This window comes from Cydia pomonella, chromosome 5, assembly GCF_033807575.1.
Source record: "Cydia pomonella isolate Wapato2018A chromosome 5, ilCydPomo1, whole genome shotgun sequence".
Lineage (NCBI taxonomy): Eukaryota > Metazoa > Arthropoda > Insecta > Lepidoptera > Tortricidae > Cydia > Cydia pomonella.
Window position 1 is genome coordinate 23,861,358 of NC_084707.1, and position 123,210 is coordinate 23,984,567.

The 123,210-nt window shown below is 39.3% G+C and overlaps 9 protein-coding genes, 1 long non-coding RNA gene and 2 other non-coding genes across 12 annotated transcripts; 2 read left to right on the forward strand and 10 right to left on the reverse strand.

Moving 5' to 3' along the window:
* Positions 1-29,031: 29,031 nt before the first annotated feature.
* LOC133518242 (hemolymph lipopolysaccharide-binding protein-like) lies at positions 29,032-39,458 on the reverse strand. Its single transcript, XM_061851873.1, has 4 exons — positions 39,377-39,458; positions 31,588-31,779; positions 30,853-31,113; positions 29,032-30,381 (listed from the first exon to the last, which is right to left on the reverse strand). The coding sequence occupies exons 1-4, from the start codon at positions 39,456-39,458 to the stop codon at positions 30,221-30,223; spliced, it is 696 nt and encodes a 231-aa protein (XP_061707857.1). The 3' UTR covers positions 29,032-30,220.
* Positions 39,459-39,470: 12 nt separating this feature from the next.
* Positions 39,471-41,876, reverse strand: LOC133518129 (uncharacterized). Its single transcript, XR_009799446.1, has 3 exons — positions 41,692-41,876; positions 40,585-40,704; positions 39,471-39,525 (listed from the first exon to the last, which is right to left on the reverse strand). It is a non-coding gene; the product is annotated as an uncharacterized LOC133518129 (long non-coding RNA).
* An 888-nt stretch (positions 41,877-42,764) lies between these two features.
* On the reverse strand, positions 42,765-42,837 carry Trnak-cuu (transfer RNA lysine (anticodon CUU)). The gene has a single exon. It is a non-coding gene; the product is annotated as a tRNA-Lys (tRNA).
* A 367-nt stretch (positions 42,838-43,204) lies between these two features.
* On the reverse strand, positions 43,205-43,277 carry Trnak-cuu (transfer RNA lysine (anticodon CUU)). Its single transcript has one exon. It is a non-coding gene; the product is annotated as a tRNA-Lys (tRNA).
* Positions 43,278-51,033: 7,756 nt separating this feature from the next.
* Positions 51,034-56,381, reverse strand: LOC133518130 (C-type mannose receptor 2-like). The gene is made up of 6 exons (XM_061851712.1): positions 56,119-56,381; positions 54,949-55,074; positions 54,010-54,150; positions 53,267-53,458; positions 52,401-52,652; positions 51,034-51,529 (listed from the first exon to the last, which is right to left on the reverse strand). The coding sequence occupies exons 1-6, from the start codon at positions 56,165-56,167 to the stop codon at positions 51,372-51,374; spliced, it is 918 nt and encodes a 305-aa protein (XP_061707696.1). The 5' UTR covers positions 56,168-56,381; the 3' UTR covers positions 51,034-51,371.
* A 5,880-nt stretch (positions 56,382-62,261) lies between these two features.
* LOC133518336 (hemolymph lipopolysaccharide-binding protein-like) lies at positions 62,262-65,640 on the reverse strand. Its single transcript, XM_061852007.1, has 2 exons — positions 64,330-65,640; positions 62,262-63,296 (listed from the first exon to the last, which is right to left on the reverse strand). The coding sequence occupies exons 1-2, from the start codon at positions 64,724-64,726 to the stop codon at positions 63,142-63,144; spliced, it is 552 nt and encodes a 183-aa protein (XP_061707991.1). The 5' UTR covers positions 64,727-65,640; the 3' UTR covers positions 62,262-63,141.
* A 1,014-nt stretch (positions 65,641-66,654) lies between these two features.
* LOC133518243 (hemolymph lipopolysaccharide-binding protein-like) lies at positions 66,655-68,928 on the reverse strand. Its single transcript, XM_061851874.1, has 4 exons — positions 68,925-68,928; positions 68,044-68,160; positions 67,352-67,480; positions 66,655-66,962 (listed from the first exon to the last, which is right to left on the reverse strand). Exons 1-4 carry the CDS (start codon positions 68,926-68,928, stop codon positions 66,655-66,657), a joined length of 558 nt encoding a protein of 185 aa, XP_061707858.1.
* A 541-nt stretch (positions 68,929-69,469) lies between these two features.
* Positions 69,470-100,008, forward strand: LOC133518244 (uncharacterized). The gene is made up of 12 exons (XM_061851876.1): positions 69,470-69,476; positions 81,999-82,148; positions 82,853-83,026; positions 87,611-87,781; positions 88,902-89,159; positions 89,759-89,896; positions 92,869-92,945; positions 93,871-93,976; positions 96,254-96,385; positions 97,620-97,772; positions 98,171-98,446; positions 98,930-100,008. The coding sequence occupies exons 1-12, from the start codon at positions 69,470-69,472 to the stop codon at positions 99,247-99,249; spliced, it is 1,962 nt and encodes a 653-aa protein (XP_061707860.1). The 3' UTR covers positions 99,250-100,008.
* A 3,639-nt stretch (positions 100,009-103,647) lies between these two features.
* Positions 103,648-107,743, forward strand: LOC133518131 (C-type mannose receptor 2-like). Its single transcript, XM_061851713.1, has 6 exons — positions 103,648-103,776; positions 104,431-104,562; positions 105,113-105,253; positions 105,462-105,677; positions 106,167-106,421; positions 106,818-107,743. Exons 1-6 carry the CDS (start codon positions 103,737-103,739, stop codon positions 106,988-106,990), a joined length of 957 nt encoding a protein of 318 aa, XP_061707697.1. The 5' UTR covers positions 103,648-103,736; the 3' UTR covers positions 106,991-107,743.
* Positions 107,744-109,144: 1,401 nt separating this feature from the next.
* Positions 109,145-112,598, reverse strand: LOC133518245 (uncharacterized protein K02A2.6-like). The gene is made up of 2 exons (XM_061851877.1): positions 112,577-112,598; positions 109,145-112,246 (listed from the first exon to the last, which is right to left on the reverse strand). Exons 1-2 carry the CDS (start codon positions 112,596-112,598, stop codon positions 109,338-109,340), a joined length of 2,931 nt encoding a protein of 976 aa, XP_061707861.1. The 3' UTR covers positions 109,145-109,337.
* Positions 112,599-112,633: 35 nt separating this feature from the next.
* LOC133518246 (uncharacterized) lies at positions 112,634-113,713 on the reverse strand. Its single transcript, XM_061851878.1, has one exon. It carries the CDS (start codon positions 113,528-113,530, stop codon positions 112,634-112,636), a length of 897 nt encoding a protein of 298 aa, XP_061707862.1. The 5' UTR covers positions 113,531-113,713.
* A 991-nt stretch (positions 113,714-114,704) lies between these two features.
* LOC133518132 (transcription factor sox-3-like) lies at positions 114,705-117,437 on the reverse strand. The gene has a single exon (XM_061851714.1). The coding sequence runs from the start codon at positions 116,637-116,639 to the stop codon at positions 115,986-115,988; it is 654 nt and encodes a 217-aa protein (XP_061707698.1). The 5' UTR covers positions 116,640-117,437; the 3' UTR covers positions 114,705-115,985.
* Between the last annotated feature and the right edge of the window lie 5,773 nt (positions 117,438-123,210).

The following is a 123,210-nucleotide window of genomic DNA, read 5'->3' on the forward strand; positions in this document are numbered from 1 at the left end:
CCGATACCCCCTGCGCGGGTACGCGGTAACAAGTGTGATAGATCGCCTGAGGCCGATAGCTCCCTGTGTGAGAACGCGGTAACAGGGATCACCAAATAAGCTTGCTTGAGGCCGAGAGCTCCCTGTGCGAGAACGCGGTAACAAGCAGCACCATTTAAGCTTGCATGAGACGGATGCTCCCTGTGCGAGTACGCCGTAACAAGCTCACCATACAGCCTGTGTCTGTACGCTTAACGCCCTTACATCCTGTGTGTGTACTGTGGTGTATATAATAATAACTGTACGAATGTTTTTACACCCTGTGTGTGTGTACTTTGCTACAACTTACTAAACGCCCTTACATCCTGTGTGTGTATTGTGGTATATAATGATAACCGTACGAATATTTTTACACCTGTGTACTTTGCTACAACATACCAAACGCTCTTACACTCTGTGTGTGTATCTTGATATATGTATGTGACGACCGGTCTGGCCTAGTAGGTAGTGAACCTATGCCTATGAAGCCGATGGTCCCGGGTTCGAATCCCGGTAAGGGCATTTATTTGTGTGATGAACACAGATATTTGTTTCTGAGTCATGGATGTTCTCTACGAATTAAGGTATTTGTATATTAAATATACCTATCGTTTTCTGAATACCCTTTACTTGAGCTTACTGTAGGGCTTGGTCTATTTGTGTGAGAATGTCCCTATAATATTTATTTATTTATGTAATGATACAAATGGGTTACACCTGGTGTGTGTACGTTGCCACAATCTAGAGATTACTGTTACATCCGGGCGGTGGGATTGTAAATTACCATCTGTACTATGTGACAAAAAAAAACCTTCCAGACACTTACATCCTGTGTCTGTGTGTGTGACACATGATGGAACGAGACGCTGTTAATTCTTGTTTCTGAGTCCAGGTACTACACGCTGAGGGCGTTCCAGCTTCGATCGCGCCACTAGGCCACTACGTGCACATCAACCCTTTTGCGGTGAGCGTGCTGCAACCGCTGCAGGGGCTCATCGAGTGCGCCGACTTCTGGCCAAAGGGTGTCGTGTTTCGGAGGTTCCGGGGCAAATGGCCGAATCTGACACAATGCCAGACGATTCAACGTAGTCACGCTATTTTGTTGCCGAAATAGTGTTTAGTTCTCAAGTTTTTAAAATGCATAGTGTGTAAGTTATTTGTAATATGGGCCTTGTTGTCTGATTTAAATTTGTAATAAATAATTCAAAGACTAAAATCTAATGTGTATAACTAGAGACAAGATGAAAAGTCACTAGATCTACATCTGTTACGTTACCCCACATCAAGTTAGCGACTATCCGGGGGCGTCGTCACTAGTTCGTAAATCAAGAGGCAATATTATCTCAGTAGTGTTGTACTAAAAGTAAAAGAATCTTATAATGTTTTTTTTTTTTTCCTTAGTTATATTTGTTAATAATAATTGAACTATGTTGATAATAATTGAATGAGGACATCCAATCTCTTAAGGATGGCCGAAAGAAACTACATAGTGAGTTAGATTTCTAATTTGCTTCACAAGGCTTGGATATAATATCAAATAATGTAAAATAAAATAAGCTTGTCATTTCAATGTTGAAACATATTATGTATTGTTCGACGCCACATAATTTGAACCCTCTGGGTGACTACCCTACTTAATCATCTGTGTGAGTGATGTTTTTTTTTTTAGTTTGTGAGACAAGTTTTGTATATTTTCTTGCCTACTAAGTGCCTGATAGCACGTTATTGTCACGTTTTATTATTGTATCCTTAGAAAAGAAATAGTTTATATCTTTATTGCCTCGGGTCAGGCAAAATTCAGGATGGCCGATTGTTAGAAATGTAAGATAATTTATATCATTATTATTTGGAAAAACACCGTCTGTCATCAAACTATTTCTATTTTGATACTAGTTGTTAATATTTATATTGTCCGGGTTTGTAAACGTGCCCTAACTGACAGCCCAGCTGTCATGGGCGCGGCTGTCAAGAGAGATTCCCGCGCCAACGTGAGCGTCGGTCGTCGGACTTAATATTATCATGTACTTAATTCACAAATAAATCAATTACTCAAGACCTAGTGCGTTTTATATCTTTCACAATTAAACCGTTTGACGGGAAACTTGAAAGTTGGGTGGCATTTCGTGACTTATTCGATTCACTTATTCATCGGCGTAACATACCACAGGTAGAAAAAATGCATTATTTATTAACAAGCTGTCAAGGTCATGCTTATGATTTAATAAAGGGGTTTCCCTTGTCCGATGATAATTATGAAAACGCTTATCAAACTTTAGTCAAGCACTATGATAAGAAACGACAAATTGCCATAGTCTATTATGAGAAATTATTAAACCTAGAACCTATGAAAAATAAATATGACATTGACAGAGTAGTTCGAACATTTAGTGAAAATCTAGATATTTTATCCAAATTTGAATTACCTGATAAAAACTTTATGTTATTTTATCTGCTGTGGTCCAAATTAGATATTAATACCCGCGAGGCCTTTGAGTTACAACTGGAAACAAATGTAGACATTCCAAAGTTTGAAGATTTGCAATCATTTATTGAAAAACGAGGTCAAGCCCTCGAAAACTCTAACAGTAAATTAAAAGTGCCTGCGGTGAATAGTAAACCTGTCGCTAGTGTTAATAAAAATAAATCTTCACTCATGGTGCCTTCAGCATCTGTGTTAAATTGTCCAATGTGTGCGGTTGCGGGCCATGAGCTGGAAAAATGTCCCAGTTTTTTAGAATTAAAGCCAACTGACAGATTTTACAAGGTGAAAGAAAATAAACTTTGTATTGTGTGCCTAAAGCCATCCCATAGTATGAAGAATTGTAGGTCAACTCTTCGCTGTGATAAATGTAGTTATCGACACCACTCATTGCTTCATTTTGAAAAAATGGATGAAGGTGGTCAAGGGTCAAAGTCCACTTCTCAGTTGACAACATTATCAGTGCATACTCATGACACTCCAGTAGTTTTTTCTACTGCTGTTGCTCGCATTAGGGATTGCACGGGACAGTTGGTGCCCGTTCGGATTCTTTTTGATTGTGCCTCGGCTTGCAACTTTATAACCAAGCGGTGTGCAGACCGGCTTGGGTTATCGATAACCAAGTGTCACCAATCTGTCAATGGTATCGAAAGCATATCCACAGCTCCACTCGGGTCTGTTGTGTGTGAAATATTTCCTTCAAAAGGAAATAATAAATTTTCATTTGAAGCCTTTGTGCTATCAAAGATTTGTCCAGATATGCCATATGATCAATTGGATACTTCAGCATGGACTCATCTAAAGGATCTGGACCTTGCGGATCCTCAATATTGTCAGCCAGGACCTATCGATATTTTAATTAATGTGGGTCTTATGGTCTCATCCCTTCAACCTGGTTTATTGAAGGGTGAGGAAGGTCAACCCGCAGCGGTCAACTCTATCTTTGGTTGGCTAGTGATGGGTGACTGTGGTATTGATATTAAACATTCTCGTTGTCGTTCTCGCAATAATCCTTCTGAAACCAGCAAGGATTGTTATCTCGTTTCGTCGCTCTCTGTAAGAGAGAACAGTAAGCAGTCCTGGGACATAAGAAATGTCGTAAGTCCTAGTACTGTTATACCTAATAACAATTTATCGTGTCGATTAGGTGACAGCTCCTTGAGAAATTACAAGGAGTGTCTTCTCGTTTCGTCTGTATCTTTGGACAATAGTATCAAGAAGTTTTGGGAAGTAGAAAATGTCGTTAGCCCAAATGCTGTTACTTTGGCAAAAGATGATTTGTCGTGTGAAAACCTTATGGGTGCAAAATATTGTCGGAATCCCGAAGGAAGAATGGTGGTCCCATTAACTTTCGATGGCCTTCAGGATCGGCCCCGGTTTTCTAATTCTCGGGAAATCGCACTTAAGCGACTTCTACATTTAGAAAAGAAGTTTAATATGAACTCTGATTTTCGGACAGCGTATGTCAACTTTATGGATGACTATTTGGAAAACGGTCATATGGAGGAGGTTAAGGCCCCTTCGTCGTATGAAGGCGCCTTTTACTACATTCCCCACCACGGAATTTTACGCCCTGATTCGGTTTCTACCCCTTTGAGGACCGTGTATGACGCAAGTGCCAAGGATGGTCATGGAAAGTCTCTCAATGACACTCTTCTGCCAGGCCCAAAGTTGCAAAAGAATATTTTCGATTTACTAATTCGGTTTCGTTGGCATGCTGTCGTGTTCACTGGGGACATCAAACAAATGTACCGCCAGTTTTTGGTTGATAAGCAAGACTGCGATTATCAACGCATACTTTGGCGGCCATCTCCCTCTGAACCTGTTAAGGACTTTCGTTTGCTTACAGTCACTTACGGCGTGTCATGCGCGCCCTACCAAGCATTGTGGTGTATCTCGAAACTTGCGCAGGAGTTTATCGATACCGCTCCTTTGGGTGCTGCAGTTCTCAACAGGGACACCTATGTCGATGACATCGTGTCAGGCGCAGATTCGGTAGAGAATGCGATACTTATTCGTGACGAGTTAATTAAAATCTTAACTTCTGCTCGTCTGCATTTAAGAAAATGGACTTCCAACGATCAGGGGTTCCTTGTAGATTTGTCGGATTCCGATTTATACTCGGAACATTTTCGTAATTTCGAGGACGTTCATGACGTCTCATTAAAGATTTTAGGTTTGCTGTGGCAACCTAAATCTGACACATTTTCATTTAAAACCTCTAACGTAGAGTGTCGTTGCACTAAACGGTCAATTCTATCAGAGATCGCTCGGATCTTTGATCCTTTAGGTTTCCTGTCGCCAGTGGTCTTCCTTGCGAAATATTTGATGCATCTCTTGTGGTCTTCCGGTCTCCACTGGGATGAGGATGTCCCTGAACCTATCGCTGAAGAGTGGCTCAAATTAAAATCCCAGCTGTCGTGTTTGAGCTCACTGTCCATACCTCGTCGAATGGTTTTGTCCCATGACATTCAAATACATGGCTTTTGTGATGCCTCGGAACGAGGATATTGCGCAATCGTTTTTTGTCGCATGGTTAACGATGACGAAGAAATTATCGTTCGTCTTTGTTGTGCAAAAAGTAAAGTCTCTCCGCTCCGTCGGCTGTCCATTGCTCGATTGGAATTATTGGCGGCAGTGTTGTTGGTGGACCTCGTAGCGTCAGTTCGTCATGCGTTGAAGGACTTCCATTATGATGCTAAAACATATGCTTGGTCAGACTCAACCGTGGTTTTGACATGGATTCGATCATGCCCATCGCGATGGAAAACATTTGTCGCTAACCGGACTGCGGCGATTCAAGAGCAAATTGCTCCCGATTGTTGGCACCATGTTTCTACTTGTGATAATCCGGCGGATCACGGATCTCGTGGGTTACTTCCCGCTGTTTTATTGCAGTGCAAGTCATGGTGGGCGGGACCTGCATGGTTGTCGCGTCCTGAAGAGGATTGGCCAAGGCGTCTCTCTCAAAGTGATGGGGCTGCATTCGAAGAGGAAAAGGTCTTGACATTGTTCAGTGCCCTAAATTCGGATTTTATCGAACAAATTTTGTCGAAATATTCATCGTTTCGTCGTATCGTTAATATATTAGCATATTGCTTTCGTTATATTCATAATTTGAAGAACCCCGCATCGAGAACCTCGACACACACTCTGTCGACGTGTGAAACCAATTCGGTGATACGATTTCTCGTAAGGCATGTCCAGGAGCATGTCTTTTCGACTGAAATTCGTCTTATCCAAAAGGGTTCAACTAACTCACTTCACAAGCCTCTTCGGAAATTGAATCCATTCATTGACGAAGAGGGTTTGTTGAGGGTGGGCGGACGGTTAACCCATAACCACACGCTCGACTATGAGAGGAAGCACCCCATGTTGTTGCCTCGTGAACATCGGCTCACGGCATTGGTGATCGAGGAATATCACCGCAGGTTTTCCCACCCGGGGCTACAAACCCTGCACAACCTTCTTGCCCAGGACTTTTGGATCCTTTCGCCCAAGCGTGCGATTTATTCTGTCGTCTCGTCATGTCTCAGATGCTTTCGGGTGCGCCCACAAATGGCCCCACCCCCTCTCATGGGAGACCTACCGTCATTTCGTATAAGCCAGTTGAAACCCTTCTCGTCTGCTGCAGTCGATTATGCTGGCCCTTTCAATATTTCGTTGGGTAGGGCAAGAGGCAGCAAATCTTACAAGGCATATATTTGTGTTTTCGTGTGTACTGCCACTAAGGCAATTCACTTTGAACTCGTCTCTGAGCTTACATCAGAGGCTTATTTGGCAGCCCTGCGCCGGTTCATCTCTCGACGCGGTCGTTGCTCGAGAATTATATCGGACCAAGGTCGAAACTTTGTAGGTGCCAGCAACCTGCTCAAAGACTTAATGGCTGAAGCTTCCCAAAGGGAACAAATAGAATTTGTGTTCAACCCGCCAGGTAGTCCACATTTCTCTGGCTTAGCCGAAGCTGGAGTAAAATCGGTAAAAACTCATCTGTCGCGTGTAATAGGCTTACAACGTCTGACATATGAAGAATTTTACACGGTCTTGACTCAACTTGAATCTATGCTGAACTCAAGGCCTCTGTGCCCAGTCAGTTCAGACCCTAATGACCTTTCGGTGTTGACCCCTGGTCATTTCCTCACATTGGAGCCCCTCACGATATTGCCAGAAAGCAATCTAACTGAAGTTAAAATAGGTCCGCTTCAAAGGTGGAAGTTACTCCAAAAAATCCATCAGGATTTTTGGCGTAAGTGGCACTTAGAATATTTGCACACTTTACAACAACGCCATAAATGGTTTAATAAACAACCTGATGTAAAGGTCGGGACTCTTGTTCTCATTGCTAATGAGCAATGTAGTCCACTCAATTGGGCCTTAGGCCGTATCGTACAACTGCATCCCGGTACTGACGGGATTTGCCGTGTCGCCACCATCCGCACAGCCACTGGTCAATATAAACGCCCAGTCGTGAAACTGTGCCCCCTACCTCTTCACCATTAACCAATTACCCTTTTCGAGTCACTCAGGTCGGGCCTATTTTAGGTTAAATTATTTCAAAATAAACTCAACTGTGTGACAAACTTTAAAGATTATAATAATTTCGTAGATATAATTTCGTGAAGTAGATATAATAATTTTGTAGATAGCTTACTAATCTCAAAAATACCGGGTGTATTTTTGGTGGGCGGAAATGTTAAGATTAAAAAAAAAAAAAAAAAAATTTCGTTGTGGCAACACTATTTCGTTCATTTCGCTTTTTGGAAACCGTGTGTCACATTCGCTCTCTATAACTTTCGCACCAAAAGCTGCCTATTTGCTGGCTTTCGTTAGTTATCTCGGTAAATCGGAGTAATCGTGCTTGAAATTATTGAAAATCAAGTTTTGTGCCTTGAGATCGGACGGAGGGACGCTGGAGTTGCGGTATATTCAGGCGTGCAGGTAACCTTAGAGGTCTGGTAAGTGCACGAGCTGGTCTCCGGGGCCCTCGCCGCCTGAAAGAGGAGCTGACGACCCCTCTAAACCCAGGTTAGTGCCTAAAATCTGAATTTCAAGGCAATTAAAGCATTATTTTGTAAAATTGCATTCTTGTAATAATTAATTTCGATTGAATCCCCCCAAAATTTACAGTCCACTGTTTCGAAATCGCACAATTATATATTAGTCTATAATGTATCTGGCCTTTGTTGCCTGGCATTTTATTTTAAACTTTAAAAAGTGCTAATTATTTTATCACATGCATAACGCCATCCATCCGCACAGACAGTTTAAATTTGACTAAAGCTTACAACTCCAACAGTCTATAAACTGCAGCTCTTCGCACTAAAACTCTCTTAAACTCATTCAATCCACTCAGTCCGCATTACGGCGAGTGAATGGCTGAGTGAATGGCTTGAGACAAAGTTGCCTCTTCCAACTCAATCACTTTGTTTCGACTCTCTTGATTACAGTGGGGTCGGTGAAGATTGGGTGAGATCAATTAAAATGGCCTGTAGGTCATATTTTCCGTTCTTAATAATGGGTTTAATATTTATTTATAGACACTTGAACATTTACATGCATTACGCAATAGCGAAGTTATTTACATCTTTTATCACTTATCGACTATGTAGTTGTGTTCTGCGGTTAAAGCATGGTCATATTTTTATCGCCTGTCATCATGCCTGTCACATTCTAACAAGTATGTAAGTGCATTAAATCGATGGTAAGTGCCCAAAAGGTTTAGTGACAGGCGATAAAAATCCTACCATTCTACCGCCCCTGATTATGGCTCTTATATCATTTATGGTAGAAAAATAAAGTACAGTACATTAGACAGTGTGGTAAGCAATCAAGATGCCTGCAACACTTTTGAATATTGATGATCTACATATGCCTGTTTAATATAAGTAGGTATATAAAAGAAAGATTCCTACGAATTGGGTACTCCTCCTTTCTTTAAAGCCGACTAAAAAAGATAAAGAAACTGACTTAAAAACAGATTAATAAAAAGTAAACGAGTTAACATCATCCTACGAAGATGTAACGCTACGAAGTCTACGATCTCCTCGTAGCAGCTACGCTAACACATCTCAACACATTGCTACTCAATTTTATAAGGCGCACAATAAACACAAAGGCAAGAAGTACACTCGAGTTCACAACCATCTTCCAAACAACACAACGTTCCAAAAAAAGGTGATTTTGATTTTAACTGTACCTAAATATACATTTTCATTCCGATATCTGGGGGCCAACACAAATGACTAAAATTTTTATAAAATCCAATCTAAACTTACATAATTTAAATACGTAATAATCACGTCACTTTTCGTTGCATCTGTCATCGCAATACATTTTTGCGTTTCGTTTGGCATTTATCGAAATGACTGTCATCTTGGCTACGGTCCCAGTAAGTCGATCTCGCACATACACAGTGACCGACACTGACATTTTATGTTTCTAAATTTACGTAAGTAGGAGTAGGTCAATAGTTTCATTTCGGAGTAATTTCAGCTTTTGTCCCTTATTAAGTCTTAGTGTGAATAAGTAGTACTGTAAATATAGTTATTGGCGTTCTTTACATACCCCCTACCAACTATGCTTCTTTGCTTGGAACAAAAGTTTACTGGAAGGGAATACTGTGTAGTAATAAGTCCGCCGTTTACAACTGTATATTTATTCCTTTGCAAATAAGTTTAGACAAGTACCAACGACCGATCTGGCCTGGGTAGTGGCCCTCCCTATGAAGCCGATGGTCCTGGGTTCGAATCCCGTTAAGTGCATTTATTTGTGTAATGAGCACAGATGGTAGTCATGGATGTTTTCTATGTATTTAAGAATTTGTATATATATATAGTACCTCCAACACAAGCCTTCTTGGCTTACCGTGGGACTTCAGTCAGTTTATGTAAGAATGTCCCTATAATATTTACAATACAATACAATACGATACTCTTTATTGCACACACCACCTAGTTTGCAATAAATGTACAGAAACAAGCAAAGACAATTTGACAGAGGTAACAACAGGCAACCTTACTTTCAAATGACATTTGCAGCTGCCAGTTCACAATAACCGCACTACACGCCGTCTTATTCTCTTCAATGTCTAAATGGACTGAGCCGTAAAGTGGCCACAATCCCGGGAGACCAGTCAATGCCATGTCTGTTCACTTAACTGGCTAATAAAATATATAGCCTGTATATATTTAAATATATTTTGTTACAGTGGATAGGCAAAAATACTTTGAAGAAATGAAATACGAAATCGAAGGGCCACCATCCACAATTAGCGGTGTCGCGCGTGTATCTGGGCAATGCTCAGCTCGTAGCCTCTTAGAGCGGGTTCAGCAGCAGTAATGTAGACGACGCCTTTCAATTTATGAACTTTTATTAACAAACTAGTACACTTGGTACAAGTAGTAATTACACATTGTTGAAAAGGTATAGGGGGTACATATTTTTTTCTTTCAGAGCGATCTTTTAAAAAAAATCCAAGATCTTAAACGTGTCTTAATCATTCTTCGAATCGGGCCGTAAGTTTGCTCTGAGCTTGTCTAATACGCAGAGTTCTTAGTGCTTCTCGTACTCTGAAGCTGGCTGTCCTTTCCATCGGTATTCCATCGGCATCGGCGGAGGGAAAGTATTCCATCGGTATCAGTGGAATACTCTCCCTCTGCCGATGCCGATGGAATACCGATAGAAAAGACAGCCAGCTCCAGAGTACGAGAAGCACGAAGAACACAACCAGGACGGGTTGTTATAAACTCTAACTTGAACCTTAGATAACTGGGTGCAGCTGGGTCAAATAAAATTTAATACAGCGTACATAAAATTCGCAATGACCTGCACATTGTTTTTCCTCCTTCCTTCTTCCTGGCGTTGTCCCGGCATTTTGCCACGGCTCAAGGGAGCCTGGGGTCCGCTTGATAACTAATCCCAAGATTTGGCGTAGGCACTAGCTTTTACGAAAGCGACTGCCATCTGACCTCCCAACCCACAGGGTAAACTTGGCCTTGTTGGGATTAGTCCGGTTGCCTCACGATGTTTTCCTTCACCGAAAAGCGACTGGTAAATATCAAATGATATTTCGTACATAAGTTCCGAAAAACTCATTGGTACGAGCCGGGGTTTGAACCCACGACCTCCGGATTGCAAGTCGCACGCTCTTACTGCTAGGCCACCAGCGCTTCACACATTGTTTTTACTCCATTGTTATAAAAAAAGAAAATCCAACCCTTAATTAACAAACTACTATTATAAATATTATTATTCCAAAGAAATTTCTGCCACTTAAGGGATAAAGTCACCATATTGGCAGCCCCTCGCCCCAAGCCTCTTAGCCCGGATAATTATACCCGGACTTCCGGACTTCCGGCCGGATTAGAGACGGATAAGTGTTTCTGTGACTAATGTGACCAAGTGTGTATGTTATGATGGCTATGTGGCGGAGGATTTATGGTAGGGGACGGATTTTTGTTTTTCTCTAGTAACGAAAAGTGTGCGTTATGTTTGTCAAGTGTAATTATGTACCTATATTTATGTAGCGCGTAATATATTTATTAGTGATATTATACCGAAAAAATCTTCATAACGTTTGTACCGGCTTACTGCCACGGCTCTTGGGAGCCTATGGTCCGCCTGGCAACTAATCCCGAGAATTGGCGTAGGTACCAGTTTTTACGAAAGCTTACTTACGGAAACTAGGCTTTATTGGGATTAGTCCAGTTTCCTCACGATGTTTTCCTTCACCGAAAAGCGACTGGTAAATATCAAATGATATATCGTACATAAGTTCCGAAAAACTCATTGGTACGAGCCGGGGTTTGAACCCGCGACATCCGGATTGAAAGTCTTTTTTTATAATACCGAATAAATAATAACATAATATATTAAGAATACCTATACGATAGAAAAGAGGATGTTTAAGACCGTGCGACATGGAAAAAAAGTTCGAAAGTGAACTCTGGAGCCCGATTCGGATTCAGCAACTTATCACGGTTTTGATACAACCTTGACGATAACTTTATTCCGGTCGCTGTCGAGACGGCTGGGCCATGGTGCGCCGAGGCCAAGAAGCTGGTTAGAGAGATTGGACGCCGGTTGAGGGACAGAGCCTGCGACCCCCGGGCTGGATCTTATCTGGTCCAACAAATGTCCTTAGCCATTCAGCGTGGCAACGCAGCTGGCATATTGGAACGTTTGGGCCAGGTAGGGAACAGTTCGGGGCTTAAAAGTTAATTTTTGACGGGGCTAATAGTTTGTGGGGTATTTTTATTTTATTTCTATATTCATTTTATTTTAATTAATTAACTGTAACCTTGATGATCATCTTGGCGGTTGGCGCGCATCTCATATGAAATTTTCACTTCATTTCGTCGTATCAAATCGAATGTATCGGCCCCCGGGCTCACAAGGCTGGGTCGCAAGTGTGGTAAACGCTAAGATGGGAGAGAAATACTGGTTTAAGAAACCAATATAAGAATTAAAGTCAGTTTGAACGTTATCCCATGTCAAGGTGTTCGGGCGTTTACCAAAGGAATATATTCGTCACGATTATAATCGCCGCGCATCACCATCATGTCATCGTCATGTCGCGCGAGTGACTAAAATACGCGAGTTAAGAGGAAAGTGGACGGCCGCTTCTCCATACAAACATAGTCCCCATTTACCTCTCTGGATATTGATATTATAGAAAATATATAAGTTTTTATCATAAATTTTTAATCACCCTATAATGGAACAGGCACCGGTAATGGGATGGTATACCATCCCATTACTGGTGCCTGTTCCATTATAGGGGTGTTAACTATACACCATTTTCTCTCTACTTTGTTAGTTGATCGAAAAAGTAAGTAATGTATAGTACAGGCACACACAAATACACATAAAGATGTCAATATAGAGCTGTACCTAAGAAAGGTACATCATGCTAGTACTGCTAGTAGTGACCGACCCCAATCTCTCCCGGGACCAGTCTGAAAATCAGCGCAGAGCCCTCTGGCACTGCACATGCTGAAATTGGGACCCTTTGCCACATTATAGATTTAAGTTATAATTATTGTGTTAATTTAAGTTAATTAGTTTAAGTTATTTTGTATTTTTTTAGCTATTTTCACAAATTGTAAATTTTGTTGTGTGGCAATAAAGATTTTTTTATTTTATTTATTAATCTACAAAAGTACATCATTAAAAACGGACTCAGTGATACAGTTAATAAGCAATAAATTATAAGCATTATAACCAGTGCCGGATTAACCTTTAAGCAAAATAAGCACTTGCTTAGGGCACCACGTCTAGGGGGGGCACCAAAATCGTAGGCAAAAATAAATTAGTATTATGAAACTTTTTGTACATGTACAAGTAGGAAAACGAAAGGACGTAAGAGTAAGAGAGTAAGGGCACGTAAGGTCGAATCAAAAGCAACGTAGGCTTTTGATTCGACCTTACGCGGAGGCCCTCAAAGCTCATGGCCAAAAATCTTGCGGTCGGGGTCGCCAACCCGTCAGCCGATTTTTCGACATAGGCTACCGATCTTGTAGCGAATTTGCTCTCTTGCACGCCAGATTTGTCGGCCAGGCCGAGCCGTAATCCTGCGACCTAATTGTCAATTAAGTGTTATAAGGGGCCCCGCCAAGGTCGAAAACCAAAAGAACCCTATCAAGTCGCGCATTCGAATAAATCCAAAGGCCAAGCAGTACATACAGGTGATTACATAACTTCGATTTCAAGCCACTGTTTTGCAGTTGGTGGGTCTTATGTGGAGCAGAGTCTAGAGGTTCTCTAAATCATTGCCGACAGTTATATTGCCAAATGTCATTTCGCAGCCAATTATTCGGATAATTTCATTTTGCCGAATGATCAAGTGGCAACTAACTGTTAGCAACTGTATGTTTGGCTAACAACAAATAAATGCTTTTGACTTTTCGACTTTTAACATCAAAAAGACACTTTTTAAAACGTAACGTTTTCGCAAGTCGATCTTCTGCCTCACTTACACGGGTGGCGATAATCGCTTACCATCAGGTGATCCGTCTGCACGTTTGCCTCCTGTATCATAAAAAAAAAAAACTTACACTATGGCTATGGATCCAAATCCAAGCTTTCCTCTCTCGCAGCTCGGCCTTCGGCTTCGTCCACACTTCGCCATTGATCAATTTCAAGCTCTGCTTTCTTGCAGCTCGACCTTTTGTAATCTCATTCGTAAGCGCCAATCGGATGCTCCGCGCCTTCAGCCTTGCTATAATCTCAGCCATAGACTTTGCCTTTACACATTATTATTTTCGAAAATTAAGTCCCGTAATCGCGTTTAATTAATTTCTAAAATTACCTCCAACACGTCAAGATAATGATGTCGACTTTAGCCAGTCTTCTCCGAGACCATGGGGATAACGCCATCCTTAGAACGTCGGAGGTAATTTTAAAACTTAATTATACGTGATTAAGTCTCGTTTCCGTACTCAATAATTTGCTTTTTAAATTTGGCCATTAGTTGAGTCAGAGCCAAGCCCAAAAGCTTAAGAGGTTGAAAAATACTGCGCGGAGCACGGCCAATGTCTTCGCTTACACTTGGACATCGGTTGGCTCGGCCTTCGTCCTCGCACGGATTCCTGACACGGTCGGATGTTCTGGGCCTCCGGCTTTTTTTACCTTTATTATATATTTATGGAATCGCACAGTCTTCAATAAATTAAATACACTGTTCAAAACATTCAGGGTACTCTTGGGCAGGTGTATAAGTCAAGTTGCCTACACTGGGGATTATTTGAGGATTGAGAACCAAAACACGTTTTAATCGCATAGTAATGCAAGTACAGAATGATAATGATGAAATATTAGGTAATTTCGGTCATTTCGTTTAAATAGGCGCTTAGATAAAGGTGACATTCGGATGGCGACTTCAGCAGCATTACTGTTCCAACTACAACGTTACTGATGCAGCACTGTCAATATCCATGATAAAATGATGTGACAGGTTGATGATTCTATTTTCAACAGTAATGTGGCATTTAACGTCAATCAATTTACCAAGAAAATTCAATATAATCGTAATGACTCTAGGGACAGGGGGCACCATGGTCTAGAAATGCTTAGGGCACCAAAACATCTTAATCCGGCACTGATTATAACAGTTATTATTTATACAAGTTTCAGACATTATACTTAACAATAAAACATCTCAAATCTGAACAAATTACCACAAGAAACACATTAAGCTACCCTCTTGATCTTGTTACTGGCTAAGTAGCCAGATTATCATAAAACAACGATAAACGGCCATTTGCCCAGTAAATAAACCGACAAATAAAATATCAGTATAAATATTCCCCCAATGCCCCTGCTAATGTATCGCACAATGGTGCGAATCGCTGCCAAAATGGACAAAATGAATAGACGCGTATTACCGACGTGTCAAATGACTCGGAACGTGCATTTAGTTTTGTTTATATGTTTGCGTGATGGGGAAGTTTAGCAGTTTGTGAGATTATGCGTAAAATTGAGACCCTTGAGTATAATGTACCGTGATGATATTTAGGTTGTAAAATAACTTAGTTAAGTTACTTTTAGGGGACTTTTAGGTAGTATATGTGGATCATATAGCTATCGGTAGTTATGTGTGGATCATAGTTTCATTTCATTATCATTTAGTAAGTGAATATTCTGTATTGTGCACCATACAGTTAAAAATAGACAGGAAATTAAAATGTTAGGTAACAACAGGCGGCCTTATTGCTAAGAATCGATCTCTTCCAGACAACCTTTGGGTAGCAGGACACTATGAACTTATTGAACGGGTAGTGCCGATATACATATCATTCAACATTTTGAAGACGCAAACAATATAATACAAACCTACATACTAAAAAAACAACGATACAACGAGGAAATGCCGCCAGCATCCTTGGTACAATGCATCAAGGGCCTATTTTAGATATAAGCTAGTTATAGTAATCATCTGTATATATCCATTATGTATATTGTTTTTCTAATAAAATAAATACATACATATATTATAAAATCATAAATAAAGGCAAGTTAAGGCAAAGGTAATGAGCATTGAGGCATTTAGTTGTAATAAATTGTCATCGTTTATTCTTAAGCACTATAATAATAAAGAATAACACATAACAAAACATTATTATAATAATTAACACATGAGTTAGTTTCTCGCCTGACTCTTACTTTGTATAAAATTTGGTCTACTTTATTGTTTTTGCAATTATAACATGCCCATTTTTTTTTCATACTCGGAAAAATAAAGTACAAATGTTGTCAAAAATCAAACTCGTAAAACTACAACTTCCAAATACAAACACTATTCACTTAAACAAATCTATTAATCAAATCATTTTTCCATCGCACCCCATCGCATTGTACAAACAAACAACGCAATTAAATTAAACCGAGCAGATGTTCAAACACACCAACACATTCTTACTGGTATCACTCTGTTCCATTAACTTCTGTTTTCAATTAGCCTATCTATTTTTTACAATCAATTTTCTACAATTTACAATTGTATGTACAAATTGACGATTGCAAATATTGCAAAGAAAACGATCGTAAATTGTATTTTGAATTGACGTTTAAATCATTATTTTTTCCGCCGCGTTTCACTTATGGACCATAGGGTCGTTGAAAATATTGAATTTGTCTACTAATTGGTTTTCAAATAAAACATGGCGTCGAAATGTAGTTACACCTGTTAAAGCTAATTGTATTGTTGTGTATACTGTGATGTTGTTGTATTCCTATAAAGTTAGAACTTAGTTATAAATCAAATTATAATATTAAATTAGATTTGAATGTGATGCTAACCTTTGTCTTTCATAACAATATAAGATATACCTTTCTTTTCACCATACCAACTGATCATGACCCGATTGATTGTTCCAAAACTAAATATTATTATAGGACATTATTACATAAATTGACTAAGTCCCACAGTAAGCTCAATAAGGCTTGTGTTGAGGGTACTTAGGCAACGATATATATAATATATAAATATTTATAAATACTTAAATACATAGAAAACACCCATGACTCAGGAACAAATATCCATGCTCATCACACAAATAAATGCCCTTACCAGGATTTGAACCCGGGACCATCAGCTTCGTAGGCAGGGTCACTACCCACTAGGCCAAACCGGTCGTCAAAACTAATGAGAAAGTTGCATTTTATCCACATGCGGAGCAAAGTAATCAGATGCAAATTTTGAGTTGTTTCCTTATGTATGTTAGCTGGTAGAATTGACTTTTAAATGATGATTTCGAATGATAATTTTTTTATTACGTTCATTTGGATTTGATTTAGTTTTATTTTTTGGTATTTCATAGAGACTATACATCTCTATTGTATTGTAGTAATTATTTATTTTAAGATTATTATAATGTAATGTTTACCCAGGTATTGGCTGTTGTATTTATAAATGTTGTTATGTATTTTTATGTCACTATATGATGTTACTATAAATGTTGTATTGACTTGTAAAAGAGCCCTTGAGGCCTACTTGCAGAATAATTTTTGATTTTTTTTTTGTATTTTCCTCGCGTTAGTGTGGTGAAAAAAATTGTGTCGCATTTAAAAGAGGGCAAATTTTGCCTTCGAGTGACTACTACATTTTCTACTTTATATTTATTTATTTCATGAAACATTTATAAATTTTTGATTTCCTTCTGTACATGGTCTCTAGCGGGACCACGGTTAAGCATTTAAAAAATACATATAACCTTTCACCATTTTAGCTTACACGAAAGTCATTAAATACAAACAAAACGGTTCATTCAAACTATCATGCACACATCGCACACTTTCATTGAAGCAGTCCATCCACATTAAAACTGTAAAGGAAAAACGCGGCTTCAAAAGGTATTTTCCATGAAACGGTATCTTCAACAATTGAAGTCTTTTGAATGCAAAACCTCTATGGCTTTAGAAACCGTGTTTAGAGGAATTTTTGATAAAAATGCAGTAAGGTACGACAGATAGGGCATGGCTGAAGTTAGGGTTGTGGGGTGAATACGCGTCGGAATGTCATATGTACGTTTGTGGCTAAAATACAACATCGACATACAACATCGGTCTGATTCGAACTTTAAGATACGTCAAATATTAGGTCTAGATACGATATGGATCGGATATGTCAGTGTCAAAAGTGACATTTTTGTTTGAAGAAACGTCAATTTTGTCTCTGATATATCCGATCCATATCGTATCTAGACCTAATATTTGGGACTTCCGGTTCTAGCGCCATCTCGATAGTTAGCCTCGTGATTAATTCCTTTGTTTTTTGCTCATAAATAAAATATATTTATTGAGATAACAATATACATAATGAATATATACAGATGATTACTATAACTACCTTATATCTAAAATAGGCCCTTGAGGCAAGGCCAAGGATGCTGGCGGCATTTCCTCGTTGTATCGCAATACTGATACGTTGTGCGAGGAAGCCGCCAGCTCTTCGGTCACCAGTTACGTCAACCAGACGTTTCGCGATTTCTCCAAAAAACTTGTGCGCGCTGGGAGCCCATGGACCTAGAGTTCGCCGCTGCGCCCGCTTTTACATTAGTCCGTTGGAGGTGGGACGGTGCCAGTGTGTCTACACAGGTAGCATCCCACACTAACATCCGTCCCACCTCCAAGGAACCAAGGACACCCCATCAGGCCTCTTGCCATCATCCCTGATAATGCCAGTCGGCTCAAGAAGAGCAGGCACATTATTAATGGTGATGGTGGCAAGAGATCGACCGATTATGTCATTAAGCGACGCACGCAAAACGACCTGCACTTTTTTGACAAGATTTTTTTTGCTCATTAATATTGTTTAAAGTGTAATATCGATAGCTTATTATACAGTAAACTAATGTGGTAGTGTGCAACGGATAGAGAATTAATGTTGAAACGCGTTTAACCACCACTTTGGAGTCAACGGCCGGTAGTCCGCGTGCTACTTGTAAAGTCCAGCTATCGCTCTACAAGAGCTAATAAAATCACCGTAAACTGTCTTGTACTAACCGTACAATTATAGTCGTATTTAAAGCTCCTAATATTTTGATAATGGCGATATAGTCCCACTGGACTGAAGCCATATTTTAAAAGAATTAATGAATGAATTACCTTATATTTGACGTATCTTAAAATTCGAATCGGGTCGAATAAGTGTCAGAGAATACAAACAATTTTTTTTTATACTACGTCGGTGGCAAACAAGCATACGGCCCGCCTGACGTTAAGCAATCTCCGTCGCCTAAGTTACGCCTGCAACTCCAGAGGAGTTACATGCACGTTGCGAACCCTGACCCCCCCTCATTGAGCTCTGGCAACCTTACTCACCGGCAGGAACACAACACTATGAGTAGGGTCTAGTGTTATTTCGCTGCGGTTTTCTGTAAGGTGGAGGTACTTCCCCAGTTGGGCTCCGCTCTAGATCTAGAATGACATCCGCTGTGCTGTGCCCTACCACACAAAGCGAGATGACATTCACAATGCCCATACCTCTCTTTTGGACAAAGTTTAAAGACGTACCCGGGTCCTAACTAACTAACATGATTTGACTTTCATATCGGTAACACTAGGGAGCTATAAGTACAAGTGTATCTATTAATTGTACTCGTATATCACATGTAGTCGCGTTGTACCGAGCGCAACGGGCACTATCCAGTGTCCATTGCTGTGGCTCTCATTGTTGGCTCTTTTATAGCTTAGCAGTAAAGTTTATTTTTATGCAATGAAAAATCAATTAAACATATGCTGCTGTTAATAGCTAACTTAACCATACATATACCGTGCCCAGACTAATCCTATACATACTACTGGCCTTAGCGTCTATTTCAGACGATCTATGGTGCAATGTCCAGAGACATTGCACCGCCTGGGACGGAGTTAAGGAAAACGCAGGGATGCCCAGCACCTGCGCCACCCTCTCGACCTCACTGGCCGGACCCACAGGAAAGGCAAGCCACCTTTCAGGTTGGACCCTACTCACGCCTAACGGGGACTCCGTCCCGGTTTTGATTTTGGAGCTTTCTTTCTCCTAGATAAGTTGCAACCCAATGCTAAGAGGCTTATCTCCCCTGTGACGAAGCGTAAGATGACGGCTTCCTTCGTGAACTTAGTCGCCTCTTACGACACCCTCGTTCTTTTAGGGGTGGTGATATTCTTAAGCCGGACACCACACGGACGACACATCCATATACCTCTGTAAATATGTTAAAAATAAGCCTTCCTTAGCGCAAAGCGCAGCCAATTAAAAAAATACACAACTCTCAAAACTGTATCTCAACATTCACGACGACTTGATTTTCAGCAGATACAGATACCCTTTCCGATTTTAAAGTGTCTTTCGGAGCAAAACTCTTCCTGCAGACTCGAACGTCCCGGACCGTCCCATATTCAGCATACAACTTTTGGCCCATTTGCGATGTGTTTGAATATACAGAGATATCACATTTGCAAACATATTCTTACCGTTCCCACCACTAACCTAACTCCTATGTCATTGATTTAAAGACGAATATCCTGTGACAATCGTAGATGTGTCGGCAAACGTTCTTTCATACATGGAAAAAGCTGGATTCTCGCAGTGCGATTCATCCATCATTCATTCGCCGCGTGAAAGACGTCTGTGACGATTATGACGTTCGCTTCAGCAACGGCTTTGCTGCCGGCGTCAACCTTACAACCATTATAATACATACCTTTTTCGATTGTGCGAAAGCGTTGCAAACTTTGCTAAGCTTTAGACGATTTTGTATGCAATTACCAATCCAAATAGACTTATGTAGCTAGACGTTCGCACGCGATACCAACGTCTCTGTCAAAGGGCATACGTGTGCAGATCGTGTGAGAATATATTGAGGTAAAGTCGTTATGGGTTTGTTGTAAACGTATAACGAAGCTGTGATAATACCTTCAGTTACTCGACAGGATTGCATCTAAATCCAGGTACGTCTATACTTGAGCTCTATGTCAGTTCAGATAAGGTAGATGATGCTTTGGTAGTTTTCCACGTATGGTTAGAGTAGAGTTAGCATTGTGGAGTTGAGGAGATGTTTTGGACGGTGATGGCGCGATTGTCGTGAACGAATGTTCGACACATCTGATTGTTCTCTAGCGAGCTAGTGATTAAAACTAGTTCTAAATCGATAATTACGTCCCGGGTACGTCTTAAAACTACGTCCACAAGAGAGGTATGGGTATTGTGAATGTCATCTCGCTTTGTGTGGTAGGGCACAGCACAGCGGATGTCATTCCAGATCTAGAGCAGAGCCCAACTGGGGACGTACCTCCATCTTACAGAAAACCGCAGCCAAATAACACTAGACCCTACTCATAGTGTTGTGTTCCTGCCGGTGTCTGGAGTTGCAGGCGTATATAGGCTATGGATACTGCTTACCATCAGGCGGGCCGTATGCTTGTTTGCCACCGACGTAGTATAAAAAAAAAGATAATTGCAAAGTTTAACTATTACTGCGACTCCGCCAGCAACTCATATGCATGAATGATGTCCTCCCAGACGTATCCGTCGACGACGAGACCTGGACAAAGCAGGTATTTTGTGAATTCTGACGAGCATGGGCTCGAACGTGACTTGCGAAACCGAGTTTTGTTTTAAACTACCGGCCGCAAGTCGTGCAGTAAAGCTCGCCATTTAAGTCGTAAGTGTATGACATGTGTAGGAGGGCTTGGGCCGAGATTTTCGAAGCTGGCGTTTAGCGTCGAGATCTTCCAGGCGTGCACTTTCGAAGTCGTCGAGACCAGTGTTGATCGCAGTTCGCCAGTCCGATCCGAGTTGCACGATCAAAACGCAAACGCAAGGCCGGTGGACAATATCTGCGGTACAAGGACGTGCTGCACGCCACCTGTCGGCCACAGGCATATCGTGTGAGTCGTGGGAGAATCTTGTAACTCGGAGATACATGTGTTACATTGTGTTAGCTAGTGCAATTAATAGATAACTCCATTTTTTTTCAAAATAGATTAATATAAGAAATGTCCGCTCCTGCTTAGAAAAAAATAATAGCATAAGTTAGTGATATCTACTCACTGTAATAGATAATTTTCTGCATTAATATTATAAACGGGTGACGTATACCGTTATAGTCAAATGTAAATATATATTTTTTTACTTTATGTTGTAATTTAAATGTATATTAATATATTAATGTATATTTGACGACCGGTCTGGCCTCGTGACCCTGCCAATGAAGCAGATGGTCCCCGGTTCAAATCCTGGTAAGGGCATTAATCGAGTGATGAGCATGGATATTTGTTCCTGAGTCATGGGTGTTTTCTATGTATTTAAGTATTTATAAATATTTAAATATATCGTTGTCTAAGTACCCTCAACTTACTGTGGGACTTAGTCAATTTGTGTAATAATGTCCTATAATATTTATTTATTTTATTTATTATTTTTTTTCGGGCGCCCCAGGTACCGCTGGTGTGATGTCGTGGAGGCGGACCTGCGTCGGCTGAATGCTAATTCATGGCAGGAAACCGCGCTGGATCGGGACAGGTGGCGTTCTCTCGTTTCGGAGGCCAAGATTCGTTTTGGATCGCTGAGCCAAAGCAGTCAGTCAGTCATTATTAATGTTAAGAGATTTCAGCTCTATATTTTATTCATTATAAAAACACAATATAAATTAAAACTAAAATATTACTAAATTAAATCTAAAATAAAACTAAAATAAATCTAAAAATGGCCCCTGCGATAGTACCGAAGACGCTGGCAGCATTTCCTCGCTGGATCGTTAGACTGATGCGTTGAGCGAGGAAGCTGCCAGCTCTTTGATCTCCTGTGGCGTCTCTGAGTCTCTTAGACAGATCTTTGAAGAGACTCAGAGCGCCAGGGCCCCACGGACCAAGGGTCTCGACACCGAATGGAATAAAATTGTACTCGGTGCCGATACCCCTGTATTTTCCTACCTAATTATTAATGTTATGATTTAAATGTATAATTATGGACCTGGTCTGAAATAAGGAAGATGAGTATGAGTATATTTATTCATGCATGTGGTATTTATCTTTAATTAATTGTTATGTGTAGCCTAACTATTAATAGTCAAAACGATGTTGGTAAACGAATTAAAAAAAATAACGTCTCTACTGCGTTTCTCCAAAAACTTCCTGCCTCGCGCGGCTACACTGTGGAATGAACTGTGACCTTCGGTATTTCCGGACCAATATGACCTTCAACAAAACCCCTCCGGTGTTGAGTGGGTGGCGCAATGGGCGACGATAATCACTTACCAATTAGTCTACTTTGTCAATTGATATATTGCTTTGGCCTTTGATATATTAGATGGCGCCACTTTTTGATATTTAACAAATAAAACACACATACAAATGGCGTTCTAAAAGTTTTAAACATGTGTCGAAAGATGGCAGTAAATTTACTGTGGCTACAAAGTTTTCCTTGACAATCCATTTCTATTTCAAATTCTCTTTGATCTGAATAGTGTTACTTTTCTACCCACTGGCTATTTCGCCGTTTAGAAAACCTTGTCACGAGCAGAGCTATTTATATAATAGAGCATCACGTGTCTGAGTTGGTTGTTCCAGAGGTTTCTTTAGAATTTAAAGGTTAACGGCAATGATATAACTGTAGATAGATGTACAGATTGTACAGTAAGCTAAATTGCATGGAGAACTTATGAATGAATTCATTGACTAAGTCGCCATGCATTTTTACGACTGAGGGTACAGTGTGCTCGAACATGCAGGCCAATTCGAACGTGCACCTGACATAAAACCGATATAAGAATGATATTGGAATCATATCAGTTAGCTTTAATTCGCGCGAGCTTCTCGCTCGCAGTCTGAACGAAATGAACACGGAAATCAGCATGATTCCAATATCATTGTAATATCGGTTTCCTGTTTGTGCATGTTCGAACAGCCCCGAACTGAGAACTCGCGGTTCGCCAAAAAGATAGATCAATGAATTTACTTAGTCAGCAAAAGATCGAAAACTGCGTGCGTTTAAATGTGTGATGCTGATGAGCACGGATATTTGTTCCGGAGTCATGGGTGTTTGCTATGTATTTATCTATATATATATATATATATATATATACATATATCGTTGTCTATGTACCCACAACACGAACCTTATTGAGCTTACTGTGGGACTTAGTTAATCTGTGTAAGAATGTCCTATAATATTTAATTATGTTAAACCTAATCTACAATATATATGGTACGTTAATAAAAATAAACTAACTTATCTTTTACATAAAACTAAAATCTAATACATCATACATCCTCGGCACCATGTGAAAGGGGCGAAACTTTTTCGATGTATTTTTATTTTATTTCGTAATTATATATTATTTATTTATCTTATATACATAATTATTTTACCTCTAGCATAAAATATTAACTTTAAACACCGTTAAAATGTATCCATTTCAATAAAAAAATTTAGTTTTCATATACTTATAATGTGACGTCGCGCGCCCTCTCGTAGCAGTCCTACTAATCTTGGCACGGCCGTATAAAGCCAAACCTTGAACATAGATGGCGTTAGTGGTATATTTGCAGGCTTTGCAGCACGAACTGTAGAACCGAACGGTGTAAAGTTTAATAACTTCTGATAAGTAGTTCATTTACGTCGCTAAGCGATGGCATTGCGAACACACTTTCATTTTTTCTCGTACAAAATGAAAAATAACAGTGTTAATGACTATATTGTGTCTGTTTTTTATACCTCTCTCTATGACAGTTCTTTCAAGTTTCAAGTATGTTTTGGTTGGTTGTAATTTAAACAATAATTGAAGAAATATGTTTTTACTTAAGTATTTTCATTACTTATTTTTTTGTACTGATTAATTTTCTTTAAAGTGCAAATTTTTCAAAAGCACTGGATTAAAGTATTGATCAGATAGAATTATAGTTAATAAGTATATTCCGTACAAATTTATTTTAGTAATACTTAGTTTAAGGAAATATTTGCTATGCCCTTCTAGGGTCCATGAGAGACTGAACTATTTTGTAACAACGTTTGTATTTTTACCATGGTGCAATTAAACAATGATTGATTGATTGATTAAACTTAAACTTAAACTTTTAAATGTGTTAAATCGGATCCAATTTGTTTGGCATTATTATTTTAAGTTATCATTAGTCATAACTCTGAAACCGTTAACTTTTCAGGAATTTCCTTAGGTTATCCTATAAGGTAAGGTTTGTTTTATGGCAATCCTGAAAAATTACGCGTTTCTGAGAAAAACCAAAGTATGGCTGTCGAAAATGCGGACAAACAATACATTATGACTTAAAACTTCATGGGAAATAATAGGGACCCGTTCTGTAGATCACACAGCTTTGAACAATGTTTTTTTATACGCGAATCGCGAGTGAAACTTCTTGAGTTACTTATCACATCAAGTATGTGGTAGGTATTGGCCTGAAGGATTTAGAATACTGTCTGTCTCTTCTTCCAACCCCTGGACGTTATTGTATGGGATTAAGTTAGCAAGGGAGAGGAAGGAGGAGGGTGGGGTAAGAGGGATTATAACAACACCTTGTGTGCAGATAAAGTCGTGGGCAGAGGTTAGTTGACCGAGCTTTAGCGAAGGTCTTCCTTTCAGCTTGGGCAAAAATGCTTTCGTATATTTGAATCACAAAAATTAATTTTTTGAGGTGCCTATAAGTTAGAATATTGCAAATATTGAAAAAAGGATAACCAAAAACCTAGTCTTTCAATAACGTACTAAAAATCATGGAGAATGGTAAATGGAAATATTTAGAAGTGGAAAAACATTTTCTATTTTTGTCTGGACGAGTAGAGGGCGTAAGCAGGTACAGGCAGGCAGCCCCCCCCCCCCCCCCATCTAGAGCTCAAATTTTACATACAATGTATGCAACAATTATATAATTATGAACTTGCAGATTTATGCCTTTATTGATAATGACAGAAATCGGCAATTATTACTCTTTGACGACCGGTCTGCCCTGGGTAGTACCTACCTTGCCTATGAAGCCGATGGTCCTGGGTTCGAATCCCGGTAAGGGCATTCATTTGTGTGATGAGCACAGATATCTATTTGTTCCTGAGTCATGGATGTTTTCTATGTACTTAAGTATATATATCGTCTGAGTACCCACAACAGAAGCCTTCTTGGCTTACCGTGGGACTTAGTCAATTTGTGTAAGAATGTCCCTAATAATATATATTTATTTCTTTTATGAAAACCGCGTGATAATTCGACCAGTAGTTTTTGAGGTTATCGCAAACATACAGACAGAGGCGGCAGGGGTTATTTTACAATAGTTTGTAGTGGTAAGTAAATAGAGAGTTTTTATTATTCAGGTTGACCTTAACCATTGGACAAACCCTGAAATCCCACGTGGGGTAACTTCTCAGGAATGCTCTGACGTCAATATTTTTTTTAATTAGAACAAAAGTTAAAAAATAAAATTTTCGAACAAAAGTTATTTGCAATAATCGACCACAAAAAGAAACACTGCGTGTTCATCTTTGGCAGTGTTTTTGACAATTTGTTCGAAATATTTGATAATGATGACATTTTTCAAAAGTCAGAAGCTCATTAGTGTCATAAATAAAAAAAGATAATCAAAAAGGTCGAAGAAGGTTCCATACTATTCTTACTAGCACATACAGTTACTAACACATACAGGCTGTTCCAAAGTAAAAAATGGTAATTTGTTCTTTTCTTCGAAACCGCTTCACCGGTTGTTATGATACTTTGTACACTGGTTCTAAATACCCTAATGAATATGTACATTTCGGCTTTGTCCAATGGCTTATGGCACACTGTATGTATATAATATTATCTACCACTGTATGTATATAATATTGCCTACGAAGCTGATGGTCCCGGGTTCAAATCCTGGTAAGGGCATGTATTCGTGTGATGAGCATGGATATTTGTTCCTGAGTCATGGGTGTTTTCTATGTATTTAAGTATTTATAAATATTTATATATTATATATATCGTTGTCTAAGTACACTCAACACAAGCCTTATTGAGCTTACTGTGGGACTTAGTCAATTTGTGTAATAAAGTCCTATAATATTTATTTATTTATCTTACCTACGCAGAACTGATATATCTGAATAACTCTCGACACTAGATGGTACTCCATGCAACCTCACAATTGCGAACTCGTGAAAAAAACATGACGCCCCTAAGAAAAACATCCAAATCAATTACCACTGACGTCATCAATCTGCGAATCGTCGCGTCACGCCTCGCTTGCGTCACTTGGCGTCATCTCGAAGCGTCATCGCGTCATCGAGCGATCGTTCCGTCCCTTGGCAGTATACAGACATATTTGCGTAGATGCCGTATATAGGTACTAAATAAACACTATAATATACCCCCATTGAGGCAGCGAACTGCTTTTGGAGATCAAAATATACACCTAATAGAAGCTTAATGTTTATCACTAATTACGTATTGTAATCTAAATATATTTAAATAGATTGGAATTTTAGAAAGTCGAAGTAGAAGTAAAAACTGGCAATCAGGCTGTAGAAAACATGCCAAATACATTTTTTTCTATTTATGTAGAAACACACAATTTTTGATAAAAAAAAAATTTTTGAATTTTTGTTTTTTTTATAGACGAAAAATAGACATAGGTATAGTTTCATATGTAGAAATAAAATATAAATAGGTCTGTGGCTGTTACAAAAAACAAAAAGACTTAAATCTGTATTTTATATCTACAAATACTTGAAATGTGTAAATCAGTGATTTGATACGTCTGTAGAAAATACGTTAGATATACTTTTTTTTTTTTATACTACGTCGGTGGCAAACATGCATACGGCCTGCCTGATGGTAAGCAGTATCCGTAGCCTATGTACGCCTGCAACTCCAGAGGAGTTACATGCGCGTTGCCGACCCTAACCCACTCCCACCCTCGTTGAGCTCTGGCAACCTTACTCACCGGCAGGAACACAACACTATGAGTAGGGTCTAGTGTTATTTGGCTGCGATTTTCTGTAAGGTGGAGGTACTTCCCCAGTTGGGCTCTGCTCTAGATCTGGAATGACATCCGCTGTGCTGTGCCCTACCACACAGAGCGAGATGACATTCACAATGCCCATACCTCTCTTGTGGACGTAGTTTAAGGACATACCCGGGTCCCGGGTTAGATATACTACACGTTACATATAAGTCGTAGTACAAATAGGTAGAATGACCATTGCGATTAAGTTATGAAAACATTCAATTTCTTTCTATCTACCGACTCGTAACAACGGCCTTTTGTACTTATGGTTTGATATCCTTCGTTTGAAAATAAATCAAAATATTAGTTTTTTATGTTTTTTTTTAACCTATTGGCATTTTTTCTTTCATTACACGACATAAGTCATAAAACGTGTTCATTCAATCAAATTGTTATTATTACATTTTTTTTTTCATTTAAATACATAATTTAGCCTTTATTATAAAACAGAATAACATTATATAGTGTATAGAGTATAATACTAACCATAATTTATAAGTTATATTTTTACTAACAAAAATGACCTCAGTTGATCCTTAAAACAATTAAATTGAAAAATTTGTACATAATTATTATCTATTATCTAACTGGGGAACTACCTCCACCTTACAGAAAACCGCAGCCCAATAACACTAGACCCTACTCATAGTGTTGTGTTCCTGCCGGTGAGTATGGTTGCTCTACGAGGGTGCGGAGTGTTAGGGTCGGCAACGCGCATGTAACTCCTCTAGAGTTGCAGACGTACATAGGCTACGGAGACTGCTTTAGGCGGGTCGTGTGCTTGTTTGCCGTCGACGTAGTGTTGAAAAAAATGTATCGTAAGTTATCCAACGCGAGGGCACAGTGCGTACTCAATTAAAATGTATGTCTGTGTAACAACTCCATTTTGAGTGGAAAATATTTTGTTCCCATTTGTCATTCAGTGCTTTGATAGACTTTAAGAACCTAACGTGGGAAGATTGGACACGTGACCATGGTGACTCACTGTTGTAAGCAGTTTAAGGGTTGAGGGCCAACCAATTTGGCAAATGATGTGAAGTCCTAGTCACTGAAATAGGCTACTTTCCTACTAATCAGATCAGTTTCTTTTTTCGAACTGTCAAAACGAATAGTCAATATAAAACTTAAATGAAAACTGAACTATGACATCAAAGTTAAGTCACTTTCTATAGATCTATCCGATTAATTAACGGCCCGATTCGAAGAATGAGATACGATAACGATAAGTTCTGGTTTAAATAAGTTCTCATTTAGATATCATTTGTATGTCGTATAATTAAGAGAAGCAGCTCGATTCGGTCAACCAATGTCACTTTGACGTTAGAAATATCGTAGATAGATCTTATTGGGATCACAGCGGAATCGAAATAAATGTCAATTTTGACATGTCGTTTAGCTATCGATCTTTTGAAGATCTTTCCAAGATCTTAAACGTGTCTTAATCATTCTTCGAATCGGACCGTAAATATAAATAGTGTCAAAAAATATCTGCTCTCTACGTAATTCTAATAATTATCTTGTGTTTTGTTTCGTCCATGGTGTAAAACAAAGAAACATCCCAATTGAATAATATGTATATTTGTACAACGCAAATTATTATTTTAAATGATTCAATCTTAACTAATCTCTCATAGTTTTGTTAGGCGCCTCTATTTGCATTCTCATTTAGTACTTAGGTTACAATTAACAATGTTGTTTGACTGAAGCAGGACAACTTGCCAATTCCTTTTTCGCATGGTTTGTACAAAATTACCGATAATTCAATACAAAACTTTATTTGGAAATTCTTCCGTACCAAACGCTAGGCATAGTGTTTTGAATAGTTTTGAGCGCGCAATCGTTTGTTCGTTCCGTTAATGGACACACTTGCTCCAATAGTGAATTAGGAAGCAAACATTTGCTCAAAACAAAATGTTTACTCAGAACATTAAGTGAAAACGCAGTTTTAATAGACGCGAGCCAGGAACAGATTTCCATGACCAATCGCCTCCGGGGCGATAAGTCTAGTGGGTAACGGATATGTATTATGAACCCTCGTGGACGTCAGCTGCCGCTCCGTTGGTGGGTTGAAGAATGGCAGCCAAACAAGTAAAAAAAATGTAGTCGTCGCCTCCCGTCGACGGAACAATAGTATTGTGAATTTAAAAAATCGTCAGACGGTTGTATCGTAATGTAGAAAGAACGTCAGCTGGTCGCATGAACATATAAAAAATAAGCGCTTTACTCCTTTATGATAGTTATAACGAAATCATGAAACTTTGCATGTAGCATTCCATCAGGCGTTTTGAATAAACTTACTTACTCCGTGATGAGACTTGCCCTCCGACACAAGACAGCGCCACTTTTCTCGGTCCTGTGTCTCGGGCCAATTGTCGACTCGAAGCTCGCGCAGATCCGCCTCCACCATGTCGCTCCAGCGATACCTAGGGCGTCCGATAGGACGTCCTCCTGCTAGGCGACCCAGGTACGCTCTTTTTACATTTACATTATTACATTTTTGAATAAACGGATTACGCATTATACTTTGCGGACATAAATGGTAAGGCGCGTATCTTTTACATGTTCATGTGACCAGCTGACGGTCTTTCCACCGCGATACAAACGGCTGACTATTTTTTTAATTCATGACAGCATCATTAGTAAGTATCTAAATTCTAAACTATCATCTGACAAAGTATCTGCCGGGAGGCCATGACTGAAGATACATGCTCCTGGCCCGCGGTTATAATCTGCTCAATCCGAAATGAGCCTTTATGTGCGAGTAACCTCGCAGATGTATACAGCAGTGGTGTTGCACTCGAAATCGTTGAGCAGTCCGTCGCGGACTATGGAGCCGCAGAACTCGATCCCGTACGCGTTGTTCGGCTCATTCCGACCCCATGTTGAGAAACCAGCGTCGGTTAGTGTCTCTCCTGTAATATTTAAATAAAAATATACTTAGAAACTGATAAGTACAGCCTAATCACAACTAGGAACAAATCAAACAAAATTTTGAGGAAAAGTGACGCAGCCCTCAAGTGGTGGAGGATGGGATTCGAACCGGCATCTTTTCTATCCGGGCTGAACCCTTGAACCTCTCCCTTAAACCACCTTGCCACTCCTACTCGTACAGCCTAATCATTTAGAAAATATTTTTCTTTGCCGAGGGAAAGGAAAAGGGATACTTTACTGATCTCAGATGAGCAAGGAAAATGATTTGACAGTGAATAAGATTTAGGCTACTGACGTAACCTATCAACGATACAATTAACAAAACGATATATGATAAAACACAACTACATAATCATAAACCGAATTGAATCTACAAGATAACCATTAACCTATTGACAATCTTACCGCCAATCAAGAGAATCAGAATCAAGAGAAAAATACAAAATACTCACCAAAAATTGTCAACCAATCTCCATTCCTTGCGTGTTCATTCCAGTCCCAAAAGCCAATCATGGCAACATGCGGATATTTCACCCGCAACGTGTTCTCAGGGTACTTCGCGAACAACTCCTTTAGGACCTGGGACTCTATAGGACTGTTGATGATAGCGAGATGGGCTCCTTCAGAAAAGCAGGCGGCGGCGGCCTGGTGCCAGGTCCGAGGGATCTTGTGGAACTTGTAGCAGCTGCCGGTGCGTGGCTCCAAGTGGTACTCTGTAATACATAACTGAAATTTGATGGCCTATGTAAGTTGAAGTGATTAACACTAACTAAAATATTATAGTTTATCAAAGTCACAAAAAATCGACATTGACTCCAAAATTAAGAAACCTCATTTTAGACTTTTGTGAACGTGGTCTGTAGCTCTCAAATAAGTTGATGATGAATTCATCTACATCCTATCGTATCCCCACCCTTATCATCATCTCACATCCTATTTTACCGTGTAGCGAAAATTTCGAAGTTCCTTTCTTGAAATTACAAAACTTAATTACCATTGTCCGGTTGCACTGTCCTTATTGACGGTCATCTTCGAGCTATTCTTAGTGCAGAAAAAAGAATACACAGCGTCATAGCTGACGTAAGCTACTTCGCCCGCAGTATCGTCGCGTAGTATTCATCATTCCTCGTTCTGTTGTCGAGTAACGTAAATCTCGAAGTTCATTTGCTTAAAATTCTTAAACCTACCACTGTCCGTAGTGCCACACTTATTAACGGTCATCTTCGAGCTCTTCTTAGTACAAAAGAAAGGATATACATTTGCACAATTAACGTCAGCTACTTCGCTCTCGCCGTTCATGACCAGGCAGTCTTCGTTGTTGTTCGCATTGTTGGGCTCGTTGTCGGCCCAGCGAAGGGAGAGGTTACTTAATGGTATACCTAAAACAGGATTGAAGAATGTGTCTAAATATAAAATTGGCAAATGTTGTTGGCATGTGAATTCTACATATCTATGGGACATGCGCTCGCATCGACGGCCGGACGCAACTGAGGCGCGCGCAGGCGGCGCGCACGTATTTATGCAGCGGTTGGAGCGAGATGGAAGACAGGGCGTGCTACTCTCGCAAGCGACATTCTCTGCGGTAGTCCTGAATTGCTGTATTTTCTACTACCCACTTCATGCAACCGGCGATTGTGAGCGGGATAGAAGATATGTCATCGCACTCTAGAGAGGTGCGATTTACGTCAAAGGGTAGATTAGATTCTGTAGTTCTAAGATACCTATCTTTCTATTTTTTCGTAGGTTTAGGAATAGTATATAAGACGACGATACATTTCAATAAATGTTCATTATTTAACTGACTATACCGCTGTTTACACTTGACTCCTCCTACATGGACCCCCATATTTGGTGACCCCGACGTGATGTACAAGTACGCACAGTTCTTTCTGTCAACAACGAGTCATCGCTAGATATTCTCGCCGCCATGGCCGACAAGATGTTAGAGCACGCCGAGCCAGTCACCGTTGCTGCAGTCACACGAGCCACAGATTTTCAAGCCCCGCAAAGCAGCGAAAACACATTTTTTGAGAAGTTATCCCAGAAGCTCGACAATTTAACAATCGAAATTGCAGCCCTTCGGTCCGGCGGCCGGCAACGCTATCGCCGTCCCTTTCGCTCTCGAAGCCGTTCCCGTTCGAGATCTATGTCGGCGCATGGAACTTCACGCAAGCCCGGTGATCCTGGATGGCTGTGCAGATATCACTTCAGATTCGGAGACAAAGCACGAAGATGTGAATCGCCGTGTAGCAAGAAGACTAGCTCATCGGAAAACTAATGCCTACACCGACTCTGGCGGGCCTCGGTGTACCTCCAGTCAGCAACCGCCTTTGTGTCATCGATCGTAACTCTCGAGAACGTTACCTCGTCGACACTGGCGCCGAAATATCAGTACTATCGTCGCATCACAAGAAGAACCAGTTATCAAGCACCTACAAGCTTTACGCCGCAAACGACACGCCGATTAAGACCTATGGAGAGAAAACAATAACTCTTAACTTGGGGCTACGGCGCGACTACCGTTGGACGTTTATCGTGGCTGCCATCAAGACCTCGATCCTCGGAGCTGATTTCCTTCGGCACTACAAGCTGCTACCTGACCTAGATCAAAAGAAGCTCATCGACAAAACCACTAAACTCCAAGTCAACGCATTAACAGTTCGAAGTACTCAAGAAACCGTCTATTTGATCAGCAGCAATCAAGCCTACTACGAGATTCTCAAACAGTATCCTAATGTACTACGACCAATGTCTTTGAAAACGCCGGCCAAGCATAACGTGCAGCATTTCATCGAGACTACGGGCCCCCCACTCTTCGCCAGGCCACGCCCACTGCCGCCCGACAAATATGCAGCGGCGAAGGCCGAATTCGAACGCTTGATGGAAATGGGCATCTGTCAACCCTCAAACAGCCCCTGGGCAAGTCCGCTGCACGTTGTCAAGAAAAAAGATGGTTCTCTACGTGTCTGCGGCGATTATAGACGTCTGAACGCCGTAACACAACCCGATCGCTATCCTTTACCTCGAATTCAAGATTTTACGTACCAGTTGCACAACAAGAAGATTTTTTCAAAATTAGACCTGAAGATGGCGTATTTTTGGATCCCCATGAACAAAGAAGACGCGCAGAAAACTTCAATAATCACACCGTTCGGGTTGTTCCAGTTTAACTCAATGACGTTCGGGCTCCGCAACTCAAGCCAAACATTCCAACGATTCATGCACGACGTTCTACGAGGCATAGATGGCTGTTTCTGTTACGTCGATGATCTTCTCCTGTCCTCTGAAAATGAAGAAGAACACAAAACACTGCTTCGACAAGTCCTGGAACGCCTAGATAAATACGGCGTAACTCTCAATGTCGATAAATGCGAGTTCGGACGAAGAAAAATCAACTTCCTTGGCTATGAAGTATCACCCGACGGCATCAGTCCCACTCAAGAGCGGATCGAAGCAATATCGAATTACCCAAAGCCGAAGACAGTCTGTGAGCTGAGAAGATTTCTAGGCATGTTAAATTTTTACCGTGACTGCCTACCACATCAAGCGGAACTTCAGTCTCAACTCAACAAGTATCTGCACAACTCCAAGAAAAATGACAAGACTCCTATCGAATGGAACACCGAGTCAGATGAAGCTTTCAAGAAATGCCGCCAAAGCATATTGGAAGCAACTACGCTATCGTATCCAGTTCACGGCGCTCCTCTATGTATCATGAGTGATGCATCAGACCACAGCGTAGGAGGATTGGTCCAACAGAAAGTTGATAATGTTTGGAAACCGCTGGCATTTTTCTCGAAGGCACTGAGTCCGACGCAACGCCGCTACAGTGTGTATGATCGCGAACTCCTAGCGATTTACATGGCTGTAAAGCACTTCAGACGACTTATAGAAGGCAATGACGTCATCGTCTACACGGACCACAGACCACTTACGCACGCACTTACGCGAGCACCGAGCAGCAGCGACACTCCGAGACGCGAGCGCCAACTGCACTTCATTAGCCAATTTTGTTCGAGCATCCAGTATATCCCAGGCGACAAAAACAACATCGCTGACGCCTTATCAAGAATCGAAGAAATACAATGTCCGTCCGCAATAGATTTCGACAAATTAGCCACCGACCAGCGCACCGATGAAGAACTAACAAAATTGAAAACTCAAGAAAATCTGAAGTTCACTGAAGTCACACTACCAGCCATCAATCGACCAATCACGTGTGAGCTCTCAACTGGCACACCGCGACCGTACCTACCTATCGCTTATCGTTATGCGGCCTACAAAGCGCAACACGATATAAGCCACTCAGGTGTACGCGCAACGAGGAGACTTATGGCATCTAAGTTCTTTTGGCCAGCAATGAACAGAGACGTCGCACTTTGGACTCGAGCATGCATTGGATGTCAACGAGCTAAAATACATCGTCACGTGATTCCACCTATCGGAGAGTTCCCGCCATCTCAGCGTTTCGAGCATCTGCATATCGATATCGTGGGACCCCTAAGAATATCAAATGATTATCGATATTGCGTCACAATGATCGACCGCTGCACGAAGTGGCCCGAGGCAATACCAGTACGCGACATAACAGCTGAAGTTGTCGCTAAAGTCCTGTACGAGCACTGGATTACGAGATTTGGATGCCCGCTACGCATCACGTCAGATCAAGGTCGTACCTTCGAGTCAAACCTTTTCAACGCTCTCCTGAAGAAGCTTGGGACCACAAGAATACGTACCACTGCCTACCACCCTCAGGCGAATTCTCAAGTGGAGAGGCTACACCGCACTTTGAAAGCCGCTCTTATGGCAAGGGGCGAAAGTTCAAGATGGTCCGAAGAGCTGCCTACAGTTTTATTTGGATTACGAGCCGCATTACGCAGCGATAACAACCTAAGTCCTGCATTGATGACGTATGGATCCCCACTACGCATGCCAGCTGATTTCTTCGTACCTACAAAGTCGACGATTGAAGATGCAGAGTTTGTACGACGTTTGTCAGAGATAATGTCATCACTTGTTCCTGTAACCCGGACGCACGCCACGCAATGGAGACCTTTCGTGCATAAGGACCTTGCGTCGTGCACTCACGTATTCGTGCGTAATGACACCGTGCGACCCCCGCTCACACCACCATATGATGGCCCGTTCGAAGTCCTCAAACGCTACGACAAGTATTTCAAGATACAAATGCCACAACGAACTACTGTCGTCACTATAGAGCGTCTGAAGCCAGCCTACATCTACAATGAAGACGTCACAAGCGACAGCCAGACTCCTGCATCTAGCCCAAACACTCAGACGTATGTGACGAGATCGGGCAGAGTCACGAAACGTATTCGCTTCGCTTGAGAGGGAGTGCTATGGGACATGCGCTCGCATCGACGGCCGGACGCAACTGAGGCGCGCGCAGGCGGCGCGCACGTATTTATGCAGCGGTTGGAGCGAGATGGAAGACAGGGCGTGCTACTCTCGCAAGCGACATTCTCTGCGGTAGTCCTGAATTGCTGTATTTTCTACTACCCACTTCATGCAACCGGCGATTGTGAGCGGGATAGAAGATATGTCATCGCACTCTAGAGAGGTGCGATTTACGTCAAAGGGTAGATTAGATTCTGTAGTTCTAAGATACCTATCTTTCTATTTTTTTGTAGGTTTAGGAATAGTATATAAGACGACGATACATTTCAATAAATGTTCATTATTTAACTGACTATACCGCTGTTTACACTTGACTCCTCCTACATGGACCCCCATTAACCTCTGCAATATGACTAAGAGAGTCTTCTCTTAGTCATATTGCAGAGGGGTTAGTTAAGTCTTTAACAGCTGGGATTTTAGAAACACTAGGGCTAGGTTTCCTAGTATTTATTATTTTTAGCTGGCAAAAATTTGGTATAGGTATTTAAATCGGTATGCAGGGTGAATCCGCTGTGATTAATCTGCATAATAATTATATCATCAGTAATGTAGGTAAAGAAATTGACAAAAACTTTACACTAATTACGTACTCATTAAAAATACACACATCGAACAAAACAAAATAGAAATCAAGTTGAGAAGATGACCCATTGGTAGTTAGTTAGTTAGTGCTTCTGGGCATTTTCCGCAACTCGACAACCATTGTGCCTATTTTGCGTGAAACGAGGTAGCGCTACTCTAACCACCCCAGCTCCTCCACGAAGCCTAGCAAAGTTTTCAGGCTGCTAATTGCCTCTCCTAGTGTGCACGGATTCCCTAGGTATTTGTTCCTGTATACTTCTACCTGTTTGCAGTCTAGGAGAATATGTTTTGTTGTTTCTTCTTCTTCCATGCACGCTCTGCACATGGGGCTGTCTGTTTTACCCATATTGTGTAGGTGTTTGTTAAGTGTGTTATGTCCTGTAATTAATCCTACTATTTTACGTAGTTGGTGTCGAGGTGTTTTCAGTAGTATTTTGGTGAGTTTGTGGTTCAGTTCCGGTAGAAAATCCTTGGTCTGCCTGCATGTGTCCATTTCATTCCAGTATTTATTGTGCAGTTGTCTGTGATGTAGGTCTAGCTGGTTGTGTATATAGGATATTGGTAGGGGTATGATGGGCTCGGGTCCATATGCCGTCGTTTCTGAGCCTTTCCTGGCCAGTTCGTCCGCTGCATCGTTTCCTCTTGATCCACTATGCCCCTTTATCCATTGAATTGTTACTTTGTTGCCTTCTTTGCTCACTTCCGTGAGGCTTCGATGACATTCGAGTATGAGCTCTGAGTTAATTTTGTCACTGCATAGCGCTTGTAGTACTGATTTACTGTCTGACAGTATTAGTATATTTTCGTGTTTCACCTGTCGTCTTGTTATAGCATTGCAAGCTTCTATTATTCCCACACATTCAGCTTGGAATACCGTGTTATGTTCTCCCAGGGGTTTTGAGATGTGTATGTTCAGGTCTTCCGAGAAGACACCACATCCTGTCCCTTCAAATGTTTTTGAGCCGTCTGTGAATATTCTTAGGTTTGTTTGGTCTAGTCCTTCTTTAGGATCCATTGACCCATTGATATGACCCATTGGTAATGTATATACGTATGTATATGTATGTAGGATGGAGTCCAAAATTAAACCAACTTTAACTAATAACACTTTTCTTTATTTTTTTCACCATTTAGCAACAGTTCACAATCCGCCATAGCTCTCATCTCCCCTCTCTCTCTTTACACTCCCTCTCCTGGTCGCACGCTACTAATTGCGTTCAGGAATAATGATTGTTACAATTGAGATCCTACAGTTATATAATGTATAATGTGATGATGATGATGTCCTCCCAGACGTATCCGTCGACGGCGACAATATCCGTACAAAGTGACCCGTTTTCATGGCGTTTGGGTGTATTAAGTTACATAAAATACATATAGAAATGGGTATTTCACTCGCCACAGTTTGGCGAAGCTGTAGTATTTTTGCGCAGGTATATTTTGTTTATTTAATGTGGTGTACCTCTAAAAGACATCATCATCATCATCATTTTTATTAAATAACAATAACATTGTGTATGAAAAATTTAAATCTAGGCACATGCATACAAATAATATATCAAAATTATCATATCATATCATCATAGAAATAAATATTAACACTAATTCAAATAAATCGCCCCGCTCAAGTAGCCCAAAATAAAAAAAAGACATGAATTAGTAATAAAAAAAAATCAATAAAAATAAAAAAATACAAGAAAAAAAATCTAAAAATGTCAACAAATAAAAAGAATCATTAATTAAATAATATCATTTAAAAATTTAAAAAAAAATTTTTTTGGAACGTTAAAAGAAGAAAACTAATTATAAATTTAGAGAAAAATGACACCTAGTAAAAAAGTAAAACTAATAAAATAATATAATTAAAAATTTTAAAATGTCAGTTACATGTTGGTATTAAGCAAAAAAAATTAAAAAATTAAATTATAATTATAAAGCTGTTAGTTGATAGGGTTAAATATTTTGGTCATATGCTCACCAGTGACTCGAGCGATGACCCGGATTTGGAAAGGGCGAGGAGAGCGATGGCTGTACGGAACAATATGATCGCCCGCAGATTCGCACGCTATAGTAACGAAGTCAAATTGATAGTTTTCAAGGCCTACTGTCAGACGTTCTAGACGTGTAGTCTGTTGGTGTGATTTACACAGAGAGCCTACAACGCCATTCGCGTGCAATACAACAAGAATGTTGTTGAGGCTGCCGAGACATTGCAGTGCATCCCGTATGTTTGCAGTGGCGTGCACAGATGACTTTTTCGCCAGCAGGCGAAAAAGAGTTTTTTTTTTTTTAATTTATTAAAGTTCCAATTAGTTTTACGAAAATTCGCAGAGTTCCATGTTTACTTACTGCTAAAGTCATGAATGGCTTAATTACAGCAAGGGTTCGGACTTATTAAACTAATATAACAAAGCAAATATATGTTTACAAAATATAGTATTTGATATGAAATAATTTTTAACTTTTTTAATTGATTTAGAGTTAGATAGGTAATCTTGTATGTGTTTCGGAGGGCTATTTATTATTTTCGTAAGTATGAAATTATTAGTTCTCGTTCCGTAGACATTATTATATGATGGTAGTATGAAACTAGGTGCATTAGGGATACTTCTTAATCTGTTGTTTCTGTGATATTCATTTAATTTATCTATGTGTAGGTGTTCTTCTTTAAGAATGGACAAATTGGATCACTGCTGAATCGTAGCAACAACGAGAGCGTTGGCGGAGCGCCTCGACTCTCCTCTTACTTGCTATTGGGTTGAAGTGGTGATTGGCAGGGCCAAGTAGAGTAGATTGTTTGCCTTGCGCGCCCCTGTCAACATATTACATACTTTTTTTCTTTTATTTTTGTATTGTTCAATTAACATAGTTATTAAGATACTCTGTGACTAACAATAACAAGCTTTGGATCATCTTGGTCTGAAATAAATGATTTTATTATTTTATTATTATTATTATAAGTAGACAGTAACCTACCGTCTATAGTCATAAAGTGACCACTGGCAACGACGGCTTGTATCCCGGTGAACACCTGCCTCATGGTCAGCTGGTCCGCCATCATGGCAATGCAATGGCAATCATTGCTTTGGTTAAAGCACTGCTTGTAGATGAAGCTAGAACGCCACCTGAGATAAAGAATTTTGAAATCTGTGACAGTCTTATGTCCCCTAGGTAAGACAGACAGCGTCCACAGTGCCGTCAATTCGGATGCCACTGAGCGCCGCCAGGATTGTTTGGACGACATATTCCTCTCTCGCCTTGCGGGGTCCATTCCAGGCCTTGCCTAGGGATGTGGTCGCCGGGATCCCTTCTAAGAGTGCACGAGTGTGGCCGATCCATGGGTGAGGACATGGATCCCTCCACGTCTCGCATCCATATAACAGCACGGTTTTAAGAGTTATTAAATACCTCTAAGTAATACTTATGAAAGCTGGTTACTTTATGATTTTGGCTAAGTATATTAACGAGAATAGGAAGGTAAGAGAATCCAGGAATCTAACTGCTGCAGTAATGCTGGAGTTATTTAAATCCAAACGGTACCTTTATTATGAGATGGTTACCGCCTATTCTCAGCTGGAAATACACGATATGTATACCTTAAAGATAGCATCGTAAGCGAGCTTTTTTATATACTACGTCGAGGGCAAATAAGCATACGGCCCGCCTGATGGTAAGCAGTCTCCGTAGTCTATGTACGCCTGCAACTCCAGAGAGACATGCGCGTTGCCAACCCTAACACTCCGCAACTCCGCACCCTCGTTGAGCTCTAGCAACCGTACTTACCGGCAGGAACACAACACTATGAGTAGGGTCTAGTGCTATTTAGCTGCGGTTTTCTGTAAGGTGGAGGTACTTCCCCAGTTGAGCTCTGCTCTAGATCTGGAGTGACATCCGCTGTGCTGTGCCCTACCACACAAAGTCAGATAACATTCACAGTGCCCATAGCTCGCTTTTGGACGTAGTTTAAGGACATTCTCGGGTCCAAGGATATGCCCGGATCGAACCGGAGCTTCTTTTCAATCAGTTAGCACCATGTGCCGGCGCAGCCAGGCGTCGTCTTCCTGCATGTACTCGTAGCCCATGATCGTATTGAAATGGACCCACGCTCTATTTCATAACTTTTGTATCGTGTTTCCTGCTTAGTATCTTATAGTGAGATGGTTCGCGCCTTCCCAAAGTAATACCTTCAAGATGACATCGTAAGCGGGCGTCTTGCCAATCAGCCGGCACGATGTGCAGGCGCAGCCATGCATCTGCTTCTTGCACGTACTCGTAGCCCATGATCGTGCCGGCAGCGTGCTTGCCTGTGAATTTATTTTTATAGTGGTCAACCTTTAGTGGACAGACGGACGGACGGACGGACAGCGGAGTCTCAGTAAGAGGGTCCCGTTTGACCCTTTGGGTACGGAACCCAACAAATGGCATTAGTTATGACAACCACACTTTATTTATGTTACATCAAGTAACTTAAAGCCAAAATTAACAGACTGCATCCAAGATGCAAGTGTTGCAAGTTGGATCAAGACATAAAACAGTCACTGTGCACATGCTAATTTCAAAACTGTTGTGAAGGAAAAACTTATTTCGCGAACATACTACAAAATAGGCGATTATATCATAGATCCCTATCCATCCCTATTTTAGGCAATGATAACGTCTTGCATTAACAATATAGCGGATCCATTTGTTTGACATAATTATTAAAAGTCATAATGTAATGATATAATATGATGTAGTCATATTTCTGAAACCGTTAAGTTTTCAGGATTTTCGTATGGTTATCCTAGAGATAGGTTAGGTTAGGTTTGTTTCATGCCAATCCTGAAAAGTTACGCGTGTCTGAAAAAAACCAAATTATGACTAACGAAAATGCGGACAAACAATACATTATGACTTAAAACTATATGGGAAACAATAGAGACCCGCAATCTATAAATAGTATTTTTTTATTTAATGCATGTTAGTTATAGGATGTAGAGATCGCTTTTTAGCGATAAGACCGCCTTTTGTTTACCTCTTCTTTATGTGTTGTATTATTTATACTGTTTCTGTATTGAGGTGCGCAATAAAGAGTATTTGTATTGTATTGTATTGTATGTTTTGAAATTGGGATACCCTCTTACAATTTAGGAGGGATTTAAATCTTCTGGGTCTGAGGTGTAGGGTTAGAGCCGGCGTAGCTTTATTTGACGTTCATAAGCGCATTGTAATATGCCTACATGGAAAATAAACTATTTCATTTACTTCTTTCCATTTGCTTAAACAAAAAATAATAATTGAAGTATACTTACTCGTCAAAACAGTTAAATACAGGAACAGAAGTTGAGACACATTAAACATTATTCAATATTGAATATCAAAAATGCTTCGTATTTCGTAACTTGTTAACAAACTGTTTTGTTCAATTGCCGTCTGTTTGTGTGAACAAAATGTTACGTTCTATAAATTGTAATGTTCTTACTCCGTTCAGAACATACACAAGTACATTCTAACGCCATCTATGACTAATTATGAAAAGCAATCGTCACTAATATACATCTCCAAGATGAGTTTACGATTGTGAAGTTTAGGGTAGCGGTAGAAAACGGGCCGACCCTACGAAGAAATAAACGCGGTGAGAGTCGCTGCAGGCGTTTGTCACTGCAATGGCAGACGCAATAAATTAATATTTTAAGACATTATACGGTCATTGTGTGCGTATAGTTCCGAAACATGAATATGTGAAGTTCGTTGGTGTGTACAAGTCACGGGGTAAGTGTTTTTTAGTGATTTTTCTAGTCGGGACTAAGTGCGTTTGCTTTGATAGTGATCTTCAAAAATACCGGGTAAATTACATTCGACCCTTTTGTCCGCAGCATATGGGAACGCCCTTTTTTTGATGTACGGAATTGGGCCATACGAAATAAATGTTAGATAATGACATTAATAACAAATTGACACTCAACCGTTGAAGGATACGGGTGTATAATTCGCCGCTAAAATCATCGCTAGCTTGGCCCAGCGGCAACGTTGGTGGAGAACGGTGCAAGAGGTTGCAAGTTCGATCCCCGGCAGGACCAATATACTGTTTCTCTTTTATTTATTTTTTTGTTTTTATTGTTAATACTTTTTATTTTATTTTCTTTCATTTAATATTGTTTTGTTTCCTCTGCTAGTATATTTATTTAGATAAATTTTTCCGATTAGCACAAATTTATTTATACGCTTTATTTTTAAGTTTTTCCTTACTTCGGTCCAACCTTTGTTTACTTAGTTTTAATTTTACTCATACTTATTTGTTTTGTAAACTTCAATTAAATGTTACTAGCAACGCTGTCAATAGTTTCCTTGGTATACATTGCACGAACCCTGATCATTACATTGGCGCCCAACGTGGGGCCCGAACCCACGACCCTGAGATTAAGAGTCTCATGCTCTACCGACTGAGCTAGCCGGGCCCAGCGGCAACGTTGGTGGAGAACGGTGCAAGAGGTTGCAAGTTCGATCCCCGGCAGGACCAATATACTGTTTCTCTTTTATTTATTTTTTTGTTTTTATTGTTAATACTTTTTATTTTATTTTCTTTCATTTAATATTGTTTTGTTTCCTCTGCTAGTATATTTATTTAGATAAATTTTTCCGATTAGCACAAATTTATTTATACGCTTTATTTTTAAGTTTTTCCTTACTTCGGTCCAACCTTTGTTTACTTAGTTTTAATTTTACTCATACTTATTTGTTTTGTAAACTTCAATTAAATGTTACTAGCAACGCTGTCAATAGTTTCCTTGGTATACATTGCACGAACCCTGATCATTACATTGGCGCCCAACGTGGGGCCCGAACCCACGACCCTGAGATTAAGAGTCTCATGCTCTACCGACTGAGCTAGCCGGGCCCAGCGGCAACGTTGGTGGAGAACGGTGCAAGAGGTTGCAAGTTCGATCCCCGGCAGGACCAATATACTGTTTCTCTTTTATTTATTTTTTTGTTTTTATTGTTAATACTTTTTATTTTATTTTCTTTCATTTAATATTGTTTTGTTTCCTCTGCTAGTATATTTATTTAGATAAATTTTTCCGATTAGCACAAATTTATTTATACGCTTTATTTTTAAGTTTTTCCTTACTTCGGTCCAACCTTTGTTTACTTAGTTTTAATTTTACTCATACTTATTTGTTTTGTAAACTTCAATTAAATGTTACTAGCAACGCTGTCAATAGTTTCCTTGGTATACATTGCACGAACCCTGATCATTACATTGGCGCCTGACAGCTGATACTAAGTTGAATACACTATTGGCAATAGTTGGCAGTAAATGGAAATTTAGTTGATAAGTTTGTAGCTATTTTATTGTTCTAGTTATTTTTGCAATTTTTTTAAGATCATGGATGTTAACCATTTACATAAGGATGAGCTGGAATTTGAGTTGGCTTGCCGGGGGGTATCTGATTGTCAAACGGTGGCGGCTATGCGGAAGTTTTTGCGGGCGATGTTAAAGCGGGAAGCGTCTGGGGAATCTTTAGTTTCGTTCAAGGTCCCTATTGCGTGCGTTGAAAATCAGGGTAGTGAAATATTAGGTTGTAGAAGCAAATTGGCCACGTTGGTCACTTTGATTAGGGAGGCGTCACTCAGTCCAGACTGGTCTTTAATCAAACGGATACACTCCCGGTTGACACACCTAGCAAATCGGACTAAGCTGATTGTACCTACGGAGCGGGACGACATTGAGAGTCATTCTGCGCTAATCAGAGAGATAGAAGAAGCGAGGTCGGCTTTAGACAAGTTGAGTCAAGAGGCCAGCGATGATGAGGATAGCATCCCCGAACATGACAGAGCCGCGTTGCATAGGTCCTTAGGTGATGAGGCGGTTAAGATATTAGGTCATTTGAATATGGATAAGGACACAGTTAGGGACACACCGAAGCAGGAGCAGAGCCAGCTGAGAGTGGAAGGCACGTCGACATCTGCCGGTGTGGAGCTTCAGGACAAGCCTCAACCGAGTAGATCAGAGTATCCAGAGATGAATGATGGCCACGTAGACCTCCAGGGAAACAAACAAGGCCCGGTCCTAAAGCCAGCCTTGCAACCCCCCTTGTTGCAGCGGTCATCCACGATGGATCATGATTTCCAGAGACGAAAATTGGTTCCCATCAAGGATTGGGGGGTTAAGTTTAGTGGAAGAGGGTCGGTTAGCATAAACGCATTTCTTGAGAGGGTCGACGAGCTCAAGGATGCACGTAATGCCGGTAACGACGATTTGTTCCGCTACGCTATAGACTTCTTCGAGGAGGAAGCTCTTATATGGTTTAGAGCTAACAAGAATTCTGTAACGAATTGGACGGAGTTGGTGAAACTTCTAATGGATACTTTCCAAGAACCGAACTATCAAGATGAACTTCTGGAGGAAATCAAGCGGAGGACCCAGAGTAGGCAGGAGAGCGTCGTAATTTACATATCCACCATGCAGAACATGTTTAATCGCTTGCCTGAGCCACTCACAGAGCTACAAAAGTTGGTCATATTGAGGAAAAATGTACAGCCTTATTTTCAGAAGGAAATATGCCGGGATTCTTTCAATACGGTGGCAGAGTTGACAGCAGTTCTAAAGGTTGTCGAGCGTACTAAACTAACTTGTGAGAAATTCAAAGAACCAACACAAGATACTTATTCGTTAGAGCGGGATCTCGCGTATCAGGGTATAGGAGAGGCTGGGCAACGTAAGCAGAATGAAGTTGCAGCCATTGGGGACAAGACGCAGTCTAAATGCTGGAATTGTAGGAGTCCAGGGCACCGGTTTAGAGAATGCAGTCTACCAAGGCAAAGACTTTTTTGCTATAAATGTGGGCGCTTTGGGAATACAATTCAGAAGTGTTCCTGCAATGCTACAAGGGAGGGAAACGGGCAGTTGGAGTCGATGCCTGCCGATCAGACCCCAAGAAATTAGGCAGCTCTGCTTGTGATGATTGGCAGGAATGGTTAGGTACAGTCTCAAAATTTTTTGCTACGGGGGAAATTTGTAATATTCAGCGAAAATCAGATACGCGGTTGTATGCAAACCTTAAGATATTGAACCAGTCCTTCGTGGGTATGCTGGATTGCGGAGCGACGATGTCATTAGTTTCCCTGGAGTTTAGTAAAAAATTGTGGAACTTAGGATTGACCGGACGCGAAAACAATGATAACATTTCAACTGCGGATGGTACTAATCACTGCATTGACACGGTCTTCGATTTACCTATACAATTTAGGGCCAAGTACAAGGTAGTCCCCTTTCTCGTCATGAAACAGTTGAAGCATGACATGGTGTTAGGAATGACCTTTTTTGATGCTTTTAATTTGTCCGTTACGGAAGAAGTACCTCGTGGCGATTGTATTTCTGAAGTTTGTGTTGCGACACTCGTAACTCCGGTAATTTCGCGCGATGAACTGACAGAAAAACAGAAACAAAGCTTAGACATCCTTTTAGAGGCAATGGATGAGGAAATTGGTAAAGGATTAGGGAGGACTTCCTTAATCGAGCACAGGATTGACACGGGTGACCACTTACCTACTAGCCAGAGGCAATATCCTTTTGCACCGCCGATAATGAGAGAGCTGGAACGGGAAATTGAGGATATGCTCAAGGACGATGTTATCGAACCATCCTGCAGCTCGTGGCGCTCGCCTGTACTCCTTGTAAAGAAAGCTTCCGGTAAGAACCGCTTATGTCTGGATAGTCGGCAGCTGAACAAGCTGACCACAAAGGATTCTTATCCACTTCCTAGAGTAACGACCATCTTGGACAGTCTTAGAAATGCTCGTTTCCTATCGACGATTGATCTGCGTTCGGCGTTCTGGCAAATACCCCTCGAGGAAGTAAGTAAGGAGAAAACGGCGTTTGGACTAGCTGGAAAAGGACTATATCAGTTTAAGGTCATGCCATTCGGTTTAAGCAATGCCTCCCAGACACAACAACGTTTAATGGACCGCTTGTTCCCGCCAGAGTACGAGGGTAAAGTATTTTCATATTTAGACGATATAGTCATATGCAATGACAACTTTGAAGACCACTTGTCATCATTGACATTTGTCAAGAATCAATTAAGAGAAGCGGGCCTAACCATAAACTTAGAGAAATGCGTCTTCGCGAGGCCGTCATTGAAATACTTAGGCTATATAGTGGACAAAGATGGTCTACGCACAGACCCAGACAAAGTGAGAGCGATTCTAGATTATCCTCGGCCTACCACGTTTTCGGAACTGAAACGATTTATTGGCTTAGCAAGCTGGTATCGCCGTTTTGTCAAGAACTTTGCCATTGTGGCAGCTCCCTTGCATGACCTGACCAAAGGTGGTAAAAAGGCAAACGTATAGTATGGAACGAAGATGCGCAGCAAGCTTTCGTAAATCTTAAGACAGCACTCACTTCTACACCAGTTCTGAAGGTTCCTGATTTCACTAAATCTTTTTCGGTACAATGTGATGCGTCCAATAGAGGAACGGGTGGAGTTTTGATTCAGGAAATTGATGGCTTGGAGGTGCCAATAGCCTACACCAGCAGAAAACTCACTGAAAGGGAGTGTAGGTATTCTGCGTCTGAAAGGGAACTGCTTAGCGTGATTCACGCGGTTGAACAATTCCGGCCATATATTGAAGGGAGCCATTTTAAGGTGATTTCTGACCACAGTGCTCTTCAGTGGCTACACCGCAATAAAGACCCACATGGCCGCTTAGCGAGGTGGGCGATGCGCTTGCAGCAATTCGATTACGATATAGTACATCGAAGGGGGAAATACAACACGGTGCCTGATGCCTTGTCTCGAGCCACCGTTACAGAAGAAGTTGCTTTACTGGAAGTAACACCAGAAGATAAAGACGACTGGTACCAGGCAGAGGAGGAAAAAGTAGCTAAAGGGATTAATCAACCAGGTTGGGAGCTAAATCAGGGTCGATTATGGAGGTATCTTAGACTCAAGCAATTCCCAAACGACAACGATAGCTGGAAATTGGTAGTGCCAGAAAAACTTAGGAATCAAGTGCTAAGGGAATGCCATGACCACCCAGCTGCAGGACATTTAGGAGTCAAGAAGTCGGTCAATCGTGCGAGACAACACTACTTCTGGCCTACATTGATTCAAGATGTAAAAGGCTATGTAAAAAGTTGCGAGGTGTGTGCCAGACATAAACCCTCTCAAATGAAACCGACCGGATTAATGGGAAGGCAGCGGGAGGTAACAGAGCCGTTCCAGATAATATCAATGGACTTAATGGGGCCTTTTCCGAAATCAAAGAAGGGAAATACAATGCTACTAGTGATCTCATGTTGGTTTACAATACAATACAATACAATACAAATATACTTTATTGCACAGCTCAATACAGAAACAGTACAAATAATACAACACATAAAGAAGAGGTAAACAACAGGCGGTTTACAGGGGGTTTAGTAAGTTTTGTTTCCTATTTCCCCTGAGAAATGGGAAGTCTTCGACAATTTCACAAATAGTAGAGGAACAAATATTTCTAATGTATGGCACTCCGGGCGTGATTGTCTGCGATAACGGCAAACAATTTGTTTCTACACAATTCAAGGAATTGGCATCAAATTATGGAGTGAAACTGTGGTATACACCATATTACCATCCTCAGGCCAATCCTACAGAGCGGGTGAATAAAGTCATAGGAACCGCGATCGCCTCGTATGTGAAAGATGACCACAGAGAGTGGGACAAGTATATACCATTTATAGGACATGCGATTAGGACTTCGGTACATGAAGTGACAGAAAGGACACCGTCATTTATGTTCCTGGGTCGGGAGTCATCAATTCAGGGCATGAAGCCATACTCTTTTGAACCGGGCGATAAGCTTGGATTCAACAAGGAGAAATTCGAAAAAGGCATTGGCATTCGCCTCAAGATATACGAGGATGTCTCCAAAAGAATGAGTATATCTCACGATTTAAATAGTAGAAGGTATAACCTCCGGCGCCGCGAATGTGAGTACAAGGAGGGGGATCTAGTGTGGAAGCGTACGAAATTTTTGTCCAATTCCGACAAGAGGTTTATGTCCAAGTTAGCGCCAAAATTTGAGGAAGCTATAATTGCCAAGAAGGTCTCGGAAAATACTTATAAATTACGTAGTCTCAGGGGCAAAGACTTGGGCATGTGGCATGCAAGCGACTTGAAGCGCAGAGTTTGAATCCGGTTGGATTCTCTGGAGGAGAGGGGATATGTAATGTTCTTACTCCGTTCAGAACATACACAAGTACATTCTAACGCCATCTATGACTAATTATGAAAAGCAATCGTCACTAATATACATCTCCAAGATGAGTTTACGATTGTGAAGTTTAGGGTAGCGGTAGAAAACGGGCCGACCCTACGAAGAAATAAACGCGGTGAGAGTCGCTGCAGGCGTTTGTCACTGCAATGGCAGACGCAATAAATTAATATTTTAAGACATTATACGGTCATTGTGTGCGTATAGTTCCGAAACATGAATATGTGAAGTTCGTTGGTGTGTACAAGTCACGGGGTAAGTGTTTTTTAGTGATTTTTCTAGTCGGGACTAAGTGCGTTTGCTTTGATAGTGATCTTCAAAAATACCGGGTAAATTACATTCGACCCTTTTGTCCGCAGCATATGGGAACGCCCTTTTTTGATGTACGGAATTGGGCCATACGAAATAAATGTTAGATAATGACATTAATAACAAATTGACACTCAACCGTTGAAGGATACGGGTGTATAATTCGCCGCTAAAATCATCGCTAGCTTGGCCCAGCGGCAACGTTGGTGGAGAACGGTGCAAGAGGTTGCAAGTTCGATCCCCGGCAGGACCAATATACTGTTTCTCTTTTATTTATTTTTTTGTTTTTATTGTTAATACTTTTTATTTTATTTTCTTTCATTTAATATTGTTTTGTTTCCTCTGCTAGTATATTTATTTAGATAAATTTTTCCGATTAGCACAAATTTATTTATACGCTTTATTTTTAAGTTTTTCCTTACTTCGGTCCAACCTTTGTTTACTTAGTTTTAATTTTACTCATACTTATTTGTTTTGTAAACTTCAATTAAATGTTACTAGCAACGCTGTCAATAGTTTCCTTGGTATACATTGCACGAACCCTGATCATTACAAAATGTGACTTTTATCAGTATCACTAACGGAAATGACAAACCACGCCAAGTTCGTAAACTAATAGTACATTACGATACAAGTGCGAATTACCTTTTCGCATATGTATCGTACAACGTTTTACGGTGAATAAGGCCCTTTAAATTTTCGACATAGTTACGTAATGTGCTAATTATTTCACTAGTGCGGTAAAGTGGCACCATATGTAGATACTGTAAAATATTTTTTTTTTTTTTTTTTTTTTAAATTTGATTCAGGCAACAAGGCCCATATTACAAATACCTTACAGACTAACATACATATACATTTTATAAAATTACAACTAAACACTATTTAGGCGACAAAATGGCGTGGCTCCGTTGAATCGGCTACCTATTACCTATTTTACCTGGTAACGTAACATATATCCAAGTTTCAAGTAACATTTCTGTCACTGTCTGACTTATTTCATCTGTCTATGGAACCACATGGAACTAATTAAAATTTATTGTATTACGTGAATTTTAAGGATTTTATGTAGGTTAAGGTTAGTATGTAGTCTTGCATCAGTCATACTGCCTGCCGCCCCCCGCCCGCCTGCCGGGCCCGGCCGGCCGGCTCCCGCCAGTCCACATTGTAAAATCTACTCGACCAATTTAAGAAGGCTCCGTTTCCATACATATTATTAGCAATCAGTTACCTTCTTAACTCAGTCGAATAATATAATGAAAAAGCACGAGTATTATAATATACTGAAAAAACTCGCGTGTTTAATATCTAGGATTATGAGCCAAAAATCGGTGGAATAAAAACGCCGTTTTGAGCAAGCCACCAGTTTGTGGAGTTCACCGAGAAATGGATCAACCTGATTAAATTAAATGACAAAAGCTCCCAACTGGATTAAACATTTAACCATTTGACATTCCTTTCTAGTCAATCGATTTCGAACACTAATTCTTGTAGTAGAGATGTGTTTTTGTTTCAAGTAGGATGGCAGGAAAGTTGCCGCTATAGACAATTATTAATTAATTAATGGGTTAGGTAAGGCAGAGTGGCCAAATTCGTCTGCGGGATAATTCCGTACAACGGCATTTGCGGCTTGCGGCTAGTCTAACAAAAGTATGCGCTTACTGACTAGCATGCTGCATAGCTGATCATATTTAATACCAGCAGTAAAAACCGATGTCGCTCTGTAGCCAGGAAGTGAAAAATAAACGCGCTTAAAGTTGAGTTGCGCTCTAAACTCGATACTGCTATTCTGTTTTTTAAAGGTAGAATGAGATGATGTAGGTTACGGCTTAGTAAGTATTTATATTTTATTGTTCGATATGCATGTTCGTCGGAAGTTTTATCTATTTTACGTTATACTCGTAATCTGTTTATGAGGAACTATGGAAGGTTAAATATTTGTATTTACGAGATTAGCCAGTAGACATTATGTAACGGGCAAAATCGTCATAAAAAAAAAATCTAATTCAATTCGTCATTTTGGCGTATAGTCTTTGATACCTTCTAAACTATCTTAAAATTATAATAATACAATCACAATGTGGCCCTTTGTTTGATATATAACATTTTTTTTTTTTATTTCTGGTAAATTAGTAGTCTCTATATAGTCACAGACTTACATATGTGTATCAAATTCGAATAATATTGATTATCTGAGCAAATAAGCTGTGACAGACTATCAGGCCGAGGCCACTAAACTACAACTACAACAACTACACTACAACTACAACACTACACTACAAGACAGAACTACTACTACACTACAACACTACACTACAAGACACACACACACACACACTACAAGAGGAGACTATAAGGATTCAGTTTTTTCCTTATTTGTAACGTTTTTGTTGGCCCTTGGATTTACGTTGCGATACATCTATATTGTGATTTCACATATGAACGGGAGAGGTAAGTTGCAAGGATAGTCGTTTAGGTGGCCATCGCGGTTGATCGTGCCGCAGGACTCCTTGCCGCCAACGTTGTTGGGTTCGTTCTGGTGCCATCCTTCGAATCCGGCCTCGGACAGCGTCTCACCTGTAAAAAAATCCTCTATAAATTGTATATGTATATAGATGTCAATCACAATGAAACAACGATGATCAACTCTGGCCAACGTGGGAGTCGAACCCACATTTTTGGATTTCAGTTCTAACGCGACAGCGACATCTGCATTACAACCTTACAACCTTAACCAACCCTGAGGACATGCGGTAGCGCATCAATTTCCTCCCAACCACACAACACATGGTAGTGTTAAGCAGGCTCTATAGATGGCGTTGTTATTAACTTTACGTGTGATTGACATCTGTATATACAATTTATAGATTGTAATGTGGTACGATCCACAAGAAAAAAGGAAAAAAATACTTTTAAAAATCCTGTAATTCAAATTTATGGTCAGAATAAAATATTCTAAATTAAACTGAGATAGATGATCACCGCAAAGTTTGCGACAGTTTAGGAGGAACCATAGTCGATGCACTTGACTATTTGTAAACTTACAACGGCCATATTGGATCAGATTCAGCGTCATTCATAACGTAGTGTATTTTTAAATATGGCAGGTCATAATTTTTAGACAATCATTATTTGTTTGTATTTGTGCCGTTTTCAACCAAAAGTCATGATCATCGGTTGTCAATAAGACGCTATTTCCATAAAGCTTGATTTTTAAATTAAATTAAATTCAGTTAATATGTCACATTTTTTGCGGCTGTGTTGGTATTTATTGATTTAAAGACAAGCTGGCAAAAGTAAAGGGCTGGTGTAGGTGGTTGGCGGCAACATGGAGCCCATATAACCGCACAATATGGAGACGGAGCATGCATGGTCGCGATCCTCAGCAATGAGGAACCGAGAAAGAAGAAGAGAAGAAGTAGGTACAAAGAAAGTAAAGAATGCTTACCAAAAATTGTCAGAAATTCCCCATGTTCATTCCAATCCCAAATGCCCACACTGGCCCACCTCGAATCACCCGTTTTTATAGTAGTACTGGGATTCCTCCCAAAGATATCCTTCAGCACTTGCGCTTCCTCATTGCTGTTGATGACTGCCAGGTGCCCCCCCTCTGCTTGGCACGCCATGGCGGCCCGGTACCAGGTTCTCGAAAGGCGGTGGAACTTGTAGCAGCTGCCAGTGAGAGACTCATGTTTGTAACCTGTCCATGTGAAATTTTTATAAAAAAATCTTTGTTAATGTTACATTTGGGTGGCGACTGCCGTTTTTAATTTTCTTAGTAAATTGCGTTAGTGACGTTGCAGCATTGTTATCGCAGTTAAAACGTTCAATCCGTCACTCTTTTACATTTATTTATTTCAACTTTATTGCGCATAAAATTATGTACAAATGGCGGACTCAATGCCATAAGGCATTTTGTAGCAGTTCAACCACTGGGCCAAAAAGAGATATTTTTTTGTGTTGATCGTTACATTGTCCACTTAAACGTTGCTTCAATGGACATCCGAATATGATTTTTAGGGTTCCGTAGTCAAATGTCATCTATTTCTAAACTAAATAGTTTGCGCGAGAGACACTTCCAAAATGGTAAAGTGTGTGTGTGTGTGCGTGCGTGCGTGCGTGCGTGTGTGTGTGTGTGTGTGTGCGTGTGTGCGTGCGTGCGTGCGTGCGTGCGTGCGTGCGTGCGTGCGTGCGTGCGTGCGTGTTTAATATGTCCGATTCAGCCAGGATGTGCTAAACGAATTAAGACAAATACCTATAGATGTGCGATTGTAATTAACGATTTCCACTATTTGGACATTGGAAGGTACTAACCTTCAGCTGTAGTTCCACACTTGTTGACAATCATCTTTTCGCTCTTCTTGCGGCAAAAGAAAGGACGAGGCGTATTACAGCCGACATCTATGGCCTCGCCTACACCGTTCAACACCACGCAGTCTTCCTCGTTCTTCACATTGTTGGGCTCCCCTTCGCGCCATTGGATGGAGAGGTTAGCCATCGGAATTCCTAGTAAGCAATTCATTTTATTTTGTTTCTTACTCATATTTGGAAAAGCGGCACAACGGCATAACAGATAATCTACGATAGAAGTTATAAAACTAAATGCAGTTTAGGAAAAGGTATCTTCTGCGGACAATACAATAAAAAGTTAACGATCCGGGTACACCTGGGGTACACATATCAAGGTTTTCTTATTTGAGTCGTAAGTAGCAAATTGCAACGTCAGTGTGCAGTTCCCATACAAGTTGCAGCCGGGTTGAAGGCACAGGCAGGTTGCAGCCCGTCTGTACCTCCCCTTACTTATAGCACTCATCGCTGCATTGAATTTAACGTTACAAATGTTGCAGTTTTGCTTTGCAGCTTGGCTGTCAGCTTCATAGCTGACGCTTTGGCGTTTGCTGAAACAATACAACTGGCAGCAATACTGCAGCAGTAATGCTGATCTAATATTAAGTATAATTTAAAATAACAACAACGGGTGGTAAAAAAAAGAAACACAATGAGATCGATCTATATGGCTGAACACCCCCATCAGATATAATTTAAACAGTGCTCACCTTCCATGCTCATGAAATCTCCCTTGGATATGAAGGCATGCACTCCTATGTACGCGTGGCGCATGGTCATCTTGCTTGCAGCCAACATTGCTATCATCGCATTGGACATAGCGCTTGTTGTCGGGGTGGCCAGGGCACCACCTAAAAGATTTTCACCAGACTATCGAAGAATGCTGTTTTTATTAAGTGGAACCTAGCCATTTTTCGCCTTATAGATAAACTAGTCTAGTAGTAGTGGAGGCATATTGTGCAGACGCAGGTGCGTGAATTCGAAGCCAGGCGACGCACAGAACTCGACGATAAGCGTGACGAGCCAAAGGCCAGACCACCTATCATATGGCCATAACATATAATTACGTCGGAGGGGTGCTGACCTGCAGCGAATGTGGCCGCACATTCGCTGCTAAGATTGGCTACGTCAGTCACCTGAGAGCGCACCAGCGACACTCTCAGCGGTAGAAAGCAGTTGCTGTGGCCGAAAACGGCTAGGAGACGATGATGATGATGATGATGATGATGAGATAAACTAGTTGACCTCAAGAAAGAAAACACGTACAGATAGGAGTTTATGCCAAGGCAGTGATATTGATATACCCGTAGAAACCAGGAAATTGAAGACCTGGTCGAGTCAAACACAATTATAGACACGAAAGCACTAACACGTTATTTTCTCGCGGATTAGCAAAGTAATATTTCTTGCTTTAATTAGACACGAAAGCCGCTAGACTTAGAAGGCTCTAGCACGTTGTCCATATGGGTGACGATCGTGCAGTCTGGGAATCTACTCTGGAGTATCAAGGGGCCGTAGACCGTCTGAAATACCGCTGAAGTGCAAAAAGACCTTAGCGAACTCGGCATCGTCGATTGGACAGAGAACCATTGGTGTCAGAGGCCAAGATCAACTTTGGGTCGTCGCGGCAAGCCAAGCGAGCCGAATACCTTCGAGATGGCAGCGCAGACGTGCGTCGGGCCAGGTGAGGGGCTCGATGTGCAGTCGTAGCCACGCGTCCACTTCTGGCACGTACTCGTAACCCATTCTAACAGGACTGCTCGTAGCATACTTGCCTAAAGACATAGGTGATAAATTAAATAAACAAAGAAGATCACACGTATTAACATCACAACAGACAACACCGATTAATTTGAGGATACTAAAAATAAACAAGACCAAGGTTGTAGTTGTAAAGTTTAGTGAGGTGAAACTGCCTTTGGCGAGAAAATGGTTTTTCTAGAGAGATTCCCGAAATATATATATATATATATATATATATATGTTTCGGGAATCTCGGATACGGCTCTAACGATTTCGATGAAATTTGCTATATGGGGGTTTTCGGAGGCGAAAAATCGATCTAGCTAGGTCGTATCTCTAGGAAAATGAGCATTTTTGAGTTAAATTATTTTTGAGTTGTATTATGTTTTACGACCATTTGCTATTAAGCTTAGAATAAATTTAAAAGTGGAAAAAATTACTGTCTTGGGTGAGACTTGAACTCACGGCCTCTGGATCGATACTCCAGCGCTCTGCCATCTGAGCTAGGGTCCCCTAGACCCATATGGTGGAAAATTTGCTGCCTATGGGTGAAGTCTAGGTGGCTCTTTTGATTTGTGATTCACGATAAGAGATAATCTCTTTTTAGGGTTCCGTAGCCAAATGGCAAAAAACGGAACCCTTATGGATTCGTCATGTCTGTCTGTCTGTCCGTCCGTATGTCACATCCATTTTTTTCCGAAACTATAAGAACTGTACTCTTGAAACTTGGGAAGTAGATATATTCTGAGAACCGCATTCACCGAAAATTGGTTTGAACGAGATCTAGTAAGTAGTTTGTTTTAATTCGTCATAAATGGTACGGAACCCTTCATGGGCGAATCCGACTCGCACTTGGCCGCTTTTTTTAACACATTCACTGCCGGGAACCCACCTGGTGGGCGCTCGTGAACTTTGTTCAGATGCCGGACAACCCGTTGGGCGGGTTGTTATGTACGCAGCTATAGACCACCGGTTTCTGGGGTAGTGCGCCGTTTTTTGTCTGGCAGTGAATGTGTTAACAGGTTGTTTAGCAGATAATTATTATGTTATACCCACTGATTTAAAAAAAACCTTACCGTGCAACAAAATCACATTAAACAATAAAAACCAACACGCTTTAATCATATTTTACAAAAGGTATAACTTAAGTTACTTGTTTATGAAAACGCGACAAATAATTTGAATAGATAATGTATCGCGAAAATAATTAAAACATGTTATTTGCACTTCTCATAGCTAACAAATAAAAATATCGCACAATAGTGTGATGTTTTATCAGTAATGTGCTAATGTGCCTTCCTAATGAGAGCCAAGTTCGTTTAAATTTGAGCAATCCACCAAAAGGGGTTCACTTTAAAATTAATTTTATTTTTTTATTTTATTTTATTGGTATTCAGGACAACAACAGCCGTAGATATACAATTTACATAGGTATTTTTACATAGTATTAGGCCAATAACAGTTATCCGTTGGGTGCAAAATAATATACAAATATAATTAGTTAAACAAAGTAATAATCCAAGTGAAACTGTGCAAGCCCACAGTAACAGTAACAGTAACAGTAACAGTAACAGTAACAGTAACAGTAGGTGATAATCAACATGAAAATTGAAGTTAGAGGTAGGTACACATGCTTGCATAAAGTTGATAGGTGTGCATTAACGTTAATAGTTGATTTAATTTATTTATATTGCTCTTGTAAATAATTTAAGTGATCACGCTTTTACCCAAAGATCACTATTTAGCGCTCCTGTAAAGTAACTGTTTTACTTACTACATGGGACTAATAATTTTATTCATTCATAATATGATATTAATTTGATGTTATTGTGCATTTTAACAAAAAACATGTTTATGATATAGCATTATGATTAAAATTAATAATAAAAACAAGTAAACTATAGCTAAAATATGCCTAGGTCCTTGCGGCATAGTACCGACGACGCTGGCAGCATTTCCTCGCTAGATTGTTAGTCTGATATGTTAAGCGAGGAAGCTGCCAGCTCTTCGATCTCCTGTGACGTCTCTTGAGTCTTCGACACGGTTTTGAAGAGACTCAGAGATACGAGTACCAGGGCCCCAAGAACCAAGGACGCCGAATGGAATAAAATTATACTTGTGTATGTTTTTCTTGGGGTATTAAATGAAAAGAATACTTCAGGAGCTCAAACATATTACTACTGTATAAAGCGAATATAAGAGTTACTTCGTAAAAAAATACAGACTTATAGAATATGCATAAGTATTATAAAATAAACGTAATCGTAATTATATAACAATTTATCGCGTATTCTGACAACTGTTCGAAATGCCATATAAAACGTATTAGTTAAAAAATAAAGACTTGGCTCATCTCTTTATATTTTTATTTTTATACACCAAATAATGTATGTACAGAGTGATAACATGGACACAGGAAGAAATAATGATAAAATATTATGTGCTGACTGCACGTCAACTTATATCAAGGGATTCCCACGAATGATTGCAATTTTATTTGAAATTAATACAATATTTATTTTGCAAAAGAGTTTTATTTAAATTTTAACCCTTAAATAGGCCTGAGGTCTTAAGGACATAGTGTCATATGTATATCATTTTTACATGGAATAAAATAAGCTTCCGTTTCACCATACACAATACTCACATAAAACTTAAAGATCCTGAGAAAAATAGAAAAAACACAAAAAAGGCGTATACTTCTCAAGATGGCGCCTGATCCTCGAGGTCCCCAAAAGCGCGAATTTTTAGGAACGTTAACTTGGATCCCAGAGATGTTATGTGTCAAATTTGATTACTGTCGCTATTGTTTGAACCCCATTGAAGATCTAAAATTTGTTTTTGTAATCACAATATTTAGCCCTAAACATTTTTCCTCTGTTATTTTAGTTTTGTATTGCATAACACTTGTATACCAATTATGGATCTACTGATGTCTGTTTTATTGAAATCCACTCAATAATTTAGGAACTAAAAGAAAAAATATGACTTAATATTCGGCGTCGTATCATATTCATATTCATATTTTATTGCGATCATGCGACAAGGCGGGTGGTGTACTGATTTTTCTTTAATAAAACAAATGTAAACAAGTTGTGAAGGGCAAGAGGGATCTACATCTACTGATATGTCATTTTTAAAAATCGGTCCAGTATCCTAAGCTACAGGCCACTGCATCATCAGTACTTAAACCCATAACTCTACTTTCTGGTTAAGTCACAGTCGAGTAAAATGTTGATATTGGGATAGATAATTTACAAATGTATACACGAAAGTGGAATTTCATATTTCTCCGAGTTTCCTGTTAAGAGAATGTAGGGGAAGTATTTTCTTTTCCAATCAATATACATTTTGGTGACCATTTACCCTCCCTGGGCTGGGTTGGGCGGCATTCAAGAAACTGGCGGACATCCTCAAACCCGTTAACATTCCACAATGCCTGAAAACTCGCCTCGTTAACCAATGTGTCCTGCCCACCATGACCTACGGTGCCGAGACATGGACGCTCACTAAGGAGACTGTGCATAAAATTCGAGTGGCACAGAGCGCCATGGAGCGCGCCATGCTCGGCATCAAACTTCAAGACCGAGTGAGGAATGTCGAGATCCGACAACGCACCAAGGTGCAAGACGTCGGACACGTCATTACCAAATTAAAATGGAGCTGGGCGGGACATGTTGCCAGGCAGAGTGATGGCAGGTGGGCCAAAGTGCTAACGGAGTGGTTGCCGCTTTCAGACGAAAGAAGTGCCTGGCGTCCGTTGGCTCGTTGGTAGGACGACATTCGGAAGACTGCGGGTCACTTCTGGATGAGATTGGCTCGGGACCGGGATAAGTGGCGTACTAGAAGAGAGGCCTATGCTCAGCAGTGGGCGATAAAAGGCTGATATGATGATGAGGGGAAGTATATAAGCGCTAAACCTAGATTCAGCAAATATTTTCTATAACAAGATGTATTTTTCCGCAAACATATCAGTACCTCTAGTGTAAATTTATTCGATAGCGAAACGTGACGTACGCGTTTGCGTCAAGTCTCATTTTGTATGGGATTTAGAAACAGCGCGCCAAGCGGGACGTTTTGGAAACTCAAAATCCCATACAAAATGAGACTTAACGCAAACACGTACATCACGTTTCGCTATCGAATAAATTTACACTACGGGTTCTGAAACTTTTTGGTGTAGAATTTAATAAGCTTTAAGGCTGGCGTCCATTAGGCTCGCCGAGGCGAATCGAATCGAGTCGCAATAATTCACCTACCATACATTTATTATGAATGGTAAATTCGATTTGACGCGCCGCGGTTCTTCGTCAATAGACGCAGTTTCATAGTCAATGTATCGAAGGAAAATTATTGCGGTTCGCCTCGGCGAGCCTAGTGGACGCCAGCCTTTAATGTTGTCTTACACTATATTTTCCTAGATAAAGTAGATTTAGAGTACAACGCAAATATCTCCAGCATGGTACACGCTTTCCAAGATGGCTGCGATTCTTCGAGGTCTCCAAATGTCAAATGGTGTGGACATGAAAAAGGGGCCTTTAATTTACATACATACCAAATTTCAGGACTGTTCCAGAGGTTTCGAGGTTTATTCTATTCCGATTGTGCTATTACTAATAGGTAATACACGTAATCGTTGACAAAATAAAACCAGTAAAAGTTATAAAATGGAGCCAGCTATTCGTTTTTATACTAGAACACAGTGAATTCAGGTCCGAAAACCAAAGTTACTTATATTATGCTAGTTTTTCCAATGAAAAACGGTTCATTAATAGTAATAATATAACTGTTAAATGTAATGTGAATATCCTGCAGAGCAGTAACCATATACAGACCACTTGTTTTGATCCTAAACGGGCCGAGGGTCATATACGTACCACAAACTTTAAGAGCGAATATTCTACCACAAAACCATAACTGGGAAAAGTTGTGACACGGAATCAGTAAGTATATTCCAGTATATTCAAACAAGATGTATCAATTTACAGGTCATTTATTACCTTAAAGTAACTGACAAACAGATTTGATACTTTGCCATTTTATGCATAATAATATGTACATGTAATTTATTTTCAGGATTGAGTAAAGGTTCAGTATCCCGAATTTACCATATCTATTTATTTTTATGTTCGTATACTTTTACGATTCGAGTCTGATGCTCAAAATATATATTGAGCCAATTTTTGTCAAGTTCGAGTTCTGACGATGGGGTCCATGAGGAATCGAGGGAACTCCTCAAATGTTAAAGGCATATATGTATATAGTGATCTTAGTTTTTTCTTAGTATTTTTCTTTTTTAGTGATCAAGTATTTACATTTGTAGAAGTGACATTTGATGAAGTGGAACTGCTGGTGATGAACAGAATGGAACTCTTCAATGATGCATAGTTCACGTTTGGCAATTTGTTCTCTTTGCATGTTTGTCAAGCTGTTAGGTTTCCAAGGCACATTTTTATATTTCTATCCTATTTAGTTTTTTTTTTTAATAATTATCTGGTGCTTTATTTCATACATGGTGTGAAATAATTTATCTTAAATACAGTCGAATACCCTATTACGGGTATCTTACCAGTCAACCATAGGGCAAATCTGAAATGTGTCAAGGTGGGTGCAGTGACAAAAAAAAACATATTACCTCCTTTTCTACATAATTAGACGTTGGACGCTGTCTTTTTAATTTCATTGTATGAAATCCAAATTCAACAATATTCGTTCTTTCACCGGTCTGTCTCATTGAAGTCGGTTTTTAGGGTTCCGTAGCCAAATGGCATAAAACGGAACCCCTATAGTTTCGCCATGTCCGTCTGTCCGTCTGTCTGTCTGTCTGTCTGTCTGTCTGTCTGTCTGTCTGTCTGTCTGTCTGTCTGTCTGTCTGTCTGTCTGTCTGTCCGAGGCTTTGCTCCGTGGTCGTTAGTGCTAGAAAGCTGAAATTTGGCATGGATATATAAATCAATAAAGCCGACAAAGTCGTACAATAAAATCTAAAAATTTTATTTTTTTTAGGTTACCTACCCTACACGTAAAGTGGGGGTGAATTTTTTTTTTCGCTTCAACCCTAGAGTGTGGAGTATCGTTAGAAAGGTCTTTCAAAACTAATAGGGGTTTTCAAGAAACATTTTTTGATAAAGTGAATATATTCTGAGATAATCGCTCCGAAGGAAAAAAAAAATGGGTCCCCCCCCTCTAACTTTTGAACCATAGGTCCAAAAAATATGAAAAAAATCGTGGAAGTAGAGCTTAAGAAAGACATTAAATGAAAACTATAGCGGACATGATCAGTTTAGCTGTTTTTGAGTTATCGCAAAAAGTTTTCCCTTCATAGTAAAAAGACTTTAATTAGGTACTGATTATGCAAATTTGCCTATTTGTTTAACTCGGGTGAAAGGTACCGTTTCATCCCTTGGTTAACAATTTACTATACTTTAAGCTCCAGTTTAGCTTATTGTGACGGAAGAGTAACTACGGAACCCTACACTGAGCGTGGCCCGACATGCTCTTGGCCGGTTATTTTACTTAAAAATTATTGAAATAAAAAAATAAAAATTCCCGCAATAACTTTCCACCAACGCAACGCTGAAATTTCGTTTACTCCTTTTTTGGTGCGTAAAAAAATATAATCTGACTATTCTAAGTTTCATACCAAGTCCTACTTCAACTAAGAAGCTTATAGGGATATGGTATGCATCCTTACTGCCAAAGCTTATGCGAATCTGGCTTATAGTCTAAATTGTTGTTATTTCATTGCTGGCAGGTGACACGCTCTCTGAGGCCGGCTTCGTAAGGTGGACCCCAAACCAGCCCAACAACTACGAAGGGAATGAGACTTGTGGCTCCATATCTCAGCACGGACAATTGAACGATGTCAATTGCCAACTTAAATATCCATTCATTACCCCTCAACAGTAGAATGTATTGACAAGGGAATTAAGATGCATCCAGAGCGAAGATTTCTAAATAGCATTCGTGGGCAATGGAAACAAGAGCCTCGTCCGTGGAAACAAAATTTTATGCAACTTTGCTTTATATTTATTAAAAATTACTAATTTAGTTTATTTACTCAGGATTGAATACGTGTTACTTAGATTAAGCTCCTAAGTTAGTTTATGCCCAAGGCATTCCATTAAAGTAAAAGAAAACGAAATTGGAAAGATAAATGAAACTTTGATACTCATTAGTGAGTAATTCGCCGTCAGTGGGCATTTTGGGCTTCGGAAAACGTGTCTTTATAAAATAAAAATGATTAAAATTTTCGTGATGAATATTTAATTTGTATTAAAAAAAATGCAAATTAGAAAATTACATTAATTTCAGAAAAAAAATTAGAATAATCAGTGAAAAATGACGTGCAATACTTACTCAACCATATCATAGAGAAATAAGTAAGCATAGCTCCATACATCAGTTTTGCTCTCTCCATATTATAGTTACCAAAACGCTTATTATTTTCGTAGTCGACATCTAGCATCGAGTATCGGAATTATCAGTACTGCTACTTGACAATAGATGTTTCAAGGAACGAAAAATCTAATGCTCAACAATTTTTTGCCAATTTTTTGCTTATATTATAATCGGAACTCTATTTTCGACTCCTTCTGCTTGTAATATTGGCGGTAAATTGTTGAGCAATACAATTTTATTCAGTCGCGATACTTGAAACATCTAGTGTCAAGTAGCGGTACTGATAAATCCGCTACTCGATGCTAGATGTCGACTACGAAAATAATAAGCGTTTTGGTAACACTATGGAGAGAACACTCTATTAACTATTTTTTCTATGACCATATACCACAGACCATTTTCTCTTTACAAAACGGTAGGAATTGTCAGTTAGATTGTTTCAAAGTGTGCTCTTGCAGATAGATGGCGCTAGCTTGTCACAAGGGTCATCGTTGAGCATACTAGACTTACTAGAGCGCAGATTTGATTTGATAACTTATAAAGATTTGCAAAAATGGCGCCTGCATAGATTTTCCCAGTCTCTATTTTTGTTTTATGAGATTTGACATAAAGGGCCATAAAAAAACAATAACTTGACACGATTCCAGGGATTGTCAGGAAAACCTATGCTGGCGCCATCTATGCAACCCCATTAGAACTATCTAGAGTGTGATCTCACAGATAGATGGCGCTAGCTTGTCGCAAGGGTCATCGTTGAGCATGCCCGAGCGCAGCATGAAACCGCACGATTCGCCATTCTTGTTGTTCGGCTCGCCTGGAGACCATGAGTCGTAACCGGACACCGAGAGCGGTTCTTCTGTAATGAAAGATAAATTGAAACCGATTGTGGTGTGGCTTATATCTAATTTTATATTATGAGTTGTTCGCATGTTTTCAACTTTTATTTTGCCACGAATAGACGATTTCTATTCTATTGTAGTTTGTTAAAGTTTTGATAAGGTCAATTGGGGTAAGAGAAACATAGTTTATTTTGCTCATAGGGTTTCTCTTGTTCTACGTATGTATTTTTAAATGATTTATGTATAAGTTTGTCATGCCCCATATTTTATCTTATCCTACTGAACGCTATAAATTATGGCCTGAATTTTGAAAATTCAAATTTTAAGGACTTCAGAAAGTATCATTAGACTGGGTTGGTTTCACGGGAAAAATAACACCGTATGAACCTAGTACATGTAGGTAGTAGTAGTAGTAAGTAGTAAACACTTTATAGCACAAAACAAGTACATAACACAAAGAGAATACAGTAAATATGTACATAGGCTAACTGATCCCCTTAAGGGATCTCTTCCAGTTAACCTTACAGTAACTGCGAGAGCCAATGATGAGATGAAACCAAAAACAGAATCGAACGTAGTGTAGCAAAACTTTGTAATTTCTACTACATTTTACCTTGAGACCACAGTTGTGATTCTAAAATATAGAATACATTGATGTCGTGAGTTTTGTGTGTAGGCAAAGTGACAACCCTAGCGTACAAGTGAATAATCAAGATCAAGTGCGGGTAGTTCGCAAAACCCGCGCAGCAAGATGTTGATACAATTCCTCGCCAGTCTGCCTGTGACTACGAACGTAATGTCACGTTCGAAACGTCAGGCCATATAATAAACGCAAGTTTACGCGATTAAGTCCCGTATTCGTTTTAAAACTATGAACGAAAATCGTGTTGGTTTAAATCAATATATAGAATACAAGTCAAAAACGACCTAATTAATTTTGGCCCACCTATAAGTTCTGTGCCGTTTCTGAACCTATTATCCAGTGCATCTGAGTCACAAATGTGATTGTAGTATAGATTCAATAATGATGCACTTTGATAGTAATCTCACCATCAACGGTAACCCATTCACCGGCTTTAGTACGTAATCCGACGATCGCCTGATCAGGAGATAGGTTTTCTTTAAACATTGTCTGCAACATTTGAGCCTCTTCAGCACTATTGATAACAGCTAATTCTCCACCCTCTTCGTGGCACGTCACGTAAGCTTGGAACCAGGTCCTGAGCGCTCGGTGGAACTTGTAGCAGCTGGCGAAATTAATTTGCAATTTGTATCCTGTGAAAAAATGGTTGAAGATAATATATGAAAAGTTAATGTCGAAAAGCTTTGTGAACGACATATTAGATAAGTAACTAACTAACTGCTTTGGCTCAGCGATCCAAAAAGAATCTTGGCCTCCGAAACGAGAGAACGCCACCTGTCCCGATCCAGCGCGGTTTCCTGCCATGAATTGGCATTCAGCCGACGCAGGTCCGCCTCCACGACATCACACCAGCGGTACCTGGGGCGCCCGATCGGTCGACGGCCGGTTGGCCGGTTGGGTATTAGATAAGTAGATAAAAGTTATTATATAATTATAATGCTTGCGGTAAAACAGCAAAGAACTAAACTAAAATAAAGTTTGTGTAAATTTGTTAATTGGTGATTATTTTACACTCTTTGTCCATTTCCCTGTTTAAAGAGAACATTAATATTATAAAAAATAACTTTCTGGATATAAGTAAGAACTTTCTCGACACGACCATAACAGAGACATTGTTAACATATGGATGTTTTTCAATGCGTTCCTAGTTATTGCTAACCTTGTCTCCTGTACGGCTACTACTAGGTTGACATTGACATATTCACTAGCGTGTGCGTAACTTACTTTCTATACATCTCGCTCATACTCACATATAAGTGCGAGCGAGATGTATAGAAAGTACGTTACGACGACGTCAGCGAGTATCTCAGATTGACACTGCTAAGGCAGTACTGATAAGACTGATAAGGCTATTAGGATCCGATTCAGATTTTAAATCCTGGTTCTGTAACTGTTATGGTCATGGTATGTCAGCAGTCAACTGCAATATTTCTCAACCAAAATGACACTCTTCAAAATCAAGTAGGGCTCCTGGTTTCCGCGCGGTTAAGTGTCTGGCAGTGCGCGGAATTGTAATCACTGTCTGGGCCATTGCCATCCCAGACCATTGGAGCAAAATTAAGCAGCATTCATGAGCGCTTGTGGCATTCGGAACGTGACGGTGGTTTCCGCGTAACTGCAGCGATTAAAATGTTCAATCCCTCACTACTTTAATCAAAGATATTAACGCTGCTGCAGTTGCCATCCGATTGTCACCTTAAAGCTCCGTGGGTTCAAGATCTTCGCTCATTCTCACCAAGCGTAAGCGTGAGCGAGGTAGCTGAGCGTGACAGGGATCAAGGATACAGTTATTGATTTTTTTTTTGTGAGTTTTAACAAAAAAAGTTATGGGTGAGTTTCATCAAAAATAAAAAATGGCATTTTTAGAATCAATGAAGTTACCAGAGAATGACCTGAAGATTGCTAATTAAATTTTAGCAACCGTATTATGATCTAAAAAACCGCTCATCATCATCATTTAAGAGCATGGCTCTTGTCGGTGGAGTAGACGCCAGTTTTCGCGGTCCTCGGCCAAGTTCTGTAGGTCCCTGTAAGACACGACATTTGCTTTTCCTTTTAGTTGCTGCGTGTAGCGTGCTCGTGGTTTTCCTCTTCCTCTTCTACCTTCGATCTTGCCTTCCAAAATAGTTTTAAAGAAAGTGTCGTGTCTTATCAAGTGACCTATAATTTTTCCTCGTCTATACCGCAACGCTACGAAAACCGCTACGTTATTTAAAAAACTCTGCTGACTGAACCTACTAGCTACTGCACTTAATTACACTCACCATCGCTACATAAGTTTCGCGTAATGGTATTGTTATCCTGTACCTATGGGAGTTCTCTTGCCTGTGCTGTGTGTGGAGAATGTTAACTGTTTAGCATCTACCAGAGCACCCGCTCTGCCGTTAGTCCAGCATAGGGGGACAGAGAGTGGATTTCCTGCCAGAAACTTTGATTAGCAAAACCATCGACAACGCCGCACAAGTTTCTCGTAATGCTAGCTTTGTCATGTCGACAGTAGTATGGAATTTCTCTTGCACAGTTCACGTCTACCAGAGCGCTGCTCCTGCCAGGGCCCAGCAATCCTCGGCATCAATGGTGCCGTCATCAGCCCAGCATAGCGGGAAAGAGGTCAACGGCAAACATATCAGACCGTTTGATAGCAAAACCCTTACCATCGCCGCACAAGTTTCTCGTAATGCTAGCTTTGTCCTGTCGACAGTAGTATGGGAGTTCTCTTGCACAGTTCACGTCTACCAGAGCGCTGCTCCTGCCAGGGCCCAGCAATCCTCGGCATCAATGGTGCCGTCTTCAGCCCAGCATAGCGGGTCAGCGGCACACATGTCAGACCCTTTGATAGCAAAACCCTTACCATCAACATCGCCGCACAAGTTTCTCGTAATGCTAGCGTTGTCCTGTCGACAGTAGTATGGGAGTTCTCTTGCACAGTTCACGTCTACCAGAGAGCCCGCTCCAGCCAGCGCCCAGCAATCCTCGCCATCATTATCATCATCGGCGATGTCAGCAACCCAGCATAGCGGGACAGAGGTGACCGGCACTCCTGTCAAACACTTTTATTATTCTACAATGTTAACACCTATCGTTACTGCCATCGGTTTCACTTTCAATATGTGACTTTGTGTTAAAATATGTAATTAGCATAAGGGACAACAACGAAGCCTGTTGCGGATAGCTTTGTTGTTTGTGTGTACTCACCTGACGAAACCTACGTTGCGGATTTGAATTTGTCAGCCTTTTAAATTACCTAATTCTAATGTTGTCTTATAATGTAGGTATGATTTTGAATCATGTCTCAAATCATGCCAATCGTCAACGCTCCGTAGCGTTATCGTAGTTATCTGTCTCTACCACTCTTGCTTATTAGTGCGACAGCGACAGTTGCGTTTCTTTCGCTACGGAGCGTTAACGATAGGCACGTTATCTACGCACCCTGTACGTTTTCTCCAGAATTGAGGGATTTTATTCCAGTAAACAGGGTGCCCATAAGCTGGCGCTCGGCCAGCGTGGTCAACATCACCTGGGCCACTGCATTGGTCGTGGGAGATGCTAGGACTCCCCCTGAAACGGTTCAAATGGCACGTTCAAATTCTCATGCTCTGAAAGTAGGTCATTGTTTATCTGTAAAGTGTGCAGAATGTGACACGTTTCTGCTCGAGGGTGTTTTTTTAACGTTTTTACGGTAAGAAATTAAAATAAGTTTTCCATATTCCATATATGAAATACTCGTACCCTCAATAAATACTATGAAAGATTATACTATTTTACTTTTTTTGTATTCGAAATGAAATTTTTTAACTCGGGTGAAGACTCGAACTATCTTGACAGAAATGAGTGGCTTCGGCACGTCGGTGGCAAGCATACAGCCCGCCTCAAGGTTAGCACTCACCGTAACCTTTGGACGCCTGGAACTCCAGGCTTACATTGCGTATTGTAGACTTTTCAAATACCTAAGCACTAATTTTTTCAAGAACCCCACACTGTAGTACCTTGAGTAAACCTCGGCAGGATACCTCTAGGCCAATTTAAGTAATACCTCCTTTTAAATATTCAGAATTTCTACTTTTTTTGAAAAAAAATTTTTCTTTTGGTTTTCATTGTTTGAGTACCTTATAGTGTCTTACCTTCTTGCTGGCAACGAATCTTTGCGTTTGAAAAGGAGGTAGGCTTGGTGTGGAGGTTCAACCACGCGTCCGCCTCTCGACTATAGTCGTAGCCGGTGGGACTGTTAGCACAGGAGCCTAGGAAGTGAATGCAGTTTAAGAAAAGGTACTTATACCCACCTAGGTAAAGGCGTTGTAAGAACGGATAAGGATCACGGCGCCGCGCTAAAAGGCATATGGGACGCTCAGTAAGGCGATGTAATGACGTTCCAGGTATCGCTGAGGCGTTGCGTTTGAGGAATCTCCAAGCCGATAGCTAGCGGTAGATTGCGCAGGATCGAGTAAATAAGATATACTTATTTAAAGGTAGGTAACGACAACTCGGTAGGAGGTGAAGGTAAGGTAAAGGTAGGAAATGATGGAATACATCGTCATTGCCTGTTAAGATCATCGCTCGTAATAGAAAGGATGTTCAGAACAACCAGATAGGTATCTAAATATGTTGGGTACGCAGGTCTCCTAGATGGACCAAATTGGTGAGTTTTGGTATTTTTGGTAATAAAGTATAAAGTTGTGCGGAACTTATTTTAAATAGCTCGCTCGCTTAGCTACTTCTGATGACGCGAGCAGATTGTTAATGGCTTAGATTAAAAATTCATATAAATTAGATATAAATTGATACTTTGAGTAAAATAAATATAGACAGCAGCGGTTCTTTTTCTATTTGATATATTTATGCATTAGCTATCAATTTACTTATTTCAGGGTCTTTTAGTTGTCTTTTTCTTTTGTTGCTGTACAACTTTTGTATTACACATTTGATATGTTTATATCACTGTTTGGTATCAAATTAATAAAGAAATAGGCAATAAGTGATAATAAAACAGAAAAATAAAACTTACCCATAAATAAAAGGGAACACCAATATAATAATTTAAACATTTTAAGAAACGTCCAGTTTCAGGTTGTATGGATATTGTAGCCAAATATATCAGATTTGATATTTGAACTTTATTAGTAAAGTCAATGTGGGTAACATCGGCGTATAAAATGTATTGCAAGCAAGACCGTCATAGGGCAAGAGCCCTCGCATTTGTATAGGTACACCGCTCATACACGTCAGAAACAAAGATCATGAAGGAAGAGCTTCACTCCTTCTGCCCTACCTTCTGAAGTGGAGTATATGGCGAGTCACCATTCGATACATCGGAGCCGCCAAGATGTTCAAAAATACCCGAACATCCACTCCGCCTTGACAATAGAGGCGTGTTCAGATAGTGAACACCTTGGCCGCTCCGATATCTAATAGCGACTGTACAAATGTAAGAGTTAAAAAGAAGATTGTAGACGGTATTCCCTTATAGACGCTCCAGATTAACCTTATTGCAAGAGAAACGAGAAATAAATTGAGCCAATAGGGCAAAAAAATGATTTGTCTCCCGTCAACATGTCAGGTAAATATTGAAAGCTGGTATTTGTCTAGAGCTGTTTGTCATTGCGTTTCGTGTCCGCGTTATCGTTTAAAAAGACTAACGTATACAAACTCTGCTGAAAGAGAAGGGTCGTTTATAAGGGAACCCATACATTGTATGGCTTTCCTCTTTCCGCACAGATATAAAATTCTGTATTCCTCCTCATTAAAAATGACTACTATTTTTCAAATATAAGGTTCGTCAATTATGAGCCGCGGGCCAGGAGCATATTCCTTCAGTCTTCGCCTCCCGGCTGATACTTTGTCAGATGATAGTTTAGACGCTATTTTAAACTATAAAAACCATTCAGCCGGTTCTATCGCGGTGGAATGACCGTCAGCTGTAAAATGAACATGTAAAAAATATGCGCCTTACCACTTTAAGTGCGGCAAAATATGCGTAATGTGTAAATTGCGTAATCCGTTGATGGATTTTCAGGCGTTTACGCCTGATGAAATTCTACATGTAAAGTTTCATGATTTGTTATTGCTATCATAAAAGGTATAGCGCTAATTTTTTACATGTTCATGTGACCAGCTGATGTTCTTACCACCGCGATATAACCGGCTGACGATTTTTGAAGTGGAAACTTCTATAGCGGCGCTGTGCACTTTTTGTGATGGGGAAAAAATGTTAAACTCGCGACAGGTCACGTAACCAAAAGATTCGTGAGATTGAAAATTCGTAAGACGGACACGTGACCTGATCGAAAAACTGTTACAATGTCAGTGAAGCCAGTAGACCGCCGGCGCGACTTGAATATTAACGTTGTGCATTTTTAATGTTAAATAATTTTAATAGTTCTGAAGTGTTAAATTTTTTATGTAATATAAATTGTCATGTTTATAGCGCAATAAATGAATATTGTATTTTACCATATAAATGATAGTACTTTTATACTGATAATTAAAGCAATTCTTGCAAAATTATTCCCTAACCATTCCAAAATATCAAAAATGCACAACGTTATTATTCAAGTTTTCACTTCTGCCGGCACTCCCGGAGCTGCGGAGTGCAACCCGTTGTTTTTTTTTTTATCAACAACAGCATCTGAACTATCATTTGACAAAGTATGAAACAGGAGGCGAAGACATATTTTTTTAACTGACTTCAAGATTTCAAAAGAGGAGGTTATCAATTCGGTTGTATGTTTTTTTTTAAAATGTTTGTTACTCCATAACTCCGTCATTTCTAAACCGATTTTGAAAATTATTTTTTGTTTTAATTTATATATATATACAGATTGGTCCCGTTTTTTTCAAAACTCAGTTCTGATGATGGGATCCATGAGGAATCGAGGGAACTCTTCAAATGTGAAAGGCATACCTACATATAATGATTTTTGTATTTTCTGTAACAAATCAAGCATTTACATTTAAAAAAGTGACATTTGATGAAGTGGAACTGCTGATGATGATCAGAATGGAACTCTTCAACGACGCATAGTACACGTTTGGCGATTTCTCCTCTTCGCTGTGTTTGTTAAGTAAATTAAATTTTCAAAACAAATTTTTGTCAAGTTTGAGTTCTGACAATGGGGTCCATGAGGAATCGAGGGAACTCTTCAAATATGAAAGGCATACATATAGTGATTTTATATTTTCTTTGACAAATCAAGTATTTACATTTAAAAAAGTGACATTTGATGAAGTGGAACTGCTGATGATGATCAGATTGGTACAGTCAGCGTCAAATACTTCGTAGCAGTCAAAGTGGCCAAATAGTTCGGTACATCATACTAAATATATGGTGTACCGAACTATTTGGCTACTTTGACTGCTACGAAGTATTTGACGCTGACTGTACTCTTCAACGACGCATAGTACACGTTTGGCGATTTGTCCTCTTCGCTGTGTTTGTTAAGTAAATTAAATTTTCAAAACAAATTTTTGTCAAGTTTGAGTTCTGACGATGGGGTCCATGAGGAATCGAGGGAACTCCTCAAATGTTAAAGGCATATATATAGTGATCTTAGTATTTTCATTGACAAATCAAGTATTTACATTTGTAGAAGTGACATTTGATGAAGTGGAACTGCTGATGATGAACAGAACGGAACTCTTCGATGATGCATAGTTCACGTTTGGCAATTTGTTCTATTTGCCAAGCAGTTAGGTTTTCAAGGCACATTTTTATATTTCTATCCTATTTAGTTTTTTTAATAATTATCTGGTGCTTTATTTCATGTATTGTGTGAAATAATTTATACCCTATTGCGGGTATCTTACTAGTCAACCATAGGGCAAATCTGAAATGTGTCAGGGTGGGTGCAGTGGCAAAAAAAAACATGTTACTTCCTTTTCTACATAATTAGGCGTAGGACGCTATCTTTTTAGTTTCATTGTATGAAATCTAAAATCAACAATAATCGTTCTTTCACCAGTCTCCCTCATTAAAGTCAGTTTTTTTTCTTAAAAATTATTGTTTTACAATTTTTACACCGTCACTTACAAATTAAAATAAAATTACAATTTGTCAATATAATTATTGCGAACAAAATAATTAGAAATAAATTAAACTATGTCAACACAATGTGTGGAATACAAATTGTTAATCAACAAATGTGAAAAGTCAAATAATGGGTTATAAAATATTTTCAGTGTCATGGTACAGTCAGCGTCAAATACTTTGTAGCAACCAAAGTAGCCAAATAGTTCGGTACACCATATATTTAGTATGGTGTACCTACCGAACTATTTGGCAACTTTGACTGCTACAAAGTATTTGACGCTGACTGTAGCTCAACGTAGTTAGCCAGTTCTTAATTTTAACTTTGGCTTTATAAGGAGTGCACTTTTGAATTGGGCAGTCTTTCACGATAATATAGTAGATGACTAAAATTTTCGAACCGTCGAACAAAGGTTTTGATTTTTGGTCTAGGCAGAAAAAAAATCTGTTTAGAAGCAGAGCAGTATAGTCACTGGAGCTAGTTATTTGAACTTAACAGATTAAACATTAAAGGTACTAAATCCTGGCGTAATAAAAATAATTGTACATTAGCGTTTTTTCTTAAAAATTAAATCGATAACTTGAAAAATTATAACGCCTGCAAAATTGTAATAGCAAGCAAAATATAATATGAGTAAAACTTGGAAAGCACAAATAAAATGACTCATATTATAATTGAATATGAAGGTACAAAAAAGGTAAAAAAATTTGGCTTTTATAGAATTAATCAATAACCACGGGAACATAGCGTAATAAAGTACACCCGCCATTCTGACTGTCAGGATGGCGGGTGACCTATTTTTTGATCATAACTTTACGTACCGTGAGGTACAAATTTTTTTAAACGAGGTACTAAATAGTACAAATTAGGTACAAAAATATGGTCTGCTTTTCATTTGATTTTATTTAGGTACACCCGCCATTCTGACTCTCACATTATTTCGCTTAAAATTAGTGCTTGAAAACTCTGCCTGGGATTTGTAAAGACAAAGTGTGGTGATATCATCATAAACGTCAAATATTTATGGCACTCGCTCACTTTGTTCTGTTAAAATCGATGCAAAGTTAGCTTAGACAGTCTCGAATATGTTCTTCAACGAAAAGCCGACCATCGTGAAACATTATGTTTACTATTGCTTGGAATTATGGTTGAAACTGGCAGTTGCGGTTGTAGCTATCGGGACAGTATCCATCACTGGAACATTTACATTAATCTCACAGATGAAGGCGAATTTCATATAGCAAGGGACGTCATTGAGCAGTCCGTTTCTGTAAATGGAGCCGCATCTTTCAGATCCTCTAAAAGAGGAAGGCTGACCCTCCGCCCACCTATTGAATCCAGCCTCGGCCAATGTTTCACCTGAAACATTAAATATGACTATTAAACTATTACCTCGCGTTTCCATTGGACTGGAATCCCACTGAATTTCTAGGGCAGATGAGCATCTAGGTATCATTTACTTAAGTTCCGAAAAAAACAAGCCAAACAAGCTTCGACTTGTATAACCTTGGATGAGTCCAAGTGTATAACTAACATCTTTGATATGCTTCCACTAGTAAAGTACAGTATTTTTGTTATAGCAGGGACAAATTGAGGGCCTACCGCGAACTACATTCAACATGTTGCCTTCCTGTCACACTTACGTACAAATTTACAAGTGCGACAGAGAGGCAACACGTCGAACGCGGTTCGCGGTAGGCCCTCTGATCCCACGTACGCAACGTATGATGCGTACTAGAAATAACATATGAAAATTAAAATATATTATTTTAATCTTCATATGTGCATATATATATATATTTATATATATATTAGTGTTCATATATATATACTTTTTTTATTTTTATATATAGGTGATGCGCTGAAGCGCTGGTGGCCTAGCAGTAAGAGCGTGCGACTTTCAATCCGGAGGTCGCGAGTTCAAACTCCGGGGCCCGGCTCGTATGAATGAGTTTTTTGGAACTTATGTTTAATCATATGATATTTACCAGTCGCTTTTCGGTGAAGGAATACATCGTGAGGAAATCGGACTAATCCCAATAAGACGTAGTTTACCCATAAAAACGAATGCCTACGCCAATTCTGGGGATTAGTTGTCATGCCGTGAGCCATGGCAAAATGCCGAAACAACACGAGGAAGAAGGAAGAAGGAAAGTTACCTATTAAATTCATAAACTGCTAGCCTAACATACAAAAACATATTATGCACGTATTTCAAGTAAGTCTTTTTCCTCGTTTGATACGGTTAAAGAGTATTGATATCGTTCTGTGCACCTAGTGTAAATTTAGTCGATAGCGAAACGTGACGTACGCGTTTGCGTTAAGTGTCATTTTGTATGGGTTTTTGAACAGCGCGCCAAGCGGGACGTTTTGGAAAGTCAAAAATCTCATACAAAATGACACTTAACGCAAACGCGTACGTAACGTTTCGCTGTCGAAAATATTTACACTAGGGGTACTGGAAAGTTAGCGTGTCACAGACGTCAGTCGGTATCAAAGTTTGACACTTGACATTTCTTGAGATAAGAAGTCGCGACATCTATTAAATGTAATAAGTACTAGGTAGGTAGAATTAATACTTTAAACTTATTCTTTATGATACAGGAGGCAAACGAGCAGACGGATCGCCTGATGTTAAGCGATTACCGCCGCCCATGAACACCCGCAACACCAGAGGGATTGCAAGTGCGTTGCCTATTTTTTATTTTTTTTATTTAACACAGTGCAAGCTTACAGTACCCCTAGTGTAAATTTAGTCGATAGCGAAACGTGACGTACGCGTTTGCGTTAAGTCTCATTTTGTATGGGTTTTTGAACAGCGCGCCAAGCGGGACGTTTTGGAAAGTCAAAAATCTCATACAAAATGACACTTAACGCAAACGCGTACGTCACGTTTCGCTGTCGAAAATATTTACACTAGGGGTACTGTACTACACCAATTCGCTTACACACTAGAAAAATAAATGTCAGGAAAATAAAAACATACAAACAGATAACATGTCAAGAAAAATAAAATTTACATAGTCAATTAATTACAATATTTAGCATATATAAAATGTCAAGGAAGATCAAATTTACAAATTCAGCCAATTAATTACAATAATTCAAATTCAAAAAGTGTCTAGCAATATTGCATAGGTACGCTAAACTATTGGCAAATATGTCGGCATCTGCGTACTGAGCGAGCATTGAATGCAGACTCGATAGAGCGCGTGAGGTAGGAGCGTGCCTCGCGTAGCATGTGCGAGCAGAAGGCCGCTGCAACAGGCATGGCCGGCGGCGTGGTGTTACTGCCCCGTCCACATCCTGGGGTATCCTATGCTCTTTTCTTGAATTTATAATGATTATATCGTTCATAATGAATGTAAAATATATTTTAACGTTTGAAACCCATTACAGCGTTCGTAGCCAATGGAAGACTGAGGAAACAGTAATTTGTTTTATAAGCGAAAAATTCCAGACCAGTGGTTTTAAACGGAATCTTGTGCGTTGCGAGGGTTTCAAGGCAGGAGGGTTAAACAAACTTTGCCAACGAGTGAAGCACAATAGTACATTGTGCAACGAGGGGGGTAAGTGCAATTTAGGATCCGAGTTTGCAATATTTTTACCCCCAGAGTTACAATAACACACAATACTTACTTACTTACTTTACGTTACTTTTTCGCGCAAAAAAAATGTTATTTTTTTCTTATCAGAACACTTTACCGGATATAACCTTAAACAGATCACTACCACATATTACATCCTGTGTAAATTACTTATCCCTCGCCAGAATACACACGGCCCGATTCGAAGAATGAGATACGATAACGATAAGTTCTGGTTTAGATAAGTTCTCATTTAGATATCATTTGTACGTCGTATAATTGACAGAAGCAGCTCGATTCGGGCAACTAATGTCACTTTGACGTTAGAAATATCGTAGATATAAATGTCAATTTTGATCAGTGTTGCCAACTCGGATTTTGAAAATATGCTAGACTCATCTCTAAAATATGCCAAAAATAAGCTAGTTTTTTGAAATGTGCTATAAAAAAATGCTAAAATGTCACTTGAAAAAACTTTTGATATATCGTTTAGTTATCGATATTTTAAATAACTTTCCAAGATCTTAAACGTGTCTCAATTATTCTTCGAATCGGGCCGACAGTCACTGAGGACAATATCAGTAAATATCGTACAAAAATCGGATAGACGACATCCTAATCACGTTGTTTATAATAGAGAATCCTGTACCCCTAGTGTAAATAAATTCGATTTCCAAACGTGACGTATACGCGTTTGCGTTTAGTCTAATTTTGTATTGAATTTCGAAAGAGCGCGCCAAGCGGGACGTTTTGGAAACTCAAAATCCTATACAAAATGAGACTTAACGCAAACGCGTTCGTCACGTTATGATGTCGATCAAACTTACACTAGGGGTACTGAATATAACAAGCATACACTTTAGGAACGATTTTTCCTCAAAATACTTTTGTAAAAACAAAAGCATGACCTGTGACATAAAAATGATAACGTAGCAAAAACACACTTTGAATGATTATTTGCTATTATTGCGATCTGAAGCCCTTTACCAATATCGAAAAATCGATAATCGTTATCTGCTTAAGCTCTGGTTTCCTAGGAAAGTAGTGCCGTCTTACAGCGACCGTTTCCATACTAAATGATACGGCTAAATATGTCCATATATGACGGCTTCGCTATTATAGAAAACCAGAGCTTAATCTATCGCTCGAATATGGAAGAGCGATAGAAAGAGAGATAATGTCTTTTTAAGTTTTCGATGTTGGCGGTAGGGCCTCTAGTCTAGTTATTATAGAGGTTATTATGTTAGTTATAGTAGGAGGTTCTTAATTCGGTTGTAATGTTTTATAGGGTTCCGTAGCCAAATAGAAACAAATTAAAACTTATATACTTTAAGGGGCGTTCCATAACATGCAACTAAAAGTGACAAAAAAGTCAGGAAAATAAACATGTGGCACACCATTCGATGCACAGATAAAAAAACGTCTTAACAAGAAATATGGCACGCTCTTAAAAAACGGTATTATCTTGAGTAACTCTTCCTCAAACCAAAAATATATATAAAGAAGAAGCACCAACATTTTCTTTTGAGACTTTTAAGTTTTTAGGCAAGAGCGATTAGTTCTTGGTTTGATGTTTTCAATATACAGTCAAGAGCCAAAGCTATTTTAAAGAAAAAGCACCAAAACTTTGCTTTGAGACTTTGACATAAAATAATATCAATATATTTGATGAAGGGGACAAAAGCGATGGTGGCCTAGCGGTAATAGCGTGTGACTTGCAATCCGGAGGTCGCGGGTTCAAACCTTCAAACCCCGGCTCGTACCAATGAGTTTTTCGGAACTTACGTACGAAGTATCATTTGCTATTCACCGCTTTTCGGTGAAGGACAAAATCGTGAGGAAACCGGGCTAATCCCAATAAGGCCTCTAGTTTACCCTCTGGGTTGAAAGGTCAGATGGCAGTCGCTTTCGTAAAAACTAGTGCCTACGCCAATTCTAGGGATTAGTTGCCAAGCGGACCCCAGGTTCACAAGAGCCGTGGCAAAATGAGAAAGGACAACGCGAGGAAGAAGAAAAAGATGAAGAGGATTTTTGAAAAGTTTAGAACTATAAACATTACATTTTCAACGAATAACGAAAATCATGTTGCTTTAAGAAAATTAATTCGTTATTCAAGACATACTAAACTTGGCGCGAAGAAATTTCAGCTCTAGATATAAATAATATCATTTTTCACATTGAGTGACGTACTCTTGAACCAATGCTTTTTCTTGTTTTTATGGAGAAATATAATTCTCAATCCAATTATGAGTATCTAACCCCAAAAAACAAAATTTCTTAGCACAAGTTCTTTAAGTATTGCACTAAGACACTTAGGTTCAATTAAAAAAAATACAATTCATAAAACAAAACGCAAACGCTCTTGGTGAGAATATTGAGCTTTTTAAAAAAAACTTTTTATAGCTCGGATAGAGAATTGATTTTTTTAGCTTAAATAATAAACTTTCAAATATTTTATATCTTCACGCAAGAATTTTATTGTTTCCTTATATAGGAAACACAAAATCTCTTGACACAAGAGTATTTACTTGGCTGGAGAACTATTTTTTTTCTGTGTGGGTTCTTGAAAATAATACTAAATCACCTTTTGAAAAGTAGTCCACATTTTACTCTCTGGATAATAATTTCGAAAATATTTTGACACAATTTGTTGTATGTCAACCACAGCTATGCCCCTAAGTTTGATTTAATTTCAAATTTTCAATTATTAAAGAGCTAAGAGCTTTTAAAAAAATGTATGAAATATGTGTTTTGCTCCTAATTTTTGCAATAATCAAAAACAAATTTAAAAGTCAAACGTTAGCTACGTCAAATCCAGAATGCTAATATTCCGAGAGGAAAATGAAGACTACGTTTGTATAGAGAAAAGGCCGTCCCCTTTCCCCTTAAGAGCCGCCATCACAGAGCCGCCGAACTCACCTTTTCACAATTGACGTTACGCTCTCATCATGCTGGGATAACATGAAACTTGGCATGAACTTTGAAATAACATATGTCTATGCCTGTAATTAATTTTCGTTGCTAGAAATCGCAACACAAATGGAATAGGTACTTATAGTCATTATAATTTTTGTATGTAAATATTCTACTCTCTTTATTTTCTTTGTTCACGTTTGTGTGGCATCGGCTCTGTGACGGCGACTCCTAAGGTTGCTAAAAACAGTTTTTGTTTATTTATTAAATATTTTTGAAACTAATCGATCCGAAATAAACATTATAAAGACCTAAGAAAGACCTGATAGTGATAGGTTTTAACAATCATTATCATCGTGGTTCTACGACGAAGTCGTGGGCAATCGCTATTTTATTATGCATGTATGAGACACATTGACAATTTCACCACGTCACGTTGCTTTCTGTACTCCTAGTGTAAATAAATTCGATTTCGAAACGTGACGTACGCGTTTGCGTTTAGTCTCATTTTGTATTGGATTTAGAAAGAGCGCGCCAAGCGGGACGTTTTAGAAACTCAAAAACCTATACAAAATGAGACTTAACGCAAACGCGTTCGTCACGTTATGATGTCGATCAAATTTACACTAGGGGTACTTACTGATCAGACATCTGTCGGTCAAGTTATGTTTTAATCTAATGTATAGCGCAGACAAACAAATTATATCCAGCTTGAAATGAATGTAGTATGATACCTTTGGTACGGTGCTTTACGCACACTAGCGTCCCCTCCCCTCCCCCTGATGCAGCTCCTTTTAGCATGAAATATGGTGCACGGTTTTTGTTATTTATTGAGAAAAGTCTTAGAGTTAGGAAAAGTGTCAAGGTACTATCCCCAAAAACTAAAACGGGGGGGTTGCGTTAGGGGGAGGGGATGGGACCACACCGAATGCGTATCATACTACATTTAATTCAAGCTGGCTATAATTTGTTTTTCAAAAAACACAATTTGACCGAATCAATCTCGCACGAAGCGAATGTGTCCTGTTCTGTTGATAAGCTCGCGTATATAAAGAGAAACCAATTACATTCGTTCATACGTTTTCGTCAGTGGCTTGGTTCACGGTCTTAGTGGAATAAAAAAAATTAATAAGAGATTGCTTAAAAAATACCTACCAAAAAATGTTACGATTTATCACACCGTGTCTCATTTTAATCATCGGTAAGTTTATTGTGCCATTTTTGATACCGTTATCTTTCAAACCAAATGTAATTACGCGGGTTCGATTAAATAAATAAATAAATATTATAGGACATTATTACACAAATTGACTAAGTCCCACAGTAAGCTCAATAAGGCTTGTATTGAGGGTAGTTAGACAACGATATATATAATATATAAATATTTATAAATACTTAAATACTTAGAAAACACCCATGACTCGGGAACAAATATCCATGCTCATCACACGAATAAATGCCCTTACCAGGATTTGAACCCGGGACCATCCAGCTTCGTAGGCAGGGCTACCCACTAGGCCAAACCGGTCGGTCGATAAGATAAGATATCATTTATTGCATAATTGTAGGTGTACAGGTTATAATAGATATTTTGGTAGTATCGCTATAATTTGCCTGTCAGGCGTACAATATCATTTTACTTAAATCTAGATGAACTATTTACAATGTTTGTATTTGCCATATTTTTCCTTTTCAGCTATGTTTGACAAAAAAAGGAAACATAAGGCAAGTGCTTATCATATTACTAAGCTGTAGAGAAATCTATATTGAAATAGTTATTTGTACAACAAGAGAGCAAAGTTTGATATTTCTTCGAGTGCTTGTTTTGAGTCCCGTGCAAGCGAAAGATTCTATAATTTAGAATCTTGAGCGTAGTAAGGGACTCAAAAGCGCATGAGATGTAAATAACTTTGATCTCGTGTAGTACACAAAATTTTTCACGTCAGTCAGCCATCAAAAAATACAACCTGAAAAAATGTAATCCAGACGGACGTATCACTATTTCACTCATGTTTTCTGAAGGTATTCTAACAATTAACTTTAATTACCGCAATAAAACAAAACGAAAAAAAATTCAATAAAATAATACGAAAATAATGAATTAACGAACAACAATTGACAGTTCAATCGACAACTTTTTTTTTGTAAAAAAAAAACTGTAAGATCCGGTCCGAATTGCGGATACTACTATTTGTCAACTATAGTAGAGATCGTTAAAAGTAGTTAAGTAGAATTATTTACTGCGTAACAATTGCGTAAATTTGTATAATTTCATTGTTTTGATTGTAGAATAAAATACGTAAAGTGTGGTGTTTTTATTAAATTTAAAACTTTTATTTCATTAATTAATTATTACGAATGAAGACTCGTAGGGTGTTTTGGAACGATGCGGTCTGACTTATTTCGGGGGTCTATTATAAACCGTCAATATACCGTTGAATTACGTATGCACTTTTTTTGTCTCTTTCTTTTTGCTAAGGACGTGAAAGGGATAAAGACAATAGAATCCAAATATTTCGATCTTGTATTAGGCCCCACACCTTGAAATGACATTCGAATCTAAAGGTCACTTGAATGTTATCATTATCACTGGTTCGAGCTGCTGACGTGAAAAAGTCATTTACATTGTATGGCATTTTCTTTTTCAGTACTTGTATTATAGATTTTTTAAACGCGTTTACATCCTGATCTTTAATTGAGTCAGGTAATTTATTAAATAATTTAGCAGCCATTACATATAAGCTTTTATTATAATAGGCGGTTTTTACAGGAATTTTTGGGAGTATCTCATACTTATTTTGATTATTTCGGGGCAAGTTTTTTTCTATTTCATGCTTATATAGCAATGAATATCGTAATACTAATGCACAATAGTTAAACGTTTTCATCACATTTGCTCGAAAAAGATCTTATTTCATTCAGGTGTACTGAAAGACAAAGGTCTGTATTGTGCCCGCGGGAGTTATGAATTGTGAAAAAAGTTCCTTTTTATTGTATTATGTCACTTATTCATACAAACCAAGTATCATAAATGTGTTTTACTTTTAAAATACTGATGTTTATAATTTAATATTATTGTTTATGTTTCAAATTATTTAATTGGATTAATATAACAGCCGTTTAAAATATTTTTACATGATTTTCAATCGTTGCTGAATGCCGACTAGGTCCGTGCCTTCGATGCCTTACCTGTCAAGAATATTGCAAACTCGGGTCTAGTCGGGTTACCACCCTCGTGTGCAAAATTTCACTTACCTCCTTCGTTGTACAATTTACTACTGTTTTACAAGGGGGCAAAGTTGTTATTTAACCACTTGTGCTAATATTGATACCCGAGCAAGCAAAAGATTCCAAAATTAAACCACGAGCGTAGCAAGTGGTTCAAGAAGTGGAATCTTGAATGTTGCGAGGGTTTAAAGGCACGAAGATCAAACAAACTTAACCACCGAGTGAAACATAAATTTCGGGACAACGGTAGAAAGATGATGATTTAGCGAGACATTAAAAGTACCTATCTCAGGAGCCATTTAATTACCAATGACTGTCACGTTTCAGAAAAAGACTATCATAACTTTACAGGAGCACACTGTGAAGCTAATAATGCCAGTTCTGGCTACGTCTATAGCCAAGAAGCTGGCGTGTGGCTGCGCCTGCACTTGGAGACTGCCACCTGGTACGAAGCAGGAATGCGATGTACCTTAGAAGGTAAGCAGGGTACCTTCATGTTATCATGTGCCAGTTGGTATAGTAGCATAACTGTAAGGACTTCGTGTACTGCTCCTTCATCATCATCAGCATCATCATTTCATCCTCTGACGCCCACTGTTTAGCAAAGGCGTCTCTTCATGTACGCCCCTTATTCACCCAGAACCAAATTCTGAGATGATCTCAAGTGCCTCGCGATCTTGCAAATGTCGTCCACCTAACAAGCTAACGGACGTCAAGCCCTTCCTACATTCAACCATCACTTGTCAGGCAGCATTTTTCGTCAACTTTATATAACACTGCATACTAGCAACGACGAACAGCACAGTCCAGCTGCAAAAATGCGTGGCCACTTTTTGAACGCATTCCATTCATAATATGTCCATGTAATTTTGCAGCACGGTGTACGGAACTCAACAGTGAGGGGGGTTAGGGTCGGTAACGCGCGTGTAACTCCTCTGGGGTTGCAGGCGTACATAGGCTACGGAGACTGCTTACCATCCGGCGGGCGGCAGGCGGTATGCTTGTTTGCCACCGACGTAGTATAAAAAAACACGATGTACACATATACTCCTGGTTCTGAGCTTTTCTTCATGAGCTTTTTTCTCCTTCCTCAAGTACAGCAACATTATCAAAATCGTGTTGAAATGAAAAAAAAATGTTTCTTACACTTTCAGCCTAGTCTGATTAAACGAGTTTTGCAGGTGGGATCCTGGCTTCTCCGACGACCAGCGCCATAGCCCAAAAGATGGCTTCCATGATGGCCGAGCAAGACGAGCAGTTGGTGCACTCAGTGTTTACCGGAATAAACTCCATTTTAGTAAAGGGAAACTATACTTCCCTTGATGGTAAGTCAGGATTTAGGACTATTATTGATTATTGAACTATATCATTCAACAGACGTGCATCCAAGAACGTAAGGACGAGTGACAAGCATTTGCCATGAAAAATATCACTCGGAAACTAGACTATATTTGCGAGGATAAAGTCGAAGCAAAATATTAAAAGGTTAAACTTGGCTCAATAGGAATAAACCGGTCAAATACGAGTTCGTTTTACTCACGCACCGAGCGTTCCGTACAATCCTGAATTATCTCGTGTAACTAACTATAAAGGCAAAAGACTTTATCAGAAGTAGGTACCTATACTAAGCATAATCAAGTATAATTGTGTACAGCGCCATCTATCGATCAATTTTCAAACTAATTTGCGCGATGTAATGTACGTATGCTGGATTTTTGAGGACAATTCTCTAGCATGTAAACCGATTTAAAAAAATAGTTTATTTGAAAAAAGGTGTTATTATTGTAATCTTGTAGAAATTTCAAGTGTTATAAACACATAATGGTGGTTAAATTAGTATTTTTTCTTTAATTTCCCTTTATAATTATTTTTTTTTCATTTTAAAATATTTGGAGTGTACATATCCTATATCCTACTCTCGATATTCTACTTGACCTAGCCTAGCCCTATCCTTCTAGATTTGCCCCCTGTTCATATTGGGCATTTTCCATAGGTACCTAATAAAAAATAATAATTAAAAAATACTTTTAATGTGTCAGGGTTTGCGTTGTTCATAATTATTCCAAATTTCAAATCAATACTTTAAGTAGATCTCGAGATATTTAGTGATGTGACAGACGGACAAACAGACGGACGTTTTTGGTACGGAACCCTAAAAAATCACGAAAACATGTCTAAATTTTTTTTTTTTCAATTGTACATCGTCACCCTGCATACCATAGTAGAATAAATTAGCTAGCGATACAGCCTAGGGATGACTAGCAAAACATAAACAGGAGTAGGTAAGGTAAAGGTCCGTAAGTTCGGGATAGTACGTTATTTCGTTAGTTTTTTTTCTACCGAAAATAATAAGCAATTTCAATATTTTTTATTCAAATTATACATAAGAAAAAAAACTGTGTTATTTAATCTCTTTAAAAAACCAAGGACCAATATTTTAGTGCCTAAACTTTAAGTAATACGACGCTCGAAATTGTCAGACGGCCGCGATTGGCCGCGATCAGAGGGCCTACCGCGAACAACGTTCGACGACGTTTGCCTCCCTATCACACTTACGCACGAATTTACAAGTGCGACAGAGAGGCAACATGTCGAACGTGGTTCGCGGTAGGCCCCCTCAGCTGTGTTGTATGCGCGCACTTTTTGTAGCCGTAAGGTGCGCGCTCTAACTTGTTAAGCTTAGAGGAAGGAAAATGTAAACCCATTCGAATAAACGTTTTAAAGAGTGTTTCTGTGGGTTCCTTAGTAATTGATTTGATATGAAAAAAAAATTAATACATGCATAGAAGTACCTAAACATTGCAATAAATCGACTCACGAAATAGCGGTCATTTTATTTTTCGTGTGTCTCCTGTTTCGTGTCACTACCGAATCAAGGATTTTCTAGGTATATTTTGATGGCTTGTGTGTTAATATAACAACGAAGGTAATTCAAATACGATTTTCATGAAGTTTCGTATGAGCGAAATTCGGTATATGTTTTTTTTTACTAGAATTCTCATAAAACGAGTTTGAATTTGACCCGAGTTTAAACTTTTAAGGTAAATTCGCACAGTAAAGACTAGCACAATTTTGTTTATAATTCAATTTGTTTTATTTAACTTTTGTTTAAGTTTATTATAACGTATAAGATAGTTATAATAAACTTAAACAAAAATTACATATCAATTTACGTACTTTCAATATGTTCGACTAAATTAAGTGCAGGAGTTTAAAAAAAGCGGCCAAGTGCGAGTCGGACTCGCGCATGAAGGGTTCCGTACCATTTATGACGTATTAAAAAAAACTACTTATTAGATCTGGTTCAAACCAATTTTCGTTGAAAGTTTGCATGCTAATGTATAGCATATATATTTTTTAGATTTTTCATTCTGTTATTTTAGAAGTTACAGGGGGGGGGGGGACACATTTTTTTTCACTTTGGAAGTAAAAATCCTATTTATTAAGATTTTCACACAAAAATAGAAAAAAAACAATAAATTTTGGGGGTTCCCCATACTTAGAACTGAAACTCAAAAAATCTTTTTTCATCAAACCCATACGTGTGGGGTATCTATGGATAGGTCTTCAAAAATGATATTGAGGTTTCTAATATCATTTTTTTCTAAACTGAATAGTTTGCGCGAGAGACACTTCCAAAGTGGTAAAAAGTGTGTCCCCCCCCCCGTAACTTCTAAAATAACAGAATGAAAAATCTAAAAAAAATATATGATATACATTGCCATGTAAACTTCCACCGAAAATTGGTTTGAACGAGATCTAGTAAGTAGTTTTTTTTTAAAACGTCATGAAATTAAAAAAAAATTTTTTTTTTCATCATACCCATACGTGTGGGGTATCTATGGATAGGTCTTCAAAATGATATTAAGGTTTCTAATATCATTTTTTTCTAAACTGAATAGTTTGCGCGAGAGAACCTTCCAAAGTGAAAAAAAGTGTGTCCCCCCCCCCTGTAACTTCTAAAATAACAAAATGAAAAATCTAAAAAAAATATATGATATACATTGCCACGTAAACTTCCACCGAAAATTGGTTTGAACGAGATCTAGTAAGTAGTTTTTTTTTAAAACGTCATGAAATTAAAAAAAATTTTTTTTTTCATCATACCCATACGTGTGGGGTATCTATGGATAGGTCTTTAAAAATGATATTAAGGTTTCTAATATCATTTTTTTCTAAACTGAATAGTTTGCGCGAGAGAACCTTCCAAAGTGAAAAAAAGTGTGTCCCCCCCCCTGTAACTTCTAAAATAACAAAATGAAAAATCTAAAATAAATATATGATATACATTACCATGCAAACTTCCACCGAAAATTGGTTTGAACGAGATCTAGTGAGTAGTTTTTTTTTAATACGTCATAAAATTAAAAAAAAAAAAAATCATCAAACATATACGTGTGGGGTATCTATGGATAGGTCTTCAAAAATGATATTTAGGTTCCTAATATCATTTTTTTCTAAACTGAATAGTTTGCGCGAGAGACACTTCCAAAGTGGTAAAATGTGTGTCCAAAGTGGTAAAATGTTGAACAAGATCTAATAAGAAGATTTTTTTTTAATACGTCTTAAATTGTACGGAACCCTTCATGCGCGAGTCCGACTCGCACTTGGCCGCTTTTTTGCCATTTGGCTACGGAACCCTGAAAATCAGTAACACGAGGTGAGGTACTGCTTTTTTGTTACTTTTCCCCTAATTCGTGACATATAAATCTATAGATAGATAATAAATAAACAGATACAACTTACGCAATGAACTTAAAATCAGTACATTTCTGATCATTAAGCTGGTAGGAATCTTAACTTGTTGAGATTTTAGATAAATATTGTTTCTTTTTATTGTTCAGGGTCATGCAAGGAACAAAATTCCGTACAAATCATATAGAAACTAAATTCAAGCATTTAAAAAGTAAAAAGTTAGAAATTACGGCTTACAATGCTTGCAAAGTTGTTTTCATTCTTTTTTTTGTTTTGTTCCAATAATTAAGATACTCTGTAACTAGCAAGCTATGGATCAACTTGGTCTGAAATAAATGATTTATTCATTTATTTACTTATTTATTAAGTAGTTTGTAAGTAATGCTGAGTGGCCAAAGTAAGGTACGAGATTGAAAAGCTCGATTATATCACAATTGTATATAACTAAACCTAAATAAATAAACAAAATTAGGATAGTAAGTATCTACTGAAAGATAAGGTCGTTGATGGCTTTTGTTCTATCCTCTGGTTTTGTCCTCTTGACGGCGGCGCGAGACGCGATTGATCAAATTCATTAAAGTTCACAAATGCGTTTCGTAATAAAGTCATTCGTAAAGTCACAGTACGGGGTATGCGATGCTAGTTTGGTTTACAAAGTTCAAATAACACCATTAAGTTTAGAATTATTTTTAAAGGTGGATTTCAATTTAACATATTGTTATTTATTTAGATAAATTCATTAACTTGATTTTACTTACGTAGGTAAACCCGTTTTTGTATGATTATTATCATCAATTACTCTAGCTAGAAAACTTTATCCAGAAACAGGGGACACGAGTTCCCGAACTTAGGAGCTGAGCTGAATTTTATCACGAAATTGGAGCCAAATAAGAGGTTCACGAATAAATTCATATTAAAATAAGTTTTGACTAAACTCTATAGCTTATACATTAAATGACTGCCAAAGAATTAATATAACTTACTCTAAAGCTTTCAAGGTAATATATATATCATGATTAGTTATATTTAAAAAAATATACGAATTCTCAAGAGCCTTACTTAACCTGCCGAAACAGGGGCCCTTTACCTTATACCATCAGACAAATTAATTTAAGGTACTTAAAACCCGAGTGATCGCCAAATCTTTCGTCGCAAGTTTCGCGATATCTTTTGTTCTTTTCTAATTTCGTGGCATTATGTACCCTCTAAATGCTAATAATATAAAGAATGTTTGACCAACTTAGTTAAATCAACAGGAGTGCCGTTGTCCGCTATCCCGGTCCCACTCTGGGACTCGTACGAGGACTGCGTGGTGCTGACGCGCGCGGGCAAGCTGGCCGACGTCAACTGTCAGAGCGAGCTGCCATACTTCTGCCGCAAGGATAACGCCCAAAAGTGTGGGATCCAGGCCAAGGGTACTGATTCCCTATATTGAATGATATCTTCTTTACAACTCCTACAGCTAATTTACATTTCACTCTGTTTACCAACTGGTTGATTTTTATGCCAATTTATGATCTTTAAAAAGTAGGTACTTACATTTACGCTCCCACTTGATTGTAATAGGCCGCTTGATATAAGGTGCTGTATTATTATTGGACCTAAAAACCCCGGTAGTAAAAACCCGGGCTATTTTTACGGATATTCATAATAGTACATTATTGAAGAGGCTAGAAAATGACTAATTGATGCCCGAGTTAGTATGATACGAGTCCATCTAGTGCACTTTCGGCCGAGTCATTACAAAGTCGGGGAAATTCATTTGGAGCATTACAGGATTCGTGGACGTCTCCTGAACTGGATTCAAGACTTCCCAAGTGTAAGAAAAATGAAAATCCGAGTCCGAACCTATTGAGGTTCTTAGTGGTGTCCCTCAAGGATCTGTCCTCGGCCCAATCCTTTTTGAAATTTTTGTCACTGATCTTGTCCGTTGTTAAATCTAGACTGTCACTTTTCGCTGATGACACGAAAATAATAGGAAATCCTCTCATCTCGCATAAAATCATACAGGAAGACCTAGATCGAGTTAGAGGGTGGACAGGCTCATATCACTTAATTCAAATAAATATACCATCCTTCATATTGGGTCCACAAACCCTCAGCTTCCGCATACCATGAATATGCAAGTCCTAGAAGTAGTGAACTCACAAAGAGACCTCGGAATCACTATAAAAAAGACCCAATTAACTCACTAGTATACTTTATACGAAATACCTTTAAAACAATTGATAAAGCACTGTTCCTAAAACTATCTTACGATCGAGATCTTACAATATAACTATAAAATTATTTGTATAAACGAATAATTCAAGTAAAAAAAGTCAATATTTATACCCTACAGAAATTAAAGCGACTCCAAGGTTGATTGTTTTGAATTTTGAATTAGGAAAGGTAATAATATGAAAACTAGTCTTTCACAAAACGATAATAAAAATAATTATGTTATGTTTTTCTGTTTTGCATTTTTTTTCTTTTCTGTGATAGTGCTTACGAATAAACTACTATTCTGTTTTATTCTAAAATTAATGATTTTAGGGTACGTGTGGGAGCCTCGCACCGATAGTTACTACAAGTTCCACCGCATCGCGAGGACCTGGGATGCCGCCAACAGCGTGTGCCAAGCCGAGGGTGGACATCTGGTCATAATCAACAGCAACACTGAATCTACGGTGCTCAAACAGATTTTTGCGAAGAACCCTGAGAATACGATCACTGGGACAGAGTTTGTTATTGAAAAAAACTATGCCCATGTTGGTTTTAAGCGGAACGGCGACAAATTTGTCACTATTAATGGTCAGGATAATATTTTATTTCAAACTTTAAAACAATTTAATTATATCATTTTTCAATTTATTTAAATTACTTTAATTTTATATAATTATTCTATTTTTAATACAATACAAAACCTCTTTATTGTGTAAATTCATTTTGAGGTTGTGCTATCCTCATAATACATTTATAAGGAAACACACATACCTGATATATACAGGCAAAGGTAAACAACACATTATGAAATTGAATTCATTCATAAAGTGGTCATGCAGCTGGATCTTGATAATGTTTTTCTCAAAACAATGCATAAATATACGTCTTTGTAAATGTTTTATAATAGTACATTACGATACAAGTGCGAAAAATAGGAAATTCGAAACGAGTGGCGATAAATTAAAACACGACCGAAGGGAGTGTTTTAAATCGACACGAGTTGCGAATTACCTATTCGCACATGTATCGTACAACGTTTTACAGTACATATGGCCCTTTAAATGTTCGACACAGTAACATAATATGCTACTTCTCGCACTAGTGCTATAAAGTAGCCCCATATGTACTGTAAAATTATATTTCCTGTTTTGAAAAAATAAATGAATAAGTACTACTTAAAATTTCAGGTAAATCGCTTCGTGAAGCTGGATTTGAGAAGTGGTCTCCCGGCGAGCCGAACAACCCGGACGTAGAAAAATGCGGATCCATTTATAAAAACGGACTGCTCAATGACATTGACTGCACGAAAAAATTCGCCTTCATCTGTGAATTTACAGTTTAAATATTTGGACGTAGTTGTGAACAAACGTTTCAACGCACAAGCCGCTCGAAATTGCGATGACACAACCACTGGACCTTTTCCAACATAAAATAAAATAAACAAAATTAAAATAGCCTTTATTCTACCATAATTAGGGCCTGTTTCACAATATCCAAGTATAGTATTGAATAGCTAATTAACAAATAAATTAACTGCCAGATAAAACTTCCTTCAAAACTTAGCACTTTATCAGTAAAGCTTATTTAAAGATTGTGAAACGCCAACGATGACTTTATTCGTCAGATAAGTGGCAAGTAGCGTATTCACGACTTTACTTGGATATTGTAGAACAGGCTCTTAGATTTTTTGCATTTCCTTTGTATTCATAATGATAGTTTTTAACTACACGTCCAATTGATATTTTTTTTTATTGAATAATCCTTGTACCTTGTTAAGGAATTTATGTATTTCACTTTTGCTTAAAAAAATATATTTTTCTACTCGTCAACTGTAATGGTCGAATTAAGATTTCGTATACCAAACTGTAATAGAGTCCATTCATGTACGGGCTCCCAACTCAACTATAATATTCATTTCAAAACGGTTTAGTTAACTATAATGAAATTGACCAATCACAGCTCGCCGCGGTCAAGAGGACGAAACAAAACCATAGCTCGAATTAATTAATTATTTTAGGTTGTATAGTAGAAACAATTGCTTCATAAGTCAGAAACGCAAATGTGACACCCTTAATATAGCAACATCCATAGACTTCGAAAACCGCTTACCGTTGCTTGTTAGTCTCCAAAGGCTATGGTTAAAAATATCTACCCGTTATTACTTTAATAAACAAGTTGTCATCTGAGCTCGGCGTTTGATTTACTACATGGTGATAGCGGTGGAATTTTTTTTTTTTTTGTAATAGGTTATTGGTGGTGGTAATTGTGAAGGTGTTTGTGCTAAAGTGTGATTCAAATGGAACTCGCGAGACCGCCTCCCGAGCTCAACACTGACGGGAGCCGCGTCAGTCGGGTTGACGCGTCGAGGAGGTCAATGCATCAAACATTCGAGTTCAACAAAGAGAATGATCGCGATGGTATAAAAATGGTATGGATGGTAAGCGTGCTCCACCATAGACCACATCATCACTTACCATCAGGTGTGATCATGGTCAAACGCCTGCCTTATACTCCATAAAAAAAAATCCTCCAAGAAAAGTTCAACGGAGATACAAGTTTTTTACTTGCAGCCAAGAAGATGGAGAAATTATAAGCCAATACGTAACGGCACCTAGGTTATTAACAAAAAAATCAGACAAGTGCGAGTCGGACTCGCCTACCGAGAGTTTCGTACTTATTTAATATTTGTTGTTATAGCGGCAACAGAAATACATCATCTGTGAAAATTTCAACTGTCTATAGCTATCACGGTTCATGGGATACAGCCTGGTGACAGACGAACGGACGGACGGACGGACGAACGGACAGCGGAGTCTTAGTACCCACCGCACCCTTTGGGTACGGAACCCTAAAAACTGTGCATTCTCCTCATTGCAACAGAGATGCTTGCGATTGTGTTCGCGTGTGAGAAGTACTATCAGTATATTTTTGGTCAAAAGAATGTTATTGTAGAAACTGCCCATAAACTATTAGAAATAATTTTCAAAAAAGCATTGGACACTGTTCGACAATTCGGGGCTCGTCAATGAATTAGACGGTTCACAGTAGATATAAGTATAATCAGCTTCCACAAAATTGTATATATAACAGTACAAGGCAGCGCTTGATCGTGCCGTAGATGGATCCGTAATGACATGCAAAAAGTCATATGTACTCCTCCCGCGCGTCCGTCCCCTCTTTCGTCCAGCAGCTAGGTAAGGGTGAGTGTAGACAGACACTATCCCAGTACGCTTATTTACAGAAAATGTTGTTACGTTTGCAGGGTTATGACTTAAAAGTTAACTATAAACCTGGTAAATATATGTATATATCCGATACCTTATCGCGCGCGCCTCTCCCAGATTTGTATGATGACTCAATAAGAAGATGTGTTGTGTACCAAGTGAATCAATTCCTGGACAGTATACCTACAGATGTCACGATCTAAACTTAAACTCATAAAGGAGTAAACTCAAAAAGATGACACCTTGTGTCAGTTAAAAGAATATATAAATAAGGGTTGGCCACATAACAATAGTGATGTTATTGAAAAATAGAAATGATAATGGTCATATAAAAACGAGTTACAAATGATTACAGACATCATTTTTTTAAACAACCTTGTTCTTATCCCTGCCACGTTAAGAGAACAAATGTTAAAAATCATTCGTGACGGTCATCAGGGCATTGACCGCTGCAAGAGCCGTGCGCGGGAGGTATCGTCCTGGCCAGGCATCACACACGACATTGAGTTGTATGTGCGGCGCTGTGAGGCCTGCCAAGAGTGCCAGAATGCTCCCGCTAAGGAACCTATTCCAAAATTGCCGTGGTGTAAAGTAAGAATGGATATATTTGAGTAAGTATAGAAAGCAATACTTTCTAATTATGGTTGATTATTTTTTGGGATATATTGAGGTGGCTCAGTTGAAAAATATGACACATCGTTATCTGTAATAATGTTATGAAAGAGAATTCTGCTACTGGATACCGCATAATAATAATTAAGCCATTTATTTCCAATAGATTACATTCCACGCTTCGATATATTAATTACATTATAATCATATCATAATAGACTAGTATTTAGATTGCTAGTTTACAATGTATAGTTTTGATTATTTGTATAATTATATAGTTAGCAATATAAATAGCAGTAGCATAAGACATTAATTTATATATATATATTAGATGATAAATTAGTTTATATTAATTAGTAGTATTATAGTATCTAATTATTATCTATTGGGCTGTCCATTTACGGACATAGGCCTCCTCCCTCCTGTTCCACTCGTTCCTATCAGCGGCTACTCGGGTCCAGGTGATGCCCGCCTCGGCGACGATGTCGTCTCGCCAGCGTCGCCGCGGGCGGTACGCGTGCCGCGTGGCGCCGCGCGGGTACCAGTGCAGGATTTTTTCGCTCCATCGTCCGTCACTAGTGCGAGCCGTGTGTCCAGCCCATCGCCATTTTAATCTGCAAGCCATTTCCGCTGCATCTATTATCTTAGTGCGACGGCGGATATCTGTACTGCGTACTCTATCTGTTAGCCTAAGATTTAGCATGCTTCTTTCGGCTGATCTTTGAAACACTAAGTTTTTGCACAAGTTCTTTAGTTAATGGCCAAGTTTGGCATCCATATAATAGGGTGGGCGTTACTACGGAATCCATGACTTTTTTCTTTAATTTTATGTCTATTTTAGACTTAAATATGTGTTTGTACGACCAGTATGCCTGCCAGGCTTTTTTAATTCGTCTCTCGACTTCTTGAACCGGGTCGCGATCCTTGACAGTTATATTTTGACCGGAACCCTAAAAATGAGTTTTAGCCGATATAACAAAACACGTGCTCATTATTTTTTTGCTGCTTTCAAACATATAGGTACTCAAACCAGCCATTAACTAGCAAGTTGCTTGAGCATCACTTTCTATAGGAGTTAGAAGATTTAGTAACTTTTTAGTACTTTGGAGGACAATTTCTCCCAATAGGTTGAGTTTGGGCACCTAAAAAAAAATACGTGTCCGTTATTTTAGACTACTCTATACCATATATCAAAATGAATCAAATCGTAGTCGGACAGTTGGGTACCCTTCCTTGTAAGATAAGAGCCGAATTCAGCCGATGAAAACGGTGGCCCGTTGTCGGTGACTAATTGTTTCGGCAGGCCAAAGCGTGCAAATAGTGTTCGTAAACAATCAATTACCATAGAAGCAGATCCCGTTTTAATTTTTTCGACCTCTATCCATTTAGAGTGAGCGTCAATTATAACTAAATAATAAACATTATTAAAAGGCCCCAGAAAATCTTAGTTTAATCTCGCCCAGGGTTCCTCTGGCCACGGCCACGAGTGCAGCGGCACGGGCGCCGGCGCAGGGCGCTGCGCGCGGCACACGGCGCACTGCTCCGCCACCCGCTCGAAGTCCGCGTCCAGTGTGTCCCACCAAACGTAATTCCACGCGATCTGTTTCATCTTTACAATACCGGGGTGGCCACCGTGTAATTCGTTCCAAAACCGCAACTCGTAAAGATTTTGGAATAACCACTCGATATCCCCATATTAAACAACCCTGGTCTATATGAAGAGATTCTTTTCGATTTAAATAAGGCTTTTCTGACTCACTGCTATTATTTGGCCATCCGAACATAACGTACCCGTAAATTTTGCTCAGAACGGGGTCTTTCGCCAACTCACTTTTAACCTCCTTAAAACTAAGTGGAAAATCCCCTTCTACGAAATTTAAATAGCTATATCCCTCGTCTTTTATACTCGGCCTATTCTGACTAACTAAAGGAAGACGAGAAAGAGCGTCCGCATAACAGTTCCGCTCTGATCGGATAAATTCAATATTAAAATCATACGCGGCTAACTTTACCGCGTAACGCTGCAAACGGCTTGCCGCAGTCACCGGTAGCCCTTTTTTTTACCAAATATGTAGCTGAGTGCCCTGTGGTCCGTCCGCAACGTGAATTTCCGCCCGTACACATACTGGTGGTGTTTAGTGACACCAAACACGATCGCCAGCGCCTCCTTGTCGATTTGCGAGTAGTTGCACTCGGCGGCGTTCAGCGTGCGCAGAGGTGCTCCGCGCCCCGTTGAGTCAAGGCCGCGCCCAGGCCGTAAGGGCTGCTGTCCACTGAAAGAATTAGCGGCAGTGATGGATTATAGTGTGCTAAGACTGGAGCACTGCTTAACACTTTTTTAATTTTTTTAAAGGCGTCATCACATGATTCGTCCCAATTCCATTTAACATTTTTCTTTAAAAGACTGTACATTGGTTTTAAAATATCGCTCATATTAGCACAGAATTTTGCATAAAAATTAACAAGCCCCATAAAACTTTTAAGTTGTGTTACATTTGAGGGGGCCGGGGCATTAACAATAGCAGCAATTTTTCGTTCATCCGTATGCAAACCATACTTATCAATTCTATAGCCCAGGTAGTTTACACTGTCTTTAAAAAATTTACACTTAGCAAAATTAATTCGTAAGCCGTTCTCTTAAACGTGAAGGAGTCAGTGTAAAATTTCGTAGACGATACAGGGGGAACAAGTAGATATTTCCGTGAAGGCCTGATGGAGGAGAGATAATTAAAACGTTCCTTTAGATATGGAGGAGTAGAGGGGTTGAAAAGAATGCTATAAAGAAGAGCGAGAATATGAGAGTTTCGGCGAAGACGTACAGGGAGCCACTTAAGCTGTGGACGAAAGTTGGAAATGTGAACGTAGTTAGGCCAAATATAAATCTGAAGCAAAGATTTTGAAGGCGCTCAAGTTTATTGAGCTGGTCCTCAGTAATATCCAGATAACTGATATCAGTATAGTCTAAATAATATAGGCATAAAAAGAGATTGTGAAAGGAAGAGGAAGAAGTAAAGTAAGTATCTTAATGTAAGTCCAATACAATTTTATATCAAAAGTGGATATTCCGTGTCTTGGAATTCCTTATGACGCGTGTAAAATATCATGAATGCAGTAACTCCCCAGTAGGTATCTGATAAAGCTGTCTCAGCTCTGCCTATATAATATGCGCTCCGTCGTAGTTGGCACACAGGTTCACTGATTACTTGACGGCTCACAGATTCGTTAATATTTGTTTGAATTCAATTAAGTTTCAGTAACAATGTTGCGTTTTGGCTATTTGTGGGTTCTAGCTTTATTTATGGGTAAGTTGTGTTTTTCACGTTTTTTTTTTTTTTTTTCTTTTTGCACAATAAAACAAATTACAAATGGCGGACTTCATTATCTATAAATCAACATAAGGCAAAATAGACTTGCGGCCCAATTCAAACTTTAAGGTACGTCAAATATTAGGTCTAGATACGATATGGATCGGATATGTTAGTGTTAAAAGCGACGTTTCTTCAAACAAAAACTTCACTGATAATGACGCACTTTATTCGATCCATTTGTACATTATTAAAATCGAATCGGGTCGTTAAAATTGTACTTATCGCAAAGGATTATTGATTATAGATTAGAAGAGCTGTAAAATCAGAAGATGGTGACTACATTATGTAACGAAACCGCACAGCGTGATCTCTATCCGTTGTTTAATTCTAAACACAATGCTTCTATGAATTTTATTACTCTTCTTAGCATGCTAATGATAGTAATAAAAGACATGACCTGACAATCCGGCTTCTTCACACTTACCTTCAGCAAAGTCGCTTTGTCCCTTATTAAAGAACAGTTGCTTTTGCATTGCAGAGTGGCAGTATGCAGCGGGCAGTCCAGTGAGCGTCTATGAGTACGAAAACGTGCGCGAGGCGGACACGTGGCTGCGCCTGCACATCGTGCCCGCTACCTGGTCGGATGCCGCCATGCGATGCCAACTCGAAGGTGAGCACTGAGCCTAAGCGTGTGCCCGATGGATGTGCGACCGTGGATATCATGCTTTTAAATTTAATTTGTTGATAGCTTTAACAAACAAAGTAATCGATATGTTCCCTCAAGCAATTTGATATTTTTAGCTTTTGTGCATAAATTGTTGCAAATTGTTAAAGTGCGTTTTAGACCTGCTTTAGTGATCTCTTTTCTATCGAGCTATCGAAGGTAGAGGCAAGGAACAAAATCTCCATATACCAAAAAGTGTATGACAAAAAACCATAAATAGGTAGCGCTGCAATACCTAGAATACTTGAGAATAAAATCTAATCATAGACAGCGCACTTCACTCCGTCAATAACGCTTAGGTTCTTAGCTACTCTAGCGCTACTCTGGAGAGATTTGGAACTATTATTTATAGCTGACAGCTGGACACTTTTGCAACAATTCTGCCTAAGGAGTTTCTGTTCCATGCCGCTACCTTCCATATATCGAGCGATATTCAAAAAAACAGGATTCGAATCGATCAATTCACTGGAGTAATTTCCTCAAACCGTATTGGGATCTAAATAATCAGTACGATTTTTCAGAAACTCCGTTCTCTGAAACAACGGCACCTCAAAATGGCACTTTCGGTTTCAATACAAATAAATACACGTCAGTTGTCTCCATGCTGAGCATTCTCGGCTTTGACGGCAGACTTGGAGATCGCGCAAGTCCGATTCAATAGCATCGCCTCAGCAATCCCAGGTATTGCTGATGCGTTGCTGATACTGAGTGCATGGTACACCATTTTAGCACCGCCATCTTTGCCCGTTCTTTGTGCCCGAGGCGGCGCGCTTTCGTCTCGCCGATAGTATAAGGTGCAGCCACAGGATCTGAAACTACTTTCTACTCTCTTGTTCAATGACAGTCGCAGATTTTGTAGTGGAAACTGCGATCTCAACAAAATACGTATAATTTGCCAACCGTTCGTTTATATTTCGGCTGTACTTTTTTACTCTGAAACTTGGAGGAAAATAACCGGAGTCACCTGTAAGAGCTTACACCTCTGTCGGAAACTTCGGCTAGTGATCATATGTATTGAATGGACTGACGTTTATCTGACATGGCTAGCGGACTGTTTTGTACAGAAAATTACAGATAAGACGTCTCCAGTTGTTAAACCCTCCAAACACAGAAAATACTAGTCGATATCCTTCAAGACGTTAATAGCTTATTTGTTCAATGAACATGTTTGCTTTTTCAGGTGGTGTGTTAGAGACTCCTATGACCAACGCCACGACTGAAGTAATGCTGAACGCGATGAAAAAACACAAACATGCCTCAAACATGGTGGAAAGTCCAGTGTGGATTGGAAAAACAGACATTCGATATAAGGGAAAAAATAAGTCTTCGGACGGTAAGTTGAATGAGATTGTTGCCTACGTTACTTTTGAGGTTTAACTCTAAGAAATCCCTATTAGGGATAAGTTTGCCTTTGCACATTGCATAAATTTTATTTTTATTGTAATATCTACCTGTGTTTTATGCAATGGAGTGTTTTAATACATACTTTTCATTAAAAAACATTGAATTAAAAATCTAATCATTTTACAACGAGGAAATCCGCCAGCATTCTTGGTACAATGCCTCAGGAGCCTATTTTAGATTTAAGCTAGTTATAGTAATCCTCTGTGTAATCATATCCATTATGTATATTGTTATTGTAAATAATGATAAGAAACATGTGTTAATATATGTGTTCATAAAATATTAATATAGTGAATTACTTAGTTCACTATATTAATATTTTTTTAGCTACAGGAGGGGTTTTCATCAATAACATAGAATGGGTTTCGAGAGATTCATCCGAGTTCGAAACCGTTTACTGCGTGGCGCTGACGGACACGGGCAAGCTGACTTTCACCAGCTGTTCGCGAGCACTGCCATACTTCTGCCGCAACAGTGTCCCTAAAGGCCCCTCCAGTCCTTCCACTGAAGATTCTGCCGACAAGTATAACTATTATGATGTCGATACTAAGAATGATCGGGATGGAATACCTACATCAGTGGCGCAGCAGTGTGACGGCAATGGTAATTAATTCAACTTGTCCCTTATTCGTTTTAAGATTCATTTATATACTTATGTCGTTCTCTATCTGTAGAGGAAACTAATGCATCCAAAGACATCAAAAATTAAAAATATTTTTATGAGCACCACTTATGCAACATTTCAAAATTATAACCGTATTGGTTTAATTGTTAATTTTTATCAGGAAAAAAATTGTAGAAAGTGTGGACTATGAAGGTAGGATACATGTAAAGTCATACTTGCGTGAGTAAAGTACTGGACCCCGATCACGTTAGGGTCGCTAGATTTCTATAGACTTTGTTGTTTGTTTGTTTGTTTGTTGTTAAATACATGTACATACCCCAGGAGCGTCATATTTGCTCTTGGCATGAAAACTTAGCGTGAACCAACTCCAGAGTATTTGCTTTTGGTATTCGCTTTACCATTCAATCAATCTCTCCATTTCTGTATTTACCACAAAGTTTTCATTGGCTTAATTCCTTCAGGGTACGAATGGAAGCCCCGCACCGGCAGCTGCTACAAGTTCCACCGGGCCGCTAAGACCTGGCGCTCCGCCCTTTCCACCTGCCTCGCCGAGGGCGGACATCTGGCCGTCATCAACAGCAACACCGAGTCGACAGTACTCAAGGAACTGTACGAACAGAACAACTATACTGTGATTACTGGAACAACGATGCCTTATTATGCATCTATTGGGTTCAGGAAGTTGGATGGCAAGTGGGTCACTGTACAAGGTGAGGGTTATCAAAAGTTTTTGTTTAACAAGGGGGAAAATTGTTTAACTTCTCGTGCATTAGCACATTGATACCTGGCTGGCAAGCAAAAGATTTCAAAAACGACCCATGAATGTAGGCTAGCGAATGTAACATAAAAATTTTCATCACACCAACGCAAGAGTACAGTTCGTACCTGTACTCTTGCGTTGGTGTGATGAAAATTTTTATGTTACATTCGGTATCGGTAGCAAAGATTTTTCTACGCTTATTTTTCAAACCACGCGCTAGCCTACATTCATGGGTCGTTTTTGAAATCTTTTGCTTGCCAGGGTATCAATGTGCTAATAATAATTACATATCAAATCTAAACTAACTCTTTTAAATATTTATCATTCAAAATCATCACCAGCCAACATGAGGAAACAACTCAAAAATTACATCAAATTACTTTGCCACTCTTGTGGATAAAAATAAACTCTCTCATCAAATTTTGAAGAATAAAGAGAGCCTTTCCGGACTGAGATGATAAAAAAAATTTTGCTATGTGATTTTAAAAAGTGACTTACGCTCTAAGCAATAATATCTATTTAGGTACATTTATGGTCAAACTGAATTCAAGCTTATGATTAAAAGATTTTTCATCATATAGCTTTTTGCACTAAGTTATTAATACTTATTAAAGTTTTTTTTTTATTATTCTGTAGGAGAAACTCTCGCCGAGGCTGGTTTCGAAGAGTGGTCCCCCGGCGAACCCAACGATCTGGGAGAAGAGAACTGCGGAACCATATACTGGGATGGACTGCTCAACGACGCCCCGTGCGACGCGCTGTACCCATACATCTGCGAGAAAACCCCAAAAATTAACGATTTTGACTTTATTCCTTTCACTAAACAACAGTGAAAGCTAGCATGCCACCAAATCTGTACCCCTAGTGTAAATAAATTCGATTTCGAAACGTGACGAACGCATTTGCGTTTAGTCTCATTTTGTATTGGATTTAGAAAGAGCGCGCCAAGCGGGACGTTTTGAAAACTCAAAATCCTATACAAAATGAGACTTAACGCAAACGCGTTCGTCACGTTATGATGTCGATCAAATTTACACTAGGGGTACTGACCGCCCTAGCGCGTTGATTTGCGTTCTCGCGTGCGATTTCATATATCAAGCGTGACTTCAAGTATACAGTCGATAGCGCAAGTCATGCTAAGCGGTCTGGGTGCTTAGCCAACATGCCAATCGTTAACGGTCCGTAGTCATCTCTCTCTATCACTCTTCCATATTAGAGCGACAGTGACAGTTGCGTTTTGTTCGGTACGGAGCGTTGACGATTGGCACGTTGGCTACACAGCCTGATATTACTAACCTACTGTGATATTGTATTCAGTTCATGAAATAAAATTATATTTAAACCGAATTCATCTTGTTCCAACTAGCTTATGAGGCTATTATTTTTGACGTTATTATAACGTGCCATAAATTAATATAATTGTATATATATTTATTCTTACATATTGTAATATTGACAGTGGTGGAATTTTTTTTATTCAGTCTCCCGTTGACCACTGTAAAGGGCTCGATACCAGGGATCGGAAACCGGTATTTTTTGTATGGGAACGAAAACGGTATTTTTTCGTTCTTTGTTAATTACTTCATTTCTAATTAGGCAAACTAATAATACGAAGTCGTTATCTGAAAACATCACTGAGTCCTACATTTAGAGTATAAAATAAACCGAAATATTATATGGTTATTTCGATGTTTTTGCAAAAAACCGGTTCCGATCCCTGCTCGATACATCGAGATGGATTTTTATTTGTATTCACTTTGTATTGATTTAATTTAAATGCAGTATACGCGATATAGTTCGTGTCATCCACGATGACGCGCAGATTTCTCAAATCTAACCTTTGATAACATGATAATACGAGAAAATTTTAGTGGAGAACCAAACAATGGGATACAATTTATCACTTGATCACCTACAAATTTCTTGTAGTTCAGGAACAAAAAGTGGGAAATAATTTCCCACTTACTAAAACCTAAAAATGTTGACTAAATCGTGTCCTTATCACAATTCTTTTCAAGCAAAACACAAGGAAAATAATTTTGGTTTATAATAGTATTCAGTGTATGCATTTAGCAGATTTTTTTCGCACTTAACCTCAAAACACGAAAAAAACCGTTATTGTTGCAAAAAAATCACAACTGACTTTGTCTTTGACGTATGGCCACAAATGTGAGGTCACAGAAAAGTGTTGCCATTTATCAAATTCAAAATGTTACTAATATTTTAAATCTGTATAATTTGTATCGCTGAGTGTTGCCATTAAAAAATATAATTTATTTCGTAAAAAGGAAGGAAGTGGGATATAATTTCCCGTTATTAGATTAATGGATAAATTGAAATTTGGTTTTGAATGACACGCAAGTAATGTAAATAAATGAATTTCCGACAAAGAGGGCACTTTGGGGAAGTAAATGAGAAAATTAAAAAAATGCATGAGTGTCGTGAAACACTCGGTTGGAACTTGGAACGAAGTTAAGAAAGGGTCGTGACGGGTTTTCGTGACAGAAAAATCTTATACTTGATTTCGCCTAGTAGTCCCCATCCGCCAAGTCCGTACCGTCCGATAAGGTAATTCGTTCCAAAAAGAGATATATGTGTTTAAGTTTACAAAATTATTATTATTTTTGTTATGAAGGAGATAAATGAGGCTCCAAATAGAATAATAATCTTTCATCAAATAAAATAATTCTTCCTCGCGTTGTCCCGGCATTTTGGCACGGCTCATGGGAGCCTGGGGTCCGCTTGACAACTAATCCCAAGATTTGGCGTACGCACTAGCTTTTACGAAAGCGACTGCCATCTGAACTTCCAACCCAGAGGGTAAACTAGGCCTGGTTGGGATTAGTCCGATTTCCTCACGATGTTTTCCTTCACCGAAAAGCGACTGGTAAATATCAAATGATATTTCGTACATAAGTTCCGAAAAACTCATTGGTACGAGCCGGGTTTGAACCCGCGACCTCCGGATTGCAAGTCGCCCGCTCTTACCGCTAGGCCACCAGCGCTCCAAATAGAATAATAATATAAACAATTAAACATGGCTGCTGCGTCACCTTTTACTTTGTCTTTCCTTCGCGCTATTCTTGAACTTGGTATTGAAAAGATTGTGCGAATTTGCTATTAAAAAGATAACCTCTGCCCCATACGCCCGTTGCTGATACTGACAGGCCAATTCGAACGTGCACCTGCCATCAAACTGATATTAGACTATATATTAATTTCATAATAGGGTTGTGTCCATCTACAAATCTTAGGGCAGAATTGTATCCCACTAAATTCTTTTGGATTATAAGAACATGTTAAACTACTTTTAGGGGACCTGTACTGATCATATTTTTGTAAATATTGAATTTAAAATATCTTTTGCCACATGTTACGTGACCAAACTCGAAACGTCATTGAAGATTCTGATGACATCACAACTCTCGGATTGACACTGTTGACAGTTAGGCGATAAACAACAAATGACAAATGTCAGTTGACAGATTGTATCTTCTACGTGTGTATGTAGTTATGTGTCAAACCGTAAACTGTGACGTCACACAATTTTCAAAGAGCGTTTTGGGCGCGAAAGCATATGTCAAAATATATTTTGTTAATTTAACATATTTAAAGCCGTTTTTAGTATAAAAGTCGAATTTTAGGACAACTTTTAGTTAATATAGAACGTAATAAAAGCGTTTCAAAAAATTGGAAACAACCCTATTAATAAAAATAATAATAATGAATATGGTAATAGGATCTGGTCTTCTTGCATTCCAAAAGCTCTGAACAGCTTTCCCATCGATGTTATTGAAAGCATAAATATGAAACCTAAAGAAGAAAAAAAAGAAGTAAGGTTGCCAGAGCTCAACGAGGGGGGGGGGGAGGGGGGGCGGTTTTAGGGTCGGCAACGCGCATGTAACTTCTCTGGAGTTGCAGGCGTACATAGGCTACGGAGACTGCTTACCATCAGGCGGGCCGTATGCTTGTTTGCCACCGACGTATTATAAAATATATATGAATGTAAAAAGACTGAATCATATTTAATTGTAACTAAATAAACAGGGGTTGCATCCCCATATCCTTGCCTTAGTCCACAAAATATACGGTCTGATTCGAGGAATGATTAAGGCACGTGTAAGATCTTGGAAAGAACTTTAAAAGATTGATAACAAAACGACATGTCAAAATTGACGTTTATTTCGATTCCGCTGTGATCCTAATGAGATCTATCTACGTTATTTCTAACATCAAAGTGAAATTTGTTGCCCGAATCGAGCTGCTTCTATCAATTATACGACAGAATTCTTTGCAGATACATTAGTTAGAGCGAGACGCCCGCGCAAATATTATTAATATCGGTTTGATGTTAAACTACACGTGCGAATTGGCCTTCGAGTACCTATAGATATAAGGGGTGCGCGAGAGCAGCTCATTTATATATCTTCGATAGTTGCAAGAAGGACCAGGAATTTAAAAAAACTCATATTTTTGAACGATTAAGTAACACTACACCAATCTTAAGAATGTCTCGTTTTAAGTTATTGTGTCTTGTTTTATTCACGGGTAAGTCTTAAAGTCGGATCAAAAGAATTCTGTAATGCACATTTTTAATGTCAAATTTCTATGAAAATATTTATTTATTTAAACTTTATTGCACAATAAAAATAAGTACAAATGGCGAACTTAATGCCTTAAGGCATTCTCTACCAGTCAACCGTAGGGCAAAACAGAAATTCTCGAATGTGGGTGCAGTGAGAAAATAATTTAAAAAAATGACAACTATAAGTAATTTTGAATAACTATTTACAATTTTGGACATTAATAACATTATTTACAATGTTACACAAATTATATTACAAATATAACATTTCCACACTTGTGATGTCAAACTTGATACAGTATCTTAGAGTCTGACCAAGCTATGCATGGTATTTGCAATGTCGAAGTGTGACTATGTCAATATTAATGTCAAATTGCTATGAAAATATGAAGTTTATAATGATGCTCAATTTGTTCAATTTAATTCGATGCAAAGTTAGCTTACACGGACTCTTAGGTGTTTCTTTTTTTTCTATTTACTTAGTTTCTTCTACTTTTTCCTAATCAGAACACGAGACCGAATAGGCTTAAACATATGCCTAATATTTTTGTAACACCTTGAATCTACAATCAAAATACTGTTTAAAGTCATAAATAACAATTACGTTGTATGTGCAGGTTGGCAGTACGCAGCGGGCAGTCGCGTGACCGCCACCGAGTACGAGTACGTGCGCGAGGCGGACGCGTGGCTGCGCCTGCACATCGTGCCCGCTGCCTGGTCTGACGCCGCCGTGCACTGCCAACTTGAAGGTAAAAAATAGCCTTACCTAGGGAACATTACAATTTGATCAAGACGAAATAAGAATCACCCTAATTTTCATCAACATGAAACAATGCAAGTTAGTGGTGAGTGACAATAGTTGGAAATGTTATCCATGTACGCTCTCCTTGTTCTCCCCTTCTTCCTTTTTGCTTCAACTCTTCCTTCTATGATGTTTTTGATGATTTCGTCGTGTAGTAACAGGTGTCCAAGCATCTTTCCTCTTCTACTATATATATATGGTTCTCAACAAACTTCTCTTTTCTCCTACTGTACGTAAAACCTCTTCCTCAGTCCAACTGATCGAACTTGCGACCTTTCGGATCACCGGCCCGGTTGCTTTTAAAAAGTGTGCGAATCGTTCCATACCTTTTTTTTACACGATTTTGGGAGGAGTATAGCGGTAGGACGTATCTACCGTAAGAATGTTTTATCCTGACGGCACCGGAGGCCTGAGTTATAGTTACTGAGAATTCACCAGTACGCAGATATATCTGCGAACGACTCCACAAATTACTTTTTTTATACTGTGTTTTACAGATGGTGTGTTGGCATCTCCCACATCTGAAGCCATTGCGCAGGCGATGCTAAAAGCGATGGAAAAGTACAAACTGGCTTCAAAAAGCGTATCGATTGGAGCAACGAGCCTTTTCTCCAAGGGAGACTTTAAATCGTTAGACGGTAAATGAATTAAATAGCCGATTGTGAACTACTCTCTTAAGTAGGTAACATGAATTGCTTAGTAAAATATTTCTTGTATGATTGAGTATTCGGTGAAAAAATTCAAAATGTTGTTCTTGTTTTTAACAGGAGCGGAATCTAAAGATGAAAGTGAATGAAATGCTAATTATCAACGATTTGCTTTTCTAAAAGTAAATCCTTTTCACAGGAGAAGATCTCGCTGATAGCTTGGAGTGGGCCTCAGGTGAACCGGACAACGCCTTCAACGCTGAGAATTGCCTGGCGCTAGCCGGCGCGGGCAAGCTGGCCGACATCAGCTGCGCTAGAGCGCTGCCTTACTTCTGCCTCAAGAACGTCCACAACTGCTCCTCCGATAATGAAGTCACAAGTCCCACACCTGGGCAGCCGGCATGCGGCAAAGATAGTAAGATATGCATACCCTGACTGTACTATACCGGCTTACGGCTGTCGTCTTTATTATAAGTATTAATTCACGTAATCGAAGAAGACAACAATCAATGTGCATTAACGAATCACTTGTTTTTAACCTTTTCGACGCCGTGTCAAATACAAAACCTGTCACTTGGACGCCACGTCACCAAAATGTCAAAACAGAAATTTATCTTTATGAATATGTTGCTCTGTGGTCGGTGACAGATTAATCCGTTGTTGGCGTTGAACCAGCGGATCGGATATATACGTCGTTGGCGTCGAAAAGCTACCAGCCGTTATCTAAGTTATTAAAGCACAGTCATTTGAAATAGACTTATAGGTGTAAATATACTTTTATGAACAATCTTGGATCAAGTAAATTATTTATTCATAAAAGCAATGAACCCTCTGTTCACTTGAACTGATGCATTTAAGTGTTTAATAGCTCACTGCATTTTTAATTTATGTTTTTATTTGTCAGGGTACGACTACAAATGGGAGCCCCGTACTGGCAGCTGCTACAAATTCCACGGAGCCTCGAAACCCTGGCGCCTCGCCCTGGCCACATGCCAAGCCGAGGGTGGATATCTGGCCATCATCAACAGCGGCACTGAGTCTACTATTCTCAAGAACCTTTACAATTCCAATACAGACGCAGTCACTGGTGCAGATCAACCTAAACATGCATTAATTGGCTTCAGGAAATATGAAGATGGCGAGTGGGCGACGATATTTGGTAACTAAATGTTCACAGTTCTCTGCTTATCCATGAGTATCCATGCCGACGTGCGAGGCGCACTGATATGTAAGCAACAGAATCGGCTTGCGTAACTGAGTATGTGTACTTAAGTATATGTACCAAAACATTGTTTTAAACTTCGTTCGAGTGTTATCGGTGAATAGTTTTATTACGTGGCTGCTGGAAAACACCTTGAGCACGAACTTCTGGCCGAAGGGTGGGGTATTTCGTCGGTCCCGTAGGAATTCTACATAGAACGGGTGACGCAGTAGAAAACTCTTGAGTCGTCAAAATGATTTATACTTTTCAAGATATAGATGATGTTCGTCTGTAAGGTATATGAATATTTTTTTGTTTTGTAAATAATAAATAATCATTTTTTTTTATTGACAGGTGAGACGCTCGCGAACGCGGGATTCGCGAACTGGGACGTAGGCGAACCAAGCAATGGTAGTGGAGTAGTGAACGAGTACTGCGGTTCCATGCACATAAACGGGTTGCTCAACGACGCTTCCTGCTCCTGGAAGTCACCATTTATTTGCGAAATTACCCCATCCAATTTTTGATACTTTCTTGTTTATAATGTCCTATTAATATCTTCTTTGGCCGTTTTTTGACACATTGCAGGGTATTATGCTAATTTTACGGTTTAAACACGTTTGTTTTTATAGTCGCGCGACATGTTTCGGAAAGCCTAGCTGCGCGGCGAACGACAGTACGCGACGCGCGACTATCGCGTGACTACTACTCATGCGCTGTTAGCGTTTGAAATAGAGACAACCCCCTTATTCATAAAACTTTACGGGTCTGATTTAGTTAAATTATGTTTTATCCCTTTCTTCGAACACATCCGTGGCAGCCTCGGAATCCGTGACGTACCGGATAAGCTGCAGGAAAGTCGCCTCCGATGGTATGGCCATATAAGCCGCAGACCAGTAGACTACGTCGGAAATAGATGCCTCAACCTCACTGTCCAAGACCCTAGATCACGCGCCCGCGGTAGGCATAAGAAGCGCTGGCTGGACGTCGTGACAGCAGACATGAGAGCGAACAATCTCACACCTGAAGATGCCGAAGACCGGGCAAAGTGGAGAAGATTAAGTAGGAAAGCAGACCCTGGCTCTAGGCCGGGAAAATGCTAGGTTGAAGAAGAAGAATGATGTTTTATCCCTTTCTTACAAATACATAAGTCAAAATGACAGATAAAGACAAACGATTCATAACTAATTAAGGCCAGCAACGCGTTTATGAATAACGCCATTAGGCTTTTTGAAGCATTTCGCACGAGCAACAAAAAATACGTTAATTAAATTGAAAAATATACATTTTTTTTATCGATCGGTCATCTAAAATTGATTTGAATAAGCTTTTAACTTTTGTGTATTACCGATAAAATAAGTTTCTTTGAATAGAGTAACGTTATATTATGTTGGTATAGACATATTGGTTGGTTTGACGACCGGTTTGGCCTAGTGGGCCCCTGCCTACGAAGCTGATGGTCCCGGGTTCAAATCCTGGTAAGGGCATTTATTCGTGTGATGAGCATGGATATTTGTTCCTGAGTCATGGGTGTTTTCTATGTATTTAAGTATTTATAAATATTTATATATTATATATATCGTTGTCTAAGTACCCTCAACACAAGCCTTATTGAGCTTATAGTGGGACTTAGTCAATTTGTGTAATAATGTCCTATAATATTTATTTATTATAATCAATCAAAAACGTTTAAATTTACTTTACATATAAAAACGTTTTTAATTGTTATATTTGATATTATCCAAATAAAGTTAATTGATTCACGCAGCTTGCCTATAAGTACGGGAAAGTTGATAAAACTGTGACATTCGACTTTATCTGAGTCATGAACTTGTTTATTTGGTGATAACCATAACCTGCGATACATTTATAGCTTAAAATAAACTCGATTTTAAAATCAGCACTGGTCTGTGAGCATGGTAGCCACAAGCGAGTTTTGTGTTTAGCCATTTTTTAAGAAAAGTTAGTTTATATTATTAGTTTATGTTATTTGCATCACATTTGAAATAGCTAAGAAAAGTTAAAAATGTCATTTATAGACTTAGATTAGTGAATATTTTGCGAATATTCGCTTATTAAAAATGTTGATTATTATTTCATGATTGATTTTTAATCTTATTTAAAGAATTTCTCCGTCTTTCAATAGTTTTAATTTTATGGTTACTTAAATTATTGGGTCCAGCGGACCCCAAAAGCGACTAAATGTGTTTCAAACTAGGGCGCGACTGTTCTAGTGTTATAATTTCTTTTCTACGCGAAATCATGTATATGACCCGATTATTTCTCGGGGGTAAATAATGATCATGAAATATTCATAATTTTTCCTGAAGATAAACACACAATATACTCGTATTTTTTACTACAGTATGCTATACCTATACCTACTTGTATTAAAAACTTACTGAATTAAATACAAAAATGTAAAAATCGCGTTATGCGTTACTTAGGAAGGGAATCAAGCTTAAATAAAGCACATTAACGTGGATATGAAGAAACAGTTTCTGGATGTCATTTTAGTAACAGAAAGACCAAAATATGTTTTGAGTATTTTAATACTAAAATAATATAATGGGTAAAATTTTATCTATCTCAAGGACCGTCTCCGTCCAGATTTAATAATTATTAGTCTAATTGTTAACATCACAAACGGTCAAAGCTAATTTGACTAATCTGTATGATATGTATGTAAGTACTTAGCAATGAAACAAGTGCGTACGATGGAAGCTCGTTTATTACTGGCGCGCAGGCCAGGATACAGCGGACGCGCGGACAGAGGCGCGCGGACGTCACATGCATACATGTCATCTCCTCCCGTTTTAATTAAGGGAACCTGAGATGAAGAAATAAGCACTATTATAATATAACAAACTTATTTTAAACCTTATAATTAATTGCCTTAGATCTAGGTCGTAATTGATGACGACGTTGGGGATCGGGTGACGAGTTATCGGTCGAAGGGATAACCTGATCTTCGTTACTAGTTTCTGGTGAATCATTAAGTACTAACCGTCGCTCAGTCCCCATGTCCTCCCCCTCTGCTTCGGCATCCTCCCACCTCTCCTCAAGAACGGGTTCATTCCCTAAGTCCGAGCTAATAGTAGCTGGATTATTCACTACATCATTGTTTAGATCCGTTGATTGGTCTTGTGAGACTGCAGGCGAGGTGATAGAATCCGGAATCGCATCTGACAAGGTACCAGAGGATGTTACTGCTGAATCGAAGGTGTGACCATTATAGCTTTTGTTATTGTTCGTATATCGCAATATTTGGTCAACGTGGCGTCTACAATTTATGTTTTGGTCTATTACGTAAACGAGGTACATTCTACAACCGATTTTGCTAATTATTTTACCTCTTGTCCAATATGGTTTACGATTTTCAAAACATTTAACCCAAACGTCTTCGTTGACGTTAAATGAACGCGCTTGTTTACCGGGCTGGGCCGGCTGCGAGGAATGCATCGCGTCAGCAGTTTTGCCTTGCGGCGGTACTATGAGGTCTAATCTCGAACGCAACTCACGGCCAAACATTAGCTTTGCTGGAGTTTCTTTCGTTGTACAATGCACGGTAGTACGATATTCGAACAAATAACTCTGTAATTTACAATTTAACTGACTTATACATTGTGATTCTTGTTCTATAATTGATTTAATCATTTTTTTACAATTTCGTACTGCACATTCGGCGATACCGTTGCTAATTGGGTGATATATAGGTGAAGTTACATAATTGACACCCATCATTTTACAAAACTGATTAAATTCTTGGGATGCAATTTTAGTATCATTATCTGACACAATCGTATCAGGCAGGCCAAACCTCGTAAATAATAATGATAACTCTTTAATTAAATGTTTCGTAGTAGTACCGCAAGTCATGCCTATACATTCAACCCATTTGCTAAAAGCGTCTACCACAATCAAATACGTTCTTTGAGCTACAAGCATGTAGTCAATGTGAATGCGGTGCCATGGCCCCGGTGGCTGGCTCCAGCTGGCGGGGGGCGCGCGAGCGGGCGCGGCGCGCAGCGCGCTGCACACGGTGCACGCGCCGATCAGCTGTTCGATGTCGTGGTCGATAGCGGGCCACCACATACGTGATCGAGCATTGCTTTTAGTTTTAACTATGCCTAAATGTGATTTATGTAGCTCTTGCAATAATTTGTATCTTAACATTTTTGGAATTATAACACGATGTCCTCTCATTATACAACCTTTTTCTAATTCTAAATCATTCCTGCAACGGAAATAAGGTTCAATTTTAGAACAGCGTATTTTGCGCGGCCAGCCTTGCTGAATATATTTTGTTACCGTAGCTAACGTTTTATCCGCCGCCGTAGCATTCTGAATGTCTTTATAGGTTAAGGGTGCTAAATTATATAGTTGCAACGCGTTAACGGTCAGTACACTGCACTGGTTTACAAGTGTGTTCCCCGCCGCGTTATCTACCGATGACGGGCATGCGCGCGAAAAATAATCAGCAACTGTATTTTCCTTACCTGCAGTGTATTGAATAACGTAGTTATACGCGGATAAAAATATAGCGTATCTTACTAACCGGGAAGCCGTCATTACCGATATACCGTTCTTTTTCCCGAATATCGCTAGTAAAGGTTTGTGATCGGTTTTTAGGATAAACGGTTCCGCGCGGCCATACAAATATTGGTGGAATTTTTTAATTCCGAACACCAACGCGGTCGCTTCTTTATGCAGCTGACTATAGTTTCGCTCACTGTCCGTCAGCGAGCGGGAACCATAGGCAAGCGGCCGCTCAACGCCATCGACGCCTATTTGGGACAAGACCGCACCAAGACCCGCTGGGCCAGCATCTACGCTGAGAAGGAGACGCGCGCTGGGGTCAAAGTGCGCCAGGACGCGCTCGGACGCCAGCTCCCCCTTCATCCGTTCGAAAGCGGCTTCGTGTCGCGGCGTCCACTCCCACCTCGCGCCCGCGCGCAATAATTCGTGGAGTGGACATAATATGCTTGATGCATTTTCTACAAAATTGCGATAGTAATTTACTAGCCCTAGAAAACTTTTAAGTTCCTTTATATTAGTCGGCCGCGGTGCGTTTACTATAGCGTCTACCTTTTTAGGACACTTGTGCATTCCATTTTTATCGATAATATGGCCCAAATAATTAACGCTCTTTTGGAAAAATGCACATTTATTTTTTTGTAGTCGCATGCCGGCGTCTTGAAACCTTTCGAAAACTAACTTTAGCCGGCCTAAATGTTCGGATTTTGTAGCCCCCGTAACACAAACATCGTCTAGAAAAACGGCTACACCCTCGATACCCGCTAGCAAGTTCTCGATAGCTCGCTGGAATACCGCCGGCGCGTTCGCGAGACCAAAAACGAGGCGCGTGTACATAAATAACCCTTTAGTGGTATTTATTGTGGTAAGCTTTTGGGCTTCGTCCGAAAGAACAAACTGGTTATAGGCCTGACTGCAGTCTAACTTCGAATAATATTCACCCCCACTTAATTTAGCAAAAATATCCTCTATCCGAGGTAACGGATATTTGTCTATATAAATATCATTATTAACAGTGAGAGAATAATCCCCGCATATTCGTACGCTGCCGTTTTGTTTTAAAACCGGGACAATTGGCGTTGCGTAATCGGAGTAGTTAACGGGAACTAGAATGCCTTCCCGCGTAAGTCTCGATAATTCATTTTCTACCTGAGATTTTAACGCAAATGGCAATGGTCTCGGCTTATAAAATTTAGGTTTAACGCCTTCCTTTAATTGAAGCTTCACCTTGAACTTATTAAAACACCCTAATTCGTCACGAAATAATGGTTCAAAATTTGATAACAATGTTTTTACTTCGGGATCAAAACATTCGTTTACAGCAATTTTATTATTACCTACTGCAAAATATATATCAAATTTGACCATAAATTCACGACCCAATAGCGGATTTGCACCGTTTTCCACAACATAAAACGATAATTGCCTCGTCACGTTACGATAGGTAACATCGGCCGCAAATCTACCCGCGGGAGTGATTTTATGACCGTTATAGAAACACATTCTCACATTGACCTTTTCTAATGGAATTCGGATGAAATGTTTTTCATATAGTTCATAACTAATTACATTTGAACCTGACCCCGAATCTAGTTCCATGCTTAATTTTACACCATTATTAAGAACGACAGGAATTAATATGGGATCGTAATTGTCCCCATGTCCTCCCCCTCTGCTTCGGCATCCTCCCACCTCTCCTCAAGAACGGGTTCATTCCCTAAGTCCGAGCTAATAGTAGCGATATTATTCACACGACTGGACGTGCACACTTTCTTAAGATGGCCTTTTTCGTTACACTTTTGACACCGGTACTGTCTATACCTACACCTATCCGCCGCGTGATTACGAAGACCACAAACATTACAACGGGGAGATGAGTCCGCGCTGTCTGCCGCGCGGCTACCGTGCCTAACGCGGCTCCCGTGACCTCCGTGACCTCCGCGGCCGCTGCTGCCGCTTTTCGTCGTGCTCGTCCGGAACACTGGTTCCTCCTTGAGCACCGCAGGGGTGGCCTTGGCCTGACGAGCACAAGCCGCCTGCTGAGCTAGCTCCAACGCCTTAGCGAACGTTAATTTCTCCACGTCCTGCTCACAGAGTCGGTCTCGTTCTGGACCCGCATTGAATCCCAGAACAAAACGATCGCGAAGCATCATTTCCAGAGCGGTTCCGAACTGACAGTGAACTGCCAGTCCACGAAGTCGAGCCGCCCAGTCTTCGATCTTTTCGCCGTCTGCCTTTACCGCGTTGTAGAATTTCGCTTTATCCGTGAAGGTAGACCTCTTTGGTACAAAGTGTCCATTGAGTAATCCGAGCAGATCCTCGTACTTCTCTGTTTCCACATCCTTTGGGTGCGCGAGGTTTACAAGTAGCCGATATGCGTCATCCGAAAGATGCGTTAATAAAACCGCTTTTTTCTTCCCCTCGTCCGTAATCGCATTTAATCCTAAAAACTGCTTCAAACGACTAACAAATATTTGCCAGTCCTGCGTATTAGGATCAAAGCTAGAAATACTGCCTAAATAACCGGACATTTTATAACAATTATAATATCTACGCGCGGGTATGCACCAGCCTCGTTAGCCACTGATATGTATGTAAGTACTTAGCAATGAAACAAGTGCGTACGATGGAAGCTCGTTTATTACTGGCGCGCAGGCCAGGATACAGCGGACGCGCGGACAGAGGCGCGCGGACGTCACATGCATACATGTCACTGTACCCCTAGTGTAAATATTTTCGACAGCGAAACGTGACGTACGCGTTTGCGTTAAGTGTCATTTTGTATGAGATTTTTGACGCTCCAAAACGTCCCGCTTGGCGCGCTGTTCAAAAACCCGTTTCGCTATCGACTAAAATTACACTAGGGGTACAGATATATAATAGAATCGGCACCGTCGATAACTCCAGCTGTAATGAAGATCTTCAGTAGCTGTCCACACGGCTAAGATTTGCACATAGAAAGAGGCTTTATCAAATTACTGTCACTGGTATACCCCATTTCATTTGCGATGGCGGGATTCCACTTGAGACGGTCATTAGTATACCTAGATATTTTTCTAGCACGAACGTTGACGTCTAAGTTTTCGACAAAATAAAAACATCGACAGTCCTGTTATCGAAAAGTGCCACTTCAACGTGATAGAGGTAATACAAAGAAAAATATAGGGTAATAGGGTGCGTTAAAAATAGATAATAGTAACAAAACTATAAATTTATTTATATTTTACATAATTTAGAAAACAAATTGAAACCCTTTTGTAACTTTCTTTCTTCGTGTCACTGAATTAATTCTCCCATAAGTCACTCCATGATAAACACACACCCAAATTGTCTTTCAAATTGACACAGAATGATACAACATGTACTATATTAAACCCATTTTTGATCCCATAGCAAATCTGTGTCTGTGTCTCTGTATATGGCTACAGTGTAGGTGTATCTTAGTTTTTTATTATTAACGGTATCGCACTGATGTAATAATGACCCTCTTTCTCTTTTACTTAAATATGTATACTTCGTTGAAGTAGTAAGTATATACTTATCGATAACAAGATTGTCGATATTTTTATTGTGGTAAGCACTAAGCAAATTCTGTTCCTGCTAGAAAAATATCTAGGTATAGTCATTAGGTTTCAATAATAGATACCGGATAGATACCCGGCAAACTTTGGGGCTTCGTGTCTTACGTGTAACTGTCCAGTACTGTACCTCTAGTGTAAATTTGATCGACATCATAACGTGACGAACGCGTTTGCGTTAAGTCTCATTTTGTATAGGATTTTGAGTTTCCAAAACGTCCCGCTTGGCGCGCTCTTTCTAAATCCAATACAAAATGAGACTAAACGCAAACGCGTACGTCACGTTTCAAAATCGAATTTATTTACACTAGGGGTACTGATCCTTTTGTGTTATTATTTGACCACACTTTGATGAGCAGAGCTGGTAAAGCAATTGTTAAACAATACATCAACATTATGGTTCTATTTGTACAGTTTGGAGTGGAATCCCGCCATCGCAGATAAGATGTCGTTATAGGTGCCGTTCGGATGTCAACTTCAGCTGCTAATGCAGTGTCTGTTGCGGCGTCGTTGTTGCCACCGCTGTATCTGTTAATTTCTTTGATGACATGAGTGACGTTCGCCGCCGCATCACCGCCGCGGATATGAGGTTCATTCCGTCACTCATTTTAACAAGGAAAATATTATATTTGACGACTGGTTGGGCCTAGTGGGTAGTGACCCTGCCTACGAAGCTGATGGTCCCGGGTTCAAATCCTGGTAAGGGCATGTATTCGTGTGATGAGCATGGATATTTGTTCCTGAGTCATGGATGTTTTCTATGTATTTAAGTATTTATAAATATTTATAAATTATATATATCGTTGTCTAAGTACCCTCAACACAAGCCTTATTGAGCTTACTGTGGGACTTAGTCAATTTGTGTAATAATGTCCTATAATATTTATTTATTTATTTTATTTAAATATACAGCAGCGGTAACAACGATGCCGCAATAGTAAAGCAACTGACAGGCCTATACCGTCCGGCGGACTGTTAATCAGTGGGCTCCTTTATACATACTTTGTCACATGAAGAGCAGCTGAAATATAATATGTATTATGTTTTATGTTACTTGGTAATAGCAGGGTGTTACTTGACGACTCGGCTCAACTATACTCTCTACTTATTGGACTGTTCGTTTGCTCCAATACACCTGGCACATGAATAAACTCTAGCGAGCCAAAAATAACGTGTTTCTTACGAATCAGGGAGGGTAATTTATCTCCTTTAGCAAAATATCGGCTCTAGCAGGCATTGGCTCTTGTATTACTATGTTAGTACATATTCTTGGGTAAATATATGCACTATCCTCCGCTCTTTGATTACATTGCAACGCAATATCATTCTACAACGCTTCTTGTATTTGAAGAATCTTAGCAAAAAAATATGGTAACAAAATTCCGATACTCCATCCATCTTCTCAACCCTACTGGACACCGAAAGGATAGTGGTAGGATATCCTCGTAATATCGTCGGATACGTAGTGCAGATCCTGATACGCCTTCACCATCATCTGCTGATTGACGAGGGCGAACGGCCTTGGTGATATGCTCTCGATCGACGGTAGAGGCCGTAAGTCCAAACTCGGTAGCGCTTCTTCCTTAGGCCTCGCTGGGATGTACGAGGCCTGCGGCACAGTCGGGACCGTGTAGCTTATCATATTGTTGTACATTATCTGATCAGAGTAGCTTAATGGGATTTGATAAGTCTGTTCTGGACGCGGTTCTTCAGGAATGGGTTCCCTGTACATAGGGTTGAAGACAGTTATGTCTGGTCGGTTTTTCCTTCGCGGGCGATACTTGTAGTCCGGATAATCCTGCATATGCTTGATACGGAGTCGCTTCGCTTCATCAATGAACGGTCTTTTCTCAGTCTCATTCAAGCTCTTCCATTCTAAGCCAAGCCGCTTGGAGATCTCAGAATTGTGAAGCTTCGGGTTTAATAATGATATCTTCTTTCTTTGCAGCCTGGACCAGACCATGAAGGCGTTCATAGGCCGTTTAATGTGATAAGGATTAGGATTTCGCGAAAGTTTTTGCACTGGTTTGGTCAAAGCAGATGTTTCTATCGGGTACGCCATAGTATTTAATCACTATTTTGAATTGGCTTGAGGCATTTCGCGCTCTAATTTGGTTTACACTAAATTGGTGTTTTAAGTTGGCCGAAATTGCCGCCGCTCAGCCGGCCAGGCCCGTACTGTGAGCTGAACGCTGTCATTAGACCAACAATGGCGGGTGTACAATAGGAATGACAATTTTCCATGTATTATTTGCCGTTGAATAAAGAGCGGCGACAATGCACTGATTGCTCACAAATTGTCAAATGATACTGGTGTATGTTTTGTGCGAGGCGCGCCGGCGGGATGGTTTATTAAAAGATGGACCTGTATACTTACCTGCAATAATATCTTGTACAGGGAAAATATTTGACTGAAATATGCCCACGAAAATATTTTAGTTTTATATACAACCTTAAAAACGTATGTTTTTGCGCGCTTTTTGTGTAAGATATATTATGTTTGCAAATGACTGTGTACAGTTAAGTATGAAAATATGGGTGCCCACAACTTATTCAAAGATATGTCCCATAGCTCGTAATTCGTGGAGGGACATGTTTTTGAGGAACTAAACAAGTATTATAGGTAAATTGGGTGTCCCACGAGTCAAACCGGGTATCTGGTAGACCTCGTTGGCGATGGCGGGATAACTTGGACTCCTTTTTGAGAGACCGGCCAGACGGGGCTCAAAACCAGGACAAATGAAGAAAGAGGGGCGAGGTCTTTGCCCAGCAGTGGGACACAATAGGTTCACAATAAAATAAGATAATAAATAAAAATTAAACTATATTACAACCTCATTACGTATTACAACCCGATTTAAAGTAGATTATCACTACTATATATCAATAGTAGTGATAATCTACTTTAAATCGGCTTACTTAAATATATATCAACATACCACAATTTTATATTTCAACTTTTGAAGCAAAGGAGGTACATTTCAAGGTTATTTATTTATTTTTTGTCACTATAAATATACCCCAAAGAAAAACATAAAAATCTATAAACTATGTGACTGTACACATTTTCGCTAAAGCCATTCATTCAATGTATGTGCATTGTATTGCATGGATTAGAATCGAAGGAGCGGCCGCCTAGATACAACATACCATAGACACAGTTTGACAGATCATTCCTCAACCTTACTGCAACCACATAAGGTCGCAATGGTTACTTAATTCTATCATTACTAACGTACCTGCTTGTAAATGGTCAATTCTATGGGCTTTAGTTGAGAAAGGCGAGGCCTGTCACAATAGCCCCGTGGCCCAATGGCATAGATTTTACAAGCATAGGATTATGAGGTCTTAATGGTTCTCAGCGAGGCAGAGTTCCCTAGTATTACAGCCATACTAAAGAAGAGACGACTGAGGTGGCCTGGGCATGTGTAACGTAGCGGACTCATTTACCACGTCAAATCCTGCTAGGATAGGTTGCCGACGCACAAAGACTGGTCGGGCGGCCAATGCTGCGTTTTAAAGATTGCGTCAAGCGTTGCCTTTAACATCCCATGCACCTGCACCCAATGGTAGAAAATGGCCGAAGATCGACCCGTGTGGCGTCGTGCTATTCATGATGGTCAATCCAAGCATGATGATGCCTGGTCTACCTGTTTTTTGCGCGCTTTTTGTGTAAGATATATTATGGTTGCAAATGACTGTGTACAGTTAAGTATGAAAATATGGGTGCCCACAACTTATTCAAAGATATGTCCCATAGCTCGTAATTCGTGGAGGGACATGTTTTTGAGGAACTAAACAAGTATTATAGGTAAATTGGGTGTCCCACGAGTCAAACCGGGTATCTGGTAGACCTCGTTGGCGATGGCGGGATAACTTGGACTCCTTTTTGAGAGACCGGCCAGACGGGGCTCAAAACCAGGACAAATGAAGAAAGAGGGGCGAGGTCTTTGCCCAGCAGTGGGACACAATAGGTTCACAATAAAATAAGATAATAAATAAAAATTAAACTATATTACAACCTCATTACGTATTACAACCCGATTTAAAGTAGATTATCACTACTATATATCAATAGTAGTGATAATCTACTTTAAATCGGCTTACTTAAATATATATCAACATACCACAATTTTATATTTCAACTTTTGAAGCAAAGGAGGTACATTTCAAGGTTATTTATTTATTTTTGGTCACTATAAATATAACCCAAAGAAAAACATAAAAATCTATAAACTATGTGACTGTACACATTTTCGCTAAAGCCATTCATTCAATGTATGTGCATTGTATTGCATGGATTAGAATCGAAGGAGCGGCCGCCTAGATACAACATACCATAGACACAGTTTGACAGATCATTCCTCAACCTTACTGCAACCACATAAGGTCGCAATGGTTACTTAATTCTATCATTACTAACGTACCTGCTTGTAAATGGTCAATTCTATGGGCTTTAGTTGAGAAAGGCGAGGCCTGTCACAATAGCCCCGTGGCCCAATGGCATAGATTTTACAAGCATAGGATTATGAGGTCTTAATGGTTCTCAGCGAGGCAGAGTTCCCTAGTATTACAGCCATACTAAAGAAGAGACGACTGAGGTGGCCTGGGCATGTGTAACGTAGCGGACTCATTTACCACGTCAAATCCTGCTAGGATAGGTTGCCGACGCACAAAGACTGGTCGGGCGGCCAATGCTGCGTTTTAAAGATTGCGTCAAGCGTTGCCTTTAACATCCCATGCACCTGCACCCAATGGTAGAAAATGGCCGAAGATCGACCCGTGTGGCGTCGTGCTATTCATGATGGTCAATCCAAGCATGATGATGCCTGGTCTACCTGTTTCAAAGAGAAACGCATGAGGCACCACGAGCAGGCCCTCCACCGTCGCCCACCCGCACCGATGAAAAGGCTTGTTATTATTGGTGAGCGGTTGTAAAACGGGCGTCAGTTGCACGTGGGTTACATTCAGATGGCGACTGCAGGCGCCAACCGGATGGTTACTGCAATTGCATTACTGCTATGGCCTTAGGTAAGAGGTAAGAGGTAAGAAGAACAACCTGTATGAAAAATTACCATCAAAAAACCTTCAATCATCAAAGGCGGCGGCGCCACAAATTTTTGATTTTGATCATAAAATTCAAATCACTGACAGCGCACTTCACTCCAACAATAACGTCTATGTTCATGTCATGTCTACCCTAGCACCATTGGAGAGATTTCGAACTATTATTTACAGCTGCCAGCTGGACACTTTAGCAACAGTTCTTCCATAAGAGATTGTTCTCCTTACCTCTACCCTCAATAATAAAATGAGTAACGGATTCAACTTTAAATAAAAAATAGCGGAAATAATGCATCTACAAACGCCAATATCAGGTGAACGTTTCTTTGTTTCCGTTAGATGAATCAATTTTTAACCACTTTTTAATGTACCAAAACAAGCTTAAGCTTGTTTTGGGTTTGAAAAACCCGATCACAGTTTTTTCGTAAAAATATCTTATAAATTACAGCAAATGACGGCCTATCCTGAGGTGACATAAAAATAATCGATTGACACTTGATAGGTCCTAATACCAAAATCACTCTAGTAGTCTGGTGATATGGTGGAAGTGGAACCCACCAACAACTGGGTACCTGTGTATTATAAATATATAAAATCGTAACACAAAACAAACCCACGTACCCCACTACTTAAACTTCACGAATTTGGGAAAAAATTAGGACTATCCTATGACCACTATTTTCACTGCCATCTTGTAGTAAACTCACGAACTATACAAGTTCACAACTCCGGCTTCCCGCCCTATTTCGGGCGTATCCTTAAATTGAGTGGAGCGCTTGGCTCTATCAACGCGCGCTTAATCGCTAGATGGCGTTGTTGTCCATAGTTAGGTCGTAAATAGATAGATGGCGTTATTGGTTGGGAAAATATCATTCGAATACAATTCGGAATAAACAAAAAACATTATTAAGTGTATTTTTGAAATGGTGGCGGTCAATAAGTTGTTATAAGTTGTATTTTTATATGGGAAAAAATAATAATAATATCAAATTTGGAAATGAATGAAACAAATAGATATTAACCTATTTGTTTCTCGCCTTTCAGTGTATAAGCATGTTTTTCGTAAGGCAGTGGTTTTATTTATTATTTTTAGGGTTCCGTACCAAAAAGGTACAAAAGGTACCCTTATGGTGCGACTCTGTCCGTCTTTATTATTGATTGTAAAAAAGATCTAAAGTCTACCAAATAATCGTGATCCCAAGTTTGACAAGTGAAATATGTTGTTTTATGTAATTGAATTGTCAAACGTGAATATATTCTTTTCAGCGACATCTACATTCTGTTAAACACGAAGCAGAAAGTCAGAGTCACTCTTATACAATGAATCTTTCCTTTAAAGTAAAGCAAAATTCCGAAACACGTAAAGCACGTCATCTAATCGGCTCGGCAATGGCGACACTTTGTAAATCACTGGCGACATAAAGGGCGAGTGTTTAGCCACCATATTTATGGAAATAAGACGCCGTAAAGCTATAATAGAAAATACAAAACCGCCCGTCGTTGGGCGGAGAGGATGTTTACACCATACGATTTATGTGTAACCAGAAATTTGTTAATTTCACTAAGGGCTTGTGCAGAAATCACGCGAGGTTGTTTCGGCTAATTTTGGAACCCCCTCTCCCCCCTTGGTGATATATGGTGAGATTCTTGGCTTCCCCCTGTCCCCCATATGTGGGGCCTCACGTGTATTTTTGTGAAATGTTTTCGTTCGACCTAATTTTAAGCGTTCATAGGCTACGGAGACTACTTACCATCAGGCGGGCCGTATGCTTGTTTGCCACCGTCTTAGTATATAAAAAAATTGGGGAACATCCTTTCTGAAAATATCTAGGGAAAGTAACTCGTGAGGCCCGGGGAACACAGGATATTTATTATCAATCAATAATTATCAGTATGATCATTGCATGTGTCACGACTTTTCATAGCAGTTTTCATTACGATATAATTACCTATTTTTACAAGCTTTTATTTAACTTGCCCTGTTAGTATGTAAATTTGTAAGTGTGAGTCAAATCTGGGATGCTAAATTTGACCCATTTCCTGATTTCCGATTGATCTGAAAATTTGTCTACTTTTGAAGGTGACGTAACAATGCAATATTATGGTACTTACCAAAGTACCATCGAGCTGATCTGATGGTGGAAACAAGAGATGGCCAATGACCACTCGTCTCGATGAGTATTATTTGCCTAAAGTACAGTCAGCGACAAATGCTTATACCAAAAATTATTTTTTTGACAAAAACTTACACCTTTTTGTTTCCCCTTTGTCTATCTTCACTCTCATCTCTTTTCGTAAAAACATCATAGTTGGATGATAAATGGGGAAAAGAGCATTCACATATTATTTTCTGGCTCAAAGTTAAAGTCCCCGTAATTAGAGCTGTCTCCATGAGAGTCAGAGGCACAAGACGACACATGAAAGCGTTCGAGTGCAAAGATGATGCAGGAATCATATACTGAAAGTCCCCCAAGATCCCTCTCATCTACTACCTTCACATCACTACTGAAGACAGCAGCTTTTTTTATGTACTTTTTACCGTCTCCATGTTTATGTATATTGTATCTTATTTTACCTGAATAAAATAGAAACTATATCTCTTTTCGTATTTTGGTTTCAGAAGATCGTACGTAGTAAAAGGCTCCCTAAGCTGTAACTTATTGTTATTGCGTTCCCGAGCCTCAGTTTTATGTGCGCCGTTGTTTGTTTATCTCCGCACAATTATTCGCAAATGGAGAAGCCACTTATTCCTATTGAGAGGTTTCAGGCTTCCTTACTTTATTCACTGTATACTGTAGCGTTTTGCGCCTTACTCGGAACAGGCGTGTAACGTAACGCCTAGACATTAAGAGGCCGTTATCGATTTTAGTCGCAAAAATGTCAAATTGTTAGATTTAGCGCATGAAATTGTACACCTTTTGTTAACTATTAAAAATAACAAGTTCTGGTTTCTATTAGCACGTCTTGTTATCTTTCATTATACTAAATCATTTTTTTGAAAACAGTCTCTTTATTAGTAATGTTTTTTTTCTGATGGACGTTTAGGTAAACGCGCGTAAAGCAGTGATTTTGTCGATCTTATTTGTAAGTTTGGACTGCTAAAACTGGTAATTTTGTATTACACATATCCTGTACTTCAACTTTAATAAACTACATTTTTGTTATTATAAAATTTGAAGTAGTGTAAATGAAAGTTAGACGAAATCAATTTTCTCCTGAAATTACTTCAAGTGACAATTTCTCTGAAAAATGACTTAATTTCAACGTAATTTTGATACCTAAACAATCTACAACATTTGCTGAAACTGTTCTTACTTTTTTAAAAACTATCCCCTCTCGTCACCTATTCCCGGGGACGCACGCTTACGACCCCTTTTTAAAAGGCAAGATGAAAAAACGTGCTAATAGAAACCAATACTTGTTATTTAGATATTACGTAACAAAAGGTGTACAATTCCAACGACTAAATCTATCAATTTAAAATTTTTGCTCTAAAATCGTTACCGAGCTCTTAATGTTTTTTATCATTTATATATTATAAAAGATTATTTCAGAAATTGAATTACTCG

Coding starts and splice junctions, on each gene's coding strand:
- LOC133518242 (XM_061851873.1), bottom strand. CDS start 39,458: ATGGCGGACCAGCTGACCATGAGGCAGGTGTTCACCGGGATACAAGCC. Junction 31,780..39,376: donor TCACTTTATGACTATAGACG/GTAGGTTACTGT, acceptor ATCCTGTTTTAG/GTATACCATTAAGTAACCTC. Junction 30,382..30,852: donor AGATTGGTTGACAATTTTTG/GTGAGTATTTTG, acceptor TAAATATTACAG/GAGAGACACTAACCGACGCT.
- LOC133518130 (XM_061851712.1), bottom strand. CDS start 56,167: ATGATTAAAGCGTGTTGGTTTTTATTGTTTAATGTGATTTTGTTGCAC. Junction 54,151..54,948: donor TCTGCGCTGCCATCTCGAAG/GTATTCGGCTCG, acceptor AAAATCTTTTAG/GTGGTGCCCTGGCCACCCCG. Junction 52,653..53,266: donor GTGTGGAACTACAGCTGAAG/GTTAGTACCTTC, acceptor TCACATGGACAG/GTTACAAACATGAGTCTCTC.
- LOC133518336 (XM_061852007.1), bottom strand. CDS start 64,726: ATGGCAGGAAACCGCGCTGGATCGGGACAGGTGGCGTTCTCTCGTTTC. Junction 63,297..64,329: donor TGAATGGGTTACCGTTGATG/GTGAGATTACTA, acceptor CTTTCATTACAG/AAGAACCGCTCTCGGTGTCC.
- LOC133518243 (XM_061851874.1), bottom strand. Junction 67,481..68,043: donor GATTCGTTGCCAGCAAGAAG/GTAAGACACTAT, acceptor GAACCGTTTCAG/GGGGAGTCCTAGCATCTCCC. Junction 66,963..67,351: donor TTCTGGAGAAAACGTACAGG/GTGCGTAGATAA, acceptor AGTGTTTGACAG/GAGTGCCGGTCACCTCTGTC.
- LOC133518244 (XM_061851876.1), top strand. Junction 89,160..89,758: donor CAAATTTGTCACTATTAATG/GTCAGGATAATA, acceptor TTAAAATTTCAG/GTAAATCGCTTCGTGAAGCT. Junction 92,946..93,870: donor TGCCGCGTGGCGCCGCGCGG/GTACCAGTGCAG, acceptor AATCTCGCCCAG/GGTTCCTCTGGCCACGGCCA.
- LOC133518131 (XM_061851713.1), top strand. CDS start 103,737: ATGTCTCGTTTTAAGTTATTGTGTCTTGTTTTATTCACGG. Junction 103,777..104,430: donor GTGTCTTGTTTTATTCACGG/GTAAGTCTTAAA, acceptor TTGTATGTGCAG/GTTGGCAGTACGCAGCGGGC. Junction 104,563..105,112: donor CGTGCACTGCCAACTTGAAG/GTAAAAAATAGC, acceptor TGTGTTTTACAG/ATGGTGTGTTGGCATCTCCC.
- LOC133518245 (XM_061851877.1), bottom strand. CDS start 112,598: ATGGAACTAGATTCGGGGTCAG. Junction 112,247..112,576: donor GGAACTAGATTCGGGGTCAG/GTTCAAATGTAA, acceptor GTGACGAATTAG/GGTGTTTTAATAAGTTCAAG.
- LOC133518246 (XM_061851878.1), bottom strand. CDS start 113,530: ATGTCCGGTTATTTAGGCAGTATTTCTAGCTTTGATCCTAATACGCAG.
- LOC133518132 (XM_061851714.1), bottom strand. CDS start 116,639: ATGGCGTACCCGATAGAAACATCTGCTTTGACCAAACCAGTGCAAAAA.